Here is a 144179-nt window from a genome sequence, read left to right on the forward strand (position 1 = left end):
AGATAGAAGCTGTTTTTCATTCTCTCGGTCCCAGCTTTGATGCACCTGTACTGACCTCGCCTTCTGGATGATAGCGGGGTGAACAGGCAGTGGCTCAGGTGGTTGATGTCCTTGATTATCTTTTTGGCCATCCTGTGACATCGGTTGCTGTATGTGTCTTGTAGGGCGGGTAGTTTGCTCCCGGTAATGCGTTCGGCAGACCGCACCACCCTCTGGAGAGCCCTGCGGTTGTGGGCGGTGCAGTTGCCGTACCAGGCGGTGATACAGCACGACAGGATGCTCTCAATTGTGCATCTGTAAAAGTTTGTGAGGGTTTTAGGTGCTTTCCTGAAGTCCACGATCATCTCCTTTGTTTTGTTGATGTTGAGTGAGAGGTTATTTTCCTGGCACCACACTCCCAGAGCCCTCACCTCCTCCCTGTAGGCGGTCTCGTCATTGTTGGTAATCAAGCCTACTACTGTTGTGTCATCTGCAAACTTGAGGATTAAGTTGGAGTTGTGCTTGGCCATGCAGTCATGGGTGAACAGGGAGTACAGGAGGGGGCTGAGCACGCACCCCTGTGGGGCCGCAGTGTTGAGGATCAGCGAAGTGGAGATGTTGTTTCCTACCTTCACCACCTGGGGGCGGCCCGTCAGGAAGTCCAGGACCCAGTTGCACAGGGTGGGGTTCAGACCCAGGGCCTCGAGCTTAATGATGAGCTTGGAGGGTACTATGGTGTTGAATGCTGAGCTATAGTCAATGAACAGCATTCTTACATAGGTATTCCTCTTGTCCAGATGGGATAGGGCAGTGTGCAGTGTGATGGCGACTGCATCGTCTGTGGATCTATTGGGGCGGTAAGCAAATTAAAGTGGGTCTAGGGTGACAGATAAGGTAGAGGTGATATGATGGGCGGCAGGTAGCTTAGTGGTTAAGAGCGTTGTGCCAGTAACCAAAAGGTTGCTAGTTCTAATCCCCGAGCCGACTAGGTGAAAAATCTGTCGATGTGCCCTTGAGCAAGGCACTTAACCCTAATTGCTCATGTAAGTTGCTCTGGATAAGAGCGGCTGCTAAATGACTAAAATGTAAATGATCCTTGACTAGTCTCTCAAAGCACTTCATGATGACAGAGGTGAGTGCTAGGGGGCGAAAGTCGTTCAGTTACCTTTGCTTTCTTGGGTACAGGAACAATGGTGGCCATCTTGAAGCATGTGGGAACAGCAGACTGGGAAAGGGAGAGATTGAATATGTCCATAAACACACCAGCCAGCTAGTCTGCGCATGCTCTGAGGACGCGGCTAGGGATGTCGACCGGCAGCCTTGCGGGGGTTAACATGCTTAAATGTCTTAATCACGTCGGCCATGGAGAAGGAGAGGCCACAGTCCTTGGTAGTGGACCTCGTCAGTGGCACTGTGTTATCCTCAAAGCGGGCGAAGAAGGTGTTTAGCTTGTCTGGAAGCGAGGCGACGTGGCTGGTTTTCTTTTTGTAGTCTGTGATTGTCTGTAGACCCTGCCACATACGTCTCGTGTCTGAGCCGTTGAATTGCACTCTAGACACTGTTGACGTCTTCAGACCAGGAGTTAATGGTCCCAGCAGCATCACTTCAGGAGTGTCCTTTCGGGGGTAGCATTGTCATTTTGCTTTAGACATGCAAATGTCCTTAGGTAACCCCTTTCTGCAAGCAAGCTAGAAAGGAATGCTCCATTCTTCTTTGTAAGAGCAAAACACAGAGACTGAAGGAAATCACAACATCACAGATTACTTTAACATTTCACTGAACATAAAATAGTCTGTTGATCTGATTGGATTGGTCAATAGCAACAGATGTGGTTTTATTAAGTCGGTCAGATGAATACAGAAAAGGTCAATGCATCATAAAATACAGTATATTTTAAATAAAACTCTCCTCCTTTTGAGAGAAAATGGATTCACCTGTACCTGTCCCAATCACTGCAATGGGGGCTTGGCCTGCCCACACACTAGAGAGCAGCGTCGTGCACACCACACCAGTAGGTGGGATTGACTGTGCGCCCATCCCGCTATCTGTGTCCGAGTCAGAGAAGTCGCTTGGGGGTCTATTTGTGCTCTGTTCTAACAAATCTTGCTGCGTGTCATGCAGAAATGACCTAGTCAGCTCATGCTCTTTTTTGCATGCTTGGAGTTCTGATTGTACCTCTTCTATTTTGCGCTCTGAGGTCCTCTGGGATCTCACAGTGGTATCAAGCATGTTCACCGCTAGCTTGGGGTCTCGCAATTTGAGAAAAGCTTTGAGCCTTGATACGGGTCGATTGCCATAACTCAAAAAGATTGGATGCTTGCATATTTTCCATCATGTGTTCGTTATGTACTGGGGAATAATGGAATAAACTCCAATTTATACCAAATTAGACGTAAGATAAATCACATCGGGGTCACCAAATACTGTAGTGAAATACTGTAGTGAAGTAATATTTGTCATATATACCACACATGTGGCCTGTAATAAGACTATGCAATTAATATGCGTAAAGTCTATTCAAATGTTTATCTGACTCCATAAAGATGATTTATCAATGTGCAACAGGAGAGTATTTTAACTTTTTGTATTGTTTGTTTGTTTGGTATTGCCACTGTCAGCCAGAAAAATATGCTGAGAAGGATTATCGCCTACAGTGTGATTAACCTATAATTTGCATGGCCATGCCACAAGTCAAACAGCCCTCGGCACACTAAATGATTTCATTGCAAGCATGCTTACTACACATTCCAGTGCACACAGCTAACTAATGTACAGCCTTGCAGGCAGCTAGAACAGTAGGAATGGAAAGTCTTGAGGTTGGTGAACTCTGGAATGTACAGGATGTTTAACAGCCATTTACAGTATATAGGGCATTGGTGTGTGCAATATATTGTAAAATAGTTCAGTATTTTTGAAGGTAGAGTGGGATATTGTTGTACTGTAGAGTTACAACTGCTGCAGTTTAGATTTTGTTTCTCACTGCGATGCCTCTGGCTTTAGCTCAGCTTCAATGTAAACTGCTGTTATACACAGAGATGTGAACGCATTGTAGACAGCAACACTTTATGCAGAGGAGGGTGATGGTACAAACGGTAAGACCTTATGCCTCCCCTCTCCTCCCTTCCCCTCTCTTCACACAAGCAGAGCCCAGAAATAGCAGAATGCTTCAATCCATATATGCCTCAGACCCACTTTATCAAACGTGTTTGCAGCACTGTAGCTGGAGGGGGAAACAGCTTCAATTTGGTGATTTTGAGAACCTGAGGAGCATAATTATCAACCAAAATCTGTTCCCAGAGTGGTCAAAGCATTCAGAGTCAGTGCATCAGAATCTCAACTCCTCTGAATGCAAATTCAAATGTTTACCATCAGATAACGTATTTTCTTCCACCAGCACATTACGTAATGTGGCATTAAAGTCAACACAAATGTATGCTTTGAATACTGGTTATGATTCCTGGTGGGATGTGTTCTGTTTGTATCTCGCCCTCCCACTGATTCTGACTCACTTTGAAAGACAAAGACGGCGAGAACAAGAAAAAGACGAGGGAAAAGATGGGGGATAGAGAGGTAAAGAGAAGACTGGCTCGAGGCAGACTGGGTGAGAAGAACACAAGATGCCAACAGGCTGCGTTCGCTGTGTGTCTGTGATTTAACACGCACACACGAACGCACGCACGCACTCATGCACACACACACACACGCACACTCTCAATGGCAGGCCTGTTTGGCGATGAGATGCTGAACCTCTCCTCTCCTCCATATTATTCAACACCTTCTTATTTAAGCTTCAGGCCCATAGCTACTATATCCATGGGCCCAAGCAAAGATCCACAATTCATTTCTAACTCAGAGATACCCTACTCTGCCCAGTCTGGAGGTTGGCATTTGAATATACAGAATAAAGGAGAAGATAAAGAGATAGGAGCAAGGCACATCTAAAGAGATTTCCAGTCTGCCTTTTTATCACTTGCATGTTCCAATAGTCATCCAAGGTCTCCTTTCCACCTTCTCTTTTCATTCAAACTGATCAGGCATGATTCGATAAGTGAAAGCAACATGGTGGAAACCCATTCAGTCCTTACTCTCATTAGTGGTTAGAAAGTAGAGGAGACAAGTAGAGGAAGCCATTTGAAAAGTGTTTGACAGTCTAGTGTCCTTTCTTCCCACGCTAGCTGGCTTTGTGGTGGCTGAGAATAATCTTCCTCTGACGGTCTGAGAACCAGCTCTATTCACTCACGCAAAGACAGGGAAATTGGCTTTAACACACGCACACACACACACACACACACGTGTGTCTGTTTAATACTGCATGTCTTCTCAATTGTATATCGCCCTTAAAAAATCACCCCCCCCCCCCACCTATTTTTTCGATTTCCTTTGATTTTTTGAGAGGGCTGTTTTAAGATGGAGAGATTTAATTGCCATTAGAGAATCTGTCAGATATTACAATTGAAATATGAAGTAGTATCCATGCTATATGAATATGACAAAGAAGAATATATGAGTAAGATCAGTTGAAAGTTTCAGTTCCAGGATCAGTTGGAAGATTGTATTAGAATCTCTCAGATTTATCTGTTATAGGGAGAGACTGAACAGAGATTTAAAAGAAAGACTGATAGACATCTTTAATCTATTTTTAGTTTTGTGTGTACTCGTTTTTTTAAAGAGAGGCATTGTTCCATAAAGTGGTGTAGTGAGAGGAGAAATGGAAGACTTAAATTCAATTTCAATTCACATCTGTTCTATACAATGATTCTGACTATATTCAAATTTTGCTCTGTACATTAGAATAACCTATCAATACCAAGACAACCCTTTGCTGGCATTTCATAGAAATTCATTAAACGGGAATCTCCATAGGGCCACATTCACAACACTTTCTTTAAAGCACATTGTAATACTTTACTAAGCTACGACCACATCTTTCTTTTAATACACTTTAAGCCCTCTGATTTCCGCTGGGGTATTACAGGGGCTAACTCATAATCATTAAAAACGTGTTAAGGCACACACTGTGAATTCTCTAGGAACCCGTTGGGCATTACTCTACATAAACCTTTCCTCATTCAGACTCATCCAGTCTCAATCCCAACACACTCCTCACTACAACAATAGCATCATCTGTCAGGAAGCTTGTTTTAACCAATCTGTGGAGGTATTTTGGTTTCCTCTAATGTAATTGTCTCTCTCTCTCTCTCTCTCTCTCTCTCTCTCTCTCTCTCTCTCTCTCTCTCTTTCTCGATCTCTCTCCCCTTCCTCTCCACCATCTCTCTGTTTAATTATACATTTGGTTTGCTAAGTGCTGATCCTCTTGTCTGTGTGAATCCCGAGGGTGGCAGACTACTGTAGCTCTTTGTGTTTCTCTCTCAGCCTGAGCGCACAGCTGTAACATTTATTACTTTACATCTGGCATTGAACTGTGTCTGTACTGTCTGGGAATATAGATAGAAAGTCTGAATGTATAGATAGAAAGCAGCAAGAGCAGCTGCATCGCCACATACTGTATCTTAACATGTGCTATCTTCACAGGTCTCAGAACAATGCATCACCTCTGACTTTCACACGTTCTTACACATCATCTCAAACATCTCACACCTTGTATGAATTTAGACTTCGATAATTTCATATTAATAAACTTTTTTTTTTTTACTGTCAAATCTGGTGTTTCTATGTTAAACAGTTTTGTTATATTTCAGTCTTCTGTGATGTATATAAAGTTTATTGGGATGCAAACTCAAAATTGAATACATTCCAACTCTATCTGACATGGTACAGGTGTCTTCTTTGTTTTAAGCCAATAACCATGTGTGTGAGGCGTATACTTTTGTTTCAAAGTAGATTTGTTTAAGGCTACAAGATTCACTCTGTGTGACCCTTATATAACTGACTGCATTAAAAGGTTAATCCCCTCCAGAGTATGTGAATCTGTACATATCAAACCATCCAGCCATCAGAGCAGGAGAGTAGTCTATATCGTACAGTATAATGACTACCGACCCGTAGCACTCACGTCTGTAGCCATGAAGTGCTTTGAAAGGCTGGTCATGGCTCACATCAACACCATTATCCCAGAAACCCTAGACCCACCTAAACCCTAGCCCCATGTAGCTCAGTTGGTAGAGCATGGCGCTTGCAATGCCAGGGTTGTGGGTTCGTTTCCCACGGGGGGCCAGTATGAAAAAATGTATGCACTCACTAACTGTAAGTCGCTCTGGATAATAGCGTCTGCTAAATGACTAAAACATTAAAAAAAAAAAAAATACCCAACAGATCCACAGATGATGCAATCTCTATTGCCCTCCACACTGCCCTTTCCCACCTGGATAAGAGGAACGCCTACGTGAGAATGCTATTGTATGTAATTGTCTCTCTCCATCGAGGCCCTTGTTAGAGGGTGAGGCAGCACCCAGTTGAGCGAGCCAGGCCCCATAATGACTATTCCCCCGGATCCTTTTAGGCCTGCGTTGCTACGGCGTATCCAGGAAATCAATTACAAGAGACTTGGAAGAGAATAGAAGAGACTCCCAGCAGTTAAAGAGGAGCAGTGTCGTCATTATTTAACCATTCGATTCCCATCCACACACAGAGAGAAAGAGAGAGAGACTGTAGATGTATTTGGACCACATCTGTCACCAAAGGTCCCTGTCATTTTGGGGAAGGATATGTTATTTGCATCCTTGCAATCTCAAAGGGTAAGCCAGCAGGCTGAACTATGATGTTAGATTTTATATCCACCGACTAACCCATATTATGTAGGATATATCCCCCACATATCCCAGCATGAGAATATGCGAGAATATCAAAATGTGGTGAGCCACATCATTTCTAAATAACTCTGATTTGATTTCCCCTGTCTCATATACATCTTTTACAGACAAAGATGGAACCTCACCTCTCCCCTCTCCCCTCTCCCCTCGCACCCCCCTCACCCCTCCTCCCCAGCCCCGCCCCAAAGTCATTTTTCATCTTTCCATTAAGTTGACCAAATGGATGCCTGGAGGAGGAGAGGAAAAGGTTACTACTCTGTTAAAGGGATTTACTCTGAGAGATGGAGGGTGACAGAGGGAGGGAGAAAGAGAGAGAGAGAGAGGTATTCTCGTGAGTGGGAGAGAGAGAGAGAGAGAGAGAGAGAGAGAGAGAGAGATGGGGTGACAGACAAAAAGGGGAAAGATGGGAAGAAAGGAGGGATGAGCAGAGAGAGGGGGAGGGAGAGACTTCTATCTGTATAGTCAAATTAGATGTACTAAAGCCCTGTATGTCATGACCTACTTTAAGCAAGTCAGCCATTACTTCCACTTCCTCTCTTATTTCCCCTGCACTGGTCACTCATTAAATCTCTGTCAGACTCTCATTGCTCTTCATTATATGAGGAAGAGACACCAACCAATCAAAGTAGGGACAAAGAAGGCAACCACTGACAAAGACCTACAGTATGTACTTCATGGATTTTCTTGGTGTAACAAATAGTGTGGCTGCACTTTCAGTGGAACCCATAGACTTTGGGTGGGAGGAGTGTATGAGAGGGGTGTGTGTTTGGGGTCAATTTAAGTACAGGAGATGATTCCCCCCGCAGCAGGAAGTGAATTTATAGATCAGTCACACCTCAGAAACTGGGCCACACTGCTGTGGATATTCTATGCAGCTCAAATGGCCATTACCCATGGGAAGAAGCGAAGATGTGACATCTAATGCTATCCAATGGAGAAACAGTGTTGACACATGCACGCACACACACCAACGCACACAAGTGTGCACACAAACACACACGCTCTCTTAGTTACGCTACCACATACAGTCATAGACACTACCACATGGTCCATAAAGAATCATACATAGTTTCAAAAACACACACACTCTCCCACACATATTGTGTTGATATTTATTTGTTATTTCTATGAGCAGCCAGGTCGTTCAAGATTGATGTTGAAATTGCACGTAATCCAACACGTAATGACTTGTGTAAGATCCCAGTCATGGTTTTAACCATATCGCAAACCTTAACCCTTACCTTGAAGCCAGACTCAGTGAGTCCCAAATAAAAGGTTAGTTACTTTAATATATCTCAAAATGTATAGATGAAAGGTGAATTTGGATCCCTTCAAAGTGACACAAATGAAGGTTTTATGAACTATAAGTACAGCAGCTTTGTACAAACTGCAGGTCAGATTTGTCCAGGTAATTATGACAAATAGGCCTATTAATAATTTATCTCATGCACGTTCTATCTGTCCCTCTGATCAATCCAGGACTACAGCAACACATCAACAATACATGTCTAGCTATATCCCTCTCAATACAAACGAGATTCATAAATGAGAGTTGAGTGATGCAGGAGCGCAGAATTGAAAACACTGGTGAGTCTGTCGTTACAAAGTTGCTTTGATGTCGCTAGCTTCTGAATTAAAACTTTAATTGTGGCCGATTTTCATTCAGCAAGTGATTGAGAATATTTTCCTAGTGCAACCATTGCTATTTGGACAATATTTCAGACTTCTCAGCATGACCAGTGCCGGCAGCATGCTGGCCACGATGGATAATAATCACGAAAGCCAGCTCGGTCTACTGGTAAGTAGCTAATTTAGCTGGCTAGCAAACAGATCGATCCACACACGCATTGCTTGCAAATCTGGATAGCCTACCGGTAGGTGATTAACCTACAGGAAAATAAACGTTCATGCACTTGCAAACTTTGCTGGAGTTGCTAGCTGGCTAATTATTTTCCTCTTGGATGTTGAATTAACCATTGTTTGTTTACATTATGTCTTGCCTGGGTTTGTTTTGTCGCCCCGACAATTTGGTATTTCATAATCACAAATGACATAAATGAGACTTACTGAGTCTGGCTTTAACCATTCGGAATGAGTGCCTAAACTTAATGCTTTAAGCCTATCCCAAACCTTAACCCTTACCTTAACCATTCGGAATGAGTGGCTAAACTTAACCCTTAACTTCGAAATTTGATGTTTGGAGAAATGGGACGATACAGAGGAGCAGGAGCAACAAAAACACTTGAAATTTGACGTTTGGAGAATATGGATGAATGTCTAATTCTGCAGTGAGACTGTGAAAGCTTGTTGCTATGAGAGCATCTATGGTTGTCTCCAGCCGGGATGACAGCTCTTTCATGGCAGGCTGCCAGACAGACCTATTGCCCTGCGATCTAGGTTTGGACCTGAACACTGTCTAGCTTAGAATATGGATGTGGATCTAGACATAGATTAGCCTCCAGTGTACTCTGAAAGATGAGCACTCACGACCTCTTTCTTCAAATAGAAATAATAGAATGCAAATAATGCAAAGTACATAAAGACAAAATGTCAAGCAAACAATCACACATTGCCCTGCTCTGTGAGACAGAGTTGCTATTGCAACAGCCTACATAGTTGAGGGCCTATTGAATGGAGGACATTTTCAGTTTGCCTTATTCAATGAAGCACAATGTGACAGACACAGATTCAGACTGAAGCCTTGAGTAAAGTATGTTTGCGCCTCTCTTCAGACTTGGAAAAGATGGCCAGAAAATGGCTTTGGCAGTACTGATTAAATGCTGAATTAGTGCATGTTAAGTTTTTATTTAACTAGGCAAGTCAGTTAAGAACAAGTTATTTTTTTACAATGACAACCTACCCCAGCCAAACCTGGGACAATTGTGCGCCGCCGTATGGGACTCCCAATCACGGCCAGATTGTGATAAAGCCTGGAATCGAACCAGGGTCTGTAGTGACGCCTCTAGCACTGAGACGCAGTGCCTTAGACCGCTGCGCCTCTCGGGGGCCTGAGTGAAGTTGTGAATTTGATTAGTCTATCTTGGATATACTGTATTCTGTGTGTGAAAGAGGGAGGGGGAGGGAAGGTAATAATGGGTTACAGTAGAATAGGAAGGAAGCCCATATGAATCAATATAGTAAGGAGAAACGAGTCAGCAGACCCCATGTGCATTTCTCCAAGTTCTAATAATTACAACATGCTCTGTGGAACCACAGTAACATATGAGACTCTACTTCATTTCCCATCTTTTTATTGTTATTCTAGCTGCTGATGAATGTCTGTGTGTGTATTTCCGTGTGTGTTCCTGTGTGTGTCGGCTCCCGTGTGTATAGTGTGCATGAGAGTGTGTGTATGTGTGTCCCCGTATGTGTGTTCTGTATAGACTCTCCACATAATCAGAATGTGGGGAATATAAAGGTTAAGCCTGTGGATATTGACTTGTTCTATAACAGGATCTCCTGGGTCTAACCTGTGTTAGAAATCCCCCATCCCTCCCTCACATGTCGATAATCGCACATCTGCTGTCTTTATTACAGCAATAACTCACCAAATGATCACAGACACATGCTCAGTTCTCTCCATTGTTGTAGGAAGAAGTTGTTGCTGAGGCTAGGGTTATGGTTGAACCGAGATTTGAACATGAAGCTAGGCTTAGGGTTGTGGTTTAGCATTCTGAGCAGTTCTCTCATTATTTACTCTGTGTGGCTGGCTGAGTCTGTAGCAGCTGATTGTTCCAGGAGCAGAGGATCTAATAAGCTTTTAGTCAGTCAGGTGAATGGCCAGAGACAGCCTGCTTAATGACTAGAATATATTTACACACACACGTCAGCTTTAGCATGAAGGCTAATTCATCAAGTGGCACACTGACATTTCCATAATCAAGGGCTAAAGCTAAGCTAAGCTAAGATAAACATCCCTAAGGCACTTTGAAGCCATGTCTGGTCCAGTTGTATGAATGAACAGAGGCGTATCAATAACACATACACACTTTTTTCTGTGGTTTCTGCATAATAAACAATGGGAGATCTACACTGATGCCATCCTGCTCTAGGCAGTGCGTCTATGACCACACACCGGTAATTCCTCCCTAATAAACCCCCTAGTCAGATTATGACTGATGACGAACCACAACAAGACCCCAGAAATGAGATTACTGATGTAATATGGGTGAAGTCATTGCCCAGACAGGGGAGGTGTAGGTGACTAGAGAGGAAGTCCATTATGGGCTGTGATGGCTTACCTCACACACACATGCACCCACACACGCACACACACACACATACTTGTGCACACACACACATTCACGCACAAACAGATGGCTTGCCTCAGCTATTGTAACCATAATCACAAGCTACATCAGGTACAGAGCACCAACAGAAAACACTCTGGGCTTATTCCATTAGGGAAAACAATGGATTTATTTCAATCTTTTTATTACAACCACTGGACAGAAACCCTCCGTCTAGCTATAAATGATAACAATTATCTTTGTATAAAGTACTTTAATCTACTGTGCCCAAAGCATCAAAAGCAAATGCTATTTAGCGGCAATGATACTGCAAAAAAAAAGAATACGTAAAACAGTAGTTGTTCCTTGTCCTCTGTTGTCCTCATATATTATTTATTGCATGGCTTTGTGTTTCCCATCCCCAGTTAAGGGGATTCCTACTCAGTGCTCAGGATGGAGGGGTGGAGGGATGGAGGGATTTCTCGCACTGCACAGGAGCCCTTTGCTATTCCCTCTGATGGGGGAGACCTTGTAGAGAAGAACATGTAATGAATCACACAGGACCACAATCAGCCTAAAACACAGGCTATAAATCACACACACAAACACACGCACACACACACACACAGTCTTACGCAGCTAACCTTGTGGGGACATACAATTCAGTCCCATTCAAAATTCTATTTTCCCTAATCGTAACCCGTACCCTTGCCCTAACCCGTACCCTAACCTTTACCCTAACCTTACCCCACAAACCTAACCTTAGCTCCTAACCCTAAAACTAACCCTATCTCCTAACCCTAACTCTAAACCTAATTCTAACCCTAACACAAAAACCTTAACCCTAAACCCCCTAGAAATAGCATTTGACCTTATGGGGACCAACAAAAAGTCCCCAGTTGGTCTGATTTTCTTGGTTTGCTATTCATGTGGGGATTTCTGGTTCCCACAAATATAGTTAAACACGTCCACACACACACACACACACACACACACACACACACACTTATATGAGGGCTTTTCCTGGTCAATAATGGTGGGACTGAGTATAGCAGGCCTGTAGAGTGAGCTCCATATATCACCCACTGCAGCCAGGGACAGGCTTGGGGTGTATGCTTGCTGCTGGCCTTGTGTTTTCATTTATGTGTGTGTGTGTGTGTGTTTGATGATTTGTGTCGGAGTCTGTGTGATGCATCGCTTGGGAGTACTCATCTCAGTGTGCTCAAATTTGTCTCTATATGCACTTGCTCAATTTTGTGCATGTGTGTATATACGGGATATATGCATGTGTTTGTGTGTATGTGCATGTGTGTATGAGTGCGGTGTGTAGCCTATGTGTTCTTGCTGATGCATTGGTTTGAATGGGTCAATGCTATCAGTCCTATGGGGCTATCTGAAAGTCCCTTCCCATATTGAATAGGGGTTAGCCTAATGAAATGGCTTTCTCATTTAACAAGATAGAGAGTGGATAGAGAATGGGCTGGGCTACAGTGGTAGAAACTGGGGATGCATTACTCATACCCTATTCCCAAAGCCCTGGTCAAAAGTAGTGCATTATAAAGGGAATAGGGTGCCATTTGGGACGCAGGCCAGGCTTTAGTGATGATGGATCCTGTGTAGGTTGCTGAACATGCTAGGACTTATCTCTTACTCTAATACAGCGTTAAGAACACAGCTGCCTCCCTTCCAAATCCTGCTCGTGTCAATGAAAAGAGATGATAGTCAACTGCTATGATCAGCGGCTACTGGGAATTCATTTAGCAGCACAAGTGTGTGTGTGTGTTTGTGTGTGTGTGTGTGTATGCGTGTGCATGTGTGTGCGTGTGTGTGTGTAGCCTAATGCACTCCTATGCTGTATACTCTTCTCTATCAGCAACAGAGCAATGATAGAGAAGATTATTTATTTCCTGTTTTCACAGACCATTTCCCCTGAGCTGCAGTTTAGCTTTGGAAAAAAAGGGGCTGGTAAAATTGTTGTGCAACACAATGCAACATAAAACCAGCCAGGTCACCCATGATACAAGTCAGTATTCGACGTCCATCCATGTCTGAGGACGTCGGGAGATGACATGGAAACTGGCCACTACACTATCCCAAACCTTAACCATTTGGAGTTAATGCCTAAACTTAACCTTAAACACTTCAAAATGTGACGTATGGAACAACTTCTAAATTTGATGTTTGAGAAACATGGATGAACGTCTAATTCGGCCGGAAGACTGTGAGAGCTGGTACCACAAAACACCTGGCATTGAATGGAATGTTGAATGTGTACTTCTCTACAGTAAAATGGCTGCTCCAGCGTCTCTGTTGGCCATTCTAGATGGCATGGTCGTGGACCTGGACTGGTCAGCTGGCACTGTGTCCTTCTGGTAGAGCATGGCGCTTGTAACGCCAGGGTAGTGGGTTCGATCCCCGGGACCACCCATACGTAAAAATGTATGCACACATGACTGTAAGTCACTTTGGATAAAAGCGTCTGCTAAATGGCATATTATATTATTACAGTGTCTCCTCTGACACACTGACCCACCTCCACACCTTCCACGCCACATTCACTGAGCCCCTCTACCCCGGGTTTGGAGTCTGGGGTACGGTAAGATTGTGTCAGCTGTCCATCGGAAATGCCTGAGTCCAGTTTTAGGATATTACACAGTATATAATATAAACGTATATAGGACTAATCTCTCACTCTAATACAGCATTAAGAACAGAGCTGCCTCCCTCCCAAATCCTGCTCCTGGCAATGAACACAGATGACAGTCAACTGCTACGATCAGCGGCTACTGGGAATTCATTTAGGAGCACAAGTGTGTGTGTGTGTGCGTGTGTGTAGCTTAATGTTCTATATCAACAGAGCAATGAAAGAGAGGAGTATTCTCTCCTGTTTTCACAGACCATTTCCCCTGAGCTGCAGTTTAGCTTTGATAAAAAGGGCTGGTCAAATTGTTGCACAATAAAACAAAACACCAGGCTTTTAATAGAAAGTTGAATGTGAATGCAATGTGTAATGGCAAGTTGCACAGATCCAGCTCTGAACTGCTGTTCTATGTTTAGTGTCTACTTCTCTACAGTATGATAGCTGCTCCAGTGTCTCTGTTGGCCATTCTGATGGCATGGTCGTGGATGAGCTGAAGAGATTCCAGTGGTACCTGTCTTGGGATGTGCTGGATGGTTTCTCTCCCATTCCCAAATGCCAACTGCTCAAAATATGTTTTTGTTTTGTTTTCTCAATAGTTTTTCAATGCCATATGAACGTATGTTTATATACACTGAGTTTACAAAACATTAAGAACATGCTCTTTCCATGACAGACTGACCAGGTGAATCCAGGTGAAAGCTATGATCCCTTATTGATGTCACTTGCAGATGAAGAGGAGGAAACAGGTTAAAGAAGGATTTCTAAGCCTTGAGACAATTGAGACATGGATTGTGTATGAGTGTAATTCAGAGGGTGAATGGGAAAGACGAAAGATTTAAGCACCTTTGAATAGGGTATGGTAGTACATGCCAGGCCGCAGGGACACCGGTTTGTGTCAAGAACTGCAACGCTGCTGGGTTTTTCACACTCAACAGTTCCCCGTGTGTATCAAGAATGGTCCACCACCCAAAGGACATCCAGCCGACTTGACACAACTGTGGGAAGCATTGGAGTCACCCTGTGGAATGCTTTAAACTCCTTGTAGAGTCCATGCCCTGATGAAATTGAGGCTGGGGGGATGCAAGTCAATATTAGGAAGATGTTCCTAATGTTTGGTATACTCATATGTGTGCATATATTGACATGATCATTTTATTTTGCTACAGCAAGTACAGTGCTGGGCTGGGCATCCTGAAGATGCATGACACTATAATAATAATAAAATAAATCAAATCAAATCATGGAGAAGTCTGACAGACAGGACACAGTCCAGTTTCAGGATATTACAGAGTATGTATTATAAACATATATAATAACGTGTTGTGTAGACATACATGTATTTAGACTAAGCAAGAAAAACTACCTGTACATTACATATTTTCTAGAATTTCTAAAATACAAAGAGAAATAAAGGTGAACTGACATGACCAAAAGCAGTAGTTTGTGTTATTTGTCTATGAGTTGACCTGAGTGACATTTCACGTGACATTTCATGCCATTTTCATATTTTGCTGACTAATAGTGGATCAGCTGCCAGCAGAGAGTATGCTGTCCCTTGCTTCCTGCATCACATCCTCTCTCTCAGCCTCAAATCAAATAGAGCAGTAGCCAAGGCACGACACAAAAGCAATTTAGCTCCCAGTTAGCTGTGGAAGTGGTGAGCTATCATCCAATAACTGGCTCTGGAACAATCTGACACCTCAGAGCCTGTTCACTACAGCAGCACTGTCACACACACATGCAAACGTGTAGACATGCACGCACGCACCCACGCAGACACGTGGACATGCACGCACGCATGCACACACACACACAAATGCACCTCGATGACTGCAGTTTTGGAACTCTTCTAGTTCCTCTGAACACTTGCATATCTTGATCATGCACTTCCATAGCCCCTTGAGTTGAATTGACTGACTATAAGGTGGGCATGTTCATGTATCTCAAATCATAGGATTTGCTATTGTATTGAGATTGAGTGGGACTGAAGAAGAAGTCACCAGAATGGAAATCTAAGGCCCTGGATTCCACCCACCCACCCACATACTCTACATTATATTATAGTTATATAAGTACTAACATGGGAAGGAACTGTCAGAATGTTCAGCTATGGATATGCAGACATCTCTATATATACAGTGAGGGAAAAACGTATTTGATCCCCTGCTGATTTTGTACGTTTGCCAACTGACAAAGAAATGATCAGTCTATCATTTTAATGGTAGGTTTATTTGAACAGTGAGAGACAGAAAAACAACAAAAAAAGGCAGAAAAACCCATGTCAAAAATGTAATGAATTGATTTGCATTTTAATGAGGGAAATAAGTATTTGACCCCTCTTGAAAAAATGACTTAGTACTTGGTGGCAAAACCCTTGTTGGCAATCACAGAGGTCAGACGTTTCTTGTAGTTGGCCACCAGGTTTGCACACATCTCAGGAGGGATTTTGTCCCACTCCTCTTTGCAGATCTTCTGCAAGTCATTAAGGTTTCGAGGCTGACGTTTGGCAACTCGAACCTTCAGCTCCCTCCACAGATTTTCTATGGGATTAAGGTCTGGAGATTGGCTAGGCCACTCCAGGACCTTAATGTGCTTCTTCTTGAGCCACTCCTTTGTTGCCTTGGCCGTGTGTTTTGGGTCATTGTCATGCTGGAATACCCATCCACGACCCATTTTCAATGCCCTGGCTGAGGGAAGGAGGTTCTCACCCAAGATTTGGCGGTAAATGGCCCCGTCCATCGTCCCTTTGATGCGGTGAATTTGTCCTGTCCCCTTAGCAAAAAAACACCCCCAAAGCATAATGTTTCCACCTCCATGTTTGACGGTGGGGATGGTGTTCTTGGGGTCATAGGCAGCATTCCTCCTCCTCCAAACACGGTGAGTTGAGTTGATGCCAAAGAGCTCCATTTTGGTCTCATCTGACCACAACACTTTCACCCAGTTCTCCTCTGAATCATTCAGATGTTCATTGGCAAACTTCAGACAGGCATGTATATGTGCTTTCTTGAGCAGGGGGACCTTGCGGGCGCTGCAGGATTTCAGTCCTTCACGGCGTAGTGTGTTACCAATTGTTTTCTTGGTGACTATGGTCCCAGCTGCCTTGAGATCATTGACAAGATCCTCCCGTGTAGTTCTGGGCTAATTCCTCACCGTTCTCATGATCATTGCAACTCCACGAGGTGAGATCTTGCATGGAGCCCCAGGCCGAGGGAGATTGACAGTTCTTTTGTGTTTCTTCCATTTGCGAATAATCGCTCCAACTGTTGTAACCTTCTCACCAAGCTGCTTGGCGATGGTCTTGTAGCCCATTCCAGCCTTGTGTAGGTCTACAATCTTGTCCCTGACATCCTTGGAGAGCTCTTTGGTCTTGGCCATGGTGGAGAGTTTGGAATCTGATTGATTGATTGCTTCTGTGGACAGGTGTCTTTTATACAGGTAACAAGCTGAGATTAGGAGCACTCCTTTTAAGAGTGTGCTCCTAATCTCGGCTCGTTACCTGTATAAAAGACACCTGGGAGCCAGAAATCTTTCTGATTGAGAGGGGGTAAAATACTTATTTCCCTCATTAAAATGCAAATCAATTTATAACATTTTTGACATGCGTTTTTCTGGATTTTTTGTTGTTGTTATTCTGTCTCTCACTGTTCAAATAAACCTACCATTAAAATTATAGACTGATCATGTCTTTGTCAGTGGGCAAACGTACAAAATCAGCAGGGGATCAAATACTTTTTTCCCTCACTGTACATAGTCCGCCCTCTCCCTCTTAACCCTACAGGCCTATACACAGTGACTCACTCTCAGCCCAATAAATGCTCATTATTGTGTCCAAAAAAACACATACAGTGCCTTCAGGAAGTATTCACACCCCTAGACTTTTTCCACATTTTGTTGTGTTACAGTCTGAATTTCAAGGATTTTGTGTCACTGGCCTACACACAATACCCCATCATGTCAAAGTTCTAGAGGAAAACCTGGTTTAGTCTGCTTTCCAACAGACGCTGGGAGACATATTCACCTTTCAGCAGGACAGTAACCTAAAACACAAGGCCAAATATACACTGGAGTTGCTTACCAAGGCGACATTGAATGTTCCTGAGGGGCCTAGTTACAGTTTTGACTGAAATCGGCTTGAAAATATATGACTTGTAAACGGCTGTCTAACAATGATCAACAACCAACTTGGCAGAGCTTGAAGTATTTTAAAAAGAATAATGTGCAAATATTGTACAATCCAGGTTAGCAAAGCACTTAGAGACTTACCCAGAAACACTCACAGCTGTAATCGCTGCCAAAGGTGATTCTAACATGTACAGTATTGACTCAGGAGTGTGAATATTTATGTAAATTAGATATTTCTGTATTTCATTTTCAATACATTTGCAAAAACGTCTAATAACATGTTTTCACTTTGTCATTATGGGTTATTGTGTGTAGATTGGTGAGAAAACAATATTTGTAATCCATTTTGAATTCAGGCTGTAACACAACAAAATGTGGCATGAAAATAAATTCAGTATACAGTATGTTCAAGCTGTGAAAGAGCATACGAACAGGATCATAAATCATTATTCCACCTTAGGAACAGCAGTGGCCACTGAAGTAAGGCTATCGATGACTACAGGGCATACTGAAAAAGCATATAGCCAAGAAATTTAGATGTGGGTGTTATTAAAATAGCTAATATTGTTGTATGTTTATTTACAATTCAAGTCCTGGCCTCAGGTCATTTCAGTGTTTCTGTAGGAAGTGCATTGTTTGTGGTTGTTAGCCAACACCATTCTGAGAAGGCAGAAATAGAGTTCTTGCAGTATTAGTCACAACACTAGCTACACGCTAAGGCTTGTGCCAAAAACATGACACATTTACATTAATTGCCTTTTTAAACCAATAACACCATATTGCTTGGCAATGTGAGTATCACATTTGCTAAATTGTCTAGATTATTGTAAACTGTGATTTATAATTAAATAAGCTACAAATACACTAGCAAAATCTGTCTCCTAGCATGTGGAGAAGAGCTTGAGCCCAACACGTAAAGACCTGGAGGGGAGCTAAGTCTCTCTCTCTCTCTCTCTCTCTCTCTCTCTCTCTCTCTCTCTCTCTCTCTCTCTCTCTCTCTCTCTCTCTCTCTCTCTCTCTCTCTCTCTCTCTCTCTCTCTCTCTCTCTCTCTCTCTCTCTCTCTCTCTCTCTCTCTCTCTCTCTCTCTCTCTCTCTCTCTCTCTCTCTCTCTCTCTCTCTCTCTCTCCCCTTCCTCTCCACCGTCTCTCTGTTTAATTATACATTTGGTTTGCTAAGCAGCAAGAGCAGCTGCATCGCCACATACTGTATCTTAACACGTGCTATCTTCACAGGTCTCAGAACAATGCATCACCTCTGACTTTCACACGTTCTTACACATCATCTCAAACATCTCACACCTTGTATGAATTTAGACTTCGATAATTTCATATTAATAAACTTTTTTTTTTTTACTGTCAAATCTGGTGTTTCTATGTTAAACAGTTTTGTTATATTTCAGTTATATTTCTATCTCTATTGCCCTCCACACTGCCCTTTCCCACCTGGATAAGAGGAACAGCTATGTGAGAATGCTATTAATTGACTACAGCTCAGCGTTCAACACCATAGTGCCCTCAAAGCTCATCACTAAGCTAAGGACCCTGGGACTAAACACCTCCCTCTGCAACTGGATCCTGAACTTCCTGACGGGCCGCCCCCAAGTGGTAAGGGTAGGTAACAACACATCTGCCACGCTGATCCTCAACACGGGGGCCCCTCAGGGGCGCGTGCTCATTCCCCTCCTGTACTCCCTGTTCACCTATGACTGCATGGCCAGGCACGACTCCAACACCATCATTAAGTTTGCCGATGACACAACAGTGGTAGGCCTGATCACCGACAATGATGAGACAGCCTATAGGGAGGAGGTCAGAGACCTGGCCGTGTGGTACCAGGATAACAACCTCTCCCACAATGTGATCAAAACAAAGGAGATGATTGTGGACTACAGGGGAAAAAAATTGGACTGAGCACGCCCCCATTCTAATCGACTGGGCTGTAGTGGAACAGGTTGAGAGCTTCAAGTTCCTTGGTGTCCACATCACCAACAAACTATCATGGTCTAAACATGCCAAGACAGTCGTGAAGAGGGCACGACAAAGCCTATTCCCCCTCAGGAGACTGAAAATATTTGGCATGGGTCCTCAGATCCTCAAAAAGTTATACAGCTGCATCCTGACTGGTTGCATCATTGTCTGGTATGGCACCTGCTCGGCATCTGACCGCAAGGCACTACAGAGGGTAGTGCATATGGCCCAGTACATCACTGGGGCCAAGCTCCCTGCCATCCAGGACCTCTATACGAGGCGTGTCAGAGGAAGGCCCTAAAAATTGTCAAAGATGCCAGCCACCCTAGACATAGACTGTTCTCTCTGCTACCGCACGGCAAGCGGTACCGGAGTACCTAGTCTAGGTCCAAAAGGCTTCTTAACAGCTTCTACCCCAAGCCACAAGACTCCTGAAAAGCTAATCATGGCTACCCGGACTATTTGCATTGTCTATTTTTTACTTATTTTTCTTAAACCTGCATTGTTGGTTATGGGCTTGTAAGTAAGCATTTCACTGTAAGGTCTACACCTCTTGTATTCGGAGCATGTGGCAAATAAAATAACATTTTATTTTATTTTGATAATGAGATTGTTTCTTATTGTTCAGCACAGTGGGAGTAGATTACCGTTTTCTTGAACCTTTTAACTAGATAAGTTAATTGAGAACCAATTGTCATTTTGCAAAACATTTACATACATTTTAGTCATTTAGCAGATGGTCTTATCCAGAGTGACTTACAGTAGTGATTGCATACTTTTTTCGAACCCACAACCCTGCTCTATCAACTGAGCCACACAGGGCAATAATGACATCACCTAGACAGATTGTTTAGATTAGGTTTAAGGGGAGGGTGAGTTGATCATGTTAGCTGTTGCGTCTCGTACAGAGCAATTTCCCCAGAGGATATGAGTCTTTCAAATATAATATGTACTTACAGCGGGGTAGCTATGACAACAGCTAGACACGCCACACGTGCTGTGACACAGACAAGGTGACAGTATAGACACACACAACCAGTATAGACGAGCACACAGGCACTTCCACACTCAACCTCCTTTGGAGAAGGTCTTTCATAACTGTATTAGATGTCCCTGCTAGAGCATTGACTTGGTGCAGCACAGAGCAGAGCTCGGAGTCCAGAGCCCTACAGTGATGTAAAGCTACAGTTGTGGCAGAGAAGACATGACAGCCTCTACATCTTCTTGACATGTATTAGATGTAATGACTTTAATGGAGTGTGTGTGGGAGGGGGGGGTGTAAGGGTGTGTGTGTGTGTGTGTGTGCATGCGTGCATGTGTGCGTGTGTGCTTTAGCATGGCAGAATATAGCTCTGTCACACGTATGAATGAATACATTGCCTGATCGTCCCCCATGATGAAATCGGCACGGGGACTGTGTATCGGTCTCTGTCCGTTCTTACGTGCAGTGGCTTGCCAAAGTATTCACCCCTCTTGGCATTTTTCCTATTTTGTTGCCTTACAACCTGGAATTAAAATGGATTTTTGGGGGGTTTGTATCATTTGATTTACACAACATGCCTACCACTTTGAAGATGAAAAATATGTTTTATTGTGAAACAAACAAGAAATAAGACAAAAAAAACAGAAAACTTGAGCGTGCATAACTATTCACCCCCCAAAAGTCAATACTTTGTAGAAATACCTTTTGCCGCAATTACAGCTGCAAGTCTCTTGGGCTATGTCTCTATAAGCTTGGCACATCTAGCCACTGGGATTTTTGCCCATTCTTCAAGGCAAAACTGCTCCAGCTCCTTCAAGTTGGATGGGTTCCGCTGGTGTACAGCAATCTTTAAGACATACCACAGATTCTCAATTGCATTGAGGTCTGGGCTTTAACTAGGACATTCCAAGACATTTAAATGTTTCCCCTTAAACCACTCGAGTGTTGCTTTAGCAGTATGCTTAGGGTCATTGTCCTAATGGAAGGTGAACATCCGTCCCAGTCTCAAATCCCTGGAAGACAGAAACAGGTTTCCCTCAAGAATTTCCCTGTATTTAGCGCCATCCATCATTCCTTAAATTTTGACCAGTTTCCCAGTCCCTGCCAATGAAAAACATCCCCACAGCATGATGCTGCCACCACCATGCTTCACTGTGGGGATGGTGTTCTCGGGGTGATGAGAGGTGTTGGGTTTGCGCCAGACATAGCGTTTTCCTTGATGGCCAGAGTACCTTCTTCCATATGTTTGGGGAGTCTCCCACATGCCTTTTGGCGAACACCAAACATGTTTGCTTATTTATTTATGTCATATGGTCAGATGAAACCAAAATATAACTTTTTGGTAAAATCTCAACTCGTCGTGTTTGGAGGACAAAGAATGCTGAGTTGCATCCAAAGAACACCATACCTATTGTGAAGCATGGGGGTGGAAACATCATGCTTAGGGGCTGTTTTTCTGCAAAGGGACCAGGACGACTGATCCGTGTAAAGGAAAGAATGAATGGGGCCATGTATCGTGAGATTTTGAGTGAAAACCTCCTTCCATCAGCAAGGGCATTGAAGATGAAACGTGGCTGGGTCTTTCCAGCATGACAATGATCCCAAACACACCGCCCGGGCAACGAAGGAGTGGCTTCGTAAGAAGCATTTCAAGGTCCTGGAGTGGCCTAGCCAGTCTCCAGATCTCAACCCCATAGAAAATCTTTGGAGGGGAGTTGAAAGTCTGTGTTGCCCAGCGACAGCCCCAAAACATCACTGCTCTAGAGGAGATCTGCATGGAGGAATGGGCCAAAATACCAGCAACAGTGTGTGAAAACCTTGTGAAGACTTACAGAAAACGTTTGACCTGTGTCATTGCCAACAAAGGGTATATAACAAAGTATTGAGAAACTTTTGTTATTGACCAAATACTTATTTTCCACCATAATTTGCAAATAAATTCATAAAAAATCCTACAATGTGATTTTCTGGAATTTTTTTTCTCAATTTGTCTGTCATAGTTGACGTGTACCTATGATGAAAATTACAGGCCTCTCATCTTTTTAAGTGGGAGAACTTGCACAATTGGTGGCTGACTAAATACTTTTTTCCCCCACTGTATATACTGAGATAATTTAACACTTAGATTGCACACAGGTGGACATTATTTAACTAATTATGTGACTTCTGAAGGTAATTGGTTGCACCAGATCTTATTTAGGGGTTTCATAGCAAAGGGGGTGAATACATATGCACGCACCACTTTTCCGTTATTTATTTTTTTGACTTTTTTGAAACAAGTAATTTTTTTCATTTCACTTCACCAATTTGGACTATTTTGTGTATGTCCATTAAATGAAATCCAAATAAAAATCCATTTAAATTACAGGTTGTAATGCAACAAAATAGGAAAAACGCGAAGGGGGATGAATACTTTTGCAAGGCACTGTAAAGCTTGGTTGCAAATGGGTCTTCCAAATGGACACAGACCCCAAGCATACTTCCAAAGTTGTGGCAAAATGGCTTAAGGACAACAAAGTCAAGGTATTAGAGTGGCCATCACAAAGCCCTGACCTCAATCCTATAGAAATAAATAAAAAAATTGGTCATTTAGCAGACGCTCTTATCCAGAGCGACTTACAGGAGCAATTAGGGTTAAGTGCCTTGCTCAAGGGCACATCAACAGATTTTTCACCTAGTCGGCTTGGGGATTAGAACCAGCGACCTTTCGGTTACTGGTACAACGCTCTTAACCACTAAGCTACCTGCCGCCCTAGAAAATGCGTGGGCAGAACTGAAAAAGCGTGTGCGAGCAAGGAGGCCTACAAACCTGACTCAGTTACACCAGCTCATTGTGGGAAGCTTGTGGAAGGCTACCCGAAACATTTGACCCAAGTTAAACAATTTAAAGGCAACGCTACCAAATACTAATTGAGTGTATGTAAACTTCTGACCCACTGGGAATGTAATGAAAGAAATAAAAGCTGAAATAAATCATTCTCTCTACTATTATTCTGACATTTCACATTCATAAAATAAAGTGGTGATCCTAACTGACCTAAGACAGGGAATTTTTACTAGGATTAAATGTCAGGAATTGTGAAAAACTGAGTTTAAATGTATTTGGCTAAGGTGTATGTAAACTTCCGACTTCAACTGTACATTTTCTGTGCAAAGTGCACATTTCTGTCAACCCTGCCAATCTTCCACACGCCCACGTTAACAATGATAAATTCCTTACATAAACCATGATTCACATATCTGTGTGTGTGGAGAGCGAGAGAGCGAGAGAGAAGAAAGAAAGAAAGAAAGAAAGAAAGAAAGAAAGAAAGAAAGAAAGAAAGAAAGAAAGAAAGAAAGAAAGAAAGAAAGAAAGAAAGAAAGAAAGAAAGAAAGAAAGAAAGAAAGAAAGAAAGAAAGAAAGAAAGGGAGTGAGTATATATATGAGAGTGTGTCTGGCTGACCTCCTGTGACTAATCTCCCAGTCACTCTCTACCTTCCTCTGTCATTATCACTGTAAAACAGTATGAACCGTGCTGTCCTCCTTTCCTCGCTCCCCTGGCTAGCTGTTCTGTCTGTCTCACACCTGTCTCTTCCCACAGGGAAGGAATGTAATACTTACCTCAGAGTTACTAATACACTATCACTCCACATATCAGAGGAGAAGGGGGAGAGGAGGAGAGGGGGAGAGAGAGAATGAAAACAAGAGAGAAAAAGATGGAAGTGATGGAGAGGAGAAGAAGAAAGAGCTAGAGATAAGGAGGGAGAGAAAGAGTGACTGACAGAATAAAAGAGAACGAGGGCAGAGAGAACGATGAAAGGGAGAACGAGAAAGAGTGGTTGAGGGAAATGGAGGTGGAAAGAGAAAGGGAGGGTAGAAAGAAAAGAAGAGAGCAACAGCTTTTGGCAAGTGTTATGTGCATGTTGCATATCACAGCGCTGGTTGTCACCTGCAGCCAGGGTTCAGGGGTAATGGGGGGTGTCGCACATATATTCACACACACACACACACACACACACACACACACACACACACACAACTAGTTATATCCTGTCCCCTGTGGTCCAATCATCAACAGCTGTAGTTATGTTTGAGTCACACAGGAGGTCACAACCTCTCACTTGCCAGTGAACTCGGCATAGAGTGGGAATGATAAATACTGTTCTACTGTGCGTGTGTGTGTGTATACGCATGTGCGTGTGTGTGCGTACATGGATGTGCATGCGTGCATTCTTGCATTTGTGTGTGTGTGTGTGTGCCTTGCATAACTCTACTTTGTTTTATCTGTTTCATTATTTGGAGATTTCCAACACACTCCATGGGGACTCTCTCCACTTGCTTTCCGTTAATCTTTTAAATGTTTTCTTTAAGTAGAACAACTCCCCCTTTCAAAGGCAGGCTGAACCAATGTTGTTTTTACTGTACAAAACATGCCGTGCTGAGGGGGAAATTTGGTAATTGGCTACATAAGATCAGACAAAAGACTGGTTTGTATGAAGAAACAGTTATTAGCCTAAAACACACACACACGCACACACTTCCCCTCTATCTGTGTAATATAAACAGTGCAGAATCTCCTCTCCCATGCACGGTCCCGCTCTGTTTAGCAATGATGACTGCTTAGCCCTGGCATCCTCTCCCAGGATACACACACACAAACACACACATACGTGCGACTAGTTCTATCCTGTCCCCTGTGGTCCAGTCATCAACAGCTGTGGTTCCAATTGAGTCTCACAGGAGGTCTCAACCTCCAACCTGGACTCAGGAGTAGACATAACATAGTAAACGAAAATCCAGGGATCTCAAATTAGTATTATATGTTACGTTTGGTATGGTATGTATTAATTTGTGGATGTCCATCATCCATTTCGTATGAGATGTTACGAAATACAAATCATATGATATGTTACGAAATACAAATCATATGATATGTTACGAATTACAATTTGTATGATATGTTACAAATTACAATTTGTGGTGGCTAATATTAGCTAGGTGGCTAACGTTAGCTAGGCTAGTGGGTAAGGTTAGGGTTTAAGATTAGGGTTAACGTTTGGGTTAATGTTAGGGTTAAGGTTAGGAGTCAGGTTACAGGGTTAGAGTCCATTGCTTGTGTTTCTTGGCCCAAGCAGGTCGCTTCTTCTCATTGGTGTCCTTTAGTAGTGGTTTCTTTGCAGCAATTCGACCATGAAGGCCTGACTCACACAGCCCCCTCTGCACAGTTGATGTTGAGATGTGTCTGTGACTTGAACTCTGTGAAGCATTTATTTGGGCTGCAATTTCTGAAGCTGGTAACACTAATTAACTTATCCTCTGCAGCAGAGGTAACTCTGGGTCTTCCATTCCTGTGGTGGTCCTCATGAGAGCCAATTTCATCATAGAGCTTCATGGTTTTTGCGACTGCACTTGAAGAAACTTTCAAAGTTCTTGAAATGTTCCGTATTGACTTACCTTTATGTCTTAAAGTAATGATGGACTGTAGTTTCTCTTTGCTTATTTGAGATGTTCTTGCCATAATATAGACTTGGTCTTTACCAAATAGGGCTATCTTCTATATACCCCCCTCACCTTGTCACAACACAACTGATTGGCTCAAACACATTAAGAAGGAAAGAAATTCCACAAATGTACTTTTAAGAAGGCACACCTGTTAATTGAAATACATTGCAGGTGACTACCTCATGAAGCTGGTTGAGATAATGCCAAGAGTGTGTAAAGCTGTCATCAAGGCAAAGGGTGGCTATTTGAAGAATCTCAAATATTAAATATATTTTGATTTGTTTAACACTTTTTTGGTTACTACATGATTCCATATGTGTTATTTCATAGTTGTGATGACTTCACTATTATTCTACAATGTAAAAAAAAAAATTTAATAAAGAAAAACCCTTGAATAAGTAGGTGTGTCCAAACATTTGAATGGTAGTGTATGTGAGAATGCTGTTCATTGACTACGGCTCAGCATTCAACACCATAGTGCCCACAAAGCTCATCTCTAAGCTAATGAACCTGGGACTAAACACCTCCCTCTGCAACTGCATCCTGGACTTCCTGACGGGCTGCCCCCAGGTGGTAAGGGTAGGCAACAACACATCTGCCACGCTGATCCTCAACACGGTGGCACCTCAGGTTTGCGTGCTTAGTCCCTTCTTGTACTCCCTGTTCACCCACGACCACGTGGCCAAGCACGACTCCAGCACCACCATTAAGTTAGTTGATGACACAACAGTGGTAGGCCTGATCACCGACAATGATGAGACAGCCTATAGGGAGGAGTGTGGTGCCAGGACAACAACCTCTCCCTCAATGTGAGCAAGACAAAGGAGATGATCATTGGCTACAGGAAAAGGAGGGCCGAACATGCCCCCATTCACATCGACGGGGCTGTAGTGGAGCGGGCCGAGAGTTCCAAGTTCCTTGGTGTCCACATCATCAACAAACTATCATGGTCCAAACCCACCAAGACAGTCGTGAAGAGGGCACGATTAAACATTTTCCCCCTCAGGAGACTGAAAATATTTGGCATGTGTCCCCAGATCCTCAAAAAGTTATACAGCTGCACCATCGAGAGCATCCTGACCGGTTGCATCACCGCCTGGTATGGCAACTGCTCGGCATCTGACCGTAAGGTGCTACAGAGGGTAGTGCGTACGGCCCAGTACATCACTGGGGCCAAGCTTCCTGCCATCCAGGACCTATATACTAGGCGGTGTCAGAGAAAGGCCCAGAAAATTGCAAAGACTTCAGTCACCCAAATCATAGACTGTTCTCTCTGCCACCGCACAGCAAGTCTAGGTCCAAAAGGCTCCTTAACAGCTTCTATCCCCAAGCTGTAAGACTGCCGAACAATTAATCAAATGGCCACCCGGACTATTTACATTGACACCCCCCCCACCCCCCTCCCCCCTTTGATTTTACGCTGCTGCTACTCGCTGTTTATGATCTATGTACAAATTACCTTGACTAACCTGTGCCCCCGCACATTGACTCGGTACCGGTACCCCCTGTATATAGCCCCGGTATTGTTATTCTATTGTGTTACTTTTTATTTTCTCCAAATGTCACATTTTGAAGTTGCTCTAAACATCACATTTCGACGTGTTTGTTGACACCGCACTGCCTATTACTAGAATTGAACATGCGACCCTCCATGCAACCTCACAGGCAGACCCAGACCTGACTACAGACAGTTACTAGAAGACTACATCGGTCTGTGGGTTACTCTAAATTAACCTAGCCTGTGTGTGTGTGTGTGTGGGGGGGGGTATTTTCCTACTAGCACTGACTCTGCTGATAACTGAGGGAAAATGTACTTGCTAAGACTGTGATATGTTGTTGTCTCACCCAGCTATCTTAAGATGAATGCACTAATTGTAAGTCGCTCTGGTTAAGAGCGTCTGCTAAATGACTAAAATGTAAATGTAAAAAATTTGTGCGCACGAGTGTGTGTGTGTGTACCAAACGTGTTTGTTTTTGAGTCATTCTCTACACACCTGGTTCTGAGTACATGTGTTAGTTATGTACAGACGTGTAAGGTCAATAAAGATTGCTATACTTACTCAGGCATGATGTAATTGAATCTATACTAATGATGTCAATGATGTCATCGTTTCAGTGCCTCTGGTTAGGTTGACTCAAAGCTGATGTCAATGATGCACAGCATATTATGTCATCAACTGGAAGCTTAGAATGTAATTTTGTCAATGCTAAGGATGTCATCGTGTTTCAATGGTTATCATCCTGATTGAAGGGCCAACAACCATGTATGATGTCATCTCCTGTGATGTCATGTCATTGGGAGATAATGAGCCTAATGTTTCATGAGTAATGATGTCTGAGTGATGAGTTTTGCTAATAGCATCACACTAAATGTGATGAGTGAGAGAAAGAGGAGAGGGGGAGTAGAGAGAGGGAAGGAGAGAATGACAAAGAAAATGACGGAGAAGAGACACAGACAATTGTTGTTGTTTTTTTACACCCATGACCTCATTCTCAGACCATCTTTTGGCCCTTGAAACACATGGCCCTTGGCCATTGAGCCTAATTATTCCCCACTTCCACTCCTCTCCTTCTCTGCTACTTAGTAGAATAACGATATCCCACTGGGCACAGACGTCAGTCAACTAATGTGAATTTATCGTGAAATCAACCAAAAAATGTCAACATGTCATGAGATTTAGGTAAAAATTTGGGTGGAAAGAAATACAAAATGCACTTATGTTGTTGACTTTTTGCAAAATCCAATCAGATTTCCACATTGATTTATCATCATCACATAGATTTTTTGAGGTTGAAATGACGTGGAAATAACATTGATTCAACCAGTTTTTGCCCAGTGGAATGGGTCTCTTTTGATACAGTCGCTATAGTTCTGATATAGCTCTATGAAAGCTTCCTGGATGTTACTAGAGGTAGGTGTCTCCAGTCTCCTGTCTAAACATTGTCAGAGCCGGAGGGAGGAGGTGGTAGTGGTGGTGGATGTTTGTATGTCAGACGAGTCCTTACAGGCCCTAACCTGGCCTACAATACATTCACTGCACAGGCTCATATAGAATATGGAGCCTAAGGTGCATGAATTGAAGAACACATTGCGTGGTGTCTGAAAGATTTAGTCTCTCTCTCTCTCTCTCTCTCTCTCTCTCTCTCTCTCTCTCTCTCTCTCTCTCTCTCTCTCTCTCTCTCTCTCTCTCTCTCTCTCTCTCTCTCTCTCTCTCTCTCTCTCTCTCTCTCTCTCTCTCTCTCTCTCTCTCTCTCTCTCTCTCTCTCTCTCTCTCTCTCTCTCTCTCTCTCTCTCTCTCTCTCTCTCTCTGAGAGGTGACGGAGACTGAACATTTCAGCAGAGAGAACCCATCTGTCACCCTGGCAACCGGGAGGTGGGGGGGATCATTTCCAGCAGGAACAGAGAACAGGACTGTCACTCAAACTCTCTCTCCTGGAGTCTCTCATGGAGAGGTGAGAGAAGGAGGTGAGAGGATCAATGTTATAGAGAGAGAGAGAGAGAGAGAGAGAGAGAGAGAGAGAGAGAGAGAGAGAGGACAGAGGAAGAGAGGAGGTAGCTGGGAAGGATGGAGAGCAGAGAGATTGAGGTGAGAGGAATCAATGGAGGAGAGGCAAAGGGGACAGAAAGAGAGGAGAGAGAAAGAGGGGAAAGATGGAGAAAAGAGATTGAGGTGAGAGGATTAATGAGGAGAGGTAAAGAGAGGAAATGAAGAGGGTAAAGACAGACAGAGAGATACAGTATGGATAAACAAATAGAGGAGAGTCTGAGCGAAGGAGTCGCCGTCCAGTCCAATGATTGGAAGAGCTAGAAGAAATCTCCATCATGCAGCAAGATAGAAGAGGAGGATGGAGAAAACGAGATATATGGAGGGATGATGAAGAGAGGGAGTGAACGAGTGAGACAGATTGATGGAGCATGGCATGAAGGAGTGAATAATGAATAACACCCCTACTGAGAGGCAAACATTAAATGAGAGACTTGATAGCTTTTAGATCAACACTAGTCCCTCACATTTAAACAACTGTCTTTCTGAAGACCTCTTCATCTGACACAGCCCATAGAGACAGCACTTAGCCTGGATAGACCTCTCTGGATCATACAAATAAAAAACGAACAAAAGATAACTACGCTGTGTCTCAAATGATACCCTATTCCCTATAGAATGGCTTTTGACCTGAGCCCCTAGGGCCCGGTGCACTACTTTTGACCAGAGCCCATACCCTGGCCTACGTTCTAGTGCACTTCTTTTGACCAGAGACCCATGTGGATTGACAGGGGATCGGCATTGAAAAAACAAAGCTGTCAATGCTCATTCCTAGAAGGTCACAGAAACCGTGCATGAACCTGCTGTCACGTAGCCCATCTCTACTAGTCAGTGTCAAACCCAATAATGTCATCTGATGATCATGGAATTTCTCTCTCTCTCTCTCTCTCTCTCTCTCTCTCTCTCTAATGCAATAGATTTATGTTGTTGGATTACAAATCAGATGACAGATGTTCATCCCTCAGACATGATAAATATTACATCATGAATATGCATACTTGCATGCCTGTGTGTGTGTGTGTGTGTGTGTGCACTCTGAGACACAGAGATGTAACACATGTAGACATTAACTGAGGCCATATCTTATTGGACAGGGATACTGTCTGCAGAGTCCATCTGAGATTCCAATCTGCATTCCAATCTAATAGCCATTTAATTTCCTAATTCTATAATTCCATAATTCTGGCCCTCTCCAAGCCTCTTCGAAGGCCTTGGGAACAAATCCTAAAACCCAATACCGACTGCGTCCTTGAGTGGGGAGCACAGCAACAGTCTGTGTGCCTGTGTAATCCCCTATCCTGCTGTGTGGAGCTCAACAGGGGGAGCAGCGGAGGCCTGTTGCCCAGCACAGGAGCCTAATCCTGGGCAGACTAATCGCAGACAGACCCCACCTCCCTGGGTGTGCCATGGCAGACAAGAAGAGGTGGGAGCCAGGGGGAAGAGTGGGGATTCTATCAGGCTTCTGATCTGGGTGTGAAATCCAAATTGATATGAGGAAAGAGAGAAAGAGGCAGGGTATAGTACACAACAGTGATTAAAGATTCCAACTGCAGGAACAGTAGGCTAATTATAACATGTGACAAGATTTATTCTGGTGGGCATGATTAGGTCTGTGGTAGTCACAAAATCTAGTCAGCTGGTGATTGTTAAGCTGTCGGTCTCATGGTAATTGACCGTTAATTAACATAAACACATTTAGCATCTCCTGGCTTCCACACATAGCCTACAAGCCACTGATGCAGACCTTTGGAACATCTACATTTAAAAAAGTCTAATAAATCCATGTAATATAGCCTACACCTTCACAGTAAATCCCTTATTTATTTTAGACAGGTCTAAAGAAGCATGATATTAAGAAAATGTAGTCTATTTCAGAAGAACAGAATAGCATACTCTGAGTTGTCCTTATGTTAGGTCCTGATCTGGCTATGCCAAATGGCTGTGGGCTACAATAGTTCATTTAGCAGACAAGATTTGCTTAGAATTCCGTGGCATTCTTTTTAAGTGTGAAGAATACAATTGAACAAAGCTGAATAAAATAGAAAGGATATTTTCTCCAAACGATTTGGGTGAGTGCGCACGTACGGCTATTCTGTGTTGAGCGGTTAACAAAGAAATAGGTATTCCTATATGCTTCATTTAGAGTTATTAATGTAACTTTAGTTGTTCTACAAACGTTGGGCACTTCATAATGCCTAGAATTTCACGGCGGCATCCCCTTTGTGTGGCCGTAATGCACCCTAAAAATATCCATGCCTTTTGCGGCCAGTGGCCGTTGTGCCCTTCTCCCTCAGTGCTGAGCGCTCCGAATCACTTCTCACTCACATGGCTCTCCATCACGTGATCAGGTCTCTCTCACAGGCTACAAGTGAAGACAGATACATTGGGGACGCAACTACGCGCGTCATTCTCCAATTCCGAGGTGCATATTGAAGATATTGGAAGAACTGTCCACATTTACTTTTCGCCAGCCAACAAGATGAGTAGGCCTAACGAACAGCAAAAGCACTAGTCTATGTAAATCTACTATCCCCCATAGTACAAAAGTCGACATATTCTATTCTGTGCGAGAAATAAATATTCCAAACATAGTCTGGGTCAGTTGTGGGATGCGATAGATTCCAAATTAATACAACCACTAGCATCAAAAAACATGTGGCTGACGGAACAGATCAGAACGTTTAGCTTAAAATGTTGATTAACTATTAGGCTATTTCTTCATATTATAAGCGCAGCAATGCGCACATGGTGGTAGTCTATAAGCGCAAATGTTGCGTTAACGGAAAACACCATTATCAAAAGTGACCGCAAATGCAATTATGCATGTAATGCTTTTATTATAAAAGGTGCATTTTTATGGTGAAAATGATCTTCTCCAAACTTGAAACTCACGCGCTGCTTATGTATGCCAGTTAGGCTCTAAACCCCTTGTAAAGCGGATTAATGTGCTTAATTTTAAGAAGTTATTTGTTCATTTTAGTTGTGATACAAACCTTATCAAAACATATAGGCTTATGGGCTAGGCTACATGAGGTGTGCGACTATGATTAGAAAAAGTTGCAAAAAAAAGGCATTGTTTCTTATACTGGGCATCATTCACAAGTAATAATATATAATTCACAAGTGAAAGGCTAATATTGTCACCCATCAGACTATTCTTGATTTAATCTTGTCTTTACATATACTAAATAATATATGTGTGAAATGTGTTTTGATTTACCATTATCAGGCACCTGTATCGAAACAGGGGCAGTGGGAAAAAATACATGCCATCTATCCACTTAAATAGGGAATGGAGGACACTTTTTGCGTGGTTCATTTTCATGTCAGCCAGGTAGGCTATACTCCTGTTGTAAATATAAGCAATGTGCTTAATATTAGGAAAGTTGAGAAATAAATATAGTAGGCCTAGCCTATAGAAAGCTGATGGGATCCTCCTCTTTTTAGTAGAGGCCATCACTGTTTTCTCGCGCAATTGCATAGCCTTTAGAAATGTTGCGCAACATGAGCTCATGGGCTCTCATGAAGTGTTTGATTAGATTTTTGATTAGATTTGCATTTATGTCAGAGTGATTAGAGGGACAATAGAGTGCTGAGTACCAGGCAGTTAGCAAGTTTGGTAGGCTACTAGTGACCATCAGCAGCATCAAAGCTTGGAGATGCCTAATTACCGTCACTAAACAAATTTGACAATCTCGTGACTCGTGACCACCGGTGTGGCGGTAATACGGTCACCGCAACAGCCCTAGGCATGATATCCAAATGGATATGGTGAAAGAGGTACACTTCAAATAGTTACCCATTACCTCCACTTGAATAGCAATGATAATTCATGAGGAGATTGAATCGGGATGTTAGTCATCATGGTGCCTGCTGATCGGTACACAATAAATAATGGAGAGTCATTACAGCAGATTTACTATTATTCTACTCGAAAATAGGAAATTAACTCTGGAAAGAGTGAAATTAACACTCAGTGGAGTAAAATAACCCCAGTGTTGGTCTTAATTATTAGGGTAACAATAGAATTCTTCTGTGTTTACCCTGATCAGAGTCAATTTCACACTGATCAAAGCACTAAGACCGCACTCAATGAGCTGTATACGGCCATAAGCAAACAGGAAAACGCTCATCCAGAGGCGGCGCTCCTAGTGGCCGGGGACTTTAATGCAGGGAAACTTAAATCTGTTAAATGTGCAATCAGAGGGAAAAAAACTCTAGACCACCTTTACTCCACACACAGAGACGCGTACAAAGCTCTCCCTCGCCCTCCCTCACCCTCCATTTGGCAAATCTGACCATAATTCTATCCGCCTAATTCCAGCAAAAACTAAAGCAGGAAGCACCAGTGACTCGGTCAATAAAAAAGTGGTCAGATGAAGCAGATGCTAAACTACAGGACTGTTTTGCTAGCACAGACTGGATTATGTTCCGGGATTCTTCCGATGGCATTGAGGAGTACACCACATCAGTCACTGGCTTCATCAATAAGTGCATCGATGACGATGTCCCCACATTGACTGTACGTACATACCCCAACCAGAAGCCATGGATTACAGGCAACATCCACACTGAGCTAAAGGGTAGAGCTGCCGCTTTCAAGGGGCAGGACTCTAACCCGGAAGCTTATAAGAAATCTCGCTATGCCATCCGACGAACCATCAAACAGGCAAAGCGTCAATAGAGGACTAAGATCGAATCGTACTACACAGGCTACGACGCTCGTCAGATGTGGCAGGGCTTGCAAACTATTACAGACTACAAAGGGACGCACAGCCGCGAGCTGCCCAGTGACACGAGCCTACCAGACGAGCTAAATTACTTCTATGCTCACTTCGAGGCAAGTAACACTGAAACATGCATGAGAGCATCAGCTGTTCCGGACGACTGTGTGATCATGCTCTCCGTAGCCAATGTGAGTAAGACCTTTAAACAGGTCAACGTTCACAAGGCTGCAGGGCCAGACGGATTGCCAGGACCTGTTCTCCGAGCATGCGCTGACCAACTGGCAAGTGTCTTCACTGACATTTTCAACGTGTTGCTGTCTGAATCTGTAATACCAACATGTTTCAAGCAGACCACCATAGTCCCTGTGCTCAAGAACACTAAGATAACCTGCCTAAATGACTACCGCCCCGTAGCACTCACGTCGGTAGCCATGAAGTGCTTTGAAAGGCTGGTCATGGCTCACATCAACACCATCATCCAGGAAACCCTAGACCCACCCCAATTCGCATACCGCCCCAACAGATCCACAGATGACCTGGACAAAAGGAACACTTATGTGAGAATGCTATTCATTAACTACAGCTCAGCATTCAACACCATAGTTCCCTCAAAGTTCATCACTAAACTAAGGACCATGGGACTAAACACCTCCCTCTGCAACTGGATCCTGAACTTCCTGACGGGCTGCCCCCAGGTGGTAATGGAAGGTAACAACACATCCGCCACGCTGATCCTCAACACGATGGCCCCTCAGGGGTGCGTGCTCAGTCCCTTCCTGTACTCCCTGTTCACTCATGACTGCATGGCCAGGCACGACTCCAACACCATCATTAAGTTTGCCGATGACACAACAGTGGTAGGCCTGATCACCGACAACGACGAGACAGCCTATAGGGAGGAGGTCAGAGACCTGGCGTGTGGTGCCAGGACAACAACCTCTCCCTCAACACGATCAAGACAAAGGAGATGATTGTGGACTAAAGGAAAAAGAAGAGGACCAAGCACGGGACTGTAGTGGAGCATGTTGAGAGTTTCAAATTCCTTGGTGTCCACATCACCAACAAACTAACATGGTCCAAGCACACCAAGACAGTCGTGAAGAGGGCACGACAAAACCTATTCCCCCTAAGGAGACTGAAAATATTTGGCATGGGTCCTCAGATCCTCAAAAGGTTCTACAGCTGCACCATCGAGAGCATCCTGATTGGTTGCATCACTGCCAGGTATGGCAACTGCTCGGCCTCCGACCGCAAAGCACTACAGAGGGTAGTGCGTATGGCCCAGTACATCACTGGGGCCAAACTTCCTGCCATCCAGGACCTCTATACCAGGCGGTGTCAGAGGAAGGCCCTAAAAATTGTCAAAGACTCCAGCCACCCCAGTCATAGACTGTTCTTATTTTTTTTTTTTTTTTTTTAGGGGTTCTTAAAACTGAATTGTTGGTTAAGAGCTTGTAAGTAAGCATTTCACTGTAAGGTCTACACCTGTTGTATTCGGCGCATGTGACAAATAAAATTTGATTTGAGTCAGAGTACATTTGTAATGACACTGGTAGGAGTAAACATTACTCTAATCAATTAACTGTAGAATACTGAACAACACTGCAGAGTTTATAAGGAAATAGTTACTTTCAATGTATGAAAATGTATGCCCTCACTAACTGTAAGTCGCTCTGGATAAGAGTGTCTGCTAAATAACTAAAATTTAAAAAATTTAATGAATACTACACAGAGTGAGACATAATGACACAGAATCAAATATCAACAGTAAATTGAGCAAATACTCAGAATATTTTTTAAACTTTTTTTAGACTGGTACCAAATGTTATCTGTGGCAGAGTAACATTTTCTTAAATGAAAGTTAAATTTACTCTGTCATTTTTACTGTGAATGAGTGGCGTCATCAGGTCCAGGTGAGAACCACTGCCCCAGATTACTTGTTAATCTGTGCTGAAGACACACACCATCACCACCATGGGGAGTTAAGTGTTATATGTCACGCTGAATCACTCTGCCTATTTTAAGGCAAGCAGACACTCCTTTTCTCTCTCTCGCTCTCTCCAAGACTGCAGGTGTGATTTAGCTCCATAATATCAGTCAGGCTGCGCATTTCTCAATAGGAGCTATATACTCAGCGTGCACTTCTGACTCTTTAACTGCAACGCAATTGCAGGGCTCAGTCAATACCCGATATGTTGTATCATTGATCTATCACACTGCTGCACAGGACAGAGGAGAGGAGCGGTTGGGAGAGGAGAGGAAAGGAAAGGAAGGGAAGGGAAAGGAAAGGAGAAGATTGGATAGAGGGAGAAGAGAGGAAGACTAATACCACCAACCCTATGGGCCTGGGACCTTGACTACTTTGCAGTTTTTTGTTTTCTCCAAGAATGCAACAAACACTTAACAGATCTAGTTGAGCTGTCATAGAGATAAGGTAGCTGCTTCAGTCTCAAATCCTTTGTTTTCTGCCAGATAGTCAACATGACTTGGAAGGGTTTCTGAAAGACTGAGAACGCGATGCCCCAGAAACCAAAAACTGGTTTAGAAGTCATCACTCAGTGGAGGAAAGCTTGGATGTTTTCAGTTTACAAGTTCAAGAGAGTAAGCTCACTCACAGCATCCTCTATATAGTCACTCAAATACAGCAAACATAAGCAGACAAATACACTTTACACAGACACACTCAGTTTTTATCACGTTTCAGGAGAAGACCCAGATGCAGACAGTGTCGAAGTAACAAAAGTTTATAACAAAAACAGGAGGCAGGCAAACGACAGGTCAAGGGCAGGCAGAGGTCAGTAATCCAGATCAGAGTCCAAAAGGTACAGAACGGCAGGCAGTCTCAGGGTCAGGGCAGGCAGAGGTCAATAATCCAGGGTGGTGTGACAAGGTACAGAACGGCAGGCAGGCTCAGGGTCAGGGCAGGCAGAATGGTCAAAACCGGGAAAACTGGAACTTGAGAAAGACAGGAGCAAGGGGAAAACCGCTGGTAGGCTTGACGAAACAAAACAAACTGGCAACAGACAAACAGAGAACACAGATATAAATACACAGGGGATAATGGGGAAAATGGGCGACACCTGGAGGGGGGGTGGAGACAATCACAAAGACAGGTCAGGTGTGACCGTTTTGGGTTTAAAAACTATAATGAAAGCAGGCGAAAATCAGTTATGATATACTTCCATGAAAATAAAACCAATCTGAATAATCTCTCTGTCTCTCTCTCCTCTCGCTCTCTCTCTCTCGATCTCTCAATTCAATTCAATTCAAGGGGCTTTATTGGCATGGGAAACATATGTTTACATTGCCAAAGCAAGTGAAATGGATAAACAAAAGTGAAATAAACAATAAAAAGTGAACAGTAAATATTACACTCACACAAGTTCCAAAGGAATAAAGACATTTCAAATGTCATATTAAGTCTATTTACAGTGTTGTAATGATGTGCACATAGTTAAAGTACAAAAGGGAAAATAAATAAACATAAATATGGGTTGTACAGTGGCTTGCGAAAGTATTCACCCCCATTGGCATTTTTCCTATTTTGTTGCCTTCCAACCTGGAATTAAAATTGATTTTTGGGGGGTTTTGTATCATTTGATTTACACAACATGCCTACCACTTTGAAACCGCAGAATATTTTTTATTGTGAAACAAACAAAAACGAAGACAAAAAAACTGAAAACTTGAGCGTGCATAACTATTCACCCCCCAAAAGTCAATACTTTGTAGAGCCACCTTTTTCAGCAATTACAGCTGCAAGTCTCTTGGGGTATGTTTCAATAAGCTTGGCACATCTAGCCACTGGGATTTTTGCCCATTCTTTAAGGAAAAACTGCTCCAGCTCCTTCAAGTTGGATGGGTTCCGCTGGTGTACAGCAATCTTTAAGTAATTCCACAGATTCTCAATTGGATTGAGGTCTGGGCTTTGACTAGGCCATTCCAAGACATTTAAATATTTCCCCTTAAACCACTTGAGTGTTGCTTTAGCAGTATGCTTAGGGTCATTGTCCTTCTGGAAGGTGAACATCCGTCCCAGTCTCAAATCCCTGGAAGACTGAAACAGGTTTCCCTCAAGAATTTCCCTGTATTTAGCACCATCCATCATTCCTTCAATTCTGACCAGTTTCCCAGTCCCTGCCGATGAAAAACATCCCCACAGCATGATGCTGCCACCACCATGCTTCACTGTGGGGATGGTGTTCTCGAGGTGATGAAAGGTGTTGGGTTTGCGCCAGACATAGCGTTTTCCTTGATGGCCAAAAAGCTCAATTTTAGTCTCATCTGACCAGAGTACCTTCTTCCATATGTTTGGGGAGTCTCCCACATGGCTTTTGGAGAACACCAAACGTGTTTGCTTATTTTTTTCTTTAAGCAATGGCTTTTTTCTGGCCACTCTTCCGTAAAGCCCAGCTCTGTGGAGTGTACGGTTTAAAGTGGTCCTATGGACAGATACTCCAATCTCCGCTGTGGAACTTTGCAGCTCCTTCAGGGTTATCTTTGGTCTCTTTGTTGCCTCTCTGATTAATGCCCTCCTTGCCTGGTCCGTGAGTTTTGGTGGGCGGCCCTCTCTTGGCAGGTTTGTTGTGGTGCCATATTCTTTCTTTTTAAATTTATAAAAATTTTAGGGGGTAGATCAGCATTAATATTGCAGATATATTGTAACTTCCATCAATGTAATTGTCTGCATCACTTCCAATCCCACATATTTTTTTTTTCTCTCGCATATATATACATACATACATACATACATACATACATACATACATACATACATACATACATACATACATACAGTGAGGGAAAAAAATATTTGATCCCTTGCTGATTTTGTACGTTTTGTCACACCCTGGCTCTGGGACTCATTATGTTGAGCCAGGGTGTGTTCATTCTATGTTTTCTGTTTCTATGTTGGGTGTTCTAGGTTGGTTATTTCTATGTTTGACTGAGTGGCTCCCAGTCAGAGGCAACGAGTGTCAGCTGTGTGCTGGTTGTCTCTGATTGGGAGCCATATTTAACTGTCTGTGTTTCACTCTGTGTTTGTGGGTTTTTGTTCCGTGTTCGGTCATTGTCACTGAGGACTTCACGAGTCGTTTATTGTTTTGTTATTTCGTGTGTATGCTTTAATTAAATAAAGCAAGTATGTTCGCAACTAACGCTGCGCTTTGGTCCACTCCTTCATACGACGTTCGTGACACGTTTGCCCACTGACAAAGAAATGATCAGTCTATCATTTTAATGGTAGGTTTATTTGAACAGTGAGAGACAGAATAACAACAAAAAAATCCAGAAAAATGCATGTCAATAATGTTATAAATTGATTTGCATTTTAATGAGGGAAATAAGTATTTGACCCCCTCTCAATCAGAAAGATTTCTGGCTCCCAGGTGTCTTTTATACAGGTAACGAGCTGAGATTAGGAGCACACTCTTAAAGGGAGTGCTCCTAATCTCAGCTTGTTACCTGTATAAAAGACACCTGTCCATAGAAGCAATCAATCAATCAGATTCCAAACTCTCCACCATGGCCAAGACCAAAGAGCTCTCCAAGGATGTCAGGGACAAGATTGTAGACCTACACAAGGCTGGAATGGGCTACAAGACCATCGCCAAGCAGCTTGGTGAGAAGGTGACAACAGTTGGTGCGATTATTCACAAATGGAAGAAACACAAAATAACTGTCAATCTCCCTCGGCCTGGGGCTCCATGCAAGATCTCACCTCGTGGAGTTGCAATGATCATGAGAACGGTGAGGAATCAGCCCAGAACTACACGGGAGGATCTTGTCAATGATCTCAAGGCAGCTGGGACCATAGTCACCAAGAAAACAATTGGTAAGACAGATGAGACCAAAATGGAGCTCTTTGGCATCAACTCAACTCGCCGTGTTTGGAGGAGGAGGAATGCTGCCTATGACCCCAAGAACAAAATCCCCACCGTCAAACATGGAGGTGGAAACATTATGCTTTGGGGGTGTTTTTCTGCTAAGGGGACAGGACAAATTCACCGCATCAAAGGGACGATGGATGGGGCCATGTACTGTCAAATCTTGGGTGAGAACCTCCTTCCCTCAGCCAGGGCATTGAAAATGGGTCGTGGATGGGTATTCCAGCATGACAATGACCCAAAACACATGACCAAGGCAACAAAGGAGTGGCTCAAGAAGAAGCACATTAAGGTCCTGGAGTGGCCTAGCCAGTCTCCAGACCTTAATCCCATAGAAAATCTGTGGAGGTTCGAGTTACCAAACATCAGCCTCGAAACCTTAATGACTTGGAGAAGATCTGCAAAGAGGAGTGGGACAAAATCCCTCCTGAGATGTGTGCAAACCTGGTGGCCAACTACAAGAAACGTCTGACCTCTGTGATTGCCAACAAGGGTTTTGCCACCAAGTACTAAGTCTTGTTTTGCAGAGGGGTGAAATGCTTATTTCCCTCATTAAAATGCAAATCAATTTATAACATTTTTGACATGCGTTTTTCTGGATTTTTTTGTTGTTATTCTGTCTCTCACTGTTCAAATAAACCTACCATTAAAATTATAGACTGATCATGTCTTTGTCAGTGGGCAAACGTACAAAATCAGCAGGGGATCAAATACTTTTTCCCCCTCACTGTACTTCCAGCTTATACATACTATATACATTTTATGGACACAGTCAATTTTACAATAATTCTATTTTGATTGTTTTTACTACTGAACTTCCTCTACCCTCAACCTCTCCGATCATATTCTTGCCATATTCTTGCCATTTTGTAATAATGGATTTAATGGTGCTCCGTGGGATGTTCTAAGTTTCAGAATTTTTTCCATAACCCAACCCTGATCTGTACTTCTCCACAACTTTGTCCCTGACCTGTTTGGAGAGCTCCTCCTTCATGGTGCCGCTTGCTTGGTGGTGCCCCTTGCTTAGTGGTGTTGCAGACTCTGGGACCTTTCAGAACAGGTGTATATATACTGAGATCATGTGAAACTTAGATTGCACACAGGTGGGCTTTATTTAACTAATTATGTGACTTCTGAAGGTAATTGGTTGCACCAGATCTTATTTAGGGGCTTCATAGCAAAGGGGGTGAATACATATGTACGCACCACTTTTCCGTTATTTATTTTGTAGAATTTTTTGAAACAAGTCTTTTTTTTAATTTCAATTCACCAATTTGGACTATTTTGTCTATGTCCATTACATGAATTCCCACTAAAAAAATCATTTAAATTACAGGTTGTAATGCAACAAAATATGAAAAACTTGAATACTTTTGCAAGGCACTGTAGGTCAGTCACAGTGGTCAGGTATTCTGCCACTGTGTACTCTCTGTTTAGGGCCAAATAGCATTCTAGTTTGCTCTGTATTTTTTGTTAATTCTTTCCAATGTGTCAAGTAACTATCTTTTTATTTTGTCATGATTAGGTTGGGTCTAATTGTGTTGCTGTCTCTTCTCCAAGTTTCTCTCTCTCTCTCTCTCTCTCTCTCTCTCTCTCTCTCTCTCTCTCTCTCTCTCTCTCTCTCTCTCTCTCTCTCTCTCTCTCTCTCTCTCTCTCTCTCTCTCTCTCTCTCTCTCTCTCTCTCTCTCTCTCTCTCTCTCTCTCTCTCTCTCTCTCTCTCTCTCTCTCTCTCTCTCTCTCTCTCTCTCTCTCTCTCTCTCTCTCTCTCTCTCTCTCTCTCTCTCTCTCTCTCTCTCTCTCTCTCTCTCTCTCTCTCTCTCTCTCTCTCTCTCTCTCTCTCTCTCTCTCTCTCTCTCTCTCTCATCCTCCCCCAAATCCCAGTGCTGAAAACACTACTCTCTGACAATCCTCAAATCCATCAACACTTTTGTCTCTATGCTCTGATCAGCTTGGAGTCTCTCCCAGACAAGCCGATACTCTTTACTCTCTGTCCAGTGAACAGAACATTGGTCAAGGCCTGATGCCTACAGCTCTCTGCCAGAGAGAGGTCTGTCTGCACTGCCTGTACTCTTCAGACACTCTTCTCCACAAAGAGAACTCTTGTTTTCCTCTGCTCTCTCTGTTTGTTCCCCCTCTTCTCTTTGAGGGCTGAGAGGTGCAGACTCATCGATTCCACGGAGGGGAGATGACAGAGAGGCGCTTGGGGGGAACATTGGAACACTGGTCAGGCCAGGAGGGTGACGAGAGCCTGGCAGGGGCACAAACACCTCCTAGCTGAGCCCCATGCCTCTACCCCTGTACCCCTGCCATCACCACCTCCCAGCCATTACGTTGACCAATGCTACAGTGGGGGAAAAAAGTATTTAGTCAGCCACCAATTGTGCAAGTTCTCCCACTTAAAAAGATGAGAGAGGCCTGTAATTTTCATCATAGGTACACGTCAACTATGACAGACAAAATGAGAAGAAGAAAAATCCAGAAAATCATATTGTAGGATTTTTAATGAATTTATTTGCAAATTATGGTGGAAAATAAGTATTTGGTCAATAACAAAAGTTTCTCAATACTTTGTTAAATAGCCTTTATTGGCAATGACACAGGTCAAACGTTTTCTGTAAGTCTTCACAAGGTTTTCACACACTGTCGCTGGTATTTTGGCCCATTCCTCCATGCAGATCTCCTCTAGAGCAGTGATGTTTTGGGGCTGTCGCTGGGCAACACAGACTTTCAACTCCCTCCAAAGATTTTCTATGGGGTTGAGATCTGGAGACTGGCTAGGCCACTCCAGGACCTTGAAATGCTTCTTACGAAGCCACTCCTTTGTTGCCCGGGCGGTGTGTTTGGGATCATTGTCATGCTGAAAGACCCAGCCACGTTTCATCTTCAATGCCCTTGCTGATGGAAGGAGGTTTTCACTCAAAATCTCACGATACATGGCCCCATTCATTCTTTCCTTTACACGGATCAGTCGTCCTGGTCCCTTTGCAGAAAAACAGCCCCAAAGCATGATGTTTCCACCCCCATGCTTCACAGTAGGTATGGTGTTCTTTGGATGCAACTCAGCATTCTTTGTCCTCCAAACACGACGAGTTGAGTTTTTACCAAAAAGTTATATTTTGGTTTCATCTGACCATATGACATTCTCCCAATCCTCTTCTGGATCATCCAAATGCACTCTAGCAAACTTCAGACGGGCCTGGACATGTACTGGCTTAAGCAGGGGGACACGTCTGGCACTGCAGGATTTGAGTCCCTGGCGGCATAGTGTGTTACTGATGGTAGGCTTTGTTACTTTGGTCCCAGCTCTCTGCAGGTCATTCACTAGGTCCCCCCGTGTGGTTCTGGGATTTTTGCTCACCGTTCTTGTGATCATTTTGACCCCACGGGGTGAGATCTTGCGTGGAGCCCCAGATCGAGGGAGATTATCAGTGGTCTTGTATGTCTTCCATTTCCTAATAATTGCTCCCACAGTTGATTTCTTCAAACCAAGCTGCTTACCTATTGCAGATTCAGTCTTCCCAGCCTGGTGCAGGTCTACAATTTTGTTTCTGGTGTCCTTTGACAGCTCTTTGGTCTTGGCCATAGTGGAGTTTGGAGTGTGACTGTTTGAGGTTGTGGACAGGTGTCTTTTATACTGATAACAAGTTCAAACAGGTGCCATTAATACAGGTAACGAGTGGAGGACAGAGGAGCCTCTTAAAGAAGAAGTTACAGGTCTGTGAGAGCCAGAAATCTTGCTTGTTTGTAGGTGACCAAATACTTATTTTCCACCATAATTTGTAAATAAATTCATTAAAAATCCTACAATGTGATTTTCTGGATTTTATTTTCTCTATTTGTCTGTCATAGTTGACGTGTACCTATGATGAAAATTACAGGCCTCTCTCATCTTTTTAAGTGGGAGAACTTGCACAATTGGTGGCTGACTAAATACTTTTTTTCCCCACTGTATGTGACATCTAGTCCTCACAAATGTGGACCCCCCCAGAATCTGTTGTCTTAAGCTGTCTTGGATTCTGCCCTCTCTCTTGTCTGACAGGGTAGGCAAGTGTGGTGTTGTATAGCTTTCTGTAGTAGTTGCTGTGCATCTCACGAGTGGGTGCTACACATTAGTAAAGGACGGAGTAAAATACCACTAGAAGTGGTATACTGCTTTGAAACTATAAATCCAACCCATTATCAACAAAAGGAAGGAGTCAAACCAAGGCCAAGGGCATCAATAAGGAGGAGAAACTGGCTGCTCTTGGAAGAGGGGATTTCTAGTGAGAATGTCAGGGTCCATTTAGAAAGCACTAGGCGGGAATTATGCTGCCTGGAGAAGACTTAGTGATGGAGAAAAGCTCTCTCTGAGGTAACCTCTAGGACTGTGTCCCAAATGGCACCCTACATAGCGCACTACTTTTGCAAATGGCACCCTATTCCCAACATAGTGCCTATACGTCTCTGGTCAAAAGTAGTGTGCTATATAGGGAACAGGGTGCCATTTGGGACAAACTCTGGAATTCTCTCATCCCTTTATGTTACATTCAATGCCTGGCCTCAGACCACCTAAAAATAATCTTATGGATTCAATGCCAGGCCTTTTCCTCAAAGGAATTCATGTGTATTTGTATGGTTGTAAAATGGTTGTGCAGTTGCCTTTGTCAAAATAGCAGTGGTATTTGCATGGTCGTAAAATGGTTGTGCAGTTCTGTCTGTCAGAAAAGCAGTGACATTTGTATGGTCGTAAAATGAAATGATTGTGGTGGTGGTTGTGTTTGTGAAAGTAGCATTCATTCTGATTCAATTAGTTACTTCCTATCACAATGTCAAGCTAATTCACAACACATAGAGCAATCTGTAAGACTGTACATGGCACCGTATTTACAAGTATAGATCTAGATGAATGTGATAAATGCCAACGTGACATTGTAGTACAAAATACTGTGTGTCAAGCTTGAATTGACTGAAAACGGAAATCTCTGAATATGGATCAGATAACAATCATAGCTTACAATATGTGCCACCCAGTTTGATTATATTTTTTCTGACACACATATCAACACTGTTTAGAAAACCTAGTGACACTATCGGGTGATGATGTGGTCAAATAGAGCTGTCGTCAGCAATGACACAACTGTGAATCTGCCTTCTTCTGCTATTTTCAACACACTATTTGGAAAGAGTGACTAGAGCCCTGTCACGTTGAGAGGGGGAGAGCGAGAGCAAGAGAGGGGAGAAAGAAAGAAATAGAGTGAAAAAAAGAGAGCGAGAGAGAGATAGAGAAAGAAAGTGAAAGAGAGAGAGAGAGGGAAAGAAAGTGAAGGAGAGGGAGAGAGGGAAAGACAGAGAGAGAGAGAGAGAGAGAGAGGGAGAGGGAGGGAGAGGGAGGGAGGGAGACTGTGGCAGGGACAGTCGTGTTGTGTAATCAGCATTTTTGCCTCTCTTTTTTAAAGGGAGACTGACAGACACACACATGCATACGCAGGCACACACACACACATGCATACGCAGGCACACACACACACACACACACACACTGAGATAGGGAAGTGGCAGTGAGCTGGGTTCAGAATGCTGATTCTGGGAGGAATAACAGGATTGTAACTGTGATAGACATGCTAACCATCAAAACACCATATTTCAACAAGCCCCACCAACCATTACTGAAATGCTGACAGAGAGATACATTTGACAGACAGACAGAAAGACAGATAGACACATTGCACGTGCAAAAGCAATCGAGTGAGTGTGGCTCTGTTTTTGTCCTCAAATGTTTTGATGTCAGACACGCACTCCTCTGGCCCAACCAACAGCCCCAGAAGTCCAGAGCTTTAAAACTCCTGAGAGAGCATCTCAACCCAATGACCGTGTTCTCATCCTGCCTGTGTCCTCCGTTACAACTCAGCAAAGGACCTTTTCATGGATATCTATTGTTTTAATTACAATCTCTCTCCTTCTCTTCTCCCCCAAGCCATAAGACTGCTGAACAGCAATCTCTCTCCTACCCCCGGGGTTTATTATCTATTATCTATGCATAGTCACTTTACCCCTACCTACAGTTGAAGTCGGAGGTTTACATACACTTAGGTTGGAGTCATTAAAACTTGTTTTTCAACCACTCCACACATTTTTTGTTAACAAACTATAGTTTTGGCAAGTCGGTTAGGACATGTACTTTGTGCATGACACAAGTAATTTTTCCAACAATTGTTTACAGACAGATTATTTCACTTATAATTCACTATATCACAATTCCAGTGGGTCAGAAGTTTACATACACTAAGTTGACTGTGCCTTCCCCTCTTTAAAATAAAGTGGTGATCCTAACTGACCTAAGACAGGGAATTTCTACTATGATTAAATGTCAGGAATTGTGAAAAACTGAGTTTAAATGTATTTGGCTAAGGTGTATGTAAACTTCCGACTTCAACTGTACATGTACATATTACTAACTAACCTGTACCCCCGCACATTGACTCGGTACCGGTACCCCCTGTATATAGCCTCGTTATTGTTATTTTATTGTTGCTCTTTTATTTTTTACTTTAGTTTATTTAGTAAATATTTTTCTTAACTCTTATTTCTTTATTTTCCTCTGAGCCTCCCTCCCTCGTTCCCTCTTTCCCTCCCTCCTTCCATCCTCCTCTCTCTCTCTAGATCTCTTTATGGTTAAATGAAAACAATCAGAAGTAAAAGTGCCTCCCTCTGCTCCTTCATCTTCTGGAAACATGCCCCAACTTGCGTGTCTCAACCTTGCTGAAATCGGTTCCAATGGCATCAATAGAGCTCGCCAGCTTGAAGTCCTAAAAACCGGAAATTAATTACCTCTGGTTCATTCAACCATTTCTATGGGGAAAATTTATGGGGAAAGAATAGGGTTTTGGGATGAACGCTAAAAATAAGGTCTGAAGGGTATTCCGAGTGGTGCAGCGGTCTAAGGCACTGCATCGCAGTGTTGCGACGTCACTACATCCCAGGCTGTGTCACAACCGGCCGTGACTGGGAGTCCCATAGGGCGGCGCACAATTGGCCCAGTGTCGTCCGGGTTAGGGGAGGGTTTGGCAGGGGGGCTTAAATTTGGCTCATCGTGCTCTAGCGACACCTTGTGGCGGACCGGGTGCCTGCAGGCTAACTACTGTCGTCATTTGAACAGTGTTTCATTTTTTTACATTTACATTTTAGTCATTTAGCAGACGCTCTTATCCAGAGCGACTTACAGTTAGTGAGTGCATACATTATTTTTCATACTGGCCCCCCATGGGAATCGAACCCACAACCCTGGCGTTGCAAACGCCATGCTCTACCAACTGAGCTACATCCCTGCTGGCCATTCCCTCCCCTGCACTGGACGAAGCTGGGCCAATTGTGCGCCGCCCCATGGGTCTCCCGGTCGCGGCCGGCAACGACAGAGCCTCCGACACATTGGTGCAGCTGGCTTCCGGGTTGAGCGGGTGTTAAGAAGCGCGGCTTGGCAGGTCATGTTTCGGATGACGTATGACTCGACTTTCACCTCTCCCGAGCCCGTTGGGGAGTTGCAGCGATGAGACAAGATCGTAATCACAAAAAAGGGGGTAAACATTACAACAATAAGAAATACAAACACAGGCTTAGGATATATTTTATGTTAAGTTCTGTGAGATAGTATCAGTCAGTTAACATAACCTATATGAATTATGAAGCCTTTATAAGCTTTGTGTTTTTTGTAATTACATAAATGCCTCAAAATTCACAAAAAGTGACCTTAGCTGATGAAGATTATCTCATGGAACAAATCGTATAAGATCTCCTAAGCTTGTGTTTACCACAGCCTTATTTTCTGTGTTTATCCAAAAACCCTACAAAGATTCCATTAATTTCCCCATAGGCTTTGTACAACGAACCATAGCGTAGTTCCAGTGCATTTAGAAAGTATTCAGACTCCACAGCATTTAGAAAGTATTCAGAATTTTTTTTTTACGTTACAGCCTTATTCTAAAATGGATTCAATAAAAAATTTTCCTCATCAATCTACACACAATACCCCATAATGACAAAGCGAAAACAGGATTTTAGATTTTTTTGTGCAAATTTAGAGACAGGATTGTGTCGAGGCACAGATCTGGAGAACGGTACCCAAAAGATTATCCAGCATTGAAGGTCCCCAAGAACACAGTGGCCTCCATCATTCTTCAACGGAAGAAGTTTGGAACTACCAAGACTCTTCCAAGAGCTGGCCGCCCCCGGCCAAACTGAGCAATCGGGGGCGAAGGGCCTTGGTCAAGGAGGTGACCAAGAACCCGATGGTCACTCTGACAGAGCTCCAGAATTCCTCTGTGGAGATGGGAGAACCTTCCAGAAGGACAACCATCTCTGCAGCACTCCACCAATCAGGCCTTTATGGTAGAGTGGCCAGATGGAAGCCATTCCTCAGTAAAAGGCACATGACAGCCCGCTTGGAGTTTGCCAAAAGGCACCTAAAAACATTCAGACCACAAGAATCAAGATTATCTGCTCTGATGAAACCAAGATTGAACTCTTTTGCCTGAATACCAAGCGTCACGTCTTGAGGAAACCTGGCACCAGGTTTGGCACCAGGCTGTAATCACTGCCAAAGGTGCTTAAACAAAGTACTGAGTAAACAGTCAGAATACTGAAGTTATGTGATATATCAGTTTTTTATTTGTAATAATTGTGCAAAAAAATTTGAAAACAGGTTTTTGCTTCATTTACATATACATTTACGTCATTTAGCTGACGCTCTTATCCAGAGCGACTTACAAATTGGTGCATTCACCTTATAGCCAGTGGGATAACCACTTCACAATATGTTTTTCTTTTCTTTCTTTGGGGTGGGGTAAGGGGGGGTAGAAGGATTACTTTATCCTATCCCAGGTATTCCTTAAAGAGGTGGTGTTTCAAATGTCTCCGGAAGGAATAGGAGAGGGCCTAGAACTGAGCCCTGGGGGACACCAGTGGTGAGAGCACGTGGTGCGTAGACAGATTCTCGCCACGCCACTTGGTAGGAGCGACCGGTTAGGTAGGACACAATCCAAGAGTGAGCCGCGCCAGAGATGCCCAACTCGGAGAGGGTGGAGAGGAGGATCTGATGGTTCACAGTATCAAAGGCAGCAGACAGGTCTAGAAGGACAAGATCAGAGGAGAGAGAGTTAGCTTTAGCAGTGCGGAGAGCCTCCGTGACACAGAGAAGAGCAGTCTCAGTTGAATGACCAGTCTTGAAACCTGACTGGTTTGGATCAAGAAGGTCATTCTGAGAGAGATAGCAAGAGAGTTGGCTAAAGACGGCACGCTCAAGAGTTTTGGAGAGAAAAGAAAGAAGGGATACTGGTCTGTAGTGGAGTGTAGGTTTTTTGAGAAGGGGTGCAACTCTCGCTCTCTTGAAGACGGAAGGGACATAGCCAGCGGTCAAGGATGAGTTGATGAGTGAGGTGAGGTAAGGGAGAAGGTCACCGGAGATGGTCTGGAGAAGAGAGGAGGGGATAGGGTCAAGCGGGCAGGTTGTTGGGCGGCCGGCCGTCACAAGTCGCAAGATTTCATCTGGAGAGAGAGGGGAGAAATAAGTCAAAGCATAGGGTAGGGCAGTGTGAGCAGGACCAGCAGTGTCATTTGACTTAACAAACGAGGATCGGATGTCGTCAACCTTCTTTTCAAAATGGTTGACGAAGTCATCCACAGAGAGGGAGGGGGGGGAGGGGGAGGAGGATTCAGCAGGGAGGAGAAGGTGGCAAAGAGCTTCCTAGGGTTAGAGGCAGATGCTTGGAATTTAGAGTGGTAGAATGTGGCTTTAGCAGCAGAAACAGATGTAGAGAGGAGGGAGTGAAAAGATGCCAGGTCCGCAGGGAGTCTAGTTTTCCTCCATTTCCGCTCGGCTGCCCGGAGCCCTGTTCTGTGAGCTCGCAATGAGTCGTCAAGCCACAGAGCAGGAGGGGAGGACCGAGCCGGCCGGGAGGATAGGGGACATAGAGAGTCAAAGGATGCAGAAAGGGAGGAGAGGAGGGTTGAGGAGGCAGAATCAGGAAATTGGAGGGAGAACGATTGAGCAGAGGGAAGAGATGATAGGATGGAAGAGGAGAGAGTAGCGAGAGAGAGAGCGACGGCGCATTACCATCTGAGTAGGGGCAGAGTGAGTAGTGTTGGAGGAGAGCGAGAGAGAAAAGGATACAAAGTAGTGGTCGGAGACATGGAGGGGAGTTGCAGTGAGATTAGTAGAAGAACAGCATCTAGTAAAGATGAGGTCAAGCGTATTGCCTGCCTTTTGAGTAGGGGGGGACGGTGAGAGGGTGAGGTCAAAAGAGGAGAGGAGTGGAAAGAAGGAGGCAGAGAGAAATTAGTCAAAGGTAGGGAGGTTGAAGTCACCCAGAACTGTGAGGGGTGAGCCATCCACAGGAAAGGAACTTATCAAGGTGTCAAGCTCATTGATGAACTCTCCAAGGGAACCTGGAGGGCGCTAAATGACAAGGATGCTAAGCTTGAATGGGCTAGTGACTGTGACAGCATGGAATTCAAATGAGGAGATAGACAGATGGGTCAGGGGAAAAAGAGAGAATGTCCACTTGGGAGAGATGAGGATTCCTGTGCCACCACCCCGCTGACCAGATGCTCTCGGGGTATGCGAGAACACATGGTCAGACGAGGAGAGAGCAGTAGGAGTAGCAGTGTTTTCAGTGGTAATCCATGTTTCCGTCAGCGCCAAGAAGTCGAGGGACTGGAGGGTAGCATAGGCTGAGATGAACTCTGCCTTGTTGGCCGCAGAACGGCAGTTCCAGAGGCTGCCGGAGACCTGGAACTCCACGTGGGTCGTGCGTGCAGGGACCACCAGGTTAGAGAGGCAGCAGCCACACAGTGTGAGGCGTTTGTATAGCCTGTGCGGAGAGGAGAGAACAGGGATAGACAGAGGCATAGTTGACAGGCTACAGAAAATGGCTTCATCATTATGGAGTATTGTGTGTAGATTGATGAGGGGGGAAACTATTGAATCAATTTTAGAATAAGGCTGTAACGTAACAAAATGTAGAAAAAGTCAAGGGGTCTGAATACTTTCCGAATGCACTGTAGTGCCTACAAAAAGACACCATTACTATTGCTCTCTATGACAACATCCAACAATACCATTACAACCAACCCCAAGCCCTGGCACAGGAGAGCGGTTTTAACCATCATACCATTGTCATCCTTAATTGAGTTAATGTTATTAATTAACTTTTTTTTGTTTTTTTTGGGCAGCATCTTTAAATGTCAAAGGCCTATTAAAATATTGAGGAGCTAGCATAGTTGGCTTCTCTGAGGGGTCATGGGTAGAGAGCTATGTATTAATTAATTGCACTGAGCCCTGCTCTGCTCTTCCATTCACATGGGAGTCGATGAGGATTAGGAGAGGCCATCTTATTATATATTAGAAAATTAGTCTGGAGAGAACTGTTAGGGTAAGCTTGTTGATTTGTAGTCTGAACTCAAAGATAAGCCTGAAACAGAAGATATTGAAATAGTAGTATTCCTTTTCTTGCTCTCACTCTCTTCAATAGGCTAGATGTGGATGCTCATTTTACGTGACTTATCAGAGAGAAACAATGCCCCCTATTGAATCCTTTCCTCTTTGTTACTGCGTGGTGTTTTCTACTGACTCAGTGGCAATATCAACACACTCATAAACTAAATTTGACAACAGTGAATATTTGTCAAATCAGTAAATAATTAACGTGAATATTAATTGTGTCATTAATTTATTAAAATTATTGTACACAAATACAATGGCAAACTAATCTTAAAGTGAATGCTTTTTTATAAATGTATTATGATACATTTAAATTAAAAAATCTTGAATTTGACCTATTCAATTGCATAATACACAATATCAAGCAGATGAAAGAAATTGCTGGAGGCTGCATAGGCTACTGTAAAGAGAGGCGGGGATGAGGACTGGAGCATGTGGGTGTGTGTATTGAAAGAGAAAGAGAGCGAGAGAGAGAGAGAGAGAGAGAGACTTGCGGGCGACTTACTTGCTGAGGATATTGGATTTCTCTATTCATCGTCGTTAGTTCCTTCTCCTCTCTTCCAGCTCTCTGAGGACGTCTGATGTGCTGTCAATCCACGTTGTAGCCTCTCACTCTCATTTTGGCTGGCCGTGGACACCGACTGGACAGCCGTGATCTGTTCGAAACCGGGCCCGTACATTACCACACCTTTATTGCGCGTTGAAGCCACTAACTGAATCGTGAAGGGTCTGTCTGCGAATCGAGGAACTCCTGAATGGTTCAGTTGGACTGTATTTTACGCGTATTTTTGTGGGAAGGTTCGGGAAGTTGCTCAAGAATAAGTGTGTTTTAGAAGATCAACACAAGTGAATGGCTATACGAATAGAAGTGGTACTGTAAACCAAGACATAGCCCAAAGTAGACCCTAACATCATTCGATTGTGGCTTTCTTGGACCTTACTTTTGTGATTGGATTTTGGATAATATATATTTTTCCCACGGATCTTTGGATTAGCAGAACTGTTGAATTGATATAGGCTAATAAACATAATACTCACCAAGAAGAAAGATGGGGAAGAGTGTCTAGTATTGGTAAGTGAAGCGAGGTTACTACACCATAAACAGAATAATCTATTGAAATTTCACTCACGCCCACGTGCGTCTGTGCCTCATTGCGCGTGTGCGTGTGTTTGATAATGACTTCACCTGCAAAAAAATAGCTTTTGCCATATTTCAATCTTTATGTTTATCCAATCATCGATGGAGCATAAAAACGTCAACATGCTGTCATATTGTTTTTTTTTTAATTGACAGAAGCTTAAATCCACTTTTCATTGTTGGTTGTAGGCTAATCTATATTGTCCATCTCTACACACAAGCCTATCGTCATAAAATTGTACTTTGTAGTATTATGCAAATTATGTATTATATAACCTACAGACCTACACAACTGTATTTTCTGCAGAGTTCTGTAAAAAGTTTACCAAAGGGGATATCATTCTAAGCAGCATCCCATTGGAGGTAGGCTACACGGTCACGTTGGCTCTACTACGATGTGGGCATCAAAAACCCCTGATAGTATGAGTCAGCGGTGTGTTTTAGCCAGAACCAGTAGGGCTATAAGGCCAGAACACAGAAAAAGCCTTGGTACAGACTTAAATGCGTAACAAACAAGGCTACTAGGGGGATTTTAGGGGCTTTATTGCGCCGAATTTAGTCAGCTGTCATTTGCTAATCTAACCCAACGCCAACGTGCGCACCATACTAATAGAGAGAGAGAGAGAGAGAGAGAGAGAGAGAGAGAGAGCGAGGGAGAGAGCGAGAGCGAGAGAGAGGCAGGCAGGTGACACAGGCATGAAAGCAACCAAGCTTCTGTGTCGCAGTCAGGAATACACAGCTATCCTAAATAATTTAAATGAATTCAATTTAAACTACATGGCTTGTCGGCTAAACGTACCTTTCTTATCTTGCCTATCTGTGTAATCATTAACCACATGGGAAATGTAAACTCAGAACAGGACTGCTTCCCCAAACAGGGTGTTGCTGTTGTTCTCTCTCTTGTTTCACAGCCTGGAAATGCACTAGTAGTAGGCTAAATGCTAAGTGCCAGTTCCTGGACTGACATGATTATTTTGTTAGAGTTATAGTGGCTACATTGAGGTTTTTCTTTCGTTATTGTCCCCCACAATGAAATTGGGGAGGGGACTATGGATCGGACTCCGTCCGTCCGTCTGTTCGTCCGTCCATTAGTTCATACAGTCACATGCGATATCTCATACAGCACTGGCCCGATTTTGACGAAACTAGGGTGAATGATGCGTCTCGCCATAGAGATCCGGCATTTACAAAATTACAATGATTGGCCCAAGGCAGGAGCTTTAGTAATTCACATAAATGTACGAGTCACACCAGAGAGGAAGAGTCGAAGCGAGAGGGATAACTGTGCCCTTCAGATGACCTGGCCTCCACAATCACCCGACCTCAACACAATTGAGATGGTTTGGGATGAGTTGCACCGCAGTGTGAAGGAAAAGCAGCCAACAATTGCTCAGCATATGTGGGAACTCCTTCAAGACTGTTGGAAAAGCATTCCAGGTGACTACCTCATGAAGCTGGTTGAGAGAATGCAAAGAGTGTGCAAAGCTGTCATCAAGGCAAAGGGTGGCTACTTTGAAGAATCTCAAATATAAAATATATTTAGATTTGTTTAACACTTTTTTGGTTACTACATGATTCCATATGTGTTATTTCATAATTTTGATGTCTTCACTATTATTCTACAATGTAGAAAATAGTAAAAATAAAGAAAACCCTTGAATGAGTAGGTGTGTCCAAACCTTTGACTGGTGCTCTATATAAAAAATGAAAAACAGAAATACCTTATTTACATAAGTATTTAGACCCTTTGATTTGAGACTCGAAATTGAGCTCAGGTGCATCCTGTTTCCATTGATCATCCTTGAGATGTTTCTGCAACTTGATTGGAGTCCACCTGTGGTAAATTCAATTGATTGGACATGATTTGGAAAGGCACACACCTGTCTATATAAGGTCCCACAGTTGACAGTGCAGACCAAAAACCAAGCCATGAGGTCGAAGGAATTGTCCATAGAGCTCCAAGACAGGATTGTGTCGAGGCACAGATCTGGGGAAGGGTGCAACACATTTCTTCAGCATTGAAGGTCCCCAAGAACACAGTGGCCTCCATCATTCTTAAATAGAAGAAGTCTGGAACCACCAAGACTCTTCCTAGATCTGGCCGTCCGGCCAAACTGAGCAATCGGGGGAGAAGGGCCTTGGTCAGGGAGGTGACCAAGAATCCGATGGTCACTCTGACAGAGCTCCAGAGTTCCTCTGTGGAGATGGGAGAACCTTCCAGAAGGACAACCATCTCTGCAGTACTCCACCAATCAGGCCTTTATGGTAGAGTGGCCAGACGGAAACCACTCCTCAGTAAAAGGCACATGACAGCCCGCTTAGAGTTTGCCAAAATGCACCTAAAGGAATCTCAGACCATGAGAAACAATATTCTCTGGTCTAATTAAATCAAAATCGAACTATTTGGCCTGAATGCCAAGCGTCACGTCTGGAGGAAACCTGGCACCATCCTACGGTGAAGCATGGTGGTGGCAGCATCATGCTGTGGGAATGTTTTTCAGCGGCAGGGACTGGGAGACTAGTCAGGATCGAGTCAAAGATGAACGGAGCAAAGTACAGAGAGATCCTTGATGAAAACCTGCTCCAGAGCGCTCAGGACCTCAGACTGGGGCGAAGGTTCATGTTCCAACAGGACAACGACCCTAAGCACACATCCATGACAACACAGGAGTGGCTTCGGGACAAGTCTCTGAATGTCCTTGAGTGGCCCAGTCAGAGCCTGGACTTGAACCCGATCGAACATCTCTGGAGAGACCTGAAAATAGCTGTGCAGCGACGCTCCCCATCCAACCTGACAGAGCTTGAGAGGATCTGCAGAGAAGAATGGGAGAAACTCCCCAAATACAGGTGTGCCAAGCTTGTAGCGTCATACCCAAGAAGAATCAAGGCTGTAATCGCTGGCGAAGGTGCTTCAACAAAGTACTGAGTAAAGGGTCTGAATACTTACGTAAATGTGATATTTCATATATATATATATATATATTTATTTGCAAAAAATTCTAAAAACCTGTTTTTGCTTTGTCATTATGGGGTATTGTGTGTAGATTGATCAGGGGGGAAAAAACATTTAAATCCATTTTAGAAAAGGCAGTAATGTAACAAAATGCTGAAAAAGTCAAGCGGTCTGAATACTTTCCGAATGCAGTGAACAAAAATATAAACGCAACATGTAAAGTGTTGGTCCCATGTTTCATGAGCTGAAATAAAAGATCCCAAAACATTTCCATACGCACAAAAAGCTTATTTCTCTCAAATCTTGTGCGCAAATTTGTTTACATCCCATTTTGTGAGCATTTCTCCTTTGCCAAGAGAATCCATCCACTTGACAGGTGTGGCAGCATGATCATTACACAGGTGCACCTTGTCCTGGGGACTATAAAAGGCCACTCTAAAATGTGAGGTGTTGTCACACAGCAGAATGCTACAGATGTCTTAAGTTTTGAGGGCGCGTGCAATTGGCATGCTGACTGCAGGAATGTCCACCAGAGCTGTTGCCAGGGAATTGAATGTTAATTTCTCTACCATAAGCCGCCTCCAACATCATTTTAGAAAATGTGGCGGTATGTCCATCCGGCCTCACAGCCGAAGACTACGTGTCTGGCGTTGTGTGGGCGAGCGGTTTGCTGATGTCAATGTTGTGAACAAAGTGCCACATGGTGGTGGTGGGGTAATGGCATGGGGCAGACATAAGCTACGGACAACGAACACAATTGCCTTTTATCGCTGGCAATTTGAATAAACAGTAATACCGTGACGAGATCCCAAGGCCCATTGTCGTGCCATTCATCCGCCGCCATTACCTCATGTTTCAGCATGATAATGGACTACCCGATGTTGCAAGGATCTGTACACAATTCCTGGAAGCTGAAAATGTCCCTGTTTTTCCATGGCCTGAAATACTCACTAGACATGTCACCCATTGAGCATGTTTGGGATGCTCTGGATCGAAGTGTACGACAGCGTGTTCCAGTTCCCACCAATATCCAGCAACTTCGCACAGCCATTAAAGAGGAGTGGGACAACATTCCACAGGCCACAATCAACAGCCTGATTAACTCTATGCGAAGAAGATGTGTCGCACTCCATGATGCAAATCGTGGTCACACCAGATACTGACTGGTTTTCTGATCCACGCCCCTACTTTTTTTTAAAGGTATCTGTGACCAACAGATGCATATCTATATATATAATCCATAGATTAGGGCCTAATGAATTAATGTAAATGTACTGATTTCCTTATATGAACTGTAACTCAGTGAAATCTTTGAAAATGTTGCATGTTGTTCATGTTTTTGACCAGTATAATATATACAGTATATTTCCATAATAATCTATTTTTTTGCTGCCTCTTGGGCCCCCGATGGGCCTGGGCCCAGGGGCTTCAGCCCCGGTAATCCCCCGCATTATCCTGCCCTGCTTGCGCTGGCTGAAACCTGGCACAGCGGATGCTATTCTGTTTCTGAAGACAAAGTAGGCAAATCTTTTTTAGTTATAGCCTATTTGTTATTATTATTTACTATTTTCTAAGCCTATTTTTATTTCATTTGATTTTTAATTGAATTCATATGCCGGTATAGGCTATTAGCTCACACAGGCCATCAGCCTACAATATGTAAATGTATTGTTTGACATTTTGTTTCATTTCAGCAAAGTAATAGGCTACTGTTCAATAAGCCTTTTACATTTACATTTTACATTTAAGTAATTTAGCAGACGCTCCTATCCAGAGCGACTTACAGTTAGTGCATACATTTTTCATACTGGCCCCACATGGGAATTGAACCCACAACCCTGGCGTTGCAAGCACCATGCGCTACCAACTGAGCTACAGGAGGCTTTTCAAATGAATAGGTCTAAATGCTCAAGAAAAACCATAATTGTTCAATAAATTAGTCAAGGGCAAGTAGCCTAATTGTAGAGTGCAATTTCACAAAAGCATGCTCATGGTGTCAATTTAGGCTATTGTTTTACATTTTTTGTTTTAGAAAAACATTTGGCTACTGTTCAATAGGCTTAAATATTTAACAAATAAATGAATAAATGTTGACGAAAAACATCATTGTTCAATAAATGTTCAAGAGAACAAAAATGGAACTGTACAGCACATTTTCTATATTTGCGGGTGGTTAGGGTCCGGTCCGGGCCTCAGATTTTCACTTCATCACATATAGTCGGACGGTTGCGGATGGGTTATAAGCAAACTGGTGAACAAACAGCTGACCCGCGCATCACTAGTCTGTGGATCATCATAGCCTGACTGCCCATGCAAAAATGTCCTGCGTGCATAGGATGATTTCATAGAGAGCTTCCGAGGGACATGTGTATCCCAGCTAGGCTATTCTCGTATGTCATTATCTTGATGGTCATAAATCAACTGTTATTTAATATTCACACAAAAACCGAGGTAGTAGAGCGAGAAACATAATGGAGGTGGTGTGGCGCTATTGGCAGAGAATGTGTTCCTTAACAATTTGATTTCAGTGTGAATGCAAACAGTATCCCAACCTTTGACTCTGTAAGCAAACAACATCCCAACACATTATCTGTCACAATCTATAAATGATGGATTCCTTGTTACAGGAGTTTGTAGTGCATGATTAATCCCCCATGAGGTAGTCTGATGATAGTAGGCTCTTGGGAAACCTCTTAGGTGGGTAGAGAGACACTCAAGACGTTGTGGCTGATACAACTTTCCCACACCCTCAGCTCCAGTCCCCTCCACCCCTCACTCACTGATCCTTCGATCTCCCCAGGATCTGAGGAAGGTTTCAGATTTCCTACCCCACCTACCCACACAGCATGGAGCTCCACCGCTCCAGCCTCAGAGATCCTTCCCAGTGGGCCTAATCCTAGCTGCTCCTTTCACACAGAGATGCGGCCTTCGCTAACCACCAGACCCCTGCATGTAGCCCTAGGTTTTTTCTGTGCTCTCTCTCTCTATCTCTCTCTTTCTCTCTGATGACACCCTGGGAAAAGGGCAGAAGCCCCCACCTCTGTGGCCTCTTTCACACTGGTTCACGTTTACTGAAGAAGGTGCTGCTGTGTACCTAGAGGGGTGAAAAATAAACGTTCTTACACTCTACAGTTGAGGGTCACATCATGGGGAATGGGAAAATAGTGTATGTCTTTCGAGGCTCGTCTCTTTTCATTCCCTAGAACTTGAGCTTCCTTCTGCTAACACACTCATGCATTTACCAATTAGCTATCGCTACTAAACTCATGTTGGTTCAATGTAATTTCATTGAAATGACGTGGAAACAACGTTGATTCAACCAGTGTGTGCCCAATGGGAATGGACTCTCTGCAGATCTACTGTTGCAACTAGCCTAGTCCCCATGGGCAAACTGGTGATACAGTTGTAAAGTGAAACCTGGGCCATATCCACAAAGCGTCTCATAGTAAGAATGCTGAACTAGGATCAGTTTTGCCTTTCAGATAATAATGAATAAGATTATATGGACATATTCTAGATCTACCCTCCTACTCTGAGACGCTTAGTGGATCAGGCAGATAAATTGGATGTCTATCCATGTCCTAAGAACATTGGGTAATGCCTTCAAAACCGGCCACTAGGGGCAACAATGAGTGCTATTACCGTCAAGTAGGCTTGGGTTTTGCTAGTGCATTGTGGATGGTACTAATCCCATGACTCTGAATCAGAAGGTTGCGTGTTCAATCCCAGTGGTGGACACTAGTTTTAAATTAGTTTTGTTTTAACCCTATCCCAAACCCTTTCCTTAGCCATTCGGAATGAGTGCCTAAATGTAATGTTTTAACCCTATCCAAAAGCTTAACCCTTAACCTTCTAAATTTGACATTTGGAGCAACTTCGACATTTTACGTTTGGACAAACGAAACAATACGGAGCAGGAGGAGTCAATCTAAGGTCTCAAAAACACTTAGGAATTTGAAGTTTGGAGGAACGTGGATAAACGTTTAATTCTCCAGCGAGACTGAGAGCTTGTTGTGTGGATAAGGGCTCTGAGGGCTCAAGTTCCGCTTAGATAAGAGTTGCTGTGAGTCACCAATGCAAGGGCAGTCATTCAACCTCTCCCAGGTGGACTCCTGCACATGTGTCCCAGTCCACCAATCCAGGCCCTGCCTAGAGAGAGAAACAGGTGTGTGTTTAAGGGCATCATTTACATTGACATGGAGTGAAATGGAAAGGGGCTTCCCACAGCCTACAACATGAGGTCATGGTGGGTACTAGTGTGTACTCAGGGTCTGAGTGTGTGTTTGAGGGGTAAATACAGAGAGGGGCTGTTAGTCTGGCTGGTATGACAGGTTTAGCACCTCTGAATGTTTATGGGTCTGAGTGCGTGTGTGTGTGTGTGTGTGTGTGTGTGTGTGTGTGTGTGTGTGTGTGTGTGTGTGTGTGTGAGTGAGTGTGTGTGTGTGTGTGGGGTCTTGTTTTTCTATCTTCGTGGGGACCTGAAATCCCCAAAAGTCACAAAATTGCTATTTTAAGCTTAGGGGTTAGGTTTAGGGTTAGAAGTTAGGGTTAGGTTTGGGGTTAGGGTTAAGTTTAGAGTTAGGGAAAATAGGATATTGGATGGAAATACATTTTAGGTCCCCACGATTATAGAAAAACAAGTGTGTGTGTGTGTGTGTACAGTCAAGGTCTTCACAAAGTTTGCTGCTTCAGTGTTTTTAGATATTTTTGTCAGATGTTACTATGGTATACTGAAGTATAATTACAAGCATTCCATACGTGTCATAGGCTTTTATTGACAATTACATTAAGCAAAGAGTCAATATTTGCAGTGTTGACCCTTCTTTTTCAAGACCTCTGCAATCCGCCCTGGCATGCTGTCAATTAACTTCTGGGCCACATCCTGACTGATGGCAGCCCATTCTTGCATAATCAATGCTTGGAGTTTGTCAGAATTTGTGGGTTTTTGTTTGTCCACCCGCCTCTTGAGGATTGACCACAAGTTCTCAATGGGATTAAGGTCTGGGGAGTTTCCTGGCCATGGACCCAAAATGTCGATGTTTTGTTCCCCGAGCCTCTTAGTTATCACTTTTGCCTTATGGCAAGGTGCTCCATCATGCTGGAAAATGCATTGTTCATCACCAAACTGTTCTTGGATGGTTGGGAGAAGTTGCTCTCGGACGATGTGTTGGTACCAGTGGCGGCTCCTGAAAAAATTCTCAGGGGGGGCAATTTTTCTGATGATTTAGGTGACCTACACACATTTTTAAAAAGATATGTCCAGCAACAACATGAAGACAGGGGCAGCATATAAGTCAATACCAGAAGCATTTATTGACTGATCTCAAAAGTGTTGGCTTACAAAATCAAAATAAATTATCACAGTAAAAATAATCAAGGGTGTTCTTTCACATTCCTCAACACTGCATAAACAATATGCATTTCCATAAACAAATGAAATATCAGCTGAAAATACAGCATCTTGGTATTTGTTCAGATTGCAGGATCAACAAGAGCTTTTACCACATTTTTTGCCTTATGGTTGAATTGGAAATATGTGCACCTGAGCATAATTCACAACAAGCAAGCAGGAGCTTTTGATAGAGGCTACTGAAAACATTGATGCAAGTTATTGGTAATAAGACATTTTTATAGACTTCCATATTCTGCCCTCTTGTATAGATTTGTGAAAATGAACAGTGATAGACATTTTGCTTGAAAACAGAATTTGAAAGTAATTTCTAGAAAAGGTAAACACAGCTATCTGTATGGCTTTGTAAAAATGAACAACCATATTCTGGCCAATTGTATAGATTTGTAAATATGAACAACCATATTCTGGCCAATTGTATAGATTTGTAAAAATGAACATGAACAGATATTTTTTTTTGTTTTACTTTTTTAAAATGAAAAATAACTATTTTAAACAACATCAACTGTGAACTGATTTGGGCGTGTGTGTGTTAAAGAGACAGGGAGGGAGGGACAAAGAGAGAGAGAGGCTACATTACTTGTACTGAAACTGTTCTCTTCTCTGTTTCAATACAGCAAAGCGTTCAATGACTTTCTCATTGAAATCAGGCATGCTGAGGACTAGTTCCCTCTCCATGGAAAGCATGGCCAGTGCATTCAGACGTTCCTGGCCCATTGAATTTCGCAGGAATGTCTTAACTCGTGTCAAAGTTGAGAAACATCTCTCAGCTTCAGCTGTTGTCATGGGAGTAGTTATGAGGATGTTCAACAGAGTCACAGTCTCAGAGAACGTCTCCTGGAGGTTGTAGCTCATGAGAACCTGGTACAGTGCCAGTGCACCACAGCCTCCCTTGAATTCAGGATTCTCATAGATCAGAGATAGTTCTGTCTTGAGCTTTGCCTTGCTCAGCATGGGGTATGCATTCACAGTGGCATTCAGAGCCTCATCAGGAAATGAATGGCAGTACCTTTCAAACATGTCTGCTTGCAGTAAGGTAGCACTCACAAGGTGGCCAGAGAAAGAGAACCTTTCTTTGATGTGATCCAGGATGGTGTTGCAGACCTCTTCAGACAGCCTCTGCTTCTCCTCTTCTCTCAAAGCTGTTCTGGGTCTTTTGGCTCCTGTTGCTTCTTGCAGCTGCTGTTGAGAGGAGTCCCTGAAGGCAAACAGACCAATGTGTTTGTTGGCTTTGTACAGTATTGTTGTCTATGTGATGCACAGGTATATGCAATGTATCCATGATGTATAGTACAAATACTTCAGTTCCACTTAAAATGGGCAGGGATGCATAAAGTCTTTAGTGTTTAAGTTAGCCTTTGTGTCTCACATAGCCTGGATGTTCAGCACAGTATACAGTGGTGCTCATAAGCTTATGATCCCATGCTAAAGTTGACTAAAAAGAGGAATAAAAAAGAAAAGAAAATTGGTGTCCATAAAGGTTGGATTTTCCAACTTTTTTAATTAAGTCATTAAGATAAATTTCCAAAAGATTATTTTTTTATTTTTTATTCCTCTTTTTAGTCAACTTTAGAATGTGTTCATACACTTATGAGCACCACTGCACAGTACACATAGTATATAAAATAAAATAGATTACACCACTGGCCATATATAATGAGAATAATGTAATTTCAAACACAAATGCAGTCTCCTTTCATGCATACATTTTCAAATAAAGCTCTGCTTTGAGAAAGATCGAATGATATTGTTTAATCTTACCTTATGGCCTGCACACTGCTTGTGAAGCTGTCGAGGGCACTTTTGATAAAGACAGCATTGATGTCCTTCTTCTGTAGCTTCTGGTACAGAATGTCGACGTGGGGCATGATTTTGTGAAAAAGCCGCAGGAAAAAAATAAAATCTTCATCATGCAGCATCCTCACGTAGCCAGATGCCTCTCTCACTGTGCCCTGGTCAAATGAACCCAATGAACCCGTCCGGATGGCTTCAAAACATTCTATGAGGTCGTCTCGATTCTCGTAGACAGTGTTCACGACTCTGCTGTTGAAGTTCCACCGTGTGGATGAAGGTCTGGGCAGTCTTCGTGCAACAGTCTGGTCAAGAATGCTGGTGCGTTTGGGTGACCGGGAAAAAAAAGTTGTAATCCCGCTCAGATCGGAAAAGAAAATGTTCACTTTTTTGATGCGAGAGTAGCTTGCTGCATGATCAAATTCAGCTGATGCGCATAGCAATGCACGTAATGGGCATTCTTGAAATGCTCACGCACCTTTTTCTGCACACCAGCCTTCTCTCCCCTCATCACACTGGCTCCATCGTAAGCTTGCGCAATGAGTTTGACTTTCCGTCATCGGCAAAAAGACCGTTCAGTCTCTCCAAAAGTACACTGGCGATTGAGACTGAGGTTGATTCCGAGATGGGAAGGAACTCAAAAAATCGCTCCTGCACTTTGTGCTTGCTATCTATGTACCTCAGCACAAGCACCAACTGTGTCTGTGTAGAAACGTCCGTGGTCTCGTCAGCTTGGATAGCTACGAAGTTCGCAGACTTCACCTCCTCCACAATATGTTCCCTCGTGACCGCTAGCATACACTCCAGTAGCTCGTTTTGAATGGTCTTTGATGTGCCCTTGAAAACTTTAGCATTTTTAAGATGGTCATCAAACACCTCATCTAATTGTGCCACAAAGTTGACAAGTCCAAGAAAAATACCAGGGTTGGTGGAGCCCTCAGTTTCATCTTTGCCTCGCAAAGCTAACTCAAACACGCCGCAAAACTTCACACACTGGATTAGCCGGCTGAGGATATGGCGGTTCTTGCTAACCTCATCGTTGTGGCGGCGGACAGCTAGCCTGTATCCCTCATCCAGTTGAGTGGCAATATTCACTCTCCCCAAAGCAGAAATTCTCAAACAGCTATCCATGTGGGTCTTTGACAGCTCATGTTTCTTAATCTTTTCTGAAAGATGGTGCATGTCGGTTACACCAGTCGCTGTCCAAGCGGTGCTGTCTGCCGTGCCGCCTTCAGGGTGAATGAGTAAGCAGGGGTAGCAGAAAACTGCATTAGCTACATCGCAGCCTGCTAGCCAGGTTTTTCGTTCATACCAATTTTTGGAAAATCCTCGGGTGTAGGACTTCCCCCCTTTAGTAGAAACCTGTTGAATTATTAAATTTGGTCTGGGAGGTCCTAATTGTTTCGTTGCCAATTTATCTTCATTTGTTCGCCGACAAAAAAGGAAATTCTTTCAAAGACACAATCGAGTTGCACTGAAGCCTAGCCATGTTGATAGTAGTAGTGAATTGATTGACGCTGCTACCCTCTCTTTTCTTAGTTACGTTCATGTGACGAAAGCGCGTAAGTGCAAGCCCACAGACACCCATTGAGATTGTATTGAAGGCTCTGAAATTTGAAAAAAATAGATTTTACATGGGAGTCTATGACAGAAGTTCTGGGCGATTTTCAATCTGACTGAAATCGCCCCAAAAGGGGGTGGAGCCATTTGAAGCACGACTTTAGCCTGATTCGACATTTAGTGGCAGTGTGGCACTGTGGCAGATCAGACGTATAGATTACAACACTGATAACTACTGTTGCCGTGATATAATTGATTAGAAAAAAAATCCCTTCCTTTTCCCGTTTGGCAGTGCGTCGCCCATATCGCCCTATTGAACAGGCCGTCCCTGGTTGGTACCATTCTTTATTCATGGCTGTGTTCTTAGGCAAAATTGTGAGTGAGCCCACTCCCTTGGCTGAGAAGCAACCCCACACATGAATGGTCTCAGGATGCTTTACTGTTGGCATGACACAGGACTGATTGTAGCGCTCACCTTGTCTTCTCCGGACAAGGTGTTTTCCGGATGCCCCAAACAATCAGAAAGGGGATTCATCAGAGAAAATGACTTTACCCCAGTCCTCTGCAGTCCAATCCCTGTACCTTTTGCAGAATATCAGTCTGTCCCTGATGTTTTTCCTGGAGAGAAGTGGCTTCTTTGCTGCCCTTCTTGACACCAGGCCATCCTCCAAAAGTCTTTGCCTCACTGTGCGTGCAGATGCACTCACATCTGAGGCTGCTGAAAGGTCTGTGTCATTGTGTGGTGTGGGACACTTGACAGAGAGGTTATAAATCCATGTCACAAAGCCTAGTTGCTCTACTGCACTGTCCAGCCATGACCCTGTTCCTCTTTCACCACCATATCACCAAACAGTAGAACGTGAGGCCACTGCAAATACCAACTATGATTCTCCTTTACCACTGTCAGAGTAATTCAAGGTTATTTTCTACAATCTCAAGCACTGTAGACAATGGGTGTGTCTGAAATGGCACCCTATTCCCTATGTAATGCACTACTTTTGACCAGATTCCATAGGTCGAAACTAGTGCACTATATAGGGGATATGGTGCCATTTCAGACACACCCAAACATTTCTGCTTCATACATGACATATGGCGACTAGTCAGTTGTAGACAGTCTGTCATGGAATGTTTCAATCAGGGAATGTTTTTCAAGCTCGAATCTGGCCTACAGCCCTGTGTTGATGTCATGGTGATTTGGGTGGTTCAGCCTTCACAGAATAAATACTAGACAGGTTTTTATCTGACAAACATGCTTTCAGATAAACAATCGTGGATTGAAATTGAAAAAGACAATTTGATGGTGTTGAAGGTCTTCATACTTGACAGGTCTACCAATCGGGGGCCTCAGGGGACAAGTCTACCAGAATCCTACCCACTGATGATTGTCGTTTTGGTAGTGACCATCCAAATACATGTCATGGGCGAATCTCAAAGGACACCCTATTCTACATTCCACCGTGACTCTGGTCAAAAGTATTGCACTACATGGGGAGTATTTGAGATACAGACATGGTCGTGCAGTGGAATACGAATGTAATGGCCGTGATTGTTCTGTGTCCACAGAAAGAGAGTGAAGAGAGAGAAAGAAAGAAAGACAGAAAGAGAGAAAGAAAGAAAGAAAGAAAGAAAGAAAGAAAGAAAGAAAGAAAGAAAGAAAGAAAGAAAGAAAGAAAGAAAGAAAGAAAGAAAGAAAGAAAGAAAGAAAGAAAGAGAGAAAGAAAGAAAGAAAGAAAGAAAGAAAGAAATTCCTTACATAAACCATGATTCACATATCTGTGTGTGTGTGGAGAGCGAGAGAGCGAGAGAGCGAGAGAGCGAGAGAGAAGAAGGAAGAAAGAAAGAAAGAAAGAAAGAAAGAAAGAAAGAAAGAAAGAAAGAAAGAAAGAAAGAAAGAAAGAAAGAAAGAAAGAAAGAAAGAAAGAAAGAAAAAGAGGGATGGAGTAATGATAGTAATGTAATGATTGAGGGTGTGTGTCACAGCCGGGAGTCAACAGGCTTCGAATTACCTCACAACATGGTAGATAGGGCACCATGGCAACGCTCAGCACTCTATACTCTTCATCTTAGCTCTCTAGAATTCTGCACTGCATTAGTGGTGTCATTCTTGTAAATTATGATAGTTGCCGGTAGGCTACATTCAAGAAATACTACACAAGGCTACGCCTGGTTAGATGTAGATATTCTACATCCTACATTTCCATAATGTTATATGTATTTGCCTAATTAAATTCATACCTAATCACATACATACTTCCCCTATGGTTACCATAAAACAATAAGAAAGCCACATGTGATGTGGCATCCTGTTGTGTTTGATAACCGCCGTCTTCCGTAAGGCCATAGCTGGGTGCAGGACTGCTATCTGTCTGTCTGTCACTGATCCTGTCACAACACATGAGGCATGATATCAGAGTAGACAGAGCCAAGGCCTAAAACGTTATAATCTCACCCTTTATTCTTCAGTATAATGACACATCATGTATCTGTCTCCCCACTGTCCAGTAGGGGTAATAAGGGATGCAGTAATATATCATCAAAATTGTAACAGCTATTATGAAATTAGTAACGCAGCGATATTTGATTTGCATCGGTTACCAATCACTAGTAGCTGATTGGGTTGTATGTCAATTATGTCGCATGGTTGTGAAAAATCAATGTAATGTAAAGATCATTTGACAAGCCTATTTGAATCGCACCAAAAGAGCTCATGGTAACTAGAAAGGTAGCCTATTCCCATTGGGAAAAATCTGGTTGAACTGAATCTGTGCCCAGTAGGTTTATTAAAATCATTTCAGTGACATTTGATTCATCCCTTCTCTTCCTCCATTTCATAATTTTTTTGAATATCATCTTTCAACCACCTTTTAAAAGATGATAATTCCCCCGTAAGTGCCTCCTTAAACAGAATTATGTCTGTTCGGAGAAAACCTCTTCCCTCCCTTCTCTTCAGTGCACCATTGCATCATGTGGCCGTTATGAATCTGAATGTATGAATAATTCAACACTTTTTAAAGTAGTATGACCCTTCTAAATGACAGATTGAGGGCATGTGTAGCTCAGGCATGTGCCGGTGCCATTCATTCAGAGAGACAATTTTATACTCCCCTACAATTACCTCTACGTAACACTAGAGATTACCTATTCATCTCAATGTGTCATGGTGGATCTCAAATGCATGCTAATGTTTCTTCCTCCTCTTTCTACCTAGAAATGTATTTTGGTATATATTTCTCATGTAAACGTTGTAAGATTTCAATAGTTGCTTAAGTAAAATAATATGTTTTTAGTGGTGAGCAAGCATTGTGCCTTTTCCTTTTCAATCATGTAAACGTTGTAGAATTGGTGTGAAACGTGGTGTGTTGGAGGAGACAATATTACCCACCCTAAGATTAGAGGCAGTGTTGAGAGTATATGCTTTTCAACTTGATCCTTTTTAGGATAAGAGTAAAGCTATACTGACATCTGATAAGAAGATGTAGGTGTAATGGGAGTGAACGAGAGCATAAACTGGAAAATTAATACTCTATACAGAGTATATTTGAAAGACACTAATGTTTCAGTGTGTGACCTTATGCTTTGCAAGTTGATCATTTCTTGAAACATTCATCTTGAATTCATCTAAATTTAAATGATAGTAAAGTGGTAGTGTGAGCTGTGAAGCGTTTCTTTACAGATTGAAAGTGTGCTGCTTTTATCCTCCAAGAGCCTTTCTCTCCCTCTCTCTCCTTCGTCCCTTTCTCTCCATCCCTCTTTCTCTCCGTCCCCCTCTCTCTCCGTCCCTCTCTCTCTCCGTCTCTCTCTCTCCTTCATCCCTCTCTCTCTCTCCTTCGTCTCTCTCTCTCTCTCTCCTTCGTCTCGCTCTCTCTCCTTTGTCCCTCTCTCTCTCTCTCTCTCTCTCTCTCTCTCTCTCTGGTTGATAGACATGGCCTATGGGAATACAGCCACACCTCTTGGTGATGAGAGAAAACGATCACAGTTTTGTTTTCTCTTCTCTGGGATGACTTCATTGGGCTCCGCTGTGTCGAGGCAGCCAACAGCCTCAGCCCCCTCACACACACACATATGTGCGCACACACACACACTGTCCAAACTCGCTCAGGAATGAGGCCGGCTGGCTGCCGCTCACACACACACTCCCAGGATAGGGTGTGTTTATCGGAAGAGAATTCCCAAAGAGGTTTACATTGGGGATTGATGAAGCTGATCCGGGATGGGAACAGGTGCCGGGATATGATTCAGACCCTGTCCATATGCCATGGTGATGGCTGTTCAACAGAGGGATTTAGGGAACGTGTTCATGTTTAGCTTGAGAGTCTCTGCCTCTCCTCTCTCACTGTCATGCCATACCACAGAAAGAGGGTGGAGTATGGATGGAGAAATGGAATACCGCAATAGTAACTCGATAGTCGGTGTGTGTGTGTGTGTATATGTGTGTGCGCGTCCGTGAGCTTATGTGTGTGCCTGCATATGTGAATGTGTGTAACACAATGCACTCATTTGTTTGCAACTGAACCCCCCCATACACCACAAACAAAGAAAGGCGGTTTATGGTTTGTTAGAAAGCACGCTGAGACATATGCTTGCTAGTTTTCACTCTCTCTGTTGTAGTTGACTCCACTCAGCTTGGCAGAAGCGACCCTAGCCTTGCTCATTTTCCTTGGGCATAGTGCTGGACGCCAATATACTTTTGGGGTCCTGTTGTTTCTGGGGAGGATGGAGAGCCAAAACGGCTCCCATGCCAGCAGTCCCCACTGGGAGGACAGGCTGTTGCAGGGCCATCTGTATAGGCATCCTGACATAGAGGGTTGGGAAGTAGGGCGTGGGCTCGTGGAGAGGAATGGATGGACTAGTGGAGGGGAAAGAGGATAGATAGTGCAGAGAGATGAAAATATTTGTTTTTATTGTGAGGATCAATAACTACTGTGCTCAGATGACATCCGATTTCAAAGACACTTTTATTCTGGGCTCAAATTGAGATAAAGCCCACAGAATCATTACAATGCAAACAGCTTTCAAAGAATATCTCTGATATAGGCCAGCAGTGCTACAACTCTGTGAAGTCTCACCCAAAACAGTGTCAGCACTAAAAATACATCAATGTTTTTTTAGAGCAGTTCCTAAAAATGGAAAAGGCACTAAAATAAAGAGCTTCCTAATAGAGTTAAAAAGCAGAGCTGGAGGAGAGGAGGGGTGAGGAGGTGTTTCTAGTTCAGCCTGAGACAGAGAAGAGTTTGTCTGCTCTCTGCCCTGGGTTGGAATGTCTCCTCCTCACACTTTCTCCCTTCCTCTCACACGCCTCCTCACCCACCAATGGGATGGTAAGGGTGACATTTGACCTCTCGTTGTCCTGCGAGAGTGACCCTGAATGACCTTTGAACCAGGAAATTACAACAACAAAACAAAGCCTGCTGCCATACCCATAGAGTATGTTTAGAAACCAGATGTTAAGTGTCACCGGGATGTTTAGTGTCAACATTGGCATCTGAGAGGAGACTCTGTTTTAATCATTCACTTTGAATATATTGAAAGGTTTTTCTAATATCTTCCTTATTCACAACCCACTTGAATATAAGGATCTTGTCCATCCAATTGGCTGTCAGTAATACATACAGTATCTATAACTGCCCTCTATAGAACTCGGCTGTCCTTAGGAAGCTGATATGGCAGGCTATAGAATACATTTTCTGTCTCCTCCCTGGTAGATCTGCTGTACAGATACACAACTGGTCTTGTCCTCGTGTCACTCTGACTTTGGGAGTGATAAATTGACACGGAAAACATAGGCTAGTAAATGAATCACTGTAAAACAGTCTGGGTGTTTTTACTGCCTCAGTCTATTGTTATGTTCAGCCACTCTAGGCTTTTATAAAGCCTCCAAGGTCTCTGAGTACGACCCACTAAAACATCCTGGCCCAGGCTGAATAAAATAGGTGGAAGAGGGGCTCTGAAGCTTGGATTGACCCTGGTGTGAACAAAGCCCTGGCTGTACTCAGGAAGCACTGGATCTAACCCCCTGAACTCCTGACCCCTCTGTCTGAGAGGTCAGAAAGAGATTTTCTACCTCACCGATTCGCCTGACCCTCCCCCTCTTCAGCCTCATTGTGGATCCTCAATGGCCCCGAATCCTTCCCCCTTAACCCCAATAGACCCATTAATCCTGTATGTCTGGGAAGTCAGACAGAGATTTGCTACTTCACTGATCAGCCAGCTGCTCCCACTCCTCTCTCCACTACACTACAGTCTGATTTTAGTGTTGTCTCCAATGCCCCTGACCTCTGTCTGAGAGAGCAGACTAGGGGGGTGAGGGGTAGAGGTGAGTATATCTCTGTGTAAAAGAGACAAAGTAAGAAAGAGGGACAGAGAACAGGTGAAGAAAGAGAGAAAGAGATGGAGGTGTAGTCTGACAGCTTCAGCACCCCAGTCATGCTAACAATGCCTTTGTTTCATCGCCACGGTGACAATGCGCTCCCAGCTCTCCCTCTCGCACACACACACACACTGGCACCCTGTGTTAATCCTGACAGAACAAAGCAAGCAGATCCCCTTGATGGTAATGATAGCATAGCAGCCCCACAAGAACAAAAGGCAGTGTGCACAACCAGTGTTTAATTTCAGCTGGATCCTGCCTGAACAGGATCCTGCACCTCTCCGTTTTGAACTGTTTTGTTCCGTAACCTATTTGGCTGGATCTGGTACCTCTCGTGTAATGAAAAATCATTTATAGTTGCCTATTAATGAGTTGCCTCTTCGTTAATTCTTCTGGCCCCCCAAAAAAACGTAATGTGAAAAAGTAGATTTTCAGCCCTGATATTCTAAGAGGTGATACGAGTTGGGCCGGCCCGGGTTTATGTTTGAGACTAACGCGTGGCCATGGCTGTGTGAGAAGCGCACCTGTATCTCTCACAGAACTAGAATGAGATTCACTTTCTATGATCTCTCTCCCACTCTGCTCTGATAGACAGGAGCCTGCAACTCATCTCTCCAGCGTTGCACTTCATTAATTTATTTCCTTATAGAATCATAGCCGTGCGAAGGGTTTTGGAGGCGCTGCAGCACCCCTGAAAAATTTAAATAAATTTGCTAAAATTATAGAATTACTGCTGTCTGTTATTTCAGCATAGCCTACTACACCATGAGTAGGCCTATAATTTAGCCACAGAGGATCAATAGCTTCTTTTAAAAAATTGCCTAGCTGTGGATTGATTGTGTGTAGCCCAATAACAACGTGTGGCAAATCTGTCAGTGAACAGCATGCAGACAAAACAGGCCTTTTTTTCACACGATTGTATTTGAAAACACAGGTTGGAAACCAAATGGCTCCTGCTGAAAAGAGAAGCCTAATCTGTCTGCTGTAGGCTACCAAAATATTTGATCAACTTCCAAATATTGTTTTACAAAGAAGTAGCACTTTGTGACATTTGCTGATGTAAAAAGAGCTTTATAAATACATTTGATTGATAGGCTATAACAAGAGAGATAAGCTTTTGGCACGAACGCATCGGCCATCACTGGCGAGCGAGTCATTGGGTGAGTCAGTGAAACTGGAAAGCCTTTTTAGGACTATAATTTCCTCCTCATATTGTAGTCTACAACACACCTAGGCCTAGGCTATTGATGGATTCAAGACAAGGTTGTTTTTATTGATCTCAGATTCTCAGTTTGTCAGTGTCAAAGTAGCCTGTCATTTCGACTGCCAAAGTCTCCAGTCATGTAAAATTACATAGAATTGCATGAAATGCGTTTATAAAAGGCCACATTTTTCCCGGACCCTAGGCTACTAAACATTTTCCCCATGTGTGCAACTTCTGTAAGTGCCTCTACTCTACTGCAACTACCAAATGTGATGATATGCATGCAATGCTTTACTTTAAAGGTGATTTTTTTTGTTGCATTCTGGTACCTCAGAACTCCCCAGGTCACCCCGCTCTCATGCTCACTTTTTGTTCCAGCACCTCCCGATTTACAAATGAAGCACACACACTGTCACACTGTAGGTGTCTGTCTGTCTGCTCTCATACACAATGACACTACTCACACATGCCCGAGACCAACAAGAGCAGCAGAAGTCCCTAGCTGTGTGTCTAGACAGATGTGTGACACATCTGTCTAGACACACAGCTAGGGACTTCTGCTGCTCTTGTTGGTCTCGGGCAAGTCGTTTGATAAACATCACCTACAGTGTTTTAGTTGATGTGATGATCCAGGCTCTATAGGAAAGGGAATGTGAGTGAAGAAAACCAGGTTATAGGGTAGGTTATGGCTTATGGGTGTGTCTGCATTGCAACTGGATCTCACATCTATGTCGCACGAAATCCTGCCCATAATCCTGCATTGCAGCATTATTCAGCATCATTTTTGTGCAACCTCAGCTAAACGTGTCTGATACTGTTGGATGACGTGAGCACTACTGTAATACACAGGCTAGACAGGATGTGTGTATTATTGTTTCCTGACTGCTCTATACTTCTAGACCATGATGCATTACCTGACGATGATGATGATGATGATGTGTGTGTGTGTGTGTGTGTGTGTGTGTGTGTGTGTGTGTGTGTGTGTGTGTGTGTGTGTGTGTGTGTAAGGGGGGATACAGCTAGAGTTAAAGCGGAAGCAAATCACACGTGTGTGAATAAGCGAGGTACCCACTGAGTACACACACTCATCTGTCTCTGGGATAGTGCAGGGGCTTAGAGTGTGTGTACACACAGAGTGGTGACTCATGGTTGAACTCACAGATGTCCTCCCAGACTCACCATGGCCATAGAGCTGTACAGGCTTAACTACACAGCCAGTCAGCCAGTCAGTCAGCCAGTCAACCAGTCAGCCAGTCAGCCAGCCAGTCAGCCAGCCAGTCAGTCAGCCAGTCAGTCAGCCAGTCATCCAGTCAGCCAGTAGCCAGTCAGTCAACAAGTCAGCCAGTCAGTCAGCCAGTCAACCAGTCAGCCAGTAAGTCAGCCAGTCAGCCAGCCAGCCAGCCAGCCAGTCAGTCAGCCAGTCAGTCAGCCAGTCAGTCAACCAGTCAGCCAGTAAGTCAGCCAGTCAGCCAGCCAGTCAGCCAGCCAGTCAGTCAGCCAGTCAGTCAGTCAGTCAGCCAGTAAGTCAGTCAGCCAGTCAGCCCTGCGTCCTCTAGGAATCCCTCTGTACTGTATCTCTAGGACAGCATCATAGAGCTGGCAGTGCCAGAGTAATATACACCACAGCAAAAAAGAAAAGTCCTCTCACTGTCAACTGCGTTTATTTTCAGCAAACTTAACATGTGTAAATATTTGTATGAACATAACAAGACAACAACTGAGACATAAACTGAACAAGTTCCACAAGGCACCTGCATGTTCCCAGACATTTCTGGGGGGAATGGCCCTAGCCCTCACCCTTCGATCCAACAGGTCCCAGACGTGCTCAATGGGATTGAGATCCGGGCTCTTCGCTGGCCATGGCAGAACACTGACATTCCTGTCTTGCAGGAAATCACGCACAGAACGAGCAGTATGGCTGGTGGCATTGTCATGCTGGAGGGTCATGTCAGGATGAGCCTGTAGGAAGGGTACCACATGAGGGAGGAGGATGTCTTCCCTGTAACGCACAGCGTTGAGATTGCCTGCAATGACAACAAGCTCAGTCCGATGATGCTGTGACACACCGCCCCAGACCATGACGGACCCTCCACCTCCAAATCAATCCTGCTCCAGAGTACAGGCCTCGGTGTAACGCTCATTCCTTCGACGATAAACGCGAATCCGACCATCACACCCGGTGAGACAAAACCGCGACTCGTCAGTGAAGAGCACTTTTTGCCAATCCTGTCTGGTCCAGCGACGGTGGGTTTTTGCCCATAGGCGACGTTGTTGCCGGTGATGTCTGGTGAGGACCTGCCTTACAACAGGCCTACAAGCTCTCAGTCCAGCCTCTCTCAGCCTATTGCGGACAGTCTGAGCACTGATGGAGGGATTGTGCGTTCCTAGTGTAACTCGGGCAGTTGTTGTTGCCATCCTGTACCTGTCCCGCAGGTGTGATGTTCAGATGTACCGATCTTGTGCAGGTGTTACACGTGGTCTACCACTGCGAGGACGATCAGCTGTCCGTCCTGTCTCCCTGTAGCGCTGTCTTAGGCGTCTCACAGTACCGACATTGCAATTTATTGCCCTGGCCACATCTGCAGTCCTCATGCCTTCTTGCAGCATGCCTAAGGCATGTTCACGCAGATGAGCAAGGACCCTGGACATCTTTCTATTGGTGTTTTTCAGAGTCAGTAGAAAGTCCTCTTTAGTGTCCTAAGTTTTCATAACTGTGACCTTAATTGCCTACCGTCTGTAAGATGTTAGTGTCTTAACGACCGTTCCACAGGTGCATGCTCATTAATTGTTTATGGTTCATTGAACAAGCATGGGAAACAGTGTTTAAACACTTTACAGTGAAGATCTGTGAAGTTATTTTGATTTTTACGAATTATTAAGTATTAAGTAAGGACACACTGGGCTTTCCCTAGCATTATCACATCTAGATCATTATATACATTATAGACATATATATACATAAGATACTGAGTGAGAGGAAATTGCTTCTTATTGTGTACATTCTCATTATAATAGAATCCCGTAGTCCTGTGTAGCTCAGTTGGTAGAGCATGGCGCTTGCAACACCAGGGTTGTGGGTTCGATTCCCACGGGGGACCAGTATGAAGAAAAAAAAAATGTATGCACTAACTGTAAGTCGCTCTGGATAAGAGCGTCTGCTAAATGACTATAATGTAATGTAAACCTCACAATATATTTTTTGTTGAATTCACTTTGTTTGCTCAGTCCAGCTGCTTTTTCATCTCATTTATCACCAAACAATCAAAAAGGTCTGAGACTGAAGTGGTGACAGTGGCGGTCACAGTGTGTGTGTGCGTGCATTCATGCGTGCGCATGTTGCTGCGTGCGTGCCTGCATGTGTGTGTGTGGGAGTGTATGTGCTGTGAAATAGATGCATCCCTGTCAGAGGAGGTGAGTTATGGCATTAGAGGACTAGAACGTTCTCTGTCTGGTCAGGTCTAAGAAAGTATAAGTGGACTGTGACAGCTTAATGAAAGGACCGTGGTGTTAACTGCTGGGCTAAATGCCTAATATCTCCCTGAATGGATGCTGTTATTTATGTGACTGTGTAACAGTTGGAACACACTGGCATGCTATGACAACCAAAGACAAAGACGAGGAAATGTAATCTGCTTTCAAGCAGTTTTTATCACAGATGTGGCTCGACAGCTGCTGAGGGATACAGGCTAGAGTGACAGCCACCCTCTTCCGCCTCCCCTATTCCCCAACAAGATCTCAAGGTTTTACCAATTTGACTTCAGATTCTGATGGTTATCCACGTTTCTCCAAACGTCAAATTTCTAAGTTTCTCCAAACGTGAAAAGTGTTTTTGACACCCTGGGTTGCTCCTCCTGCTCCACATCGTTCTGTTTCTCCAAACATCAAATTTAGAAGTTAGCGAATGGTTAAGTTAATGGTTAAGGTTTGGGATAGGGTTAAAACTAAAAACTAGTTTCTACCACTGAGATTGAACAGGCGACCTTTGGATCCAGAGTCATGGGATTACCACCAAGACTACTTGATGGTAATAGTGCTCACTGTTGCCCCTAGTGGCCTGGTTTTGTAGGCATACAGGGCCTCCCAGATAGCATGAGACCGACCGTCTCGATTCGGTCTTATGTAGCAAAATTGTGTTTTTTATATTGGATAAAAGTAGAGACTCAGAGCTAGAAAATGGTATATCACACACTACAGTTGAGGTACAAAAGGGAAGTAATTCTGCTTTGAAAGTTGATCAACTTGCAACCTCACTTTTGAGAAAATGGCCCTTGAATGTTTTGGTAAACGTTTACATTTTAGTCATTTAGCTGACGCTCTTATCCAGAGTGCATACATTTTCTAACCTACTGGAGACATATTCTTTGTCTACACCCATTCAGCATCGTTCACACCCTCTTAAGCCTTAGTCCCACCCATCTCTTTAAGGATTCACATGTGAGGCCATGTATTAAACAACCAAAGATTTCAAGACTAAAGGCTGGTTTATACTACGGGTGTGTTCGTAAATTCAATCTGGAGTGCCAGAGTGCGCTTTGGGTATTCGTAAACTCAGAGCGTTGTCAGATTGTCCGTTCGTAAATTCAGCGTGTTTCACTCTTGGAGCGTTCAGAGCGCACACTGGATGCTCTGGCTGAGGAGTAGGGTTGATCCGAGTGTTCTGACCTAGCAACAGCAGTCAAGCACCCAAATTTACCAGCTACGTCTACCGACAGTTGTCGCAGTGTCATCATTAACATTACATTGTAATGGTTACTTGCATAGTGGAGTCTTTTGTTTAGACATGTAGCTAGCTAGCTAAACAATTAACCATAATCTCAATTCATAACGTTACTACCCTGCATGAATCTGCAGGTAACTAACCAACCAGGTTCAATGTTAGCTAGCTAGCTAACATTAGGCTATATCTAGCAATTCAAATGGCTCTGAGATACGAATAATATTACTACACAGATCATACACGTAACGTTAGCTAGCGAGCAAGCCAGCTAACGTTAGCTAGCCAGCTAACAGTACTCTTTAACTTAAAATGAAAACGACTTTCTGACAAAATTAGAAACGTGTAATATATGGAAATGTAGCTAGCAAGACTATCTTACCCGTATACATGGATGGACGCTTCTCCCTCTCTGTCACGGATGCCATGGTTGCCCTTGTTTGACGATGTAATCCGGAGACAGGGGTTTTATACAACAGCCTTCTGTGTGTTCTCTTTTCGACTCTCTCTGCATATGTGCAATCAAACGCCAGAATGTTCTCCATCTCCTTAGCTATCATACTCTAATTCCACAGGGCATTCCACTGATTTCAAAACTCGGTCCTCCAGAAAGTGGAGAGCAACACTTTTGCATTTCTACTATGTGATATCTTTTTTTTTTTAAGCCACGTTAGAAAGGATTGCCTACACATACTGACCAGCTCATGTTATAGACAGAAGCATGCTACATGGCAGACCAATCCAAAAGTAATCTCTCAGGATGTCCAGCCCAACCAATATCTCACCCAATCATGACTAACAGGAAGGTTCCTGTCTTTTCTGTGGCTAAACCAACTAGGCTCATAATTTAACAATTGTATTCGTATTTACAGATGGCATACAAGTTTGTTATGAAGGCACATGAAAGTTCACATGTTCCAGAAGGCATTTCTGCCAAAAAACACATTTTGACTTTTAAAAAAGTTCAAATGACTCTCCTGTGAAGTAGTGACGCGCGACATACGCCTAGTTTTTGAAACAACTCACATATGAACACGTCTTAAGCAATGCAAAAAAAACATTTAGAATTACAGGAAATTAGCTTTAAACCTGCAAAATGTGTAGAATAGCAGGAAATTAATATCAGGAAATTTACATTTAGGGGTATTTTAATAGGGAAATTTTTTTGGGGGGGAATTTCCTAAATACTTTCAATATTATTAATTTCCATGTCGGCTCTATGTTGTCCGGAGCAAAGGAATCCAATTTCAAATTCCCAAAAAGGTGTTCAAAATGTTTAAAAAACTGGCAAAAATGGTTTCTTGTAATATCCCTCTGTAACTTTAAAGAACATTTCTTTCAAAACTTTGATTCCTAAAAGATGTGTCTGGATATTTGGTTTACTCTATCAGATTTGTCTAAAATCCTAAATTAATCAGGAATGAGCAGGGTCAGCTATACCATAAGGACACCTTATTCATGTCCTCCTTATATGTAGTGCAACAAGACCACTCATGGTCTGTAAAGTGCTTTACTTTTGATAGATTTAAACAAACAATGTTGGAATCACCATGGTCACAACCATAAAGTCAACTCCATCTGCCTGATAGATTAAAATAGAATATGAATTGTGGTTCAAATATGTTACATTTAATTAGGTTTTAGAGTCATAAAGCAACTGAGGAAAAACTAAATTGCTACATTGTACACCACTTGAATGGTGTACAAACTCTGTCAGGTTTTTGTCTAACGTCAACTACATCAGAGCGGTGAAAGATCTGATAGAATGGTAATGTTTTTATTGGGGATTTTAAAATGAATCATTTTCTATATTTTAATTTCGTTTGTATTTAACTTTTATTTTTAGAGGCAAAGATATGTCTGTTTTGAGTATCTGTTGTCAACTCTACCAGTGGCTTGTCAACTCTGTCACTGATATATATTATTTTTTAATCACTGTTCTACAACATATGCTTAAACAATTGAAGCATTTGCTGTGCTAGACGTAAGGGATAATGTTTGCTTTATAAATGTTTTATGTTCTAAATCTAGAAAAACATGCCAAAATGTTAACGAAATTAGCCCTGGAGCTAATTTATATATTTGTGCGTCTGTAACTTTCTCACTCATAATTATTCACGATTCATTCAGGACTATACTTAATCAGGGTAGCATCCACACACTAAGTGTTTAGAAACATATTATATTCTTATTTACAATAAAAGTGACTCCAAAATTACACAATACATTATTTACCATTCATTTCTATTGGGCACAAAATAATCTGAAACACATCCAAAAGAAACAGAAAATGCATCCAACAAGTTTGTATAGTCAAAAGCTTGATGTATTCATTGCGTGCTAGGAATATGGGACCAAATACAACATTTTTGTCTAATACACATAAATTATAAGTGAATTTGTCCCAATACTTCTGCACCCTAAAAATGGGGGCACTATGTACAAAAAGAGATGTAATTTCTAAACGGTTCACCCGATATGGATGAAAATACTATCAAATTAAATCGGACAGTCTGCACTTTAACTTCATAGTCACTGTATCATTTCAGTACAGAGCCAAAACAACAAAAAACGTGTCACTGTTCCAATACTTTTGGAGCTCACTGTATATACACTACCGGTGAAAATTATTTTTCTTAATTTTTACTATTTTCTACATTGTAGAATAATAGTGAAGACATCGCAACTATGGAATAACACATATGGAATCATGTAGTGACCAAAAAAGTGTTAAACAAATCAAAATATATTTTATATTTGAGATTCTTCAAATAGCCACCCTTTGCCTTGATGACAGCTTTGCACACTCTTGGCATTCTCTCAACCAGCTTCACCTGGAATGCTTTTCCAACAGTCATGAAGGAATTCCCACATTTGCTGAGCACCTGTTGGCTGCTTTTCTTTCACTCTGCGGTCTGACTCATCCCAAACCATCTCAATTTGGTTGAGGTCAGGGGATTGTGGAGGCCAGGTCATCTGAGGCAGCACTCCATCACTCTCCTTCTTGGTAAAATAGCCCTTACACAGCCTGGAGGTGTGTTGGGTCATTGTCCTGTTGAAAAACAAATGATAGTCCCACTAAGCCCAAACCAGATGGGATGGCGTAACGGTGCAGAATACTGTGATAGCCATGCTGGTTAAGTGTGCCTTGAATTCTAAATAACTCACCGACAGTGTCACCAGCAAAGCACCCCCACACCATAACACCTCCTCTTCCATGCTTTACGTGGGAAATACACATGCGGAGATCATCCGTTCACCCACACCGCGTCTCACAAAGACACGGCAGTTGGATCCAAAAATCTCCAATTTGGACACATTTCCACCGGTCTAATGTCCATTGCTCGTGTTTCTTGGCCCAAGCAAGTCTCTTCTTCTTATTGGTGTCCTTTAGTAGTGCTTTCCTTGCAGCAATTCTATCATGAAGGCCTGATTCACACAGTCTCCTCTGAACAGTTGATGTTGAGATGTGTCTGTTACTTGAACTCTGTGAAGCATTTATTTGGGATGCAATTTCTGAGGATGGTAACTCTAATGAACTTATCCTCTGCAGCAGATGTAACTTTGGGTCTTCCTTTCGGCGGTCCTCATGAGAGCTAGTTTCATCATAGCGCTTGATGGTTTTTGCGACTGCACTTGAAGAAACTTTCAAAGTTCTTGAAATTTTACGGATTGACTGGCCTTCATGTCTTAAAGTAACAATGGACTGTCGTTTCTCTTTGCTTATTTGAGCTGTTCTTGCCATAATATGGACTTGGTCTTTTACCAAATAGGGCTATCTTCTGTATACCCCCACCTACCTTGTCACAACACAACTGATTGACTCAAACACATTAAGAAGGATAGAAATTCCACAAATTAACTTTTAAGAAGGCACACCTGTTAATTGAAATGCATTCCAGGTGACTACCTCATCAAATCAAATCAAATCAAATGTATTGGTCACATACACATGGCTAGCAGATGTTATTGCGAGTGTAGCGAAATGCTTGTGCTTCTAGTTCCAACAGTGCAGCAATATCTAGTAATATCTAACAGTTCCACAACAAAAACCTAATACACACACATCTAAGTAAAGGAATGGAATAAGAACATATAAATATATGGATGAGCAATGTCATTATCAAAGTGGCATAGGCTAAGATGCAATAGATAGTATAGAATACAGTATATACATATGAGATGGGTAATGCAATATATGTAAACATTATTAAAGTGGCATTATTAAAGTGACTAGTGTTCCCTTTATTAAAATGCAGTGATTTTCAAGTCTGTATGCAGGCAGCAGCCTCGCCGTGCTAGTGATGGCTGTTTAACAGTCTGATGGCCTTGAGATAGAAGCTGTTTTTCATTCTCTCGGTCCCAGCTTTGATGTACCTGTACTGTCCTCGCCTTCTGGATGATAGCGGGGTGAACAGGCTGTGGCTCGGGTGGTAGTTGTCCTTGATTATCTTTTTGGCCTTCCTGTGACATCGGGTGCTGCAGGTGTCCTGGAGGGCAGGTAGTTTGCCCCCGGTGATGCGTTGTGCAGACCGCACCACCCTCTGGAGAGCCCTGCGGTTGTGGGCGGTGCAGTTGCCGTACCAGGCGGTGATACAGCCCGACAGGATGCTCTCAATTGTGCATCTGTAAAAGTTTGTGAGGGTTTTAGGTGACAGGCCAAATTTATGCCGCCTCCTGTTGCGCCTTCTTCACCACACTGTCTATGTGGGTGGACCATTTCAGTTTGTCAGTGATATGTACGCCAAGGAACTTAAAACTCTCCACCTTCTCCACTGCTGTCCCGTCGATGTGGATAGGGGGGTATTCTTCTGCTGTTTCCTGAAGTCCACGATCGTCTCCTTCATTTTTTAAAACGTTGAGTGAGAGGTTATTTTCCTAGCAAAGACATCAAAACTATGAAATAACACATATGGAATCATGTAGTCCACAATCATCTCCTTTGTTTTCTTAAACATTTTTTTTTTACATTGAGTGAGAGGTTATTTTCCTGACACCACACTGGTTGAGAGAATGCCAAGAGTGTGCAAAGCTGTCATCAAGGCAAAGGGTGGCTATCTCTACAGATCCTCTCAAGCTCTGTCAGGTTGGATGGGGAACATCGCTGCACAGCTATTTTCAGGTCTCTCCAGAGATGTTCGATCAGGTTCAAGTCCGGGCTCTGGCTGGGCCACTCAAGGACAGTCAGAGACTTGTCTCGAAGCCTCTCCTGCGTTTTCTTGGCTGTGTGCTTAGGGTCGTTGTCCTGTTGGAAGGTGAACATTCGCCCTAGTCTGAGGTCCTGAGCGCTCTGGGGCAGGTTTTCGTCAAGGATCTCTCTGTACTTTGCTCCTTTCATCTTTCCCTCTATCCTGACGAGTCTCCCAGTCCCTGCCACTGAAAAACATCCACACATCATGATGCTGCCACCACCATGCTTTACCGTAGGGATAGTGCCAGGTTTCTTCCAGACGTGACGCTTGGCATTCATGCCAAGGAGTTCAATCGTGATTTCATCAGACCAGAGAATCTTGTTTCTCATGGTCTGATAGTCCTTTAGGTGCCTTTTGTCAAACTCCAAGTGGGCTGTCATGTGCCTTTTACTGAGGAGCGGCTTCCGTCTGGCCACTCTACTGTAAAGGCCTGATTGGTGGAGTGCTGCAGAGATGGTTATCCTTCTGGAAGGTTCTCCCATCGCCACAGAGGAACTCTGGAGCTCTATCAGAGTGACCATCGGGTTCTTGGTCACCTACTTGACCAAGGCCCTTGTCCCCCGGTTTTCTTAGTTGGGTATTGTGTGTAGATTGAGTAAAAAAAATATTTGAATCAATTTTAGAATAAGGCTGTAATGTAACAAACTGTGGAAAAAGTCAAGGGGTCTGAATACTTTCCGAATGCACTGTATATATAACATTTTGGTGGGTTTGGGGGGGGTGCCCTTGCTCGGACCTTGCTACGCCACTGTGTGTGTGTGCGTGTGTGTGTGTGTGTGTGTGTGTGTGTAATATGAGCAGAGGAACAAAGGGAAGCTGAGGAAACTTGAGACATGCGTCATGATCTCACATGGCAGTGTCGGCTTGTCCTCTCATCTCCTAGGGACTAGTGACACCAGTCAGTCAAGAAGATCCGGTGGGGGAGAGGGCAGCCAGTTTCTGTATATTGTGATAGGAATCCTACCACTCCATTGCTCCCAAATGATTTAGCACAGTCGTTCATATTGCCATTCAACGCTCAGAATACGCTCAGTTGTGTGCTTTTCTACTCAATGATCTACATAGGAATGTGAATAGGTTTGATTGCTTTTGAACAATCCCTGCCCTTAAGGGCCATTTTGAGTGTATAGGCTAGCTTTGCTATGGTTCATTTATACTGTAAGTATTGATATCTCTCTTCTCCCATGAAAGTCAATAGGACTGCTTTTGTCTTCTCCTGAACACAGTGAAAAGCCTCGTCACACCCAGTCCAGCCTCGTCACACACACAGGCTGGCAGGCAGGCAGGTATCTCTATGCACTCTCCCGCTTGCTGCTGTTGTGGCACTGGCACTGTAGCCCTGCCTCTGTTTGTTTAGGCTGCTTGTGTACATTCTGAGACTGGGTAGGCAAAGCAGGAAGAACATGCAATGTTTACTTCTTTGCTCTGCACAAGGTTTCACTGTTGGCACTGTTTGTTTACTGACTTTCTCTCTCACCACTGCTGGGTAATAAGACACTGGCTGTGGGCTTTTTTTTCAAACAGTCTAAAGACATTTAGTTACCGTAATTTTCGGACTATAAGCCGCGCCTTTTTTCCCATTTTTCGACCCTGCGGCTTATATAGACAGCATTGAGGAGTACACCACATCAGTCACTGGCTTCATCAATAAGTGCATCGATGATGTCGTCCCCACAGTGACCGTACGTACATACCCCAACCAGAAGCCATGGATTACAGGCAACATCCGCACTGAGCTAAAGGGTAGAGCTGCCGCTTTCAAGGAACGGGACTCTAACCCGGAAGCTTATAAGAAATCCCGCTATGACCTCCGACGAACCATCAAACAGGCAAAGAGTCAATACAGGTCTAAGATTGAATCATACTACACTGGCTCTGACGCTCGTCGGATGTGGCAGGGCTTGAAAACTATTACAGACTACAAAGGGAAGCACAGCCGCGAGCTGCCCAGTGACACAAGCCTACCAGACGAGCTAAACCACTTCTATGCTCGCTTCGAGGCAAGCAACACTGAAGCATGCATGAGAGCACCAGCTGTTCCGGACGACTATGTGATCACGCTCTCCGTAGCCGATGTGAGTAAGACTTTTAAGCAAGTCAACATTCACAAGGCCGCTGGGCCAGACGGATTACCAGGGCGTGTACTCCGAGCATGTGCTGACCAACTGGCAAGTGTCTTCACTGACATTTTCAACATGTCCCTGACCGAGTCTGTAATACCAACATGTTTCAAGCAGACCACCATAGTCCCCGTGCCCAAGAACTCTAAGATAACCTGCCTAAATGACTACCGACCCGTGGCACTGACGTCTGTAGCCATGAAGTGCTTTGAAAGACTGGTCATGGCTCACATCAACAGCATAATCCCAGAAACCCTAGACCCACTCCAATTTGCATACCGCCCCAACAGATCCACAGATGATGCAATCTCTATCGCACTCCACACTGCCCTTTCCCACCTGGACAAGAGGAACACCTACGTGAGAATGCTATTCATTGACTACAGCTCAGCATTCAACACCATAGTGCCCTCTAAGCTCATCACTAAGCTAAGGATCCTGGGACTAAACACCTCCCTCTGCAACTGGATCCTGGACTTCCTGACGGGCCGCCCCCAGGTGGTAAGGGTAGGTAACAACACATCTGCCACACTGATCCTCAACACGGGGGCCCCTCAGGGGTGCGTGCTCAGTCCCCTCCTGTACTCTCTGTTCACCCATGACTGCATGGCCAGGCACGACTCCAACACCATCATTAAGTTTGCCGACGACACAACAGTGGTAGGCCTGATCACCGACAACGATGAGACAGCCTATAGGGAGGAGGTCAGAGATCTGGCCGTGTGGTGCCAGGACAACAACCTCTCCCTCAACGTGACCAAGACAAAGGAGATGATTGTGGACTACAGGAAAAAAAAGAGGACTGAGCACGCCCCCATTCTCATCGACGGGGCTGTAGTGGAACAGGTTGAGAGCTTCAAGTTCCTTGGTGTCCACATCACCAACGAACTATCATGGTCCAAGCACACCAAGACAGTCGTGAAGAGGGCACGACAAAGCCTATTCCCCCTCAGGAGACTAAAAAGATTTGGCATGGGTCCTCAGATCCTCAAAAATTCTACAGCTGCACCATCGAGAGCATCCTGACTGGTTGCATCACCGCCTGGTATGGCAACTGCTTGGCCTCTGACCGCAAGGCACTACAGAGGGTAGTGCGTACGGCCCAGTACATCACTGGGGCAAAGCTCCCTGCCATCCAAGACCTCTATACCAGGCGGTGTCAGAGGAAGGCCCTCAAAATTGTCAAAGACTCCAGCCACCCTAGTCATAGACTGTTCTCTCTGCTACCGCACGGCAAGCGGTACCGGAGTGCCAAGTCTAGGTCCAAAAGACTTCTCAACAGCTTCTACCCACAAGCCATAAGACTCCTGAACAGCTAATCATGGCTACCCGGACTATTTGCACTGCCCCCCCACCCCATCCTTTTACGCTGCTGCTACTCTGTTAAGTATTTATGCATAGTCACTTTAACTCTACCCACATGTACATATTACCTCAACTACCTCAACTAGCCGGTGCCCCCGCACATTGACTCTGCACCGTTACCCCCCTGTATATATAGCCTCCCTACTGTCACTTTATTTTACTTCTGCTCTTTGTTTTTCTCAACACTTTTTTTTGTTGTTGTTTTATTCTTACTTTTTTTGTTTAAAATAAACGCACTGTTGGTTAAGGGCTGTAAGTAAGCATTTCACTGTAATGTCTGCACTTGTTGTATTCGGCGCATGTGACCAATAAAATTTGATTTGATTTATAACGGTGCGGCTAATCTATGGATTTTTACAGCTAACGGCCACTAGAAGACCTCCTAAATCTATGGATTTTACAGGTTACAGTCCACCAACTTTAACTCTATGGGCTCTATGACCGGTCCGCTCCCCCCACCTTTAAGCGGCGGGCTCCAGCAGGAAAAGCTGGAGGCCGGAAAAGAGTGAGACAGGTAGCGCGAAAGTAAAAGTGGAACCGAGAGTGGTACGAGAGACAGAATGAGAGACAGAACGAGAGCAAGACAGACAGACATTACGAGAGCGAGACAGTTTGTCTCTTTCCCGACAATCCCCTCTGTGCACGAACCCTTACATATGGTAATTAAACATTAAAACACCTGCGGCTTATAGTCCAGTGCGGCTTATATATGTACACATCATTCAATTTAGCTGCTGCGGCTTATACTCCGGTGCGCCTTATAGTGCGGAAAATACGGTAATTACTTTTCATAAGAAAGCCAATGGTAATGGGTCAGGGAGAGACTGCAAATAGGCTTTCTCGGCCACACCTTTTTGTTACCTGATGCCAGTGATTCACAATAAATACCAGGAATTGGCATGCTATTGTTCTTCCTTCTTTGGGGGCTGCTTAGTTTACAGTTAACACTATACAACTATCTATAGGCTCAACATAATATTATCCATTAGTATCTACTGTGGGCTAAGAAGCCCCATGATGTCATAATACAGTCTTGATGTGGGCCTACCCTTCCTGACCTCTATAATGCCTCACTTTAATACAGTAGATCTGCTCCAGTGTAAATGCTTCTTTACACTACAACTACCTTGTTGGCCCATTGAGAGGGATGTGTTGAATTGTTTTCACGTGTAACAGAGCGCGATCTAAGAGCAGAGAGAGAGATGAGGGGTAGAGAGCGAGGACACGGAACGCTTTCTCACGGCAACGGTCTCCACGGCGATGGTGTGACCCACATATCCCCTCTCTCTCATTGTCCTCGGAGACGTGGCAGCTGTTTTGGGGCGGGGGGAGACGAAGACGGCGGCTGTGGCGGGCGGGTTGTAATGTCACTTGGATGGAATCAGAGTGTAGTGGAGATTGCACTGGAGATAATGCTCTGCTTCACCTTGCCTGCTGAATGTGATATGGCAAAAGGAGAGAGAAAGAAGGTGTGTGTGTGTGTATGGTGTGTGTATGCACGCCTGTGTTTGTGGTTGTGCGTAGTTGAGTGTGTTTGTGCAGTATCTGTCTATATGTATATATCTGCCATGCATGTGTCTGTAAATAGCCTTCATCCATTACACTTTCTCTCTCAGCCAGGAGAGGAATGCCCCAGACTGTGTGCCCAGCAGCAGGCACTATGTTCACCCCCAGTGGCTTCAGCCCACACCTGGCCTCCACCTGCTCTGAGGCTGACCCGGTGACCGAGCCTGAGGATGAGGGGGGCCCTCAGGAGGCCCGGGGGCCTGGGGCTTGCCTGGCCGACGGACCCCCCATCACCTCTGCCTCACTGGACACTCTCATCCAGCACCTGGTGCCCACCACAGACTACTACCCAGAGGTAAACAACTATTAGAGGGCCAGTCATGTACTCTGGTTGTACTGGCCACAGCATCAGTAGTAGAAATAGGAATAGTAACCGCAATAGTAATGTTAATGATAATGTAAATACTATATGTGTTTCCTTACACAGAAAGCCTATGTGTTTACGTTCCTGCTGAGTGCTCGTCTGTTCATCTCTCCTCCTGAGCTGCTGGCCAGACTCTGTGAGACCTGCATCAAACAACAGCAGCTGGACCAGAGTCCACTGGACATGGTCAGTACACACACACATGCACGCATACTGACAACACGCACCTACTGACCACTTATACACAGAGTCCTCTCAACATGGTCAGTACTGCTTGAACACACTTACACAGTCACTCAACACACACAGCTACTGCTGATCACTTCTACATACCTACTGAAGGCTTTCCTTCCCAGTGTCTCTGACTGTATCTTCTTCTCCTGTGTCTCCCCCCAGGCTAAAGTGAGGAAGTTTGGTCCCAAGATCCTGCAGCTGCTAACAGAGTGGACAGAGACGTTCCCCACAGACTTCAGAGAGGAGAAGATGGTGGGCCTGTTCAAAGACATTATCCACAGGATAGCACCCTGTGATGAGGTGAGGAGGAGAGAGAGAGGTGGAGGATGGGAGGGAGGGAGGCTACCCTCCATAGTCTCAGAGACGAGACTGAGAGCTGTTATGATTTAACTGGATAAGAACCCAAATGCAGACAAGTACACCAAGCCAGAGAAGTTTTAACAGGTTTATTTACAATGTTCAAAGTCCAGGTTTCCAAATATATGGGAAGAGCAAGTCCAGGTACAGGGAGGGTAACAGATCCAGATCAGGGCAGGTGTGGTACCGTAATGTCCTAGTGTCCGTGGTGAGTCCAAAAGAGAGGTCCGGTAATGGAGAGCAGGATGGTGGTGGCAGGAGTGAAGCGGAGGCAGGAGTCAGGTTCCAAATATCTGTGGCACAGGAGAAAAAGTAAATAGAACAGGCCAAAACACAAAGAGCAAAAATAAACAGGTTGAGTCGGCAGCGAGACTAACATGGTCGTCTTGACTATGATCTGACGATGAGTGGTAAGTTTGACCGGGTCTTAAAGGCTGAGGTGATATGGTGAATGAGCTGCAGCTGGAACCCTGACTCCCGCACACCAGACTTCACTCCTGCAATCAAGGACAGACAGAGGGGAGGGAGAGAGCAGAGAGAGCTACCTATCAGCAGTAGGCCTAACAAGAGCAGGGTGAAGGTGTGTGGCACTCTGAATGTACAAAACAGTGCAATGTTATACAATCCTGTTCCACTGCATTACAGGTGAGAGAGAGGGATAGGGAGAGAGTGAAGAGAGAGAGAGAGAGAAAAGAGGAGGGACAGAGAGAAAGAGAGAGGAGAAGAGAGAAAGAGCAACAAGGGGAGGGGTTTTGGCATTGGCTCTGCAGCCTCAGGGAAAGAGAGAGAAAGAGATGGATGATGATGGAGGTAGAGAGAGGGATGGAGGATGGAGAGCAGGAAGGGGAGGAAGCGAGGGAGGAAGAGGGATGGAGAGAGAGCAGGAGGAGGCTGAGGGAAACACAACACACACTCACTCACACACACAGAAGAAACAATGGTGTGAAAGCAGGGTGTGAACTGTGAAGGAGAGGGATGGTCTAGATAGATGATGATGATGATGATGATGATGATGAGGATTATTGTTATTTTTCATCTCCTGATGATGATGCTAATGTTGAACATCATTAATATGTTTATGATCATTATAATGTCCTCCCCAGGCGTACTGGAAGACACTGAATCAGGTCCTGCAGACCCTGAGCCAGAAGCTGGCAGCCATCGCCCAGGGAGAGGAGAGCATCGTCAAAGTGAATGCCTCCTCAGTCTCCTCAATCTCTGACAAGCTGGTGGCCTTCAAGACCAAGTCTCCACCCATCCAGAAGGACATGCTGTCTATCTGCAATGACCCTTACACACTGGCACAGCAACTCACCCATATAGAACTGGTAAGGAGATGGGGAGGAAGGATAGGATGGGAGAAGGGGGTTAAATAGAGGTAATGGAGAGAGAGAGAGAGAGAGAGAGAGAGAGAGAGAGAGAGAGAGAGAGAGAGAGAGAGAGAGAGAGAGAGAGAGAGAGAGAGAGAGAGAGAGAGAGAGAGAGAGAGAGAGAGAGAGAGAGAGAGAGAGAGAGAGAGAGAGAGAGAGAGAGAGAGAAGAGGAAGGGGAAAAGAAGGAGAGAGAGAAGCAGAGATGAAAGAGAATGAGAGAAGGGTGTGATGTAAGGGAGAGAGATTTGTTTGTCCGTCCGTCCATCCATTCGGGTTGGTGTGTGTGCATGTGTGTGTGTGTGTGTGGGCGGGGTGTGTGTGTGTGTGTGTGATTATAAGTGCCGTCCTCTGCAGGCCTGAGTAAGCATGTACTCTCATCTGATAAGTATGACATCATCTCAGAAGTCAGTGGTTTGCCCGAGGCGTTTAACAAAGGGAATTAAACCGCAGTGGATATATGCGACCTGACAGCTTTACAATCCACAGCACAGCACACACACACACGCGCACACACACATCCTGGGTAATGCGCAATCTCTCAGACATACTGTAAAACTGACAAACTGTCAAGTGCTTATCAGAGTACCAAAATGCCTGCATTCTGGCTGAAAGAGCAGGACCGAGAAGCTGATTTAGAAATCGACGGCTTTGGGTTGCCTGTGCGCCAGGACCGTGATGTATAAACAATGGGCAAAGCACAAGGTGGAAAGGTCTGCCTCTACATTAATAATCTAATGGCGCCGAAGAAGATGGCAGCCGTTTTACCGCCTTCTAACCAATTGTACTATTATGTGTGTTTTTTCGCGTTATTTGTAATTTATTCTGTACATAATGTTTCTGCCACCGTCTCTTATGACCAAAAAGAGCTTCTGGGTATCAGGACAGCGATTACTCACCTCGTATCGGACAAAGATTTTTTCTTCAACGAGTCGGACGCGAAGGATGTCCTACAGACACCTGACAAGGCCCAAATCCCCGTCATTCGCATGAGAAAGAGACAGAGATATCGTGGACGTAGGTCGGGGTGCCTTGTAAGGATCTGACGGCGAGCAAGTAAACTGCCTCTTCCATCAATTCTATTAGCCAATGTTCAATCATTTGAAAATAAATTAGATGACCTAAGATTATGGTTATCCTACCAGCGGGACATTAAAAACTGTAATATCTTATGTTTCACAGAGTCGTGGCTGAACGACGACATGGATAACATACAGCTGGCGGGATATACGCTACATCGGCAGGATAGAACGGCGTGGGGGTGGCAGTCTGTGTATATTTGTAAACAACAGCTGGTGCATAAAATCTAATACTAAGGAAGTCTCGAGGTTTTGCTCGCCTGAGGTAGAGTATCTCATGATAAGTTGTAGACCACACTAATTACAAAGAGAGTTTTCATCAATATTTTTCATAGCTGTCTATGCAGGTACTAAGATTGCACTCAATGACCTGTATAAGGCCATAAGTAAACAGGAAAACACTCATCCAGAGGCAGCGCTCCTAGTGGCCGGGGATTTTAATGCAGGGAAACTTAAATCTGTTCTACCTAATTTCTAACAGCATGTTAAATGTGCAACCAGAGGAAAAAAAAACTCTAGACCACCTTTACTCCACACACAGAGACGCGTACAAAGCTCTCCCTCGCCCTCCATTTGTCAAATCTGACAATAACTCTATCCTTATGATTCCTGCTTATAAGCAAAAACTAAAGCAGGAAGCACCAGTGACTCAGTTAATAAGGAAGTGGTCAGATGAAGCAGATGCTAAGCTACAGGACTCTTTTGATAGTACAGACTGGAATATGTTCCGGGATTCTTCCGATAGCATTGAGGAGTACACCACATCAGTCACTGGCTTCATCAATAAGTGCATCGATGACGTCGTCCCTCACAGTGTACATATCCCAACCAGAAGCCATGGATTACAGGCAACATCAGCACTGAGCTAAAGGGTAGAGCTGCCGCTTTCAAGGAGCGGTACTCTAACCCGGACGCTTATAATAAATCCCGCTATGCCCTCCGATGAACCATCAAACCGGCAAAGAGTCAATACAGGACTAAGAATTAATCGTACTACACTGGCTCTGACGCTCGTCGGATGTGGCAGGGCTTGAAAACCATTACAGACTACAAAGGGAAGCACAGCCGCGAGCTGCCCAGTGACACGAGCCTACCAGACGAGCTAAATCACTTCTATGCTCGCTTCGAGGCAAGCAACACTGAAGCATGCATGAGAGCATCAGCTGTTCCGGATGACTATGTGATCAAGCGCTCTGTAGCCGATGTGAGTAAGACTTTTAAGCAGGTCAACATTTAGACGGATTACCAGGACGTGTACTCCGAGCATGCGCTGACCAACTGGCAAGTGTCTTCACTGACATTTTCAACATGTCCCTGACTGAGTCTGTAATACCAGCATGTTTCAAGCAGACCACCATAGTCCCTGTGCCCAAGAACACTAAGATAACCTGCCTAAATGACTAATGACACGTAGCACTGACGTCTGTAGCCATGAAGTGCTTTGAAAGGCTGGTCATGGCTCACATCAACACCATTATCCCAGAAACCCTAGACCCATTCCAATTTGCATACCGCCCCAACAGATCCACAGATGATGCAATCTCTATTTCACTCCACACTGCCCTTTCCCACCTGGACAAGAGGAACACCTACGTGAGAATGCTATTCATTGACTACAGCTCAGCGTTCAACACCATAGTGCCCTCAAAGCTCATCACTAAGCTAAGGACCCTGGGACTGAACACCTCCCTCTGCAACTGGATCCTGGACTTCCTGACGGGCCACCCCCAGTTGGTAAGGGTAGGTAACAACACATCTGCCACGCTGATCCTCAACACGGGGGCCCCTCAGGGGTGCGTGCCCAGTCCCCTCCTGTACTCCCTGTTCACCCGTGACTGCATGGCCAGGCACGACTCCATCACCATCATTAAGTTTGCCGACAACACAACAGTGGTAGGCCTGATCACCGACAACGATGAGACAGCCTATAGGGAGGAGGTCAGAGACCTGGCCGTGTGGTGCCAGGATAACAACCTCTCCCTTAATGTGATCAAAACAAAGGAGATGATTGTGGACTACAGGAAAAAAAAGAGAACTGAGCACGCCCCCATTCTCATCGACGGGGCTGTAGTGGAACAGGTTGAGAACTTCATGTTCCTTGGTGTCCACATCACCATCAAACTATCATGGTCCAAACACACCAAGACAGTCGTGAAGAGGGCACGACAAAGCCTGTTCCCGCTCAGGAGACTGAAAAGATTTGGCATGGGTCCTCAGATCCTCAAAAAGTTCTACACCTGCACCATCGAGAGCATCCTGACTGGTTGCATCACCGCCTGGTATGGCAACTGCTCTGCCTCCGACCGCAAGGCACTACAGAAGGTAGTGCGTATGGCCCAGTACATAAATGGGGCCAAGCTTCCTGCCATCCAGGACCTCTATACCAGGCGGTGTCAGAGGAAGGCCCTAAAAATTATCAAAGATTCCAGCCACCCTAGTCATAGACTGTTCTCTCTGCTACCGCACGGCAAGCAGTTCCGGAGCACCAAGTCTAGGTCCAAAAGGCTTCTTAACAGCTTCTACTCCCAAGCCTTAAGACTGCTGAACAGTTAATCATGGCTAACCGGACTATTTGCATTGCCCCCCCACCCCACCCCAACCCCCTCTTTTACGCTGCTGCTACTCTGTTTATTATTTATGCATAGTCACTTTAACTTTACCCACATGTACATATTACCTCAATTACCTCGACTAACCGGTGCCCCAGCACATTGACTCTGTACCGGTACCCCCTGTATATAACCTCCCTACTGTTATTTTATTTTACTGCTGCTCTTTAATTATTTTTCTTAAACTGAATTGTTGGTTAAGGGCTTGTAAGTAACCATTTCTCTGTAATGTCTACACCTGTTGTATTCGGCGCATGTGGCAAATAAAAATTGATTTCATTTAAACGATCGTGCAACACGTGGTTGTACGTGAGAGCGTGTGTGACCCAGATATTAAACTTTTATCGGTCTCACTTCGGCCCGTTTTCTTACCATGGGAGTTCCCCCAGATATTATCACGCCGGTCTACATCCATTCTAGAGCTAACGTGGACAAGGCGACGGACACCATCTCCCGGACCGTGCAAAGGTTACAGTACAACTCCCTGATGCTCCAAATCTTGTTATGGGTGACTTTAATCACTGTTGGCTGAAAAAAATCTCTCAATCATTACCAATATGTCACTTGCCTTATAAGACATGGCAACGTGTTAGATTTGTGTTATGGGACAGTAAATGGGGTGTATAAATCCATTGCCAGAGCTCCACTGGGCTTGGCTGACAATAACACTGTTTAACTCGTTCCCACCTACAAACCTGTGCTGAAGAGAGGCAAAGTCGAACGAAGAAATGTTCAGGTGTGGACGGCTACTGAGCGTCTTCAGGACTGCTTTGATAATACTGACTGGGACATGTTTCCTAGCTCCTGCACTGACCTAGATTAATTGACTGACACTGTGACCAGCTATGTTTCATTCTGTGAAAATGAGGAAATACCCAAGGAATCATGCTAAATATTCCCAAATAACAAACCTTCGGTAACCAAATCACTCAAAACTGTCCTTAATCTGAAAAATATCACATTTCACCAGGGTGATGTCACCCAGAGTAGGGAAGCACAGAAAAGGTTAAAGAGGGAGGCTAAACTGGCTAAGGTGAAGTATAAAGATGGAGGTACAAGGTGCTAGACAAAAAAAAAGTGCTAGACAACTCAGTGGCATATTTTCCTCTATCTTCCAGCTGTCACTGCAACAGCGAAGGGTCCATGTAGTCTGGAAGGAGTCATTGGTGGTACCGGTTGCCAAGGTCAAATTCTCCATAATCTTAAATGATTACAGACCTGTAGCCCTTACCTCACTGACCATAAAAGCCTTTAAACATATTGCTAAGGGTGAGATTATGGCCAAAATGTAAGACCCATTGCAGTTTGCTTATAGGGTCAGGAGAGGGGTGAAAGATGCAACTATCACTCTTCTTAACTATGTCCTTAAACATCTTGAGGGAAGTTAGATCCATGCCAAACTACTATTTGTTAACTTATCTTCTGCTTTTAATTGTATACCACCACATGTCTTAGCAGAGAGGCTTTTGTCCAATTTCAACATAGTCAGCTAGTTGATGGACTTTTTAACCAATAGAACTCAAAGGGTGAAAGTAAACGGTTCCCTATCCTCCACTGGTTCACCACAAGGGTGCGTCCTATCCCCTCTGTTGTTTGTACTGTACACTAATGATTGTCAGAGTAATCACGACCCTAGACATATCATTAAGTTTGCAGACAACTCAGTTATCGTGAGTCTTTTACAGGATGAAGAGGTGAGCCATGGCCCAGTGGTGGAGGAGTTTGTTGGATGGTGTGACCGCTCCTACTTATAAAAGTGTAATATCATGAAAACCAAGGGTATGGCTATTGATATCCAGAAGAGCTCACTGCCACCAATGCAGACTCTGATAGATGGTAAACCAGTGGAGACAGTTGATCGATACAAATATATTGGCACTTTCCTTGACAGCAAACTGAGTTTTGAAGCCAATGTGGATACTATCTTCCTGAGGAAACTCCGCAGTTTCGGGGTGAATAAGACGCTGATGACCATCTTTTACAGAACATTCCTTGCATCCATTTTAACATTCAATATGATCTGCTGTTTCGGTAATCTAAACTTAAAGAGTAAGAACAGGCTGGGTAACATTGTGAAACAAAGTAGTAGGATCATGAACTTAACTGACCTTTCTCACCTATGTCAGACACGAGTCATACGTAAGGTGCAATCCATTCTGAGGGACTCCCAGCATCCCTTGTTTGATGAATTTATGTTGCTTCCCTCAGAGCACAGATACAGGCTGATATATTTAAAATTCAAGGCACACTTAAACAGCATGGCTACCACAGCATTCTGCACCGTTACGCCATCGCATCTGATTTGGGCTTAGTGGTACTATCATTTGTTTTTCAACAAGACAGTGACCCAACACACCTCCAGGCTGTGTAAGGGCTATTTTACCAAGAAGGAGAGTGATGGAGTGCTGCATCCGATGACCTGGCCTCCACAATCCTCCAACCTCAACCAAATTGAGATGGTTTGAGATGAGTCAGACCGAAGGAAAAGCAGCCAACAAGTGCTCAGCATATGTGGGAACTCCTTCAAGACTGTTGGAAAAGCATTCCAGGTGAAGCTAGTTGAGAGAATGCCAAGAGTGTGCAAAGCTGTCATCAAGGCAAAGGGTGGCTATTTGAAGAATCTCAAATATAAAATATATTTTGATTTGTTTAACACTTTTTGGTTACTACATGATTCCATATGTGTTATTTCATAGTTTTGATGTCTTCACTATTATTCTACAATGTAGAAAGTATTAAAAATAAAGAAAAACCCTTGAATGAGTAGGTGTCCTAAAACGTTTGACCAGTACTGTATGCCCCTATGGCTGCATTTACACAGACAGCCCAATTCAGATCAGATATTTTGCCAAACATTTGGAAAAATGTCAGAATTGGGCTGCCTGTGTAAATGCAGCCTAAGTAAATGTGTGAGCTAATATAGCTGCATACCAGGGGTCAGCTGTTAATTCAAGGAAATGTGATATCTGTCGATGATTCATGACTTCCTGTATTGATTGGCTACCATTACTGAGATGAATTTAGTTAATATCCGTGGCCATGCCGCTGTGGTCTGCTCTGTGTGTTTCAGGAACATCTGAGTCACATTGGCCCTGAAGAGTTTGTCCAAGCCTTCGTTCAGAAAGACAAACTGGATAGCACTCAGGTATAATATATTATACTGCACTTTGTCAGTGGAAATAACATTACAGTATACTGCTGTGTGAATACTTTTTTTGCTGTTTGAAAAGAGAGTGTGAGCGAGAGAGATAGAGAGAGAGAGTATGAGTGTTTCAGCATCACTAATCAGAAAGCGGGTCTATAGGGCCACTCAGGGGCCAGCAGGTCACTAAGGCCAGCCTCTGCCTGGGGCTCACTTTAATGACGATGACGACACAACACACAGTCACACACACACATACACACAGTTGCACGCACACACACACACTACGTTATTTGTATCTCGCCATCTTTCTCGCACACGCTCCTTTGCTCTCTTTCATTCTTGCAACCTCTCTCTCTATTTACCTGTCTTTCGTTGCTTTCTTGCTCTCTCTGTGTCTCTCTCTTTTTCTCTCCCTCTATCTCCCTCCCTTTCTCTCTGCAGTAATTGCCCTATTTCCATTGTCTCTGCCAGCTGCTGATGACATTAACACAGGGAGGGTGTGTGTGTGTCTGTCTGTCTATGGTTAGATAGATGCCTCCATAACATCAGACAAAACCCCTATAGCATCAACCCAGTCAGCACACTGGGCACACACTGGTTGAATCAACGTTTCCACATCATTTCAATGAAATTACGTTGAACCAATATGGAATAGACGTTGCATTGACGTCTGTGCCCAGTTAAAACCTCTATTATCATAGTGAAATCGTTTCAATCCACATAAAATGACAATAATTCATTCCTTTACTGATCATTGAGGGCCCGATTCAGACTTCAGAAAAGAAAAAAGAAACCCATTGAGACACAGCGTAAATCGAGCCTGTGCACATGGGCAGATACTGTGTGTGACTGTGAGAGCGAAGTCTAGCATGTCACTCATCTCAATATCTGCGGTGTTGCTCGTGGCAACATACATACTTTAAACACACAATACAAACAGCACAAAAACATATCATTAAGAGATGATCGGCCTACAGAAAACATTTACACCTCTCGTCAACAGAGTTTTGGGCCAGAGTTTTAAACTCACTAAGGGGCACTAGTACATCTAGGTGAAGCATTTTTTGCAGACTGTTCCATGCCTCCGGTGCACATTGGGAAAAGGCAGTCTTGCCTAACTCGGTAACGGCCCTGGGGACTTTAAGTCACTGCCACCTAGTGGACCACGTCTGGTAACTGCTAGTCGTGAAAGAGTGCAGGCTACCAAAGTAGAGAGGGAGTTTAATTAGAACGGCTTTGTAGATAAACACATACAAATGTAGCTGTCTGCGCATGTACAGTGCCTTCCGAATTATTATTCAGACACGTTGACTTTTTCCACATTTTGTTATGTTACAGCCTTATTCTAAAATGGATTAAAAAATATATATAACCTCAGCAATCTACACACAATACCCCATAATGACAAAGCGAAAACAGGTTTTTTGACATTTTTGCATATGTATTAAAAATAAAAAACAGAAATACCTTATTTACATAAGTATTCAGACCCTTCGCTATGAGACTAGAAATTGAGCTCAGGTGCATCCTGTTTCCATTGATCATCCTTCAGATGTTTCTAAAACTTGATTGGAGTCCACCTGTGGTAAATTCAATTGATTGGACATGATTTGGAAAGGCTCACACCTGTCTATATAAGGTCCCATAGTTGACAGTGCATGTCAGTGCAAAAACCAAGCCATGAGGTCAAAGGAATTGTCTGTACAGGTCCGATACAGGATTGTGTTGAGGCACAGATCTGGAGAAGGGTACCAAAAAATGTCTGCAGCATTGAAGGTCCCCAAGAACACAGTGGCTTCCATCATTCTTAAATGGAAGAAGTTTGGAACCACCCAGACTCATCCTAGAGCTGGCTGCCCGGCCAAACTGAGCAATCGGGGGAGAAGGGCCTTAGTCAGGGAGGTGACCAAGAACCCGATGGTCACTCTGACAGAGCTCTAGAGTTCCTCTGTGGAGATGGGAGACCCTTCCAGAAGGACAACCATCTCTGCAGCACTCCACCAATCAGGCCTTTATGGTAGAGTAGCCAGACGGAAGCCACTCCTCAGTAAAAGGCACATGACAGCCCGCTTGGAGTTTGCCAAAAGGAACCTAAAGGACACTCAGACCATGAGAAACAAGATTCTCTGGTCTGATGAAACCAAGATTGAACTCTTTGGCCTGAATGCCAAGCTTTACGTCTGGAGGAAACCTGGCACCATCCCTACGGTGAAGCATGGTGGTGGCAACATCATGCTGTGGATATGTTTTTCAGAGGCAGGGACTGGGAGACTAGTCAGGATCGAGGGAAATATGAACGGAGCAAAGTATAGAGAGTTCCTTGATGAAAACCTGTCCAGAGCGCTCAGGACCTTAGACTGGGGTGAAGGTTCACTTTTCAACAGGACAATGACCCTAAGCACACAGCCAAGACAACGCAGGAGTGGCTTCGGGACAAGTCTCTGAATATCCTTGAGTGGCCCAGCCACAACCCGGACTTGAACCCGATCATACATCTCTATTGAGACCTGAAAATAGCTGTGCAGCAATGCTCCCCAAACAACCTGACAGCGCTTGAGAGGATCTGCAGAGAACAATGGGAGAAACTCCCCAAATACAGGTGTGCCAAGCTTGTAACGTCATACCCAAGAAAACTTGATGCTGTAATCACTACCAAAGGTGTTTCAACAAAGTACTGAGTGAAGGGTCTGAATACTTATGTAAATGTGATATTTCATTTTTTTTTATGTTTCATAAATTAGAAAAAAATTAGAAAAAACAGTTTTTGCTTTGTCATTACGGGGTATTGCGTGTAGATTGATGAAAAACAAACATTTTAATCAATTTTAGAATAAAGCTGAAAAAAGTCATACTTTCCGAAGGGACTGTAAATCGAGGTCCAGCCCACCATTTGATACAATGATGGGTTTGTGACTTGGCATTTGTAACAAAATGCAAAGATGCATAATAAACTCACTCCAGTCTCTTTAACACAGAAGAGGCTACATGCATATACAATACGTCACCATAATCAATTACAGAAAGAAATTGTCTTGAACAATTTTCTTTCTAGCCTCAAACGGTAGGAAGCCTTGTTACGAAAAAAAGATTATCTACATGAACTTTGTAAGACAGTTTATCGTCCAACCAAAGACCAAGGTACTTGTAGGATGACACCTTTCCAATGGGTGTGCCCCAGATGTCAAAATGCTAACCTTCTCTGGCTGAGAGGGAGCCCTGGTAAAGGTCATGAAGTAGACTTAACATGGACTTACTGTAAGTCAATAAAACATGGACCTAAGTCCATGTTAAGTCAACGTATCTCAAGTCTGAATAGGGACCTGAATGCCTAGTAAGGTGGCCCTCTCTGGTCCCGATGTACAATATTGTGTGTTTGTGTCTCTTGCAGCCGTGTTTCAGTGAGCAGAAGAAGAAGACCACTAACTTGGAGGCTTATGTCAGGTGGTTCAACAGGCTGTGCTACCTGGTGGCCACTGAGATCTGCATGGTAAATGATTTCACATGTTATTCTCGTCTTCATTGTGCCAGTCTTCCCTCACTGAGGTTGATGATTCAGTCACGGTTCTTTAGTGCCCAAGGTGGCAATGTAGCATTACTACACTCAGATCCCCATTGTGACTGTGAGGCAGTAGACTTTCTTCCCAGAACTGGGCCAAATATATTTAGTTTTGCATGTAATTTACATCCATTATATCTCACTACCAGCTTGTTTATGTCTCCTCTCAGCCTGCTAAGAAGAAGCAGAGAGCCCAGGTGATCGAGTTCTTCATCGATGTGGCCAGAGAGTGCTTCAACATCGGCAACTTCAACTCCCTCATGGCCATCATCTGTGAGTGTCTCGACTGTATCCCACACAATACAAGATCATACACTGATATTTGGCAATATACTGATATTTAACATGTCTGCTCCTCTAGCTGGTATGAATATGAGTCCTGTGTCTCGGCTGAAGAAGACCTGGGGGAAAGCCAAGACTGCCAAGTACTTCATTCTGGAGGTATAACTCACTAATATGAAACCGTATGTCATTGGTAGAATATGGAGAAAACACTTTACCTGCCTATTAAACTACAGTTTAATGGGGGCTGAACTTCCTGATTTGGCCTCGTTTTTAGGCTTGGTCATTAAGAAATGCAGCAGCTATGACTGAAGCTAAACGAGAGTTGTCTTGGGGGGGTGGTTTAATATGTGTGTCTCTTGTGTGTTTGTTCGCACATGGCAAGCGTTTGTACATTCACTCTGACAAAACAGTACACAATTAAGGTCACTCACCCATCTAAATAACTTGAAATAGTCTAACCAGGTCTTGTCTTGAAGTCGCCTAGGCTAACGCTAGCCAACTTCTTTCGGCAATTAGCTTCAGCCGGCTGGTGTGCGACCGTGGCAAAGTGGGTTTGACATTGGATAGCCTATCTTTGGGGCTAGTTATGGACTGTCAATAAATTACACTATTTAAATGGGACAATATTTTCATGTTGCACATGTTTTAGTTGTCATATTAAATGCTTTCAATTTTTGTATTTGAATAATTTTTTTAAATAGTTTGTTTGAGGTTTCTAAGTCATTGAAATGTGGACCTATTGACCTTTTAAAATATTGTCCCATGTGCATTGTGTAATTTACTGATAGTCCCTAACTAACCCCATAGGGATATTGAATGTCATACCAAATTGACCATGGGCATTACGATCAGGTCAAGTGCAGCTGTGCTACAAATTGATGATTACTTGGGTGCTGCCAGCTGTGAGCAAGGAAGGAAAACTGTTACGGTACCCTTCATTCCGTGACATACAATTTTTTCCTATCATTTTACAAATCTCAGTTTTGGACGAGACTGACTTTACGACCAAAATTATCCTATTTACACTGTGTAGTCAATTTTGACACTAGAATAAAAGTTTCTGACTCATATAGATGCCACAAACAGTTGAAGTCGGACGTTTAAAGACACCTTAGCCAAATACATTTAAACTCAGTTTTTCACAATTCCTGATATATTAATCCTAGTAAATATTCCATGTCTTAGGTCAGTTAGGATCACCACTTTATTTTAAGAATGTGAAATGTCAGAATAATAATAGAGAGAATTATTTATTAAAGCTTTTATTTCTTTCATCACATTCCCAGTGGGTCAGAAGTTTTCATACACTCAATTAGTATTTGGTAGCATTGCCTTTAAATTGTTTAACTTGGGTCAAACGTTTCGGGTAGCCTTCCACAAGCTTCCCACAATAAGTTGGGTGAATTTTGGCCCATTCCTCCTGACAGAGCTGGTGTAACTGAGTCAGGTTTCTAGGCCTCCTTGCTCGCACACGCTTTTTCAGTTCTGCCCACAAATGTTCTATAGGATTGAGGTCAGGGCTTTGTGATGGCCACTCCAATACCTTGACTTTGTTGTCCTTAAGCCATTTTTCCACAACTTTGGAAGTATGCTTTGGGTCATTGTCCATTTGGAAGACCCATTTGCGACCAAGCTTTAACTTCCTGACTGATGTCTTGAGATGTTGCTTCAATATATCCACATCATTTTCCTTCCGCATGAAGCCATCTATTTTGTGAAGTGCACCAGTCCCTCCTGCAGCAAAGCACCCCCACTGCATGATGCTGCCACCCCCGTGCTTCACGGTTGGGATGGTGTTCTTCGGCTTGCAAGTCCCCCTTTTTCCTCCAAACATAACGATGGTCATTATGGCCAAACAGTTCTATTTTTGTTTCATCAGACCAGAGGACATTTCTTCAAAAAGTACGATCTTTGTCCCCATGTGCAGTTGCAAACCGTAGTCTGTATTTTTTATGGTGGTTTTGGAGCAGTGGCTTCTTCCTTGCTGAGCGGCCTTTCAAGTTATGTCGATATAGGACTCGTTTTACTGTGGATATACAGTGGGGAGAACAAGTATTTGATACACTGCCGATTTTGCAGGTTTTCCTACTTACAAAGCATGTAGAGGTCTGTAATTTTTATCATAGGTACACTTCAACTGTGAGAGACTGAATTTAAAACAAAAATCCAGAAAATCACATTGTATGATTTTTAAGTAATTAATTTGCATTTTATTGCATGACATAAGTATTTGATCACCTACCAACCAGTAAGAATTCCGGCTCTCACAGACCTGTTAGTTTTTCTTTAAGAAGCCCTCCTGTTCTCCACTCATTACCTGTATTAACTGCACCTGTTTGAACTCGTTACCTGTATAAAAGAAACCTGTCCACACACTCAATCAAACAGACTCCAACCTCTCCACAATGGCCAAGACCAGAGAGCTGTGTAAGGACATCAGGGATAAAATTGTAGACCTGCACAAGGCTGGGATGGGCTACAGGACAATAGGCAAGCAGCGTGGTGAGAAGGCAACAACTGTTGGCACAATTATTAGAAAATGGAAGAAATTCAAGATGACGGTCAATCACCCTCTGTCTGGGGCTCCATGCAAGATCTCACCTCATGGGGCATCAATGATCATGAGGAAGGTGAGGAATCAGCCCAGAACTACACGGCAGGACCTGGTCAATGACCTGAAGAGAGCTGGGACCACAGTCTCAAAGAAAACCATTAGTAACACACTACGCCGTCATGGATTAAAATCCTGCAGCGCACACAAGGTCCCCCTGCTCAAGCCAGCGCATGTCCAGGCCCGTCTGAAGTTTGCCAATGATCATCTGGATGATCCAGAGGAGGAATGGGAGAAGGTCATGTGTCTGATGAGACAAAAATAGAGCTTTTGGTCTAAACTCCACTCGCCGTGTTTGGAGGAAGAAGAAGGATGAGTACAACCCCCAAGAACACCATCCCAACCGTGAAGCATGGAGGTGGAAACATCATTCTTTGGGGATGCTTTTCTGCAAAGGGGACAGGACGACTGCACCCGTATTGAGGGGAGGATGGATGGGGCCATGTATCGCGAGATCTTGGCCAACAACCTCCTTCCCTCAGTAAGAGCATTGAAGATGGGTCGTGGCTGGGTCTTCCAGCATGACAACGACCCGAAACACACAGCCAGGGCAACTAAGGAGTGGCTCCGTAAGAAGCATCTCAAGGTCCTGGAGTGGCCTAGCCAGTCTCCAGACCTGAACCCAATAGAAAATCTTTGGAGGGAGCTGAAAGTCCGTATTGCCCAGCGACAGCCCCGAAACCTGAAGGATCTGGAGAAGGTCTGTATGGAGGAGTGGGCCAAAATCCCTGCTGCAGTGTGTGCAAACCTGGTCAAGACCTACAGGAAACGTATGATCTCTGTAATTGCAAACAAATGTTTCTGTACCAAATATTAAGTTCTGCTTTTCTGATGTATCAAATACTTATGTCATGCAATAAAATGCAAATTAATGACTTAAAAATCATACAATGTGATTTTCTGGATTTTTGTTTTAGATTCCGTCTCTCACAGTTGAAGTGTACCTATGATAAAAATTACAGACCTCTACATGCTTTGTAAGTAGGAAAACCTGCAAAATCGGCAGTGTATCAAATACTTGTTCTCCCCACTGTAGATACTTTTGTACCTGTTTCCTCCAGCATCGTCACAAGGTCCTTTGCTGTTGTTCTGGGATTGATTTGCACTTTTCGCACCAAAGTACGTTCATCTCTAGGAGACAGAACGCGTCTCCTTCCTGAGCGGTATGACGGCTGTGTGGTCCCATGGTGTTTATATTTGCGTACTATTGTTTGTAAAGATGAATGTGGTACCTTCAGGCATTTGAAAATTGCTCCCAAGGAAGAACCAGACTTGTGGAGGTCTACAATTCTTTTTCTGAGGTCTTGGCTGATTTCTTTTCATTTTCCCATGATGTCAAGCAAAGAGGCACTGAGTTTGAAGGTAGGCCTTGAAATACATACACAGGTACACCTCCAATTGACTCAAATGATGTCAATCAGCCTATCAGAAGCTTCTAAAGCCATGCCATCATTTTCTGGAATTTTCCAAGCTGTTTAAAGGCACAGTCAACTTAGTGTATATAAACTTCTGACCCACTGTAATTGTGATACAGTGAATTATAAGTGAAATAATATGTCTGTAAACAATTGTTGGAAAAATTACTTGTGTCATGCACAAAGTAGATGTCCTAACCGACTTGCCAAAACTGTAGTTTGTTAACAAGAAATTTGTGGAATGGTTGAAAAACAAGTTTTAATGACTCCAACCTAAGTGTATGTAAACTTCCGACTTCAACTGTAGGCTGTTTTCAAAATGAGAAGTTGCTTTTTAGGTTCAGTTGCTGTTTAAAAACATGGTTTTAGTGCCACAATAAGGTGGGACCAATGCTTATCATGGACAACTTTGGAATGCTATGTTGTTCTCCCATACAGCATCAGATGGACCCTACTGGAAACTTCTACAACTACAGAACAGCGCTGAGGGGAGCTGCCCACAGGTCCCAGACTGCTAATAGCAACAGGGAGAAGGTAGCCTACCATTCAACCCACCATTCTCTATTTCATCTAACTCCGACCTAAACTACTGGACTCACCTGACCCATTTTCTTGCATCAAAACCCAGTGCATAAAACTTGAAATTAATATTTTTCTATAACTCACTTTCTATCTCTCTTTTTTTTAGATTGTGATTCCCTTCTTCAGCCTACTGATCAAAGATATCTACTTCCTGAATGAGGGATGTGCCAACCGCTTGCCCAATGGCCATGTCCATTTTGCAGTAAGGCTGCAAACATTATACTGATACTTAAAAATGTAGGATTTTATTTTATTCTCTCTCTTTCTCTTTGTAATGGGGCGTATCCTTTGTTAATTTTGTTTTCAGAAATTTGTGGAGTTGGCTCGTCAGGTGGGAGAGTTTATGACGTGGAAACAAATGGAGTGTCCGTTTGAGACAGACAGGAGCATCCTCCACTACCTCCACACTGCTCCCATCTTCAGTGAGGACGGTAAGACACACAGTCACACCTAACATGAGCCGATGATATATATATATATATTTCTGCAGCACTAGCAATCGTTGCTGCAACATTTCTCCATTGAAAATGATCTACTTTTCATAATCTGGGGAATTTTGATCGGTAGCACCACCTAGTGAGCAATCTTTAGTAATCCTCCAATCAGAGCACAGATATTGGTAATGTGATCAGTCTGCCATTCAAAACATTTAGGAAAACATGGGGCCGTTTTTTAGCTGCAGTGAGAGAAAATCATCTCCCGTTTTGAAATTAAATGTTTGCCATTCACGTCTCAAATGTTTTTTCACTACAGTGTTTGATCACGATACATTAATACATGCGTACTGTGTTCAGTTTCATGTTTATCTGACGAAAATATCCACACTTGGGCGCATGCTAATCGATTAGCATGCTAATCGTAGCCCATGTATAGTCAACGGGACAAACTGTCTAAATTAGCTAGATAGTTAGCCACATACATTGTTCGCTAGCTATAGCCATTTACATTTCGTTTATCATTTTAGATAGTTTTTTGTATGTTTAACTAGTTATAGTCAAACATCACAGTGAATATACGGCTGAAACTGATACAAAGTATCAGACTTGAATATGTAACTCATGCTTTCTTTCTTTTTCTCTGTCATCCCTAGGACTCTATCTGGCATCCTATGAGAGTGAGAGCCCAGAGAACCAGGTGGAGAAGGACAGATGGAAAGCACTTAGGTAAGACAGATATCTATATTTCTCTACTGTATATACACTGCTCAAAAAAATAAAGGGAACACTTAAATAACACATCCTAGATCTGAATGAATGAAATAATCTTATTAAATACTTTTTTTCTTTACATAGTTGAATGTGCTGACAACAAAATCACACAAAAATTATCAATGGAAATTTTTATTTATTTATTTTATTTTTATTTAACCTTTATTTAACCAGGAAGGGCTCATTGAGATTTAAAATCTCTTTTTCAAGAGCGTCCTGGCCAAGATAGGCAGCACCAAGTCATTACAAAAAATTACAGACAGACAACATGAAAAACTACAAGTAATCTAGTAAAAAACCATTCATGAATTCACAAGAGTATAACAATATCAAAAACAGCAAATTAAAAACATTGACAGGTCAGGGAATCAGCCTCAAAATCCTTCATCAGAGATTTAAAAACACCAATCGGGACAAGTTCTTCCAGTTTAAAATTATTTTGTAAGGTGTTCCAAGACGATGGCGCAGAGTACATAAAAGACCTTTTACCAAATTCAGTTCGGACATTTGGAACAGTTAGCAGGATAAAGTCCAGTGAACGAAGAGAGTACCCACCACATTTCTGAACAATAAAAATTCTCTGTCATCAAATGTATCAACCCATGGAGGTCTGGATTTGGAGTCACCCTCAAAATTAAAGTGGAAAACCACACATCATGGCTGATCCAACTTTGATGTAATGTCCTTAAAACAAGTCAAAATGAGGCTCAGTAGTGTGTGTGGCCTCCACGTGCCTGTATGACCTCCCTACAACGCCTGGGCATGCTCTTGATGAGGTGGCGGATGGTCTCCTGAGGGATCTCCTCCCAGACCTGGACTAAAGCATCCACCAACTCCTGGACAGTCTGTGGTGCAACGTGGCGTTGGTGGATGGAGCGAGACATGATGTCCCAGATGTGCTCAATTGGATTCAGGTCTGGGGAACGGGCGGGCCAGTCCATAGCATCAATGCCTTCCTCTTGCAGGAACTGCTGACACACTCCAGCCACATGAGGTCTAGCATTGTCTTGCATTAGGAGGAACCCAGGGCCAACCGCACCAGCATATGGTCTCACAAGGGGTCTGAGGATCTCATCTCGGTACCTAATGGCAGTCAGGCTACCTCTGGCGAGCACATGGAGGGCTGTGCGGCCCCCCAAAGAAATGCCACCCCACACCATGACTGACCCACCGTCAAACCGGTCATGCTGGAGGATGTTGCAGGCAGCAGAACATTCTCCACGGCGTCTCCAGACTCTGTCACATCTGTCACATGTGCTCAGTGTGAACCTGCTTTCATCTGTGAAGAGCACAGGGCGCCAGTGGCGAATTTGCCAATCTTGGTGTTCTCTGGCAAATGCCAAACGTCCTGCACGGTGTTGGGCTGTAAGCACAACCCCCACCTGTGGACGTCGGGCCCTCATACCACCCTCATGGAGTCTGTTTCTGACCGTTTGAGCAGACATATGCACATTTGTGGCCTGCTGGAGGTCATTTTGATGGGCTCTGGCAGTGCTCCTCCTTCTCCTCCTTGCACAAAGGCAGAGGTAGCAGTCCTGCTGCTGGGTTGTTGCCCTCCTACGGCCTCCTCCACGTCTCCTGATGTACTGGCCTGTCTCCTGGTAGCGCCTCCATACTCTGGACACTACGCTGACAGACACAGCAAACCTTCTTGCCACAGCTCGCATTGATGTGCCATCCTGGATGAGCTGCACTACCTGAGCCACTTGTGTGGGTTGTAGACTCCGTCTCATGCTACCACTAGAGTGAAAGCACCGCCAACATTCAAAAGTGACCAAAACATCAGCCAGGAAGCATAGGAACTGAGAAGTGGTCTGTGGTCACCACCTGCAGAACCACTTCTTTATTGGGGGTGTCTTGCTAATTGCCTATAATTTCCACCTGTTGTCTATTCCATTTGCACAACAGCATGTGAAATTTATTGTCAATCAGTGTTGCTTCCTAAGTGGACAGTTTGATTTCACAGAAGTGTGATTGACTTGGAGTTACATTGTGTTGTTTAAGTGTTCCCTTTATTTTTTTGAGCAGTGTATATATATATATATACATACATCACAGTCCCACTAGGAGCAAACCAGATGGGATGGCGTATCGCTGCAGAATGCTGTGGTAGCCATGCTGGTTAAGTGTGCCTTGAATTCTAAATACATCACAGACAGTGTCACCAGCAAAGCACCCCCACACCATAACACCTCCCCGTCCATGCTTTACGGTGGGAAATACACATGCAGAGATCATCCGTTCACCCACATCGCATCTCACAAAGCCACGGCGGTTGGAACCAAAAATCTCCAATTTGGACTCCAGACCAAAGGACACATTTCCACCGGTCTAATGTCCATTGCTCGTGTTTCTTGGCCCAAACAAGTCTCTTCTTATTGGTGTCCTTTAGTAGTGGTGTCTTTGCAGCAATTAGACCATGAAGGCCTGATTCACACAATCTCCTCTGAACAGTTGATGTTGAGATGTGTCTGTTACTTTAACTCTGTGAGGTGCAGTTAACTGTAATGAACCTATCCTCTGCAGCAGAGGTAACTCTGGGTCTTCCTTTCCTGTGGCGGTCCTCATGAGAGCCAGTTTCATCATAGCACTTGATGGTTTTTGCAATTGCACTTGAAGAAACATTCAAAGTTCTTGAAATTTTCCAGATTGACTGACCTTCATGTCTTAAAGTAATGATGGACTGTCGATCCTCTTTGCTTATTTGAGCTGTTCTTGTCTTAATATGGACTTGGTCTTTTACCAAATAGGGCTATCTTCTGTATACCCCCCCTACCTTGTCACAACTGATTGTCTCCAACGCATTAAGAAGGAAAGAAATTCGACAAATTAACTTTTAAGAAGGCACACCTGTTAATTGAAATGCATTCCAGGTGACTACCTCATGAAGCTTGTTGAGAGAATGCCAAGAGTGTGCAAAGCTGTCATCAAGGCAAAGGGTGGCTACTTTGAAGAATCTCAAATATAAAATATATTTTGATTTGTTTAACACTTTTTTGGTTACTACATGATTCCATATGTGTTATTTCATAGTTTTGATGTCTTCACTATTATTCTACAATGTAGAAAATAGTAAAAATAAAGAAAAACCCTGGAATGAGTAGGTGTGTCCAAGCTTTTGACTGGTACTGTATATATAGCCAGATCCTACATTTGTTTTTGTTTTCAAAACAACTTTGAGATTCTTGATTGTAGTGAGAAGTGCTAAATAAAATACATGTATTATTATTATCATTATTGTTATCATTATTGGATAGCCTAATGTGTGACATAGTCAGGTCAATCAAATATAAAGTGAGAAACTGCAGTTGTGAAATTGTATTTTGTCTTACCTTATGTAAACCACCTGTGTGTTTCCTCCTATCTTTCTCCAGATCTAATATTCTGGGGAAGACAAAAGAGCTAAAAGAGCTAAAAGAGCACCATGGCAGCTAACCCTCAGGCCAGCCCAGCGAGGGAGGGAGTCAGTGTACTCATTGCACTACAACAAACTGTGACGGAGCCTAGCTGGTACTTAGGTGTTTTTCTACACATGAAGAATAGAAATGAGGAAACAATCATGATGAACAGGATTCATCACCAACATGACCAGTAAAAACAAGAAAAGAAGAACAAACGTCAACAAGCAGTGAAAAGTGAAGCTATCGTGGACACTGACTGGAGTATTGGTTTGACTATTGTACATTAGCTACATTGGGTACTGTATGTTACTGAGGGATAGATCTATCCCTCCATCTTGTTGTATATGTACTCTTTGGGCTCATGTTTGCTACCAGAGTGTTCAGTTACAGTGACAGGGAAAACTACTGCTTTTTTAAATGAAAATAATACTCATATTATTGTTATATTATCCTATTTCTCTATCCCTTTATTTCTCTCCCCCTCTTCCTCTCACACACACACACTATTTTTCTTGTGTACGTTTTCTATTGTACTGTAAGAATCTGGTAAAAGTAAGAGTTACTATGATGTGAAGGGCACTGACTTGCCCACTTAGCTGCTGGACTGTGTTTGGTCCTCTAAAGACTACTAATGATGACTACTACTGAGGACTTGCAACGACTGGAGAGGCTTACATAGACTGCATAATGTGTGTCTTCAGGGCCAACTCCAGGCATAAGCGCATAAGCGGTCGCTTAGGCCTGCGGTTGCTAGGGGGCCCCCGGGCCAAAACATTTGTATTCATTTTTTTGGAACTCCGTCGGGATCTCAACTTACTATTGAGAGTCAAACTAGAATAACACACCAGGTGCAATTTAGAAATGTGGTTGTGCATAAGCAGTTTTTATCTTGTTATGTCAGTCACTCAATTAGCTGACAATTAGCCATGCCAATTATTTTATTGGTAGTTAGTCTAGCCAGCTATCTAAACTTGTAATAATCATGGCAAAATAACGACCGGGCACATGCCCAGAGGCCCTGACCTCCAGGGGACCTCCATTGATTTTGTTAGTCATTCTCACTCAGATATCGAATTAACATACAGTGCCTTGCAAAAGTATTCATCCCCCTTGCCGTTTTTCCTATTTTGTTGCATTACAACCTGTAATTTAAATGAATATTTATTTGGATTTCATGTAATGGACATAAACAAAATAGTCCAAATTGGTGAATTGAAATGAAAAAATTCAGAAAAATAAATAACGGAAAAGTGGTGCGTGCATATGTATTCACCCCCTTTGCTATGAAGCCCCTAAATAAGATCTGGTGCAACCAATTACCTTCAGAAGTCACATAATTAGTTAAATAAAGTCCACCTGTGTGCAATCTAAGTGTCACATGATCTGTCACATGCTCTCAGTATATATACACCTGTTCTGAAAGGCCCCCGAGTCTGCAACACCACTAAGCAAGGGGCACCACCAAGCAAGCGGCACCATGAAGACCAAGGAGCTCTCCAAACAGCTCAGGGACAAAGTTGTGGAGAAGTACAGATCAGGGTTGGGTTATAAAAAAAATATCCAAAACTTTGAACATCCCACGGAGCACCATTAAATCCATTATTAAAAAAATTGAAAGAATATGGCACCACAACAAACCTGCCAAGAGAGGGCCGCCCACCAAAAGCCATCTGGGAGACTCCCCAAACATATGGAAGAAGGTACCGTGGTCAGATGAGACTAAAATTGAGCTCTTTGGCCATCAAGGAAAACGCTATGTCTGGCGCAAACCCAACACCTCTCATCACCCCGAGAACACCATCCCCACAGTTTAGCATGGTGGTGGCAGCATCATGCTGTGGGGATGTTTTTCCATTGGCAGGGACTGGGAAACTGGTCAGAATTGAAGGAATGATGGATGGCGCTAAATACAGGGAAATTCTTGAGGGAAACCTGTTTTAGTCTTCCAGAGATTTGAGACTGGGACGGAGGTTCACCTTCCAGCAGGACAATGACCCTAAGCATACTGCTAAAGCAACACTTGAGTGGTTTAAGGGGAAACATTTAAATGTCTTGGAATGGCCTAGTCAAAGCCCAGACCTCAATCCAATTGAGAATCAGTGGTATGACTTAAAGATTGCTGTATACCAGCAGAACCCATCCAACTTGAAGGAGCTGGAGCAGTTTTGCCTTGAAGAATGGGCAACAATCCCAGTTGCTAGATGTGCCAAGCTTATAGAGACATACATTTACATTTACATCATTTACATTTACATCACATACCCCAAGAGACTTGCAGCTGTAATTGCTGTAAAAGGTGGCTCTACAAAGTATTGACTTTGTGGGGGTGAAAAGTTATGCACACTCAAGTTCTCTGTTTTTTTGTCTTATTTCTTGTTTGTTTCACAATAAAAAATATTTTGCATCTTCAAAGTGGTAGGCATGTTGTGTAAATCAAATGATACAAACCTCCAAAAAATCAATTTTAATTCCAGGTTGTAAGCAACAAAATAGGAAAAATGCCAAGGGGGGTGAAAACCTTCGCAAGCCACTGTAGCTTATTCTTATCAAAAATGTAATTCTCTCATCTCATTACATTTGGTTGAGTTGTCAACTATTGTAAATTCAATGTGAAATCAACAAAAAAAAAATTAACTATGTCATTGGATTTAGGTTAAATGTTAAGTGAAAAAAATACAAAATGCCCTTACGTTGATGTCTTTTTGCAAATCCAATGGGTTTTCCACGTTGATTTAACATCATTACATAGATTTTTTTGATTGAAATGACGTGGAAACAACAGTGATTCAACCAGTTTTTGCCCATTGGGCAGGGTATTCTCATCGCCATGTATTAATCTACTGTACCTGTACATTTTAGGTTTGGGGGGCTTGGGATATCAGTGTTGTTTACTCCTATGTGAAAATGAATTGTGCCATGAAAACATCAATCATGTCCAGAGCCAGGCCTGTGTATAGATTGTGTATATAAGACTACTTTTCCCATGTAGCCCCTGACATATTTCTGCTCTCCAGGAAGTAGTCTCTCTCTGACTGATGTTCAGTTGTCTGATATTTATGGAGATTTCTGTAATGACAGATGTGTATGTTTTTTTGTTGTTATTATTTTATTGTATTCCTCTATTGAAAACAAAGTCTTCTAAATGGCATGCTAAAGACAGTGTTTTAAAGGGGCATTATATGTAGGGTTCCACCAATGAAATACTGGAGGGCTTTTAGACCACTTTGGAATATGAGCTATGTGATTCCATGTTTTTAAGAGACAGTTTGATTCATTTTCATATGATTGATGTTCAAGTGATGCATTTATAGCCCTTTCCTTCTTTTAGCAACAATCTCTCTCTCGAAACAGTTTGGAAATAGTCATTTAACTCTTCCCCTACCCAGTTGCCTACACCCATGTCATGCCACACTGTGCTGTCCTGTAGGATCAGGAGGCATTCAAGGTAGTTGTTTTCAGTGCAGTGTTTTCAGTGAAGTGTGTGTGCGTGTGACACCGTGAAGCAGGCAGATCATTGATACCGTTTTATTTACTGGCCAGTTTACAAGATTCTGACTTAAATAAATGGCTTTTAATAATATGCAACCCTGCTCAATGTGTTGATTTCATAGTAGGTCCATAGGCTTAGCCTACATTGAAGTCTTATGAAAAAGTTCAACTTGTTATGCACCCAGTGCTATGGGAGAGAATGTTCTGATGAGACCATTTTAGTAGCTACTGTTGCCCATGGAGTGAAATAATGTTAATCTCGTCACACCTATGTGCAAAATTAGGAACTTGAGTTGACCATGCCAGAGACGATGAGGGTAAGAATACAGTAAAACGTAGAAATGGGGAACTGGTAAAGCTAATGTTAATTTTATGGAAAAAAAATTGTGCATGCACTCTTGCATGTGTGAAAAATGAATGTATTTTTGGCTAAATGACAAATAGCATCTAGTAGTGCTTACCTATGCTCTTCTCTCGTCCTCTTCTCTACCAACAGTGGTTGTTTGCACTGTTGTTATGGAGTGGAAACAGTTTTCAACTCTTTACACCTTCTACTGTACTGCATGTGGATCTTTTTATAAATAAAGGGGCCAATGTGTAACATTAGGGTCAACATTTCAAAATGGTTTGATATACATTTAAATATGATTTTCTTGCAGTTTCACATCTGTAGATACAAAGGTAGGCACAATGAGACCATAACTCCACCCAGCAACAACAAAACATCTACATGTCATTCAAAATGGCACTAGAAACATGGACACTGCATGTTTCTTTGTCATACCTAGTTGCCAGGTCTTTTTGTGCTTTAGTCAACTTCTCGATCATTTATAGCCATGCTAAACATTGCTGAAGAATAAAAAAGATAAACAACAGCATTTCTATATGTTTTAATAGTTGATATAATAATATAATATAATACAATAAGAAATACAATGGGTTCTGTCAACAAAATCATTGACAATAATAATAACCAATAATGAAATCATTATAATCAGTAACCATTTCAAGCATTGTGTGTGTGTGTGCAAGTCTGAATCTGAAAACTAGCCATCTAATTCTTGCTTCCTCTGTCCTTGTTTCCTCGACACTTTGCCTCTCCTTGAAAGTGCATTGTAGCCTGAGGGGAGGAACCTTAACTCCTCTCCCCCAATGTGCTTTGAGAGGGAAATGAGGAATGGGGGAAACAAGGGGAGAATCCCAATTGTATTTCACGTCCTCTCGCCTTGCCTCCTTCTCAAAAACCCATTGGATAAGAAGGTGAAAGGGGAAGGACCTCTGACCTTCTCATCAAATGGGTTTTGAGAAGGAGACGAGGAGAGGGGATGCGACGAATCAAGGAAATGCAATTGAGATTCTCCCAAGGACAGAGGAAGCAAGTATTTGACAGCTATTAAAGTCCCCATGCAGTCTTTGTATTTGTATTTTTAAATCATCACTGTATGTCTAATAAATCACTGTGTGTGGTTATTTAATGAAAATAACAGTCATTGGTCTATTATAATCAGATTACATTGTGATGTCATGATGTGGGCCAAAAGTTCCATTCCACCTGAACAGGCTGAAATTCCAGGCATTTTTTTTCATACCGCTCTTACACAAAAAGGGCATTATCATACTTTTCACAATTTCAGAGTGTTATTTCGACCTCATAGTAGGGCCGGGATGATACCAGTGTCACAATACTTGTTAATATTATGGCAAGGATACAAAACACTTAGCATATTTAACTTCTTTAGGAAAACAACCCTAATGTTGGAAACAAACATCATTATGTTGTCCTCCAGTCACATATTCCAAGCTATAGGAGACAATATTGTACAGTGTCAGACTGACTGACTGACTGACTGACTGCGCTACCATAATACCCATGGCCTGTCCAGAAACAACCCCTAGCCCCTAGTGCCCAGAGAGACACCGAGCTACCATAATACCCATGGCCTGTCCAGAAACAACCCCTAGCCCCTAGTGCCCAGAGAGACACCGAGCTACCATAATACCCATGGCCTGTCCAGAAACAACCCCTAGCCCCTAGTGCCCAGAGAGACACCGAGCTACCATAATACCCATGGCCTGTCCAGAAACAACCCCTAGCCCCTAGTGCCCAGAGAGACACCGAGCTACCATAATACCCATGGCCTGTCCAGAAACAACCCCTAGCCCCTAGTGCCCAGAGAGACACCGAGCTACCATAATACCCATGGCCTGTCCAGAAACAACCCCTAGCCCCTAGTGCCCAGAGAGACACCGAGCTACCATAATACCCATGGCCTGTCCAGAAACAACCCCTAGCCCCTAGTGCCCAGAGAGACACCGAGCTACCATAATACCCATGGCCTGTCCAGAAACAACCCCCTAGCCCCTAGTGCCCAGAGAGACACCGAGCTACCATATTACCCATGGCCTGTCCAGAAACAACCCCTAGCCCCTAGTGCCCAGAGAGACACCGAGCTACCATAATACCCATGGCCTGTCCAGAAACAACCCCTAGCCCCTAGTGCCCAGAGAGACACCGAGCTACCATAATACCCATGGCCTGTCCAGAAACAACCCCTAGCCCCTAGTGCCCAGAGAGACACCGAGCTACCATAATACCCATGGCCTGTCCAGAAACAACCCCTAGCCCCTAGTGCCCAGAGAGACACCGAGCTACCATAATACCCATGGCCTGTCCAGAAACAACCCCTAGCCCCTAGTGCCCAGAGAGACACCGAGCTACCATAATACCCATGGCCTGTCCAGAAACAACCCCTAGCCCCTAGTGCCCAGAGAGACACCGAGCTACCATAATACCCATGGCCTGTCCAGAAACAACCCCTAGCCCCTAGTGCCCAGAGAGACACCGAGCTACCATAATACCCATGGCCTGTCCAGAAACAACCCCTAGCCCCTAGTGCCCAGAGAGACACCGAGCTACCATAATACCCATGGCCTGTCCAGAAACAACCCCTAGCCCCTAGTGCCCAGAGAGACACCGAGCTACCATAATACCCATGGCCTGTCCAGAAACAACCCCTAGCCCCTAGTGCCCAGAGAGACACCGAGCTACCATAATACCCATGGCCTGTCCAGAAACAACCCCCTAGCCCCTACTGCCCAGAGAGACACCGAGCTACCATAATACCCATGGCCTGTCCAGAAACAACCCCTAGCCCCTAGTGCCCAGAGAGACACCGAGCTACCATAATACCCATGGCCTGTCCAGAAACAACCCCTAGCCCCTAGTGCCCAGAGAGACACCGAGCTACCATAATACCCATGGCCTGTCCAGAAACAACCCCTAGCCCCTAGTGCCCAGAGAGACACCGAGCTACCATAATACCCATGGCCTGTCCAGAAACAACCCCTAGCCCCTAGTGCCCAGAGAGACACCGAGCTACCATAATACCCATGGCCTGTCCAGAAACAACCCCTAGCCCCTAGTGCCCAGAGAGACACCGAGCTACCATAATACCCATGGCCTGTCCAGAAACAACCCCTAGCCCCTAGTGCCCAGAGAGACACCGAGCTACCATAATACCCATGGCCTGTCCAGAAACAACCCCTAGCCCCTAGTGCCCAGAGAGAACACCGAGCTACCATAATACCCATGGCCTGTCCAGAAACAACCCCTAGCCCCTAGTGCCCAGAGAGACACCGAGCTACCATAATACCCATGGCCTGTCCAGAAACAACCCCCTAGCCCCCTAGTGCCCAGAGAGACACCGAGCTACCATAATACCCATGGCCTGTCCAGAAACAACCCCTAGCCCCTAGTGCCCAGAGAGACACCGAGCTACCATAATACCCATGGCCTGTCCAGAAACAACCCCCTAGCCCCTAGTGCCCAGAGAGACACCGAGCTACCATAATACCCATGGCCTGTCCAGAAACAACCCCTAGCCCCTAGTGCCCAGAGAGACACCGAGCTACCATAATACCCATGGCCTGTCCAGAAACAACCCCTAGCCCCTAGTGCCCAGAGAGACACCGAGCTACCATAATACCCATGGCCTGTCCAGAAACAACCCCTAGCCCCTAGTGCCCAGAGAGACACCGAGCTACCATAATACCCATGGCCTGTCCAGAAACAACCCCTAGCCCCTAGTGCCCAGAGAGACACCGAGCTACCATAATACCCATGGCCTGTCCAGAAACAACCCCTAGCCCCTAGTGCCCAGAGAGACACCGAGCTACCATAATACCCATGGCCTGTCCAGAAACAACCCCTAGCCCCTAGTGCCCAGAGAGACACCGAGCTACCATAATACCCATGGCCTGTCCAGAAACAACCCCTAGCCCCTAGTGCCCAGAGAGACACCGAGCTACCATAATACCCATGGCCTGTCCAGAAACAACCCCCTAGCCCCTAGTGCCCAGAGAGACACCGAGCTACCATAATACCCATGGCCTGTCCAGAAACAACCCCCTAGCCCCTAGTGCCCAGAGAGACACCGAGCTACCATAATACCCATGGCCTGTCCAGAAACAACCCCTAGCCCCTACTGCCCAGAGAGACACCGAGCTACCATAATACCCATGGCCTGTCCAGAAACAACCCCCTAGCCCCTAGTGCCCAGAGAGACACCGAGCTACCATAATACCCATGGCCTGTCCAGAAACAACCCCTAGCCCCTAGTGCCCAGAGAGACACCGAGCTACCATAATACCCATGGCCTGTCCAGAAACAACCCCCTAGCCCCTAGTGCCCAGAGAGACACCGAGCTACCATAATACCCATGGCCTGTCCAGAAACAACCCCTAGCCCCTACTGCCCAGAGAGACACCGAGCTACCATAATACCCATGGCCTGTCCAGAAACAACCCCTAGCCCCTAGTGCCCAGAGAGACACCGAGCTACCATAATACCCATGGCCTGTCCAGAAACAACCCCTAGCCCCTAGTGCCCAGAGAGACACCGAGCTACCATAATACCCATGGCCTGTCCAGAAACAACCCCCTAGCCCCTAGTGCCCAGAGAGACACCGAGCTACCATAATACCCATGGCCTGTCCAGAAACAACCCCTAGCCCCTAGTGCCCAGAGAGACACCGAGCTACCATAATACCCATGGCCTGTCCAGAAACAACCCCTAGCCCCTAGTGCCCAGAGAGACACCGAGCTACCATAATACCCATGGCCTGTCCAGAAACAACCCCTAACCCCTAGTGCCCAGAGAGACACCGAGCTACCATAATACCCATGGCCTGTCCAGAAACAACCCCTAGCCCCTAGTGCCCAGTCAAGACACTTCTAGACAGAACTGAGAGGGATTGATGGGTGGTGACATGGTGAGAGCTCCACCTTACCCTCTGAAAGGCTTGGTGGAATTTTGGCGGTATTGCTTACACCTGTCCAATCCTCTCAGATCTCCACAAGTGTATAGGGGTAGGGGCTAGGGGTTGCTTCTGGACGGGACCCTACAACCCTCTGGGTATGTGGTGGACCTACAGCATGACTCGAGGCATTGGTTGGATGTTTCATTCCATTGCTTTACACAAGTGTAAGCTGGACACACCCACGGCACCCTATCAGGCTGATCAGACAGTTCTGGGTAGCTGAAGACCTGCTGTAAACAGTGAAAGGATATATTTACATGTCTACTATTCACACCCTTGCTTCATTCCAGCTATTTAGATGTTTAACCACTGACTAACTATGGGTAGGGGAATATCTCTAGTCTAGCAATAGATACTGTTGTTTTGGCTGTATGGCATCATTGAATAAGATTCCCAATGATTAGTTAGGTAGCTAGGATATATCAGTCAGCCTACCATTTACAGTAACAGCAGTTCATTAATAATACACAGAAATCTTGCTTTATCTTGGCACTGTGGCACGGTATAGGCAGCTATTAATCGATTAATTAATATATAATAGATTCATAGATTCATAGAATGGAGTTAGAAGGGTGAACTCGTAGTTTGAAAGAACAGGAAGTGTTGGCTGTTTACTTAACCAATGACAGGCATTCCACATTTAACCCCACCCACATGTGAAAATCAAAATATCAAGTTGTTGTTTTATGGTTTTATATGCAAAAACGAAAAAACAGCCATTTTAAATGTTTTCTATTTCTATTCAAAAACTAATAAGCGAGCCATTTTCACATCCGGATTGCTCCATTTTAACTCAGAAAACAAACAATCAAAACGTACCTGGACCGTAATCTTACCTCAGGAATCTTGACATAATGTTGTCCACGACATAGGCTAATTGTCTTGACCGCCATAACAACATAGACACCAACATGTTCTGTATATTCTCCAGATGAACATTAGTTCCTGCACTTTGGCTGTTGTTCAATCGCATGCAGTATCACACCAGCTCTTTATCACTTGACTGTTATTCAGAAAATTATTTCCTGAATCAGCTGATGTTGTGCGATAATTTCCCCATGTAACTAAACAGCTATAAAATAAATGTGCATCAAACAACTATTATGCCTAATTATTGAAGAACCCTGTTAATGACAGTATCGATTTTTGTTTGATTCATCTTGTTAAAGTTACTCTTTCTGTTAGAAGCATTTGATTTTGCAATCCATACATCATTTTGGATATGTGTGCCCATGAAAACTGTTTTCACAGCATAACATAGGGAGATAAGAAATGTTATAAGGTCTGACAGCAATATCCAGGAATTTTACAGGATCAAGTTCAATGTGTAATTGAATGGTTAAATGCGTAGTATATGATATACAGTGGCTTGTGAAAGTATTCACCTCCCTTGGCATTTTTCCTATTTTGTTGCCTTACAACCTGGAATTAAAATTGATTTTTGGGGGGTTTGTATAATTTGATTTACACAACATGCCTACCATATGTTTGGAGCTGTTACAAAGTCATTTATCATAATGTCCCTTTTTTCACATGAATACATTAACATATAAAGGGGGAACATAGATATATTCAAAATAGTTCATGAGTTGAATCAAAACCTATGTTTAAAGCCTTTCTCATGCTTGGAGTCTTCACAGATTTGGCAAAAATCGTGTGACATAAAACACTACCTTTCTTACCTTACATTTATGATACTGCTGTTTGTCTTTACAGTGCCTTGCAAAAGTATTCATCCCCCTTGACGTTTTTCCTATTTTGTTGCATTACAACCTGTAATATTTATTTGGATTTCATGTAATGGACATATACAAAATAGTCAAAATTTGTGAAGTGTAATAAAAAACATAACTTGTTTAAAAAAAATAAAAATAAAAAATAACGGAAAAGTGGTGCGTGCATATGTATTCACCCCCTTTGCTATGAAGCCCCTAAATAAGATCTGGTGCAACCAATTACCTTCAGAAGTCACATAATTAGTTAAATAAAGTCCACCTGTGTGCAATCTAAGTGTCACATGATCTGTCACATGATTTCAGTATATATACACCTGTTCTGAAAGGCCCCAGAGTCTGCAACACCACTAAGCAAGGGGCACCACCAAGCAAGCGGCACCATGAAGACCAAGGAGCTCTCCAAACAGCTCAGGGACAAAGTTGTGGAGAAGTACAAATCAGGGTTGGGTTATAAAAAAAAATCATAAACTTTGAACATCCCACGGAGCACCATTAAATCCATTATAAAATAATTGAAAGAATATGGCACCACAACAAACCTGCCAAGAGAGGGCTGCCCACCAAAACTCACGGACCAGGCAAGGAGGGCATTAATCAGAGAGGCAACAAAGAGACCAAAGATAACCCCGAAGGAGCTGCAAAGCTCCACAGTGGAGATTGGAGTATCTGTCCATAGGACCACTTGAAGCCGTACACTCCACAGAGCTAGGCTTTACGGAAGAGTGGCCAGAAAAAAGCCATTGCTTAAAGAAAGAAATAAGCAAACACGTTTGGTGTTCGCCAAAAGGCATGTGGGAGACTCCCCAAACACATGGAAGAAGGTACTCTGGTCAGATGAGACTAAAATTGAGCTTTTTGTCCATCAAGGAAAACGCTATGTCTGGCGCAAACCCAACACCTCTCAATACCCCAAGAACACCATCCCCACAGTGAAGCATGGTGGTGGCAGCATCATGCTGTGGGGATGTTTTTAATCGGCAGGGACTGGGAAACTGGTCAGAATTGAAGGAATGATGGATGGCGCTAAATACAGGGAAATTCTTGAGGGAAACCTGTTTCAGTCTTCCATAGATTTGAGACTGGGACAGAGGTTCACCTTCCAGCAGGACAATGACCCTAAGCATACTGCTAAAGCAACACTTGAGTGGTTTAAGGGGAAACATTTAAATGTCTTGGAATGGCCTAGTCAAAGCCCAGACCTCAATCCAATTGAGAATCTGTGGTATGACTTAAAGTTTGCTGTACACCAGCGGAACCCATCCAACTTGAAGGAGCTGGAGCAGTGTTTCCTTGAAGAATGGCCAAAAATCCCAGTGGCTAGATGTGCCAAGCTTATAGAGACATACCCCAAGAGACTTGCAGCTGTAATTGCTGCAAAAGGTGGCTCTACAAAATTGACTTTGGGGGGGTGAATAGTTATGCACGCTCAAGTTCTGTTTTTTTGTCTTATTTCTTGTTTGTTTCACAAAAAAACATATTTTACATCTTCAAAGTGGTAGGCATGTTGTGTAAATCAAATGATACAAACCCTCCAAAAATCTATTTTAATTCCAGGTTGTAAGGCAACAAAATAGGAAAAATGCCAAGGGGGGTGAAGACTTTCGCAAGCCACTGTATAGGGTATATGTTGTATGTGAATGAATGAGAATGGACGAGTAAGGCAATGTATGGATGGGTGTAAGCGTGTTTGAGAGGAAGGGAGAGTAGGAAAAGATGGGAGGTTGGGACAAGCTTGGCTTGGGTGGAAAAAGGGTGGGCAAGAACGGGAGGTTGGGACAAGCTTGGCTTTGGGGGGGGGGTAAAGGGGGGAGGAAAACTGGGAGCAGGAGGTAGAGAGGGACACACTTGGCTTGGGAAAGAAGGAAGGAAGGGTTTATCTATACTACAATGTAATTTTATTTATTTTTGTGACTTGCAAACCTGTTGTAAAATTATTCCTTGTTTGTCATTATAGTTAAGATCCAATGGTGGTTATTGGTGAGAGTGGAGATGGGCTCTATCTGAGGGTTTGGGACGAGGTGGCTGAGAAGGCATCAGACACTTCCCGAAAGTCTCCCCAAGTAGAGCGCCACTATACTTTCTTTTAATTCACAAGTTATTACAAACTGACCACAGTAAGTGACAGTCTTTACAATGACATAACCCATAGACGTCTTGGTACATTAGGAGAGGAGTTGGAGCTTAAAAGCCCTAAAAGGCAAAGTGCCTCAAAGTACAAAGAACTGCTTGCTTTATTTTTATTGTGTGTTAAATGTTTGCTCAGCCTACATGTTCACTTGTTCTATAGATGTAATTTATACAATAACTATGAAAATAATAATTTCTACAAATAATTTACAGGACACCTGTAGGTTACTATTCCCAACTACAAAATACTACTCCTTTTTTTCTCAAAGTAAGAAAAGCTATTCAAGAATTTAGTAAATGTTTTATCCAAAAAATGCATTCAACAATATACTGGGTTGAAAAATTCATTACATATTGATATCGGATCATTCTCATGTATCATGCTTAATTACCCTGACAGAAAATACACTTAGCGACAGAATATGGAGAATGAACAGAGCGCATCTTCAAGACACAAAATGTATTAAATACGTGAACAAAAAAATAAAGACCTTTACCATTACAAATGCAGACATATAGCACAGAGAAAAGCCGACCCCCGACATAATTTGGGATGCTTTTAAGGCATACTTTAGGGGAATGTTAAATTCATACTTGGCAAGATTTTAATCTGAGTTAGTGACTTATTTTTCTTCCATTAAAATGTATATTTTAGAGAAAGTCCATAAAAACTCTTTACAAGGTAAAGAAGAAATATAACATTTATGAATTTAAGCAGGAATAGGATCTTTTACTTTTGAAGAGCGCCAACAACTACAGGTTAAACTCAAATAAAGCATACTATTTAATGGTAAACACCTCTCAACGCTCACAAAATGAATACATGCCAAACCAGTTATAATTTAAAAAGATATTTGATTAGAAACAACAGTGCTATTAATAACAATTTTAAAAGCTTCTATGAAAATCTATATTAATCAGAATTAAACAACATTGGACTGATCCTATAGCCTTCTTAGACTTAATAACCCTGAAGCAACTATCAGCAGGCAAAAAATTATCACTAAAAATAGAAATCACTCCAAAATAAATATTAGACATTGTTAAAACATTCACTTGATTAAAAGCACCAGGTATGGACAGCTTTCCCATATATTTTTATTTGACATTCTGGGACAAAGTAGCACCCCTATTTACTTAATTCAGTGCTTCCAAGTTCCATGTATCAAACAGTTATTTCAGTTATATTAAAACCAGGAAAATCTGGAGAGTCCCCTGCAGATTACAGACCCATACATTTAATAAATTGCGACAATAAAATAATACCAAAACTCATAAGCAACAGAATGGAAAAAGTTTTACCAGACTTGATACATATTAATCAAACATGGTTTATTAAAAATAGAATCTTACAAACAAATAAAATAAAGTTTCAGTATAATACAATACGGCTTTTGACCGCCTTGAATGGCCTTTTCTATTCAAAACTTTCCAGCTGAAATAATACATTTCATAAAAATATTATATAAATATCCTAAAGCAAAAATATACACAAATAATACATTATCTGATGAAATTGCTTTACAAAGGGCACGAGACAGGGATGTCTTCTCCCCCCTCCTGTTTGCACTGGCAATTGAAACGCTTGCAGAAAGAATTAGACAGGACCCAAACATAACAGGTATCAGTATTGGTAAACATGAATATACACTAAACTAATTTGCAGATAATCTTCTGATATACCTGACTAATACTGAAAACTCAATGTCCCCCTTGTTAAAAATATTTTCAGAAAAAAATCTCATGATATTACATTGACGTGGAAAACAATGAAATAATGGCAATAGGAAAAATTGAAATAATAACTCTACAGCAATCCTTTAAGTGGACCACAACAAAATATTAAATACTTAGGATGTGACAACAAACAAAAAATATATAAAGATAACTTTTTTTTATTTGTTTTCGGTAATACCTATTACCCCACCGAATGTCAAGGGTTCTGATGCGAATGTGGTGTGGAATCAAGTGCAGGACACAGGAGCTCAGTCAAACCTGACTTTACTGAAATGAAACAAATACAAACGGGTCCAACTAACCCGGAGGCGAACAATACGCAACAGTGCGTAAAATACCAAAACCGACTACGCACGAAAAACAAAAGTGCGACGGTACACTCTGGCGTCTGTCCAAACAAATGAAGAGCACCAACAGACAGGTGAAAACAATACACACAACACATGACAGAAACAACGAGAACTTATAGGACACATAATCAACACTAAACATGAACAGGTGTACCAAACAGACCTAACCAAACAAACATCGAAAACAAAGAACGGTGGCAGCTAGTACTCCGGAGACGACGACCGCCGAAGCCTGCCCGAACAAGGAGGAGGAGCAGCCTCGGCCGAAACCGTGACAGTACCCCCCCCTTGACGCGCGGCTCCAGCCGTGCGCTGACCCCGGCCTCGAGGACGACCAGGAGGACGCGGAGCAGGGCGCGTGGGATGACCACGATGGAACTCAGTCAGAAGAGACCGGTCTATGTCCCTCCTCGGCACCCAGCACCGCTCCTCCGGGCCATACCCCTCCCACTCCACGAGATATTGGAGACCCCCCATCCGACGTCTCGAATCCAAGATGGACCGCACGGTGTACGCCGGTGCCCCTCGATGTCCAATGGGGGTGGGAGGAGTCTCTCTGATCTCATCTTCCTGGAGTGGACCAGCTACCACCGGCCTGAGAAGAGACACATGGAACGAGGGGTTAATACGATAGTCACTAGGCAGTTGTAATCTGTAACACACCTCGTTCAATCTTCTCAGGACTTTAAACGGCCCCACAAACCGCCGACCCAGTTTCCGGCAGGGCAGGCGGAGGGGCAGGTTTCTGGTAGAGAGCCAGACTCGATCACCAGGTGCGTACACCGGCCCCTCACTGCGGTGGAGATCGGCGCTCGCCTTTTGACGACGGATGGCCCGCTGCAGATGGACGTGTGCAGCGTTTCACGTCTCCTCCGAGCGCCACACCCACTCATCCACCGCAGGAGCCTCGATCTGGCTCTGCTGCCATGGTGCCAGAACCGGCTGGTAACCTAACACACATTGGAAAGGGATTAGGTTAGTTGAGGAGTGGCGTAGGGAATTCTGGGCCATTTCTGCCCAAGGAACATACCGTGCCCACTCCTCCGGCCGGCCCTGGCAGTATGATCTAAGAAACCTACCCACATCCTGGTTCACGCGTTCCACCTGCCCATTACTCTCAGGATGGTAACCCGAGGTAAGGCTCACCGAGACCCCCAAACACTCCATAAAAGCTCTCCAGACTCTGGAGGTGAACTGGGGACCTCGATCAGACACAATATCCTCGGGTACCCCGTAGTGCCGGAAAACGTGGGTGAATAGAGCTTCGGCGGTCTGTAGGGCAGTAGGAAGGCCCGGCATAGGGAGCAAACGACAGGCCTTAGAGAACCGGTCCACAACGACCAGTATAGTGGTATTTCCCTGCGAGGGGGGAAGGTCAGTGATGAAGTCCACCGAGAGGTGAGACCATGGTCGTTGTGGAACGGGCAGGGGTTGTAACTTACCCCTAGGCAGATGTCTAGGCGCCTTACACTGGGCGCACACCGAGCAGGAGGAGACATAAACCCTCACATCCCTGGCTAACGTGGGCCACCAGTACTTAGCACCAAGACAGTGCACTGTCCGGCCAATACCAGGATGTCCAGAGGAGGGTGACGTGTGAGCCCAATAAATGAGTCGATCCCGAACCTCGAGCGGAACGTACGTCCGACCCAAAGGACACTGTGGAGGGCTAGGGTCGGTACGCAACGCCCGCTCGATTTCAGCATCGACCTCCCACACAACCGGTGCCACTAGACAAGACTCCGGTAGTATGGAAGTGGGCTCAACGGACCTCTCCTCTGTGTCATACCGCCGGGACAGGGCGTCTACTTTACCGTTCTGGGACCCAGGGATGTACGTGATTTTAAATATGAACCTGGCTAGAAACATGTTCCACCGAGCCTGGCGAGGGTTCAGTCTCCTAGCCGCCCGGATGTACTCCAGGTTCCGATGGTCAGTCAAAATGAGGAAAGGGTGTTGAGCCCCCTCAAGCCAATGCCTCCACACCTTTAGGGCCTGTACCACGGCTAACAGCTCCCTGTCCCCTACGTCATAATTTCGCTCCGCCGGGCTGAGCTTTTTAGAGTAAAAAGCACAGGGGCGAAGTTAAGGTGGCGTGCCGGACCGTTGAGATAGAACGGCCCCTATAGACGCGTCCACCTCTACCTGAAATGGTAAGGCGGGATCCGGATGCGCCAGCACCGGAGCCGAAGTAAACAGGCCCTTCAGTTTCCCAAAAGCCCTGTCCGCCTCAGCTGACCACTGCAAGCGCACCGGACCCCCCTTCAGAAGAGACGTGATGGGAGCTGCCACCTGTCCAAAACCCCGGATAAACCTCTGGTAGTAATTCGCAAAGCCCAAGAACTGCTGCACCTCTTTAACAGTGGTTGGGGTTTGCCAATTACGCACGGCTGACACACGGTCCACCTCCATCTTCACCCCTGACGCGGACAACCGATAACCCAAAAAGGAGACCGACTCCTGGAAAAACAGACATTTCTCTGCCTTGACATACAGGTCGTGCTCCAACAGCCTCCTCAACACTCGATGCACCAGGGCTACATGCTCGGCTCGGGTAAAAGAGTACACCAGAATGTCATCAATGTACACGACCACACCTTTCCCCTGCATGTCCCGGAAGATCTCATCCACGAAGGATTGGAAGACTGAAGGAGCATTCATCAACCCGTATGGCATGACGAGATACTCGTAATGACCCGAGGTGGTACTAAATGCTGTCTTCCATTCATCGCCCTCCCTAATGCGCACCAAGTTATATGCGCTCCTGAGATCCAGTTTTGTGAAGAAACGCGCTCCGTGCAATGATTCCGTCATAGTCGCATCCAGAGGGAGTGGATAACTGTATTTCACAGTAATCTGATTGAGACCACGGTAATCAATGCACGGGCGCAACCCTCCATCCTTTTTCTTCACAAAAAAGAAGCTCGAGGACGCAGGGGAAGTGGAGGGCCGTATGTATCCCTGTCTCAAAGATTCGGCTATGTAAGTCTCCATAGCCCTTTTCTCCTCTTGAGACAAAGGATACACGTGGCTCGCTGGGAGCGCTGCTCCTGCCTGAGGTCTATCGCACAATCCCCCTGTCTGTGAGGAGGCAACCGCGTCGCCCTCGCCTTACTGAACACAAGTGCCAAATCCTCATATTCAGGGGGAATGTGCATTGCGGGCACTTGGTTTGGACTTTCCACCGAGGTCGCCCCCACGGAAACACCCAGACATCGCCCCTCACACTGAGCAGACCACTCCCTGAGAGCCCTCTCTTGCCACGAAATAGAAGGGTTATGGGTACTTAACCAGGGAATTCCCAGCACCACCGGGTACGCAGGGGAGTCGATCAGATATAGCTGAATAGACTCCTCATGACCCCCCTGCATACACATCCTAAGTGGTGCTGTGACCTCCCTAATCAACCCCAAACCCAACGGGCGACTATCTAAAGCATGAACGGGAAATGGAACGTCCACAGGAAGGAGGGGAATCCCTAAATCTAAACAAAATTTCCGATCCACAAAATTCCCAGCTGCGCCTGAATCTACTAGCGCCTTATGCTGGGAATGAGGTGCAACCTGTGGAAAACTTACAGGTATACAGAAGTGCACAACAGAGAGCTCTGGGTAAGTGGGGCGTCTACTCACCTGGGAAGGCTCCCCAGTGCGTGGCCTGTCGTCCCCTCCTCCTGGAGACCCTCCCCAGCACCTGGCCGCAGTGTGCCCTCCATGGCCACAAGTGGTGCAGGGGACAGGCCCCCTCGGGCTCCTTCTCCTCCTCTCTCTAGCGCCAGCACCCCCGAGCTCCATAGGGCTCGGCTCGGAGGTGCTGGAGGATGGAATGGACGGACCCCACTCGGGACGTCCACGGGTGGCCAGCAGGGTGTCAAGACGGATGGACATGTCGACCAACTGGTCGAACGTGAGGTTGGTGTCCTCCCGTAGACTGGTGTCCTCCCGAAAGTGATCGATGAGGGCCCGTTCATTCCACCCTGCATCTGCCGCTAGAGTCCGGAACTCCAGTGCGAACTCCTGGGCGCTCCTCCTCCCCTGTCGGAGGTAGAATAGACGCTCCCCCGCCGCTTTACCCTCAGGTGGATGGTCGAACACGGCCCTGAAGCGACGGGAGAACTCCGCAACGCCTTGCCGGTGAGACAGGAGATGAGGGCGGAAACGCTCTCGTGTCCCGAGGGCACCGGGTGTACAGTGGCCAGGTAGAGCTCCACCTGCAGGAGGAACCCCTGACACCCGGCAGCTGTGCCGTCATACGCCCTCGGGAGCGAGAGCCGAATCCCACTGGGTTCCGGAACTTGGACGGGCGGACTGACCGATGGTGGTGGTGAGGTAGATGGAGGTGTGGGTAACCCTCTGGACTCCCATCGGTGCAAGGTGTTGATGACGTCCTGCAGAGCGGTCCCAAGTCGATGGATCTGATCATCCTGGCTGCGGACGCGCTCCTCCAACGACTCAGGCGCTGCTGTCACTCCTGCTGATTCCATAGAAGGTGTGTAATTCTGTCAAGGGTTCTGATGCGAATGTGGTGTGGAATCAAGTGCAGGACACAGGAGCTCAGTCAAACCTGACTTTACTGAAATGAAACAAATACAAACGGGTCCAACTAACCCGGAGGCGAACAATACGCAACAGTGCGTAAAATACCAAAACCGACTACGCACGAAAAACAAAAGTGCGACGGTACACTCTGGCGTCTGTCCAAACAAATGAAGAGCACCAACAGACAGGTGAAAACAATACACACAACACATGACAGAAACAACGAGAACTTATAGGACACATAATCAACACTAAACATGAACAGGTGTACCAAACAGACCTAACCAAACAAACATCGAAAACAAAGAACGGTGGCAGCTAGTACTCCGGAGACGACGACCACCGAAGCCTGCCCGAACAAGGAGGAGGAGCAGCCTCGGCCGAAACCGTGACACCAAGGACATTCTTTAAAAAAGTATACTCGGCCATAACAGACTTTATATGGGCAAATAAAACTCCTAGAATAAATAGGAACGTTTTACATATCCCTAAGTCTGAGGGTAGCTTTAACCATCCAGACTTGGAATTGTATTAACTTGTCACCCAAGGCTTTTATTTACGATATATTGTTAAATGCACTAAAGAGGAATAATGGGTACATATTGAAGATGTGTAAGCTCATCTCCAGTATCTTTTCACGTGACTGTTTTCAAAGGATGGAGCTAAGAACATTAATAACTTCATAGTTAAGAAAATTCTACGGATTCTACAAGAAACAATATCACTCTAAAAAAACACACTCCTATGGAACAGTCCTTGGATAGCTTTTCAGAACTCACAGATAAATTGTCCCACATGGACAACTAAAGGCATAGAAACTGTAAATGACTTGGTAATAGAACATAAAACGATTTCCATGACAGAATTAAAATGCCATTTTGGACTGACCAATGTAGACATTTTCAAATACATGCAACTTAATGTTTTATATCATAAAATTTCGATCTGAAATCTTTTGGACATCAGAGCAATGTTGAGGGAATCAAATTTGAGTCAGAAAAAGATACACATAATTATTATAGGTAAGATATACAAAACATTGCAGAAAGCCTATCCAACTGACAATTTTTAGAAAGATATATAGACTATGGAACCAAGACTAAAAATAACTGATATTGGCACAACAAGATGGCGCCGACAGACATGGAAGCTCTGCTTCTAGCTCCTAAGCAACTTTGCAGTATTTTGTTTTTTTGTGTGTTCTTTTTTACATTATTAGCCCAGAAAGTTTTTTCTGTTATTGCATACAGCAGGAAATAACTTTTGGATATCAGAGCTGCGGTAACTTACGACCAGAAATACGACTTTCCCAAATTGGATCCTTTGTTCGTACCCTCCAGGGCAATTTAATTTATCCCAGAGGCTGCTCCAAGATGCCGCCAGCGGAGAAGACGTATTCGGAGTGGACTTATAGTCTGACTCAGGAGGCGTGCACACCATCCACCGCTTCCGAGTATATTATTCGCTAATGTTCAGTCCCTGGACAATAAAGTAAACGAGCTCAGTGCGAGGATCTCCTTCCAGAGAGCCATCAGGGACTGTAACATACTATTTTTCACGGAATCATGGCTCTCTCCGGATATACTGTCCTCGTCCATACAGCCAGCTGGGTACATCGCGAAGACAGGAATAAAGTGGAGCCGCAATTCAACGGCTCAGACACAAGCCGTTTGTGGCAGGGTCTACAGACAATCACAGATTACAAAGGGAAAACCAGCCACGTCGCGGACAAGCTAAACACCTCCTTCGCCCTCTTTGAGGATAACACAGTGCCACCGACGCAACCCGCTCCCAAGGACTGTGGGCTCTCGTTCTCCGTGGCCGACGTGAATAAGACATTTAAGTGGGTTAGCCCTCGCAAGGCTGCGGGCCCAGACGGCATCCCTAGCTGCGTCCTAAGAGCATGCGCAGACCAGCTGGCTGGAGTGTTTACGGACATATTCAATCTCTCCCTATCCCAGTCTGCTGTCCCCACTTGCTTCAAGATGTCCACCATTGTTCCTGTACCCAAGAAAGCAAAGGTAACTGAATTAAATGACTATCGCCACCGTAGCACTCACTTCATGTCATCATGAAGTGTTTTGGAGGATAGTTAAGGATCATATCACCTCCACTTTACCTGACACCCTAGACCCATTTCAATTTGCATACCGCCCCAATAGATCCACAGACGATGCAATCGCCATCGCACTGCACACTGACCTATCCCATCTGGACAAGAGGAATATCTATGTAAGAATGCTGTTCATTGACTATAGCTCAGCCTTCAACACCAAAGTACCCTCCAAACTTATTATCAAGCTCGGGGCCCTGAGTCTGAACCCCGCCCTGTGTAACTGGGTCCTAGACTTCCTGACGGGCCGCCCCCCAGGTGGTGAAGATAGGAAACAACACATTTTTACATTTACATTTTAGTCATTTAGCAGACGCTCTTTATCCAGAGCGACTTACAGTTAGTGAGTGCATTCATTATTTTTTTTATATATTTTTTTTCATACTGGCGCCCCGTGGGAATCGAACCCACAACCCTGGCGTTGCAAACGCCATGCTCTACCAACTGAGCTACATCCCTGCCGGCCATTCCCTCCCCTACCATGGACGACGCTGGGCCAATTGTGCGCCGTCGCATGGGTCTCCCGGTCGCGGCCGGCTACGACAGAGCCTGGAACACCTCCACTATGCTGATCCTCAACACAGGGGCCCCACAAGGTTGCGTGCTCAGCCCCCTCCTGTACTCCCTGTTCACCCATGACTGCGTGGCCACGCACGCCTCCAACTCAATCATCAAGTTTGCAGACGATACAACAGTAGTAGGCCTGATTACCATCAATGATGAGACAGCCTACAGGGAGGAGGTGAAGGCCCTGCGGAGTGGTGCCAGGAAAATAACCTTTTCCTCAACGTCAACAAAATGAAGGAGCTGATCATGGACTTCCGGAGACAGCAAAGGGAGTACACCCCTATCCACGTTGACGGGACCGCAGTGGAGAAGGTGAAAAGCTTCAAGTTCCTCTGAGTACACATCACTGACAATCTGAAATGGTCCAACCACACAGACAGTGTGGCGAAGAAGGCGCAAAAGCGCCTCTTCAACCTCAGGAGGCTGAAGAAATTCGTCTTGGCCCCTAAGACGCTCACAAACGCATCACCTGGGGCACACTACCTGCCCTCCAGGACACTTACAGCACCTGATGTCACAGGAAGGCCAAAAAGATAATCAAGGACATCAATCACCCGAGCAATGGCCTGTTCACCCCGTTATCATCCAGAAGGCAAGGTCAGTACAGGTGCATCAAAACTGGGACAGAGAGACTGAAAAACTGCTTCTATCTCAAGACCATCAGACTGTTAAATAGCCATCACTAGCCGGCTACCACCCGGTTACTCAACCCTGCACCTTAGAGGCTGATGCCCTATGTACATAGAAATGGAATCACTGGTCACCTTAATAATGTTTACATACTGCTTTACTCATTTCATATGTACAGTGGGGAAAAAAAGTATTTAGTCAGCCACCAATTGTGCAAGTTCTCCCACTTAAAAAGATGAGAGAGGCCTGTAATTTTCATCATAGGTACACGTCAACTATGACAGACAAAATGAGAAAAAAATTCCAGGAAAATCACATTGTAGGATTTTTTATTAATTTATTTGCAAATTATGGTGGAAAATAAGTATTTGGTCAATAAGAAAAGTTTCTCAATACTTTGTTATATACCTTTTGTTGGCAATGACACAGGTCAAACGTTTTCTGTAAGTCTTCACAAGGTTTTCACACACTGTTGCTGGTATTTTGGCCCATTCCTCCATGCAGATCTCCTCTAGAGCAGTGATGTTTTGGGGCTGTCACTGGGCAACACGGACTTTCAACTCCATCCAAAGATTTTCTATGGGGTTGAGATCTGGAGACTGGCTAGGCCACTCCAGGACCTTGAAATGCTTCTTACGAAGCCACTCCTTCGTTGCCCGGGTGGTGTGTTTGGGATAATTGTCATGCTGAAAGACCCAGCCACGTTTCATCTTCAATGCCCTTGCTGATGGAAGGAGGTTTTCACTCAAAATCTCACGATACATGGCCCCATTCATTCTTTCCTTTACACGGATCAGTCGTCCTGGTCCCTTTGCAGAAAAACAGCCCCAAAGCATGCCGTTTCTACCCCCATGCTTCACAGTAGGTATGGTGTATTTTGGATGCAACTCAGCATTCTTTGTCCTCCAAACACGACGAGTTGAGTTTTTACCAAAAAGTTATATTTTGGTTTCATCTGACCATATGACATTCTCCCAATCCTCTTCTGGATCATCCAAATGCACTCTAGCAAACTTCAGACGGGCCTGGACATGTACTGGCTTAAGCAGGGGGACACGTCTGGGACTGCAGGATTTGAGTCCCTGGCAGCGTAGTGTGTTACTGATGGTAGGCTTTGTTACTTTGGTCCCAGCTCTCTGCAGGTCATTCACTAGGTCCCCCCGTGTGGTTCTGGGATTTTTTCTCACCGTTCTTGTGATCATTTTGACCCCACGGGGTCAGATCTTGCGTGGAGCCCCAGATCAAGGGAGATTATCAGTGGTCTTGTATGTCTTCCATTTCCTAATAATTGCTCCCACAGTTGATTTCTTCAAACCAAGCTGCTTACCTATTGCAGATTCAGTCTTCCCCAGCCTGGTGCAGGTCTACAATTTTGTTTCTGGTGTCCTTTGACAGCTCTTTGTTCTTGGCCATAGTGGAGTTTGGAGTGTGACTGTTTGAGGTTGTGGACAGGTGTCTTTTATACTGATAACAAGTTCAAACAGGTGCCATTAATACAGGTAACGAGTGGAGGACAGAGGAGCCTCTTAAAGAAGAAGTTACAGGTCTGTGAGAGCCAGAAATCTTGCTTGTTTGTAGGTGACCAAATACTTATTTTCCACCATAATTTGCAAATAAATTCATTAAAAATCCTACAATGTGATTTTCTGGATTTTTTTTTCTAAATTTGTCTGTCATAGTTTACGTGTACCTATGATGAAAATTACAGGCCTCTCTCATCTTTTTAAGTGGGAGAACTTGCACAATTGGTGGCTGACTAAATACTTTTTTTCCCCACTGTATATACTGTATTCTACTGTATTTTTGTCAATGCCATTCCGACATTGCTCATCCTAATATTTTAATATTTCTTAATTCCATTATTTTACTTTAAGATTTGTGTGTATTGTTGTGAATTGTTAGATACTACTGCACTGTTGGAGCTAGGAACACAAGCATTTTGCTACACCCGCAATAACATCTGCTAAATATGTGTATGTGACCAATACAATCTTATTTGATTTGGAGGGAGTGTTGGAAAATAACTAATGAAATTACAGTTAACAAAAATGTAGCTTCATCCAGTATAAACTAATATACATTTATTGTACAAGAGACAAAATTCACAAATTCTACAGCACAACGTCAGTTACTCAATGATTCATAACTTCTGGGAATGCTATGAAGTCCAAAAGTTATGGGTGGAGTTAGAAATGTGGCTGTCAGAAGTTTTACAATATAAATTTACTTTTAATCCGTCTATCTGCATATTTTAAGATATGGCATATGAGGGTGCGGTGAGATACCCAATGGGTTGAACCATACTTTTCTCGTCAATCATTTAGAAAATAAGTTTGCTTAAAAACTGGAAATCAAATGAACCTCCATCATTAAGACAGTGGATGATTCAAATGAATTATCTAAATATTGAAGAAATGTGGGCTACAGAGAGAAATAAATAGTACAATTTGAAGCCAGATGGCATATAAATATATTACAACCACTAGAGATATTCAAAGGATGAGGAAGGAGAGAAAATATTATTGTGGACGGGCAGGATGGGTCTGGATACGGTGGGAACATGTGGGTCTGAGCAAGTGTTATGTTATTCATGTTTGTAGAAATTAATGTACTTAAATGTTGAGTTGTCTATTGTCTTTGTCTATGTATGTTTTTCTATTGTAAGAAAAATAAATAAAATCGTTTTTATGAAGTTTACTCTATTTCACAAGTTAATGTTGGTTATTAGCCATTAAAAACTATTCAACACTGGTAAATGAGTAAAATCTGTGACAAAAGAGAACCCCAAACTTTTTATGACATCTTAAAATGCATTTCCTGCAATTCTACACAGTTTGACATCACCATCACTAATGAAGGAATTTCGAGGCAAATAATAAGAAAACACAAAAGATGAATACTGAGTTGCATTATAATGATGCACGAAATGGATATTTATTTATATTAAGACAAAAGATAAAGAGTGAGTTTTATTATAAGAATGGACATGAATATTTACATATACAGTGCATTCGGAAAGAATTCAGACCCCTTGACTTTTTCCACATTTTGTTACATTACAGCCTTATTCTAAAATTGATTTAATTGTTTTTTTCCCCCTCATCAATATACACACAATACCTCATAATCACAAAGCAAAAACTGCTCTTTAGACATTAAAGAAAACGGAAATATCACATTTACATAAATATTCAGACCCTTTACTCAGTACTTTGTTGAAGCACCTTTGGCAGCGATTACAGCCTCAAGTCTTCTTGGGTATGATGCTACAAGCTTGGCACACCTGTATTTGGGGAGTTTCTCCCATTCCTCTCTGCAGATCCTCTCAAACTCGGTCAGGTTGGTTGGGGAGCTTCGCTGCACAGCTATTTTCAGGTCTCTCCATAGATGTTCGATCGGGTTCAACTCTGGGCTGTGGCTGGGCCACTCAAGGACATTCAGAGACTTGTCCCAAAGCCACTCTTGTGTTGTCTTGGCTGTATGATTAGGGTCGTTGTCCTGTTGGAAGGTGAACCTTCGCCCCAGTCTGAGGTCCTGAGCGCTCTGGAGCAGGTTTTCATCAAGGATCTATCTTTACTTTGCTCCGTTCATCTTTGCCTCGATCCTGACAAGACTCCCAGTCCCTGCCGCTGAAAAACATCCCCACAGCATGATGCTGCCACCACCAGGCTTCACCGTAGGGATGGTGCCAGGTTTCCTCCAAACGTGACGCTTGGCATTCAGGCCAAAGTGTTCAATCTTGGTTACATCAGACCAGAGAATCTTGTTTCTCATGGTCTGAGAGTCTTTAGGTGCCTTTTGGCAAACTCATAGCAGGCTGTCATGTGTCTTTTACTGAGGAGTGGCTTCCGTCTGGCCACTCTACCATAAAGGCCTAATTGGTGGAGCGCTGCAGAGATGGTTGTCCTTCTGGAAGGTTCTCCCGTCTCCACAGAGGAACTCTAGAGCTCTGTCAGAGTGACCATCGGGTTCTTGGTCACCTCCCTGACCAAGGCCCTTCTCCCCCGATTGCTCAGTTTGGACGGGGGCCAGCTCTAGGAAGAGTCTTGTTGATTCCAAACTTCTTCCATTTAGGGATCATGGAGGCCACTGTGTTCTTGGGGACCTTCAATGCTGTAGAAATTTTTGGACAATCCTGTCTCGGAGCTCTCTGGACAATTCCTTCGACCTCATGGCTTGGTTTTTGCTCTGACATGCACTGTCAACTGTAGGACCTTATATAGACAGGTGTGTGCCTTTCCAAATCATGTTCAATCAATTTAATTTACGACAGGTGGACTCCAATCAAGTTGTAGAAACATCTCAAGGATGATCAATGGAAACAGGATGCACCTGAGCTCAATTTCCAGTCTCATAGCAAAGGGTCTGAATTCTTATGTAAATAAGGTATTTCGGTCTTGTGGTTTTAATACATTTGCACAAAAAAAAAAAAAAAAAACTGTTTTCGCTTTGTCATTATGGGGTATTGTGTGTAGATTGCTGATATTTAATCCATTTTAGAATAAGGCTGTAATGTAACAAAATGTGGAAAAAGTCAAGTGGTCTGAATATTTTCCAAAGGCACTGTAAACCCCTCTGCTTTTATATCACATAAAAAATAATTTCACAAATGCAAAATACACACTTACTGTACACTGTTTTAACAAGTTTTAACACAGTTGCAGCCAACATTATTTTTCAGTGACAACGCGTTGGTGTAGTCCATCTTCCATTTACACACAGGTGTTTGGAGATGCAGATAGCTAATTAGAACAGGTAGTCCACTCTGTCTTCCTTCTGTTTTCCATAAACAAGCGCTGTAACCTTTTGTTTTTAGAAAATAATTTCTCGCTGATATAAAATATATTTTCAAACAGGAAGGCTGGTATGAATGCTCGTTTAACTTAATCAAGTAAGCAGAACATAATTCACTTTGTTTCCTATTATACGGGCATAGTGGGAATTAATACAGATGTATCATCAACACAATGATACATGGCGCCGGAGGAGGAGATGGCTGCCGTTGTACGGGCTCCTAACCAATTGTGCTATTGTGTGTGTTTTTACGCGTTATTTGTAACTTATTTTGCACATAATGTTTCTGCTACCGTCTCTTATGACCGAAAAGAGCTTCTGGATATCAAGACAGCGATTACTCACCTCGTACTGGACAAAGATTTTTTCTTTAACGAGTCAGACGCAAAGGATTTTCTTCAGACACCCAACAAGGCCCAAATCCCCATCATTCGCATGAGAAAGAGACGGAGATGTTGGGGACGTAGGTTGTGGTGCCTTGTAAGGATCCGACGGCGAGTGGGTAATCTGCCTCTACCATCGAGGTAGAGAAATAGACAAACTAAGATCACGGATATCCTACAAACGGGACATAAAAAATTGTTATATCTTATGTTTCACCGAGTTGTGGCAGAACGACGACATGGATAACATACAGCTGGTGGGATATGCGCTGCATCTGCAAGATAGAACAGCTGCCTCCGGTAAGACAAGGGGTGACGGTCTGTGTATATTTGTAAACAAAAGCTGGTGCACAAAATATAATATTAAGGAAGTCTCGAGGTTTTGCTCGCCTGAGGTAGTGTATCTCATGATAAGCTGTAGACCACACTATTTACCAAGAGAGTTTTTATCTATATTTTTCGTAGCTGTCTTTTATTTACCACCACATACCGATGGTGGCACTAAGACCGTACTCAATGAGCTGTATAAGGCCATAAGCAAACAGGAGAGCGCTCATCCAGAGGCGGCGCTCCTAGTGGCCGGGGACTTTAATGCAGGGAAACTTAAATCCGTTTTACATCATTTCTACCAGCATGTTAAATGTGCAACCAGAGGAAAAAAACTCTAGACCACGTTTAATCCACACACAGAGACGTTTACAAAGCTCTCTCTCGCCCTCCATTTGGCAAATCTGACCATACCTTTATCCTCCTGATTCCTGCTTACAAGAACAAACTAAAGCAGGAAGCACCAGTGACTCGGTGAATAAAGAAGTGGTCAGATGACGCAGATGCTAAGCTACAGGACTGTTTTGCTAGCACAGACTGGAATATGTTCCGGGATTCTTCCGATGGCGAGGAGTACACCACAAGTCACTGGCTTCATCAATAAGTGCATCGATGATTTCGTCCCCACAGTGACCGTACGTACATACCCCAACCAGAAACCATGGATTTCAGGCAACATCCGCACTGAGCTAAAGGGTAGAGCTGCTGCTTTCAAGGAGCGGGACTCTAACCCGGATGCTTATAAGAAATCCCGCTATTCCCTCCGACGAACCATCAAACACGCAAAGCGTCAATACAGGACTAAGATTGAATCATACTACACCAGCTCCGACGCTCGTCGGATGTGGCAGGGCTTGCAAACTATTACAGACTACAAAAGGAAGAACAGCCGGGAGCTGCCAAGTGACACGAGCCAACCAGACAAGCTAAATTACTTCAATGCTCGCTTCGAGGAAAGCAACACTGAAGCATGCATGAGAGCATCAGCTGTTCCGGATGACTGTGTGATCACGCTCTCTGTAGCCGAAGTGAGTAAGACCTTTAAACAGGTCAACATTCACAAGGACGCAGGGCCAGACGGATTACCAGGACGCGTACTCCGAGCATGCACTGACCAACTGGCAACTGTCTTCATTGACATTTTCAACCTGTCCCTGACTGAGTCTGTAATACCAACAAGCAGACCACCATAGTCCCTGTGCCCAAGAAAACTAAGGTAACCTGCCTAAATGACTACCGACCCACAGCACTGACGTCTGTAGCCATGAAGTGCTTTTAAAGGCTGGTGGCCTGCATGGCCAGGCACGACTCCATCACCATCATTAAGTTTGCAGATGACACAACAGTGGTAGGCCTGATCACCGACAACGATGAGACAGCCTATAGGGAGGAGGTCAGAGACCTGGCCGTGTGGTGTCAGGATAACAACCTCTCCCTCAACGTGATCAACACAAAGGAGATGATTGTGGACTACAGGAAAAAGAATAGGACCGAGCATGCCCCATTCTCATCGACGGGGCTGTTGTGGAGCAGGTTGAGAGCTTCAAGTTCCTTGGTGTCCACATCACCAACAAACTATCATGGTCCAAACACACCAAGACAGTCGTGAAAAGGGCACGACAAAGCCTATTCCCCTTCAGGAGACTGAAAAGATTTGGCATGGGTCCTCAGATCCTTAAAAAGTTATACAGCTGCACCATCGACAGCATCCTGACTGGTTGCATCACTGCCTGGTATGGCAACTGCTCGGCCTCCGACCACAAGGCACTACAGAGGGTAGTGCGTACGGCCCAGTACATCACTGGGGCCATGCTTCCTGCCATCCAGGACCTCTATACCAGGCGGTGTCAGAGGAAGGCCCTAAAAAATGTCAAAGACTCCAGCCACCCTAGTCATAGACTGTTCTCTCTCATACCGCACGACAAGCGGTACCGGAGCGCAGAGTCTAGGTCCAAAAGGCTTCTCAACAGCTTTTACCCCCAAGCCATAAGACAGCTAATCAAATGTTTACCTGGACTATTTGCAATGTCCCCCCCCACCCCCTCTTTTACGCTGCTGCTACTTTCTGTTTGTTTATTATCTATGCATAGTCACTTTAACTCTATCTACATGTACATACAGTGAGGGAAAAAAAGTATTTGATCCCCTGCTGATTTTGTATGTTTGCCCACTGACAAAGACATGATCAGTCTATAATTTTTATGGTAGGTTTATGTGAACAGTGAGAGACAGAATAACAACAAAAAAATCCAGAAAAACGCATGTCAAAAATGTTATAAATTGATTTGCATTTTAATGAGGGAAATAAGTATTTGACCCCTCTGCAAAACATTACTTAGTACTTGGTGGCAAAACCCTTGTTGGCAATCACAGAGGTCAGACGTTTCTTGTAGTTGGCCACCAGGTTTGCACACATCTCAGGAGGGATTTTGTCCCACTCCTCTTTGCAGATCTTCTCCAAGTCATTAAGGTTTTGAGGCTGACGTTTGGCAACTCGAACCTTCAGCTCCCTCCACAGATTTTCTATGGGATTAAGGTTTGGAGACTGGCTAGGCCACTCCAGGACCTTAATGTGCTTCTTCTTGAACCACTCCTTTGTTGCCTTGGCCGTGTGTTTTGGGTCATTGTCATGCTGGAATACCCATCCACGACCCATTTTCAATGCCCTGGCTGAGGGAAGGAGGTTCTCACCCAAGATTTGATGGTACATGGCGCAGTCCATCGTCCCTTTGATGCGGTGAAGTTGTCCTGTCCCCTTAGCAGAAAAACACCCCCAAAGCATAATGTTTCCACCTCCATGTTTGACGGTGGGGATGGTGTTCTTGGGGTCATAGGCAGCATTCCTCCTCCTCCAAACACGCCAAGTTGAGATGATGCCAAAGAGCTCGATTTTGGTCTCATCTGACCACAACACGTTCACCCAGTTCTCCTCTGAATCATTCAGATGTTCATTGGCAAACTTCAGACGGGCCTGTATATGTGCTTTCTTGAGCAGGGGGACCTTGCGGGCGCTGCAAGTTTTCAGTCCTTCACGGTGTAGTGTGTTACCAATTGTTTTCTTGGTGACTATGGTCCCAGCTGCCTTGAGATCATTGACAAGATCCTCCCGTGTAGTTCTGGGCTGATTCCTCACCATTCTCATGATCATTGCAACTCCACGAGGTGAGATCTTGCATGGAGCCCCAGGCCGAGGGAGATTGACAGTTCTTTTGTGTTTCTTCCATATGCGAATAATCGCACCAACTGTTGTCACCTTCTCACCAAGCTGCTTGGCGATGATCTTGTAGCCCATTCCAGCCTTGTGTAGGTCTACAATCTTGTCCCTGATATCCTTGGAGAGCTCTTTGGTCTTGGCCATGGTGGAGAGTTTGGAATCGAATTGATTGATTGCTTCTGTCGACAGGTGTCTTTTATACAGGTAACAAACTGAGATTAGGAGCACTCCCTTTAAGAGTGTGCTCCTAATCTCAGCTCGTTACCTGTATAAAAGACACCTGGGAGCCAGAAATCTTTCTGATTGAGAGGGGGTCAAATACTTATTTCCCTCATTAAAATGCAAATCAATGTATAACATTTTTGACATGCGTTTTTCTGGATTTTGTTGTCGTTATTCTGTCTCTCACTGTTCAAATAAACCTACCATTAAAATTATAGACTGATAATTTCTTTATCAGTGGGCAAACTAGCAGGGGATCAAATACTTTTTTCCCTCACTGTATTACCTCAATTACCTCGACTAACCTGTGCCCCCGCACATTGACTCTGTACCTGTTTCTCCCTGTATATAGCCTCGCTACTGTTATTTTACTGCTGCTCTTTAATTATTTGTTTTTAAAAATGTTTACTTATCTATTTACCCATGTTCTCTCACTTGCTACTTTTCAGCAACAGTTGTCGAACGAGGTTTCTGCTTTCCGTGTTGTTTAAATCACGTCAGACGGCGAAATCATGAAATCCCCCCTGAGGGAACGGATATGTCCCTTGTCCAGCGATCGATCTACATCCTATCCCAGGCGATTCAGGTGATTCCTCCAGGACAAGGTTTCCCCAATAGAAGTCAGAGAATCACGAGGCAAGTGGGCCATTTCCCGACGCTCAACTTCTGAGAATCCCAGCTGAGAAGGAACTCACAGTGGTTTCCAGCATGAGCTCCTCCTAACCGGCCACGAATGTAGCCTACTCGGCTCATCTCTGCATTTCCTAGACGACAGTATCCCTTTCCTGGGAGAAGAGGTCATTTCTTCCAGAGGGAAGAAAAGTCTCTAATCGGCTTTGCCAGCAACAGCGGAAATTCAAAGACGAGAGGCTATGGGCATTTCCGACCACACTCGCTGCAGCCTCCTCCACCCGGACACCTCTCGATGTTGCGCGACCATAGGACCAGGTGCTGGCGGCTATCAGACATCTTTAAAACATCTGATCCCAAGCTACAGCATATCCTTTTCATCGCAGAGTTTGTGGTAGCACTTAGCATTTGCTGCAATGTTTGCTCCATGATTAACCCGAGGAGAGCTTGATAATTACTTCAAGTTTGCGGCAGTGGTTAGCCGTAATTTCACGTCAATATTAATATTATTCACTTCAGCTATCAGATCTGGTTGGATTAATCGTAAATGCACACTTTACTCAGTCTCTCAAGGCTATTCATGAGGAACTCAACTGTATAGGCTTTCTTTAAATCTGGATTCATATTCACCATCATGATGTAATGTTTCGTTGGTGAAATAATCACAATTTATTATTACTCAGTATTTTATTTATACTCTGATAAAGAGAACATGTTGTGCTTCCTGCACTCTCACCTTAGAACTAACTTTTTGTTCTTCACCGTAGTGAATGCCATTAACGGTTAATGTGCGCCCTCTGCTGTCAAGGTGGGCAATGTCAACATCACAATGAATATTTTACTATGGCTGTTTGCTAAAAAACATGTTGTCTTGTGTCAAACTTTATTTTGCAGGGAGTGCAGAATTGTCCAAATATAGCTATTCTCTGCAGGGACAAGGGCACATATGCTGCTGGTAGTAGTTTGCAAGTATAATTCATTATTAGTCTATATTTATCTGACGATATTCATCGTTACTCATTGTCACTTCATTCTTAAGTTCTGCACGCTGCATAGGCATAGTCATTATAATATAGCCTTCATTGTAGCAGCTATCATGCCTGCACAAATCATACACCCGCATTTGACCGTCATATGTGCATGATAGACTAGGCTTCACAGTTCAATTAAATGCTTACTGGTGGCAATTTTATTCACTCATCGGGCCGAAAAATGTTAGCATGTCATGTTTATCTAGCAAGGACCTAGCTCACGTTTGCAGTCAAGGCTTTATGCTTGGTTTCAGGTGTGTAGCCCACGGACCTACTCTTTTCCCTTAGCGTGTTGTGTTTTTTCCTCTCCACTCACTTTCGCTCTCTCCTCTCTATTAATTATATTTAAGTGATAATGCCTCGAGAAGCCGGTGTTTGGAGGATATATTGGCACAGGTGTTGTTAGGCACGAGACGAGGCCAAACACCGGCTTCACGGGCATTATCACTTTTATACAACAGGTTACCAACACGTTGAAAAAATGACTGACAAATTTGAATTAAAAACGTTATTTTGATGAATTTATTCATCCTATTTCATCCTTCCACAAGATATAGTCCCGGCACAAATGTAGGGTTTCTACCCAAGCCGGCTGGTCGTTCGTTCTATTGGTTCCAGAGACGCAACCCAGTCGTTCAGTCTTTTTGTTCTGTATCTCGTCGTTCGTTCTAAATGTTCCATTGCCTTACTGGCTGGCAAGGTTCTTATCCCTTGCTTGCTAGCTAGCCAACTACGGTTAACTTACAGTCACGTCAAAATAATAACAGCAAAGTAGCTGCATTTGCATTTGTTTAAGCTGTTTTCTAGTGACATTTATTTGGATTCGCCTGGTATAGAAAATGTGCTCTCATCACAACACTGTTTCAGAGGAGCTAGCCAACAACACAGCTAACACAATCACCTCAAACTGAAGCTGTAAAGACTGCAAACTAGCTGCACTTAATTTCGTTTAACCTTTTTTCAATTGACATTTCTTTGTATATATCCATAGAAATAATGCCAGCTGATTCATGATTTCGACTTGCTGAGAAACGCTGCCTGCCTGTCTGTCTCGTCCCGACTCCCGACCCCTACACATTCATTACTATGGGACAGCTGGAGATCGAATTTGAATATTGAAACAATGTTGCAAATGTCGGCGAGACAGAGAGCAAGGTTTATACAAATCTCCGCTGTTGAAAACTAAATGTTAGTCGAAACGAAATGTGAGATAATTTCTAGATGCTTTTTATAGTGGAGATCGTTTAAAATTTGCCTGGCTGGGCTGACGAGACAGTGGATTGTGCAGTCAGATGGAACAGAGTAAATAGGCATTTTAACGTCATAGATTTAGCCGGTGGTAACTTGTGGAATTGACACCGGCTGGAACTGTGGTGGCCGAACAACGATGTTGATATGCTGTGTTGACAAGGAATCCGATGACACTGTACTTTGATTATAAAGGTTTATTATATCAAAAGATTTCAGCATCAATTTACAGATTTCTGCAGAATCTGGAGAACAACTAACCCAATCTCAAATATGATTATTCTCCCCGTCCTTTGTTGAAAACCTGGTATATATCCTATGTAACAT

At 43.9% G+C, this 144179-nt stretch overlaps 1 protein-coding gene across 1 annotated transcript; it reads left to right on the top strand.

The window, feature by feature from the left end:
* The first annotated feature begins 52447 nt into the window (after positions 1–52447).
* Positions 52448–110485, top strand: LOC121544701 (ras-GEF domain-containing family member 1C-like). Its single transcript, XM_041854778.2, has 14 exons — positions 52448–52872; positions 87234–87478; positions 87611–87733; positions 87944–88081; positions 89242–89466; positions 96266–96340; positions 99729–99827; positions 100067–100169; positions 100258–100337; positions 104646–104741; positions 104896–104991; positions 105097–105220; positions 105880–105952; positions 109372–110485. The coding sequence occupies exons 2-14, from the start codon at positions 87245–87247 to the stop codon at positions 109430–109432; spliced, it is 1527 nt and encodes a 508-aa protein (XP_041710712.2). The 5' UTR covers positions 52448–52872; positions 87234–87244; the 3' UTR covers positions 109433–110485.
* The last annotated feature ends 33694 nt before the right edge of the window (positions 110486–144179 follow it).

The sequence above is a fragment of the Coregonus clupeaformis genome, chromosome 3, assembly GCF_020615455.1.
Source record: "Coregonus clupeaformis isolate EN_2021a chromosome 3, ASM2061545v1, whole genome shotgun sequence".
NCBI lineage: Eukaryota > Metazoa > Chordata > Actinopteri > Salmoniformes > Salmonidae > Coregonus > Coregonus clupeaformis.

Coding starts and splice junctions, on each gene's coding strand:
- LOC121544701 (XM_041854778.2), top strand. CDS start 87,245: ATGCCCCAGACTGTGTGCCCAGCAGCAGGCACTATGTTCACCCCCAGT. Junction 87,734..87,943: donor ACCAGAGTCCACTGGACATG/GTCAGTACACAC, acceptor GTCTCCCCCCAG/GCTAAAGTGAGGAAGTTTGG. Junction 88,082..89,241: donor GGATAGCACCCTGTGATGAG/GTGAGGAGGAGA, acceptor TGTCCTCCCCAG/GCGTACTGGAAGACACTGAA.